Source organism: Perca flavescens, chromosome 6, assembly GCF_004354835.1.
Source record: "Perca flavescens isolate YP-PL-M2 chromosome 6, PFLA_1.0, whole genome shotgun sequence".
Classification (NCBI taxonomy): Eukaryota; Metazoa; Chordata; class Actinopteri; order Perciformes; family Percidae; genus Perca; species Perca flavescens.
The window spans coordinates 20,561,897-20,706,075 of NC_041336.1; the positions used below are offsets into that span (position 1 = coordinate 20,561,897).

The window sequence follows — 144,179 nt, forward strand, 5'->3', positions numbered from 1 at the left end:
ATCCCATTTGTCAAGCCTATATCTCTCCCTGTTGAGCTCTCCCCTGCATTATGTCCCATCCAAACATCCCGTTTTAGTAGGAAATATATCAAATTAAGGAGGCAAAATGATCTCAAAATGCTGTGGCTGTATTGTAATATCAGTCTGTTAGTCCTCCCTCACACTCTCTAGGATGCATCCAGCCATCCATGAAAATGATGTTCAATATTTAATTACAACCATCGAGAAAGTGACCAGTGAGATGAGTGAAACAAATTAGCGCAAGTACAGTGTACAAGTACAGTACATGAAGTTTAAATGCAAACTATCTTCATTCATCTTTATTTTACCATATATATATATATATATATATTTTTTTTTTTTTTATTTTTTTATTTATTTTTATTTTTTTTTATTTATTTTTTTTTATTTCATAACCACTTATAAACCAACAAACGTTAAAATGTGTTTTGTCGACACGTTTGACTACTAAGCTTGCTTTAAGTGGATGTAAATAAATAGCAAATTATTCAGATTAAGAAGAGAAAAAGCAAACAGTACATTTAAAAAAACAGTTGATGGCCAGTAGTCTAGTGAATAAGATAATTCCAAATTCAAACTTGGCATCAAACAAAGATTGAGCCTCTCTCTGTCCTTGAGCTACCACCGGCAGTCATCTTACTGTGAATATGTTAGTAAGAGTTAAGTTATGATAGTGACAAGCATATTATCTACAGTAGGTGTCTTTGATTTTCTGTGCAGATCAGCAGTCTTGAAGGTCAAGATCACCTAACAAAGAATTCTGAAGCTTTTAGTTACGCTTATTTGAAGTCTGCATAAGTCTACAGTATGCTTACAACTCATAATGGTGTGATGTTTTTTATTTTATATGTTGTAAAAGTCAGACATCCAAAAAACCAAGAGGGCCGTTTGAATAGGTACAATGGCAGTGACAGGGTGATTGCATCAGAGAGGTGCAGCCACAGCTTTAATCTTGGGACTTTGTCTTCCTAAAGAGTTTTTCATGAATACATTGTATAGCATTACTTTCCAGTGCATACAATTTCAAACACTGACATACCGCATGTGTAAAACACTGACCTGTTCATTTCCACAGAAGCTTGATACATTGAATTACATGCGTGTTTGTGCTTGAAACTCTGGTTATGATTCATAAGACTCTTATTAGTAGCATAATTTCAGTTATGAAGAGGGATAACATGGCACTTCTCCCACAAACTGAGGATAAGCAAAAAGAGAAAAAAAAGCATGGAAACTCATTCACATTCACAGCCTCACACAAACACTCACACACATAATAATGCGAACAATCACTGTCCATTCAGGTCTGCAGATATCACTTGTGCTTTCTCCGCAAACAGATTTATGCTAGTGAGGTAAATTGAGGTCTAGATTAATTTAGCACTGGTATATCAAGTTGTCAGACTGTGTGTGACTGTGCATGCATAAGTGTTTGTGGATATGTAATTCTCTAAGTGTGTCTATGCAATCTATGTTGGTGCACAAGGGTAGAAATCATATATGAGGTGTATACATGTAAGGCAAATTAGTATTCAGCAGGAAAATGAGCAATTGCGTGTCAGCATGTCTCCACCATAAACAAATGGCTCCTGAGTTGAAACACATACACACATACACAGACATTTTCTGCTTTCATGCATTTAAACCTTTTGGCATGTACATTTGCTCCTCTTTCCTTATATATTTTTCTCTCTTAACAATTACACTGACAGAACACAGAGAGGAGAGAAGAAAAGGTTTGTGGTTACAAAGGCAAGCACACACAAAAATAAACACATGCATAAAACATATAATGAGTATATAAAGTTGTGCACTTAAACAGCTTCTATGTAATCTTGCATAAACCCAAAGGTTGACAAATACGCAGAATTTGTCTCAATCTTATCAACCTGGCAGCAGTCAAAAGAATTGACTGAATTTCCTGGTCGTGACTTAAGCCTGCAAGGCCAACCGATACCATGGCGCGTGCGCACACACACACACACACACACACACACACACACACACACACACACACACACACACACACACACACACAAAGCCAAATGGAAAGAGCCTGAGGAAGGACAGTTTTTTATGTTTGTGTGTGTGTGTGTGTGTGTGTGGTGAAACATTACCTGGATATAGCATGTGTAAAAAGTGATGGCATACAACAGGAATTGTTGTACTGTGGTAATAATATAGGTTTGTGCATGTGTGTGTGCGTGAGTGCATGCGTGTGTCTGCGAGGGCAGGCAGGGGTCATTTCTCCTCTTACCTGCATTCCTATTCTCCCTCTCTTTTCCTCTCACCTCTGTTCCTGTGTGCAGGCATATTACTGAAGCAAATTGGGGCCAATAGACTCTGTCACTGCATGACCCAGAGCTCACCAAACAGAAAAGGAGCAAGCCAGACACAGAGAAAAAGACAAATAGAGGGAATAAAAGCAGATTTAAAGGAAAAAAGAAAAATAGCAAGTTGGAAATAAAAAAACAGGCCTGGACAGCACGAGAGCTACCTAAGAGAGGGAGAAAAAAAACGGAGATGGACGGAGGGAAGGAAATAAGCAGAGGAGGATAGAGAGTGAGAGAAAGAAGTGACAACCCCAAATTAAATTCCCATCATGTCAGTGTAGAACAGAATTCAATAGTGTTTATTGGCAGCCCCCAGCCTCAGGGAAATTACATTCTGAAGCAGAGCATGGCATGAATGCACACACACCCCTGAACACACACATAGCACACATATCACAGAAACAAGCACACACATCTATCGTACACAACACTGTGCATGTCCTCGGAACAACAAAAAAAAGAAAGCCCTCTGGCTGATGTGAGCATGCAGACAAGCATATTATCGCCTGAGGTCCATGTGCCATTTGCGCAGTACATATGTATCTGTCTGGCCATGCGCTATTTGCGCACCTTTATTTATGTGTGTATTTGTCTGGAACTTTCTTGTCTTCAAATGCACTATTTTGCCAGTGTACAAATGACTAAGTTGTGCATTTTAGAGGCTTACTTTTTCTGTCTGTCGGCCACAATTGCCACTTTCTCTGCAGTCAGACTTTGACTATTTACTATTATAGTTCATATGCAGGTTTCTATTACAGTGGCTGTATTAAATGTGTCCCCAGGCTCAAGTTGCCATGAGCCCAGGGCTTCGATGCCTTTGTCCAACCTCCAGCAGCAGCAGCAAAGGCAGTGTGCTTTAATGGGAAGTTAAACAGTTTTATGCAGAGCACATGTAGAGGCTATTACTGCTGATGTCTCTGGGATGCAGATTTGCTCTAAATGGCTAACAATCTGCCATTCTTTCAACCCCCCTCACCCATTCCCCTTGCTCTCTGTCACTGCCCCTCTAACCCTTTGGGCCCTATCTTGCACTCAGCGCAATTTCCTTTGTACACCGACGCATGTATCATTCCTATTTTGCACCCGACGCACAGCGGACTTTTCCCTCCACAGACGCACGTCGGTAAAATAGGGAATGTATTTGCGCTCCCGGGTGCGGTTCAGCGAAAAGAGGAGGCGTGTTCCGGCGCGTTATTGGTGCTATTTTGCAGTTCAGAAAACAATTCCGCCACTGACCAGGAAAAACCTGGTCTAAAGTCAGTGGCGCTAGTCTAAAGTCAGTAGCGCGTTATTCAGATGCTATTTTAGAGGACTTAAGGAGACGTGATGTTGAACTACGGTGGGATTGGACACTCCGGCGGGATCTGGTCCGGGAGTAATGCGCGATGTCCTCCTGATGGAGCGAGTGGACGGAGATGGAGTGGGGGGAGGAGGAAGGGGCACAACAGGAGCAGGTGGTGCGTTTGGAGGCCCACGCTCCATGGCTGCAGCAATCCTCTCCAGACTTGAGGAGATGCACCTGAGAGGCCGCAGCGACATCGCCACCCGGTCAAGACGAGCATTTATTACTTTGCCGCATCCCAGACAGCTCCCGCTGGCGTGCGCCCACCAGGCAAATCCGCCGTCATAATAGCAATCCGCCATGGAACAAGCGCGCCTGCTCTTAAAGGGAATGTGAGATGACGCTCTGATTGGTTGTTTTCATGTTACGCCCAAACCACACCTAGCTACTTCAGACCAACCCATTTTAGATTTGCGTCGGGCGCAAGACTCATTTATCCCGCCGGTGTAATAGAAACAGCGCCCGAGATCCGCCCACAAAGATACTTGCGTTTTGCGTTTCATACTTGCGTTTCAGATCGTTAAAATAGGGCCCTTTATGTCTCTGTCTGTATGCCTCTATCTCGACTCTCTCTCATTTCTCTCCCCCTATCCCTCCAATGCACTCACTCATTCTCTCGTCTCTCTCCTTCTCCAGGAGCGTGCAGAGAGGGCTTTGGGCTGCTCAGTGGAGGATCTGAAGGCTCTTTTCTACTGTGAGCTGTGTCACAAGCAGTACTTCAGACACCGGGAGTTTGACAACCACATCAACTCCTACGACCATGCACACAAACAGGTACATGGGATGCACCAGCACTACAGCCACACACACACATGTACGCACAAACACACACACACACACACACACACACACACACACACACACACACACACACACACACACATCTTTTTATGATCTCTTGTCATGGAATTTGTGTTAGCATTATGCGTGTTGATTGAAAGCTACTTTACATTTTCATGTCAATCTGCCCATTGGATACAGTTTCCCAGCAGGTAACAGTAGGAGTGTGACAACTGTGTCATCTCTTACAAGCACACATACAGAGGTGGAACACCTCAACTCGAGGCGGATACTCACACATATGATGTATACACACACACACACACACACACACACACACACACACACACACACACACATAGCTCTGCATTTATACTTTAGATTTCCATTTTAACAGGCAGGCTGATATCTGAGATAAACTTTTTGATCCCACGCAGGGCAATTTTAGTCACAGCAGTTAACAGCAGTATAAAAACTATATACAGTACATTATCAAGTGTAGAATAGAAATAGAGGTACTAAATACACAATATATTTGTTTTGGGGTCCCACAGACCCAGCTGCTGTATGTGTAAGAATAATAATAATTGCAAAGTCAAACATATGTTATTTTATTTTCTTTCTTCTGACCCTATCAAAACATGTAGAAAAATATTCAAGTGATAACCCACCAACATGACCTAAATGCATTGGTGTCACACCTAATAAGGACATAATTCAGGTTTTATGTTATATGGGCTATGCATGAACAAATATATTTTGCTTTTGCTCACTTAAAAGTTATTCACAGACAAAGACATGTACAGTTATGTACAGACATGTTAGACAGTGACGCTACTTATGTTTGGTTGGTATAAACAAAACTGTTAGAAAACTATAATAACTGAAATCAAAATGATTACTTATTGGGATTTTGGAAGGATAGTCCTACGTAAAAAGTCCTGTAAAACCAATGATAGATATAGAACAAATCAAAACCCACTGTATTTAACCATGTTTCAAATTTGGGGCCTGATAGCCCAAACAGAAGTAAAGGGACATATTTAGTGGACTATTAAAAGCAAAGCAATTCTCATCAAGGTGATAAAACAATTTTAAGTATTTTTATCGAGCTGTAAAGAGGTCTCAGAAGACGAAGAAGAAGAAGAAGCATCAGATCACTAGGATATTACATCAGAAATAATGGGACCCAGTAGTTGAACCAGGCGAATAACTCGTTTGCAATAAATAAATCCAAAAATACAATTGAATGGAGGAATAGAATCAGGTGGATGTATTGTCTTATTCTTAGCCCTGTAGAAAATAAAAAAAATAACCAAAGCAACCGAGTTGAAACTGAAAAACAAAGAATCTGAATGCACATCATTTACATTTTACTTAATCTCCAAGTCCAGAATTTATGATAATAGAAGAATAATGTTGCTCTAGTTTAAAATGTAGGCCACTTACTTTGTATGTATCTGGTACATAAGGATGCTGGTACAAAATGAATGTGGTTCTTTAATTTGTACTTCATTAAAAATGAAAAAATAAAAATACATTCTGTACCGAAATATAACATGGAGCTATTAGTCATAGCTCAAGTATGATTCTATTATTCCGGTTTGGACAAGATGAGGTCAACAGACCATTAGGAAAAGGCCGGCAGCAGGTTTTCTCCTGTGTTCTGCTTTCACATCCATTTTTATACACAACCTCCACTCTGGACTAACAAGCGGAAGGTTCTGCTGTTAGCACATTCTCCTACAGCTATCTGTTGTCATGCCAATGCATACACTCACATACAAAAACATACAGACGCATGCACTTCCCCTTGTACACACTCGTCCTCAAACACAGGCAATCTCTCAACCAAGCCAAGCCACTTCCCACTTCTGAACACCCACACTGTGCAACATGAAATAAACATTAAATAAGACTGTTCCTTCGCTGTCATTGTTCTTTGAAAATGAATCGAAGCAACTGCAGGCCAATGTTAATGCTTCGTTTTAGCCATCGGCAGGCACATGAAACAAGCTGCATGAGGCACTGAGCTGACAGTAGCCACTGGCACTGTAGGACACACACACACACACACACACACACACACATATAACGGCATGCATGCACACACTGCCTACTGAGCAGACAACAGATGAAATTCTAGAAGACGACAGCTTCCCTGCAGGAGTATTGGCTTTGGAGAATGAAAGCTGATTGCGTTTGCGCTGTCTCCTTTCCTTGTCATCGATTCAGGGATAAACATGTCTGAATGCAGTGCTTTATCAGCATTTACTGCTGATTACAGAAATTGCTCATTACAAGAGAATCACGCTCCCTTTTAAATAAAAGAGCAATCAGCCCATTAGCATGGCCCCTCACGAGCTACCTAAGAATACATCATCCTCCATTCTAAGGCTCTAGTGGATATATGAATCAACTCTGACTCATCCATAGTTGCTTCAGCCTGAGCACTTCTTAACACATCTAAAGGAATATTGATTGATGCTTTAACAGACGGATTGAGCTTCACAGCACATAGCTAGACTGGCATGTTGGAGAGCAAGAGTAACATTGCTTCCTGCTGTTGGGAACATCACATCATTTTTTAAGACCAAAGTATCCGCTTTAAAGTGTGAAACGGAAATATCTCTGCCCTGTGTGCTCGGTGAAAATGGTTCCCCCTGCAATATTGTGTCTGGCTCTAAATATAGCGACAGGTTTGCCTGCAGTGGGACCTGTTTTTAAGAAGGAACAATAACCTGGCAAGTGCAAGAGGAAGGAAGAATAATTCATCTTCATATATTCCATCTATTATAGACTGCTTGCTCTCTCTCTCTCTCCCAGTCATTGCCTTGGATAGCTACAGTACAGCGACTCTGATCTTTTCTTCCCCCCTTCTTCCTCCTCTTTCCTCGCTCTGTCCGCAGTCATTCATTTTGTAGGCCCCTATGCCTTTCTGCTTGAACATGATTAATATTTCCCATATAATGAGTTTGGCATCAAAGCTCTTTACCGCACACTAACACACACACACACACACTAACACACACACACACACACACACACACACACAATCTCCCACACATCTACAAAGCACAAGCACCTTTACTGTAGGACATGTATGTTTAAGGGATACAAACCTGATACAAACCCACAAGTGCTGCTCCGTTGGCACATAGTAAATGCTCTCTTCAGTGGGCTGACAGTGGGATGTTAAGCATCGAACGATGATGTAAAAAGACACCCGATTGTGTAAGACTCAGCAGAGATTAACCTGACGACTGTCAGCTCCAGCATTAGATCTGGGTGTGAAAGAGAGTTAGTGTATAAATAAATCTGATGTCTGAGGGGCTAATCTGATGTGTGCGTGTATGTGCGATACATACTGTATGGGTGGATAATAGTGTAACATAATCTAAAAGTGAGAGTGGTGTAATCCTGTTGCAATTTATACTACAGGATACAGACAAAAATATATAATATAAACAAACAATCTTGAATGTATAAGCCATGGGTGGATTGCACACTGAGGTATAGCTAAAATATACTGAGAGTATAAGGCGTGAGATAGGAGGAATAGTGGTGCACAATGCTGCAGCTTTTCCCAAACTCTTAACTCCCTCTTTTAGCCTTCAGACACACACACACACACACACACACACACACACACACACACACACACACACACACACACACACACACACACACACACACACACACACACACACACACAGGCACAGTAAAATAGAAACACACCAACATGCACATGCACATGTACAAGCACACGCACGCACGCACACACACCTGCCAAGCATGGATAAAGGAGGGATTAAAGTGTGTCAGAAAAGGAAACTGGAGAGAGAGGCATGAATCATTGTTTCCTTGCGAGGACTGGTGCACCTATGGCTATAGACAGAGTTTCACACAAATACACACATGCACACTTACACAAAACACACACAAAAATATAGCTAATTGTTATTTTTATGCACTATGATGAAGACCCACCAGTTTGCTCAAAATTAAATCACTCACTACTCACACTTTGTCTTGTTATGGTTCTTGCATTTGTGCGCACACACACACACACACACACACACACACACACACACACACACACACACACACACACACACATAAAGCACAAACAATGGTTTAGCATTTTTCCAACTGAATTGTCTGGCCTTTATGTCTTAGATGGTTATTTTACCAAAAATAAGTGAACGTGCCTTCGTGTTTGGTGACATGTAGCTTCAGCATCAGCAAATCAAAGCCTTTGGTACACTCCAGCTCAAGAGCAGATGTCAGTGGATCAGAAGGTCTCTCGAACCAAGCTGTGATGACTGACGAAGGGCTGAACATTTTCGAAATTTCATTGGCAAGAGTCATCATCTTTAAATCACTCATGTCACTCATCTCAACTACGTCTGTAATCTGCTATTCACCAGTTGAGTTGTGTTTGCTTTCAAGCTGTCTGTTGGAGGAAATACGCTTTCTTCCAGGCTGAATAGAGTTAATTGGACATGAGCTTCGGAGGAGAACATCTGCAACCGCCGGTGACTGATGTGTATGATTTGAAAGACAGCTGCCTGCAGAGAGCTTCCTAAAACTAATCTCTCACTCTCTCTTCTCTTCTCTTTGTCCCACTCTTGTGCTTCTCGCTACCCCGTGCCCTCCACATACTTTCCTTGTCCTTCCCTCTATCATCCTGAATTTTAATTTCCTGCAGAGGCTGAAGGAACTCAAGCACAGAGAGTTTGCTCGCAATGTGGCCTCGAAATCATGGAAGGACCAACGCAAACAGGAGAAGGCTCTCAGACGCCTGCACCAGCTCGCACAACTGCAACAGGAAACCCAGCGGTGAGTGGGAGGAGAATGTATTTCTGTGTGTCTGTGGCTGTGTGTGAGTGAAATGAGACAAGAGGCCAGAGGTCCAGAGGGTTAGTGTGTCACATCCAGTCAACGTTTCTTAGATTTGATGGACGTATTCACAGATGTTAGAGCACCCAGTTGTCCTAGATAGGCCACAGGTGAAGTAAATATAACATGAAGACACGTTTATTGGCAACGCTCAGAGAGTGGATGGTTTGTAGGAGGAGATATGAGTTTTAGAATGAATAGTAGAAAAAGTAGTTTTTTTAAGAAGTAACTAAAATGAGCGAAAAAAGTTGAAAGATGAAACTTGCCTCTGGGTTTGCATACCTGAAGTAATCAAAACAACTGATATAAAAAAACAATACACCACGTAATAATCATCATGATTACACCTATTCCCTGTGCAATTAAATGTGTTTCCCTATAATCAGGCGATGATATGTGAACAGCATTACTATGACTATCATTATCAAGCCTCTGCTTTTTTCTTTGTTCCTTTCTTTCTGTTTTTTTTGCATACTTATTGTTTTATTAACCTGATATGTATAGTATTTTTTATCTATCTATCTATCTATCTATCTATCTATTTATCTATCTATCTATCTATCTATCTATCAACCATCGATCTATCTAGCTATCCATCTATCTATCTATCTATCCATCCATCCATCCATCCATCTAGGCTACTCAGGCATATTTTCATGATGGTATTGGCATTTCTTTTAACTTGATATACCAAAATCAACTAAATCAACTAAAATCAAGAATATTTCAACTGCTTTCTGTTTCAGAGCCCCAGGAAGAACAGGACTAAGAAGTGCAGTCAGGGCTGTGAGACCGCGGCAAGATAGAAACGTGGACAAAAGAGACCACAGCCCTGAGGACTTCAACCACACCCAGAGACCCCCTCCTACGCAACCCACGGCAGCTCCTCTCAGCCACCAGCGAGAAAATCCACACCAATCTCCTACCCAAATACTGCTAGCCACTGCAGAGTCCCCACTAATCACACATCCGGCATCCAAAACAAACCCACCTGCAGTGAACCCCCAGTCTTGCCTGGGCTTGTATCCCCAGCTGCCTCTCCCAGGGCGGGGGAGAGTGGGAGGCAGGCTTGGGGTGTCCTTCTGCTTCTCACGCAGGGGGCCCAGGCTCGAGCCTTCCGCCTCCGTCTTCTCGGACCTGGAGGAGGAGGAGAGAGACAAGAGGGAACAAATAAAAGAAAGGATAAAGGGTATGATGGAAGATATTGACAAGGAAATTGGGGCAGCAGAGGAGGGGATACACAGTGAGAGTGAAAAACATGATTTCAGATCTGACTGTGTTAGACTGAGCGACACAAGGCCAATCCCCAGGGAGGCTGCCAGAGAAGAGGAGATTGAAAAAAGAGATGCAGTGAAAGTACACTCTAATATTTCCACAGCAGCACCTGATAATCAGAGCCATGATTCACTATTCTTGCCATCAAAGACCCAGGTGGCCCTAAGGGGCACAGCATTAGCAGGTGCACACATGGACACCGAACACACAGATAGCGAGACAAAGAGAAAGCAAGAATCAGAGGCGGGGAGGGAAGAGAGTCAGTATATGTGTGTGCTGGGGAAGGACGGCTCTACTTGTCTGAGATGGCCTGTCAGTTTGCTTAAGTTCACCAAGTCTCAACCACACGTCTCTTACAGCTGCAACCCATTCTGCTTGAACCCACAACAACCAGAACTACTCACAGAGGATCGGCAGGAGTCACAACAAAATCAGTTTTGTGCTCCCTCAGAGGAATCAGATCCATGTGTGCCAGCTGTTCTTACATCAGACACTCCTTCCTGTTTACAAAGACAGACAAGACAAGAGCTGAAAGCAAACAGACAGGAAAAATCTGAGGATTACTATAAGGCAGAGCAACATGTAGACGTAGAGAGAGAAGCACACCAGTTCCTAAAGAACAAAAACGTTTCATCGTCAGAAACAAGACCAGAAAGAGGAAGATGCACGCTAAGAATGGATAATTGCATGAGGGCAGCGTCCCATCCATTTGACCCCACTAATAGTGACAGCTCTGACATAAACTCCCAGAATCCTCTGGGAGGCAGATTAGGGGGTGTGAGAGGGATCAGGGAGAGAGCCATCATAGCCATGAGCTGTAAATTAGAGTCTGTCACCAAACCTGGCACACAGAGGATGTGCAGTAGCCCGTCCAGGTGTGAGTGTGGGAGTGAGACAATGTGCAAGTGTGCCAGCGCTCCACAGCCGTATGTGGGTGTCTCAGAAGTGTCACGCAAAAAGAGGAAAGCCAGCACAAAGAAACACAAGCTGGGAAAGAGGAATAGGGGTGAGGAGGAAAAGGCTTCAAACAAGCGCCAATCAGCAAGGTGCAAAGTGAGGAGTGTTGTCTCCACAGTCTCCACTTGCATTGAGAGGAGTGGAGAAGCTGGAGGGAGCTTGGGGAAGAAAAGGAGGCAAAGGGAGACGGGGGAGACGAGGATGAGGGGAAGGAGGGAGCAGAGAGCAGGGAGCAGCTGTCTCCTCGGGAGATGTGATGCTGAGCCAGTATCTGTCTCTGTCAGGAAGAGGAGGCCTCACAGGAGCCACAGCACTGATTCCCAGTCCCAGCCAGACAGAGAGCAGGCAGAGCACTGCAGTGCCTACTCCCAGCTCGCCAGACACACAGCAGACAGACACATCGAGGGGGAGGGAAAGCGAGACAGAGATGCAGTGACTTTTCCCTGGCGGTCTCACTTCTCCTTACACTCCTTCTCACCAGGATGTAACTCTAAGCTGTTTTGGGAAAGGGGTCACCATAGCAACCCCAGGAGTTTCATTGACTGCTGTTACCCTGACAACAACCGTGGTTGCAGCCCGGCGAGAAAGAGAAAACTCCTCCACAGGGACAGGAAAGTCATTCATAGTAAGAGGAAGAGTTCGAGGCATCGTGATGACTGGGAGGAGACAGAGAGGGGCAGGGCAATGGGAGAGCGTTCAGGTTGCAGAGACAGGGGCCTGATTTCAGATACAGAACAGTGGGAGTGGATAAGGGGGAGCTGTCCTGGAGGTAGTGAGGAGGGCAGGTCAAGAAGTGGGTGGAGATCGAGAAACAGAGGAGTGGAGTGGGAGCGGGTGGCAAGTTTTAGCCCCAGTCCTAGCAGCTGGGACAGGAGAGGCAGACATCTTAGAATGGAAGATGTCGACTGGGACAGGTGCAGCGTGGACAGATGGACATGGAGCAGCAGCGACAGCTGGGAAGACAGGGGGACACACAGATCTACGTCAGGCTCCAGGACAGGGGCAGACAGCAGAGACAGCCCAGGCTGTGTGTGGAAATCTGCAGGCACCAGACGCTCAAGCTCGAGACACTTCTCCAGCCCTGAGTGGTGGACAAGTAGGCAGACATACAGCCCCCAGAGTGTGATCAACACACGGGCCGGCAGATGCCACAGCCCTCGCTCCTGCAGCCCCTGCAGCAGCACCAGCATGTCCGATCTAAGCTGGGAGTGGAGCAGGAGCAGCACCTGCTCAGGAGTCACAGTGGATGGGTTGACAGTCAGCACCTGTAGGACGTCCTTAGGAGCTCCAGGACTCTCATCTGAGGCCCATCAGGAGGTAAAGAAGCAGAGCAGCCCCACGTCCACTACATCTGGCCTTACCTCTTGCTCCTTCTCTCATTCCTCGCCCAACAGATCCTCTTTTGCTCCCACAGTTCCGGGCCTCAACACGCATCATTGTGACACAAGCCCTTCTCAGCTTAAGGAGCCCAATTCACAGTCTGACTTTGGACATGGACCCTCTGCCCTTGTCAACTCAAGCAAGTCAGGCACAACTCTCCCAGGACTATCCCCCAGAAAGTCTGTGCCACAGAAACCAGCCAGGATGTTGCTTCTCCCTCTCATAGGGAAACTACCTGCAATCCAGAGAAAGGCCAGGAAGAAACAAGGGCTGCTGGAGAAAAGTCAGGAGAAGGAGGGAGAGGAGGAAGAGGAGGCTAAGGGCAGTGGAACGGATCCTGCAGCAGTCGTCGACAGTCAAAAATGTCCTCTGGACATGGTTGAGTCAAACCATTGTAGCATGCCAAATCTCTGCCCGTCGCAGATTAGCACTTATGACAAGCAGACAGGTGGAGAGACAGCTCCGCCAATCAGCTTTACTGCTGAGGAGATGGACAAATATCGCCTCCTGCAAGAGCAGGCGAGAGAGCACATGCAGAAAGTTCTGGAACAGACGCAAGAGAGTGCAGATATGCACACAAAGACAAACACACACACAGCACAGCGAGAGAACTGTGGGACTTCAGAGGAACAATACACACCTGCACCCTTGCACAACCCTTCACAGCCTCAAACCCAGTCGCTTCACACAGACACGATGCAAACACAAGCACAGCACACCGTCAGGGTCAGTCTCCCACTTCCACACGTGACCTCACAAGAGAACTTTACTCAACCCGTGGCTCTGAGAGTCCCAAACCTGCCCCCTCTCTCCAGCCTCCATCATATTATTTTACAACACGCAGCCCTCTCCATGCCCCCCTCCTCCTCATCTTCTTCCACCCCATCCACCTCTCCCACCATCCACCCACACGCAGCTCAACTCCCTCACCCCCTGCCCCCTCTCCACCTCTCCCTCCCTCATCACCTTCACCTCTCTCCCTTTTCCATATCCTCACTGTTTCCCTCCATTCTGCTGTCCCATCATCCCATCCCTCTCCTCCCCCAGTCCCCTGCTTTTCACGCGACCCCACTTGCTCCGCCCTCCCAAGTAGCCCTGCAACCCTTAAACCCACAGTCTTTCATGGACAGAGTGTGGCCAGTGAGGTTTCAACAGAAGGCGTTGTGATTTTCACAGAGTGGCTGCCATGTTTATTAATCTTCCTTGGCAAAACAGACAAGTAAGGGAAAGAGAGGGGATTTTGGGTTTGGACAAAAGCCTGCTATTTGAAATGGTGATATGTCAGTGCTTTTACTAGAATCAACTCCAACTCGTATTTGCACATGCCCTCACTCGCACACACACACACACAAGCATACACACAAACAGCCTAACTATTGACTGTTTTCAAATGAAAATTTGTTTCTCCATCTAGCCTCTGCTGTGTTGCAGCAGACATCGTAAAAACACACTTTGATCCTTTGCTTTTCCAATCATTCCTCATTCAGGCCCAGAATAAAGGGAAAGGTGCACCTGCTATTCAAAGAAAAGCTGGGCTTGTGTCATCTTCTCTTTCCTTCTGAACCACAGACAGACCAGCTACCTTTTGAAGTATCCTTCATGCCAGGGAAAGAGGGGTAAGAAAGAGTGATAATACTCTCCCCTTATCTCCATTTCATACAGGTTATCTGAGTTAGAGTGTGACTTTCAACATAAAAATGTTCCAGGGACCGGGGTCACAGCCATTTCAACCTTGGTATATACTATGTGTGTGTGTGCATGTATAAGAGGTAATTTTGGACAGATACAAACACACATACACAGTAGGAAAGACAAAAACTAATTTCCATATCTGATACATGTAAAGACCTGTTTTGTCTCTGTAGTGTAAATATTCTGACAGTCAGTAATAACATTAGAATTATGAAAAACAATAAAATAAAACATGGATTTAACCTTTACTAGTGGTACAGTGCTTATTCCACACTCAATGACTTCAGTGATGCAAACACTTCAACAATTTCTCATACTCACATGTGAAATTAGATCTTTTTTTCCCCCACACAGCAGTTGTTGAGACAGCATTGAATGAATTGGATCTGTTACATACATACAAAACTTGGGTGAAAATAAACAGGCATTAATGCTTTTTCTTATTGTGTCTGATTCATGTTGATCTTGCAACATGTTGCAACACATTCCAAATAAATAGTTAATACAGTGTGTTTACCATGTCTCAAGTGGGACCCAGAAGACCTGAGAAAGATTGTTCGTGACCCCTTAACTTCAAGCAATGTCTACTTGTGACCCCTTGTCACTGGGTGTATGTCTATGAATTGTGAGCATGTCAGTTGCAAAAGGATTTTCCCTTATCAGGCTGTTTTATTGGAATAAGTTTTACTATAACTAAATTTAAGTTCTCAAAAAAAATGTTTGATGTTCTTATTTCTTACACTGGTAATCATCTCGCAAGGTCAAAAACTATCCTAAAGTGTCTGAAGAAAAAGGAATGATGACATTTAATAGGTTTATCTACCAATTCATGTATGTAGCAATGTAGCAATTCATTTAATAGTGTGAAAATTAATGGTAAAACGTTCTTTATTTACTGTTTTTAAAACATAGGATCAGTCTGAACATGTTTTTATTGTCAGTCTGAGACTTAAATGGTGCCCTTTAAAAAGTACCTTTTTTTTATTATTATTATGCTATTAGTCTTTTTATTGCCAAACAGATAAATTATTTTGTCCAAGAAAGTACATTTCTTTGACCACATTAATGTCAACAATATAACGTCCAGTTTGACCTTTGGTTTAGTGCACTGGGGATGCCCAAAGCCAACATATCACTTAGTTTCAAGACTTTAATCTGCACCAGACAGTTTTCAAGTGAATGTTGTGCTTGGATATTATACATATCAGGTAAAACAAAATCATCAAAGAGCTTCTTTCTTGCATGTCTTGCCAAAGGTTACGGTGGTAAGTAACTGTTGCTATGCATCCCCTCCTGGTGATTGGTGAACGCTCGGATGTATGAAACCTGCTTGCCAAACAGTTGATCACTGCAGCGGCCGGCACTCACGGAGCAGAACACAGAAGAGAACAGAGCGGCATCCAGATGGTCTATGGACTTGGACTACCCAGAGTGCTTTGAGATATTGGATTGATTTGCCCTCTGTGATATCAGTGAACACAGCCCAGCACACAGGGGGGGCTACAGCAAGCAGTGACATAAATACAGACACAAAAACAAGACAAATGTGTACACTTTCAGTACTGTGGTGTTGGCTAGAAATATAAGTCAACCCCTGCAGAGATTCTGTAATTAGAGCACAATTCCTCTTTCTCCTCCTTGTGACCCCTGAGCTTGCTTGTGTGTGTGTGTGTGTGTGTGTGTGTGTACAAATGTGTGAGTTTGTGAGAAACAGAGAATCCCTATCTCTCTCCACAGGACAGGAGATCAAACAGACTGTGTGAAATATAGAGCAGCAATAATTAGCAGCTGTTACAGCATCAAAACTCTCTATCTCTACCTCTCCCTCAAACACACACACACACACACACACACACACACACACAGGCACACATGCACACACACACACGCAAACACACACCATACTGCTCAGTTCTTATCCCAGACTTTGATTTAGAGATACTCAAATGTGCTGTAACTTCTCAGTCCTCCAATACTCATAATTGTGGAAATGATACAATATCAACCTTCTCCATTTTTTTGCTCCATCTTCTCTCTGGTTCATAACCATTAAAATCCCTCACAAAGTCAAAAGGAGGAAATGCACGAGAAGAGTCACATAATGAAAAGCTTAAATGCACTTTGAATGAAAAACAGAAAGCATATTGTTTTAAAAACAAATGTATCCATGAATATGGAGTGCTTGGGACCTTCACTGTATTATAACAGACATTGTAAGTCACACATACACCCAGGAGTTATCCACACAGGGGTCATGTGAAAATTAGTAATCACAATATCACTGTACTTTCTGTCAGTGACGGATTAAATCATTACCTAAGCCATGAGATTCGTCCCCTGGTGTATTCATGTTTTGCTGTGTGTGTGTATGTGTGTGTGTGCGCATGCAGGAGTGTGTGGGTTGATTTATGATCGAGAAGAAGCGGTTTCCTCAGTCAATCGCTCTTGTGAATTAATGAGGTATAAAAACTGAAGCTGGCACTCAGTCAAATACACCAGCAGTCACAGAGAGCTCAATGCTGGGGCAGGACCACTTCTATTGGCACCACATTTGATTGTTAGATTGTGGGTATAGATTGCATTGACTAAAAAAGAGCCCCTTACGGCTACTGAAGCGATCCATCGACCCAAATTGCAATGCAGTATAAATGAGACACTTCCCATCTCTTGCGCTCTCCCTTTCTTTCCTTTTTTTGTGATCTCGCTTCTTACCCTTCTCTTTGATTCAACCAGGTCAGTGGGGCTGCGTTCAGCTCCCGCGGCTGCTCTGACTGTGCAGAAGAAAAAGCACCATTGCATGTCCTCTCTATTTGCCTCATTCAGAGTCTAAAAATGTTTCTTTTATATGTTTGAATGCTGTACAGCACAGACATTCACAGCACAATGTACTTTGCAGTATTATTATTATTGCAGAGAAAGCGCTTCCCATACCTTTTCTCTCACAGTGACATTCATTAAAAGTTTTCTTGAGTTGTGGCAGAGTGTGACATACAGTACCATTCTGTTGCACTCCAATTTACATCTTTTTACTGAATCTCTCTGCCTCTTAGGAATAGTGGTTACAGCAAGGATAATATTTCAACTCTTCTACTGAACCAACAAATGACATTCAAAAGTTACAAGCGAAAATAAAGTTCAAAGGGATTCGGCCTCGCAAGATTAGAGTGCACTAAAAACTGAATCCATCGGTTGCTTCCATTGAAAGGTGTCTTCTTAGTCATCCCATTTGATCGTATAGCTTTGCATTTCTGATGATTTTAGGTTGATGCATCACTTTAACTTTTGTGAGCTTCTGAACTCCCATAAAAAGGTACACTTCAAAGAAGAATCTGTCACCACTGATGAGTCAACAGACACTGCTGTTGCTGCAGGTGTCATATAATTAAAGCTAAGTGGCTTCAGGCTGTTTAGAGCTTTTACATCAAAAAGATATATTACCGTGTATAATTCTGAGCCAGAAAAAGCACTTTTATCCTATAAAACAGGATCTATTTTTTTGTTTTATTCTATTCAATTACTGTATGCTTGGCTCCTGTGTTTAGAAGAGACCTGCATGTGTAGGACTTGTATTATGAAGGAGTAACTATGTGAATTCCATTCTATGATGGATTTAAGGATTAGAGGAGGTAGTGGGCTCTGTGATACTCTTAAACTTGGCAGGAGCCCCAAGGACATGACACTGTCAGCACATTGTGCACAACACACACACACACACACACACACACACACACACACACACACACACACACACACACACACACACACACACACACACACACACACAGAGGTGTACTGTAACAGGGTATAATTTAGGAAGCTGTAATAGTGAGATGTGATGCTCGGTTGTAAGACAGCATGGCTAATTCCCCAGTTATGTTATCTCTGAGAGACAGATGTTCCCACCAAAGATTACTATGGGCACACACACAAAACAAAACACACACACACAAACTGCATGCATGCAGAGATTTATGAACACATTCAACCCTCAGACAATAGAAGCAGCAGGATAGTCTAAAATAGCCGTATTGACTAAAAATGCAGATCAATGATAAAGATGACTTTTCGGAGTTAATTATAAGATGTAATGAGTTTCTGCAGGACACAATGGAGAGAAAAACAGTTCTCACGGAAACATTTCCTCAACAAATATTTCATACACAGTAAAACAATCAAAGGAATCACATAATGGACAGCGACCTCTTGCCTTATGGATTAGAGGAAAAACACACATTTTCCCAATAAGACCAGTCTGAGACAAACCACGTCACCTTTTAATGATCACATTAATCCCCACAAAGCTGTGAGTATAAACCCTTTGTGTCAATCAATCAATCAGCTGCAGAGCTTTTCCTGGGTCACACACACTGCATCCACTACCCAGTAAATCCATCCTGTACAGGAAAATGGTTGCACTGAAGAGGAGAAAGGTCACTTGATTCATGGCTTCTCACTGTGGCTGTCAGGAAAAGCCTTGGGTCAGACAACCATCGCTCCTATTACGTCATTAATTCACAGTTTGAATCCACAGCCACAGCATTAAGAGAGGGATGTAGGTGAGTGACATGCAGTGTCTGTCAATCCTTAGGTCGATTTTGTCCTTCCTCTTTTTTTGTCCTGCTTGTCTGAATTCCTTTCTCTATCATTGAATATCCATTAAACTCCATGATTCAAACACATCCAAATAGCAGCTCTGAGAGCTTGGAAGAATAGCTTGTACACCTTGAAGAAATATCTGGATGCTTGTGCGGGACTTCAAGAGGACAATTCACATAAATGAACATGCGACTGAGTATAAACAGTAGAACTGCCTCACACTCCTTTCTCCTCTGAGTCCTGATCTTCCTCCTCCTGTTCCCGTTTAACTGGTTTCAGCCTTAAGTCTCCAGATTCTGATAATTTTCCCTTTAATCCCCTTAGAGGAGCACCCCGCTTAAGTCTCTAATTAAGTCAACCATACACACATAAACCAACACGAGAGAAACAGCACATGCATACACAGCTTGTAGCATTCAGCTATCTGATGCACGGACAATTGGTGGTTGCTCTGTGTGTGTGTGTGTGTGTGTGTGTGTGTGTGTGTGTGTGTGTGTGTGTGTGTGTGTGTGTGTATTTGTATTAAATCCCAATCAGGATGTTGTTATGACAACACATGCATTTTTAAGATGTTAATCCAGGATTATTCTCCACTCGGCTCATCTCATTACCGTCGATTATTAAAAAACACAGAGGCACGTGCACACACACACACACACACACAAATACTTATTATGAGTTGGTTTCCCTGGAGACTGAACACATGCTGCTATGGTCACCAAAGACCAGAAATCTTGACATACAGGTATAAAAAAGAGAAATCTGCTTTATGTATGAATGCACCTCAGGCACCAACTATGCATGCAATGTAATGATTTTTTTGTTTATGCATATATTTGTTAATTCATGGACATTTGAAACAAAGACAAAAACATTGCATTTCTGCAAAGTGGCAATATATGTATACAAGGCTGATTATTTCTGTGCTTTGGAATCTCAGTGACATTCTGGCATTTCAGAGAACGATTTTCAGCATAGAGCGAGAAAGAATGCAAGTAAACAGTGAGTGTCCTTTCCACGTGATTAAATGTGTGTCCTTGTGTAGAAACTGCACTCCCCTCTCTCAGCAAGAGAAAACATTCCTGCAGCGCTGAGGATGATACACAGGTTCGAGAATGGCCAAGGATTTTGAGATCACCTGAGGCTTTGTGTCCACTATGACCCACTCACACTAGGTCAGCTCAGAATAACCAGAAATCGCTGACCGCCGATGTTCACTCACCCTTGGAGTCATTAATCAGACTGCACTGCAGATGAGACGCGCACCCGCACACACACCCGCACGCACACACACCCTTATAAAGCCAAATGCTAGATGACAGCATCGCTCCAGGTAGTCAGTCCTCTAGGCCTGTATTCCTGGTGCATTATCATACATTAAACATCACAGATATGAATATTTCTGAGCAAAGTCGGGTCCACAAATAACACATCATATCACATTAAGCTATCAATATATGCAGCATATATACACATTATCATATTTGTTCTCCTGAGCTTTATTTTATGCTCCTTAAACACAAACGGACACAATCAGATCATGGTATCTGAACCCCTGTATTCCCGAACAGGCCTCTCAGCTTGTAGCGGGGTTGCTATCAAGAGCAGCATCTCAGATAACGTTCCTTTTTACCGGTTATGAAATTCTTCAAAAGGGGCCGCGCAGCAGTAGATGCCTGTGGTGTGTTGAGTTTGTTAACAGGCATGGTGCATGGAGATAAACTCTGTGGTATACTGTACGTGTTACAGCATGCACGTCACAGTCCCACAACTAAAGGTATTTGTGGAGAAAATGTCAGTTTATGGAGAAAAAAAAACTCTTAACATAAATATAGCTATATCAGGGATGGACACACTGTTGTGTGTGTCCAATATATTTTGCAAGGTGCATAGAAACAAGTTTAAAAAATGTTTCATTGTGTTTAAAAATTAATTAGATACTGAGTAAATTGGGCCAGTAAATCCAAATTTTGCTAAAGCAAATTGTGTTTGTTTGAAAGATTTCGAGATATAAGAGGCTGTAATGTGGAAAAATGTATCCAATATTGTCACAATGTAGATTTTTTTTAATTAAATGTTCAATCTGGAATCTCTAGCCTGAACCAACTGCATATCATGCTGTAAATGTAAAACGTTTCTTGCTGTTAGTTACAAAAAAACATTTATTCTTTACTGTCCATAGAGAGTAGCTCCATGTGTATCTGTTGTCTATTTGGTACAAACTCTTGCTCTTCACCTTGCTGCACTCAATTGTAAAATATGTAAAAGAACGCCCATTATTGTGCCATTTTATCACACTGGCCCATGCCATTACAATACATAACCTGTCTGAGAATTTTAAAAGGCTGCTATGTGAAAACTAGTTGGGGAAAAAAAGAAGACAGAGTTGCCCGTCTCTCCCTTCTGAAAGGCTTTGTACCAGCCACTTTGAACAGCCTAGCAGAGAGAAACGCATGCTGCATAAGTTAATGTCAAATTCTCTCTATTGTGTCTTGCCTTCTTGAATCCAATGAGTTAACAAAAAAGGGGAAAAAACCCAAAGCAGCAGAATAAACTGAATAGCATAAACATTTAAGAATCGCATATAAAGTTGGAATATTAGAACCGTTACATGTAAAGATAGCTTTGTTTGTTGGCAGACACAGTTTTCTAATAATGCTTACATCCCGTTGAGATATTTCACATCACTGCAGTCTGAGAGAGAAACACTGTTGCTGCTGCTGTTGCTGTATTGATGAACAGCAAAAGTAATTAATGTGCAGCTTTTGTACAATTTTGTACAGTTTGTGCACATGTGCTGTGTAGGTTTGTTTGCAGGAACCAATGTGTGTGTATAAAACATTCAAAGGTGTTTTGCTTTTGCTGCTGGTAAGAAGTAAAGCTCTAAAACTAATTTCTTTCATCAGCATCTGTCAAGGAGATTAAGGGAAGCATTACTCAAGTATGCACTTATTTCACCAATAGCAGTAAACAACTGACTGAGAGATTGAGATTGAGTAGACTGTAGCTTTTAATGCCACTCTTTTTGTGCATCTCACCTGATTTCAAATTTCATCTTTGATAAACTGGTGTGAAAGGATAGTCAGAAACAAAAGGCACTTCAGAGAGTGCGCTAGAACATTTTAACTAGAGGGAAACATGATGATGGGGGGATAAATCGCAGAATACAATCAAGGGGGCTGTGGTCAGTGTTCCATGGGTGCCTCTGCATTACCCTCCTCCTCCTCATCACTACAGGGTTCATAGTCTTCATCCAAGACTGGATCTCCCTCCTCTCCCTCCAGCTCTCCACCCAGGTCGCCTAGCAGCTGGTCCACATGCTCCAACATTGGCTGGTCATCACATCGCAGCTTACTGTACAGCTGGGGAAGAGGGAGATAAAGAAAGAAAAAAAAGGATGATGCAAGTGTGTAATGGGCTAGTAAGTAGACTGGGGAAACGGAAATTTTAAAAATAAAGTAGGTTATACAGCAGTGCAAAATTATACTGCGGAGGCAATACACGTAATGAGATATGGTGAGTGAAAAGCTCTCGACTGAGCCTCTTCTGTTGTGTCACTGAAGATAACACTTAGCATCGCTATAGCATCAGTAAGCAGCAGCTTGGAGTTGAGGGTAGTGAGCAGCCCGGAGGTTTTAAGTCTCCAAGTGCTGGTTAGGCCGCCTGAAATATCCAAGAGCATCTGCATTCTGTCAGTGAGGCAGTCACGGCTCACAAAACGCTGGTAAACTGTTTTTGTCTTTCATTTTGCAAATCTGCACATTTGATACACCGTTCAACCGCACAAGAGACAAAAAGACCATTTATCCTTCTGTTGCTGTTGCAACATGCATGCACACACATACACACAAATAATGTATCTTGAAGGACATATGGTTATGTGGCTTACCAGTGTCACGCACACACACACAATCAAAGTGGTTATCTCAGTGAAATATGCCGTGAAAGATCAAGATAAAAAAAAAAACTGTTTTCAAAGCAGCCAGCAGATTTATCTCTGTAAAATACTCTGCTTGTGTGTAATTACTGAACTCAAAGTGGAGTTGGGTGATAAAACTACTGGAGCTACTACCAAGGATAGCAAAGCATACCACTGTGTTTCTGTGTTGTGCATATACAGAGTAAGGGCAACTGATACAGCGATTTATATTTATGCTTTTCTTTCCAGAAACAAAACTAGAGAGAAAAAGAGGGTGAGTGGGGAATGGTTTATAAAATCTAGGAATATTATTCTATTTAGTCTAACACACACACACACACACACACACACACACACACACACACACACACACACACACACACACACACACACACACACACACACACACACACACACACACACACACACACACACACACACACACACACACACACACACAGACAGTCCCTTGAGCTCATGGACAATAAGCAGCCGAGTGTCATCATTCTTACTAAAAGTGTAACGAGGCCAGGAGAGTGAAGACGAGTGTGTGTGACTGCTTTGCCCCAGGACCAGTCTCTAAGCAACAGCAGGTTCTGACAGGAGACACGCAGTCCCATAGGAACTCATTTCGAGTGTTAGAATGTGTTTTGTGTGTGTGTGTAGTGTGTGTGTGTATATATTTAAGTGGATGCTGTCTCCGTAGGTTGCAGCTCCAAGGAGGTGGAGCGTGACCCAGGTCCAGTCACAGGGTCTGATACGGGGGTGGGGGGGAGAGAGCTGACCCTCTCAGCCTCCTTAAAGCACCACACACCACACTCAACACTGATTTTTATTCTGCCAATGTCACAGTGAAATGCCTGGAGATGTTTATCCCACAACAAGCAGTCTGAATAAAAGTTGGGTTTGCTTTACAATAGGCTTGGCTCAATACCCTCAATAATTGCACATTACAGCCTTGGGTAAGAGATGGAGGGTGTCTTTCATAAGTTGCAAAAGAGAAATAATTCAAGAAATTCAGTGAACGTGTGCAAAAAAATAAAAACAAAAATGTTCTACAATACTGAATGCCATTTGGAAATTGTATTTCTACGTGGAGTCATTTCCTATGAATCAATAGCATAGTGTGTCTGCTGGATAGGATGTGATTATTCATTGTGATGCTTTCAGCTAGCTAAACAAACAGGAGCTATTCTTTACACATTCGGCACAGAACGCTGCTGAGATCAGCACCACCGTCGCAAGAAACACAGGCATTTCTCATTTACAACAGCCTATGTTTTCTCTTCTCACTTTCACGGCCCAGAGAGCTGCCTAGAGTGGGAGGGAGAGGGAGGGAGAGAGAGAGAGAGTATTGTGTGTGTGTGTGTGTGTGTGTGTGTGTGTGTGTGTGTGTGTGTGTGTGTGTGTGTGTGTGTGTGTGTAATCGTATAACTCTTTCATGGTCCACTTTGCTCTACTTTCAAGCACTAAGTCACAGCCCAAAGCACAACTGACCACCACATTAACAACTCACAAACCCACACACAACAATATTTTACATTTAACACACAAATGGGCGCATGGATACACCTGTTCTCATGTCTACACGCTAGGGCTGTCCTCGACTAAAGATATTCTTAGTCGACTAACACTTATAGGATTTTGTCGACTAATCGATTAGTTAATTGACAGAGCTGTGCGCTTTGAGAGGTGGTTAAGACTAGAAAAGAACAATATAAATGTAGTTAATTAACCATCTGTAAAACTGAGTTTCTCCACAATTAATCCTGCAAAAGCACCACTTTAAATCCTGTGTTTACCATAAATGTGCTCAGATGTTTCTTGAAAATAAGTAATTAAGCATGAATAAGCATAAAAAATGACTAATCGACTAAAGAAATCTTAGTCGACTAAGACCAAAACGACCGATTAGTCGACTAATCGACTAAGAGGTGGAAGCCCTACTACACGCTATTCTTATGAGCCATGCTAGAAGCTCCATGGCCATAGGGATACCAGTGTCGGTCAGTCCATCACATCCACACTGAAATATCTCAACACCTATTGAATGACTTGCCATAGAATTACAGTATGTACAGACATTCATGTTCCCCAGAACATAAATACTACGGACTTTGATGATCGCCTGACTTTTCTCTAGTGCCACAATAAGTTTGACATTAGTGTTTTGAAAGTGACAGCCGTAGGAATGCTTTTCTGAGACATTTTGTGATGTACATTTTGTACAGACATTCAAAGTCCCTTGAGGCTGAATCATAGTGATCCCCTGAAGTTCTCTCCATCATCAGCTCAAAATTTTTATTTTACTTGACTTTATCTGCAGAACTAATGCCATTCCCATCAGCCTCAGCTGTAGTCTGTGTTTAGTGCTAATTAGCAAAAGTTAGCATGCTCACAAACTACTCTCAGATGGTGAACATACAGTATATAACAATTATTGTACCTGTTAAACATCAGCATGTTATTGTGAGCATATCAGCATGTTAACATTAGAATTCAGCTCAAAGCCCCACTGTGCCTCACAGAGATGCTAGGATGGCTGAAGACTCTTAGTCTGGTTTATTAACTCACAAATAAATAATTTTTATTTTCATTTTTTTTTTAATCATACTGGACAAACGGCATAATAAATGGTTTTTTTTTAATCGTCATCGCGATATTAACGTGCGCAAACACATCACAAAAGACTGAGACGAAATGCCTAAGAACCTCAGGGATCTTTTGAGTTAGTTAAAAGAGAGTATCAGTAGAAACCTGCACTTTAAAAAGTAACAATAATTTTTTTCCAATGTTAAACTTGTTCAATAATAAATTATGGAAATAATTTTGTTTAGGTTTTTTTATTCAACAAGCAGTTTGTTGTATTTTAAGAGTTTACTGAAAGCAGCAGAAAGGCAGAACTGAGTTTACTTTAATTTGTTTTATTTATTGCAAGTAATATCGTTATCGTGATATTCAACAACAATATTGCATATTTTCCTCATATCGTGCAGCCCTGAAAAACGGTCCCAGTCATTGAGTGGACACAATGCAGCAGCAATCCTGATGAATTTGAGTTATTACTGTTTTTCTCTACTTTTAAACCTTTTTTCATGCTTGTGCAATATGCTATGCATATTGTTAACTGGCAAACAAATTTGAAATTTGTGAGTTTCCAAACACAATGCGGCAGCATTCACAGTAAAGAAACTCTTACAGAGAAGAGCTGCCAAGTTTGACTTCATGATAATGACAGTAACAGCTTCAATCCTTGGTAAAAGAATTGAATAGGCCTATGGGTTTTAATACAAAACAGAATTATGTTCGCTTAAGGTGCACAATGCAGCGCAAGTGCTTCTGGGGCTGAGGTCTCACCCTGTTTATGGTCATTATATTGCAGCCTGCAAAAGTCTTTCAGCTTGGTTTAAATGTGTACAGACTTGATAGTGAAAAAGTAAGAAAGAAAAATCTATAGTATGCCTTCAATACATTCCTTTCTCTACAATTATTTAATTTCTATGGATACATAGTATAGTATGGTACAGCATAGATTATCTGTAAGCTCCATCTTTTGTCAGACAAAAACGTAATTAATAAGCACTAATGCACCCTTCATACCTAAATTGATTTTTTTCTCATTTCTTGATAGAAACTGTTTGATAGAAACCAACTCACATGGCAGGATAAAGACAGGCTGATTATGTGGTGAAAGCCTAATCATTCCATCATTGTTCACCTTCTGTTCCACACCTGTGCTTAACTTCCCCTTTCATTTCACCTCTTCTTTTATTTTATTTCATTTACTAATGCCTTCATTCTCCCGGCTTGTCTCCTGATCATTTTCCCCTTGTGCACCCTGTCTCTTGCTTTCTTTCGCTCGCACTCTCAGCAAATGACCTTCCAATAAAAGGTGATAGATACCTCTTCATACTTTCACATCTTATACTTGCATTTCTCACACACATCTTACAATGTTGCACTCCTCTCAACTTCCCTCTGTATCCTCAATCCTGCTATGCCATGCCCGTTTAAACCAAATACAGCACTCCTACATCTCTTCATTAGGAAGGGAGCATTAATTAGATGAATTGTTTCAACACATTTTCTTTCTCTAAACGTCTGTCTCATTCTGTCATTCAAACATACACATACTTCTTCACTGGCAAAGGTGTGACACTGGCTGAGATTAAACCTTCTTAAGTGTGAACAGAGCATGTCGCTGGAAGTCTTAAGAGGGCTGACCGCAAAACTCACACACACGCACAGACGCACAGACACACAGACACACAGACAACTTAACACTTCAGTCCTCCAGTCACATCCTTGGTAGGGAAAGGCATTAAAATTACATGACAAGCACACCTTGGACCAACCCTGGCCACAATCCGTGCTCATGGGATACCCTTTCAGCCACATCAAATAGTAAAGCTTTTGACCTACGCTTGCCCCAGCTGCTTCGTTGTCTTCTGTGCATACACTGCAGATCCTTCTTCAATCGCAACCCTATCTGGCTGAGACTCAAATTCCATTTCACGTCCGGTTTACTATTGATTTTACCCTCGCCACTATTCACACACACACACACACACACACACACACACACACACACACACACACACACACACACACACACACACACACACACACACACACACACACACACACACACACACACACACACACACACACACCAATCTGTTCCCTTCCTCGCCTCCCCTTTCATTCTCCCACTCCTGCTCACCCTATTACTCCTCTCCTTTACTTTACTTCTTTCTTGTCTTCTCAACCCATGCATTCCTCCCCATCATTCCTTTTTATAGTATCTCAGCTGAATGCAGTGTGTGTGTGTGTGTGTGTGTGAGAGAGAGAGCAAGTGAGCGAGCGTGCACGAGTATCGATCACAGAAGAGATGAATAATGAAGACATTTCTTAACAAATAATTAAATATGCAAGTTGGCACACAAAACCATGATTAAATATGTGCATCCACATAAGGTGCGCCTATGCATACCCGCATGCTTTCTCTCACTGTCACTCACACACACACACACACACACACACACACACACACACACACACAAGGTCATAAAGTATGCAGAAAAGTGGACTGGTGCCAAAACAAGCCGTTGGGCTTTGAGGCCTCATTTCCATGTTGGAGCCCATTTTAACTAGCAGACTGACTCATCGTTAATAATTAACACTCAAAGTGATGCTCAGAAACAAAGCTCAGATATAAACAAGGGAGAATCTCGACTACACAATGTACAAATGCACACACATGAGCAAAAGTGGGGAGATGAGGAATTAAGTGAACCACGAGGGGGGCTGTTTTCTCTCCACATTCCACCATACCTTTTCAAGGTCTTCGTGCATTTACCTTTCACATTATTCTGCGCCTGTTGCTTCACTCACTTTACAAAGAAACCGCTATGCTGTTTATTTGTCACGCTCTGATGCCTCACCCAATTCTTTTGCCAGTCTATCACCTTGTATTCCTATGTATTCTTTCTTTCTATGCAATAATGGTTAAGTTCTTAATTTTCCCCATTTCTCAATTCCACTTTTTTATTATTCGTTGTTTTTTTTTTCTTTATTAACTCTTCCCACAAAGCTGGCAGCTCAAATCTATATGCGCCCTGTGCCATTATTTTTCTCCCTACAGTTTCTTCCATTCTCCCTCTTGGCAGCTCAAAGCCCACCTCACTCTTGTCTCAGTTGTGGACATCCCCAGTAGATGCTGGTTAGACAGGCCTGTCACTACACTGCTGGCCAGAGACAGATATCAATATATTGCCAATCTGCTGCCCCCACTCATCTGTAAAAGAACAAGATGGGGTGGGAGAGCAGGAGGGAAGGTAGGTATGTAGGTGGGGAGGTGAAAAGGAGAGTAAAGAGAAGAAGAAAAAGAATCGTAGGTGGGGCCTGCCATTCCTCAGTCTGTGCGGTCTGATTTACAAGCCTATTGGATTTTAGACTAACATGAATCACAGCCCCAGAGAGGCATTGCTCCCTGACAGAATGAAGAGACATATCACTCTGAGTGAGTGTGTGTGTCTGTGTGTGTGTGTGTGTGTGTGTGTGTGTGTGTGTTGTATGTGAGGAGGAATGGGAGAGAGACAGGGGTACCTCTTTGAGATTGTACTAAAAGATATTCCTGTGGCAACAATGGAGCGTAGTTAGAGTCCTCTCATGTTCACACACAGTGATGGAAGAAGTATTCAGATAATTTATTTAAGTAATAGTACCAATACCGCACTATAAAAATACTCCATGACAAGTAAAAGTCCTGCATCTGAAATGTTCCTTTAGTAAAAGTACATAGGTTTTCATCACATTAGAGAAGGTGAAATCAATGGCCTTTTTGCATTAAAAATAGCTTCAATGATTAGTCAATTTATTGACTATCATGGCCAGGTTAGCCCAGTTGGTAGAGCAGGCGCACATTAACTGACAGGCTGTCAGATAAATGTCATGGAGTGTAGTACAATATTTCCATCTGAAATATAGCGGAATAGAATTAGAATAGAAGAAAGTGTATAAGTGTGTCAAATTGGTACTTGAGTAAATGTAGGCAACAAATCCAGTGGGGGAAATAAATATTTGACCCCTTGCTGATTTTGCAGGTTTGCCCACTTACAAACAATGCAAAAATCAAATTTTCAACAATTTTAATCATATGTACATTCTAACAGTGAAAGGCAGAATCCCAAAGAAAATTCCAGAAAATCACATCATATGAATTTATTAAAATTGATAACCATCTGATGAGGAAAAACAAGTATTTGACCCCCTGGACAAACAGCATGTTAATATTTTGTAGAAAAGCCATTATTGGCCAGCACAGATGTCAAACGTTTTTTTATAGTTGGTGACAAGGTTTGTGCACATTTCGGCAGGGATGTTGGCCCCTCCTCCCTGCAGACAACCTCCAAATCATTCAGGTTCCGAGGTTGTCGCCTGGCAACTCGAATTTTAAGCTCCCTCCAAAGATTTTCAATCGGATTCAGGTCTGGAGACTGGCTAGGCCACTCCAGAACCTTGATGTGCTTCTTCTTCAGCCACTCTTTTGTTGCTTTGGCGGTGTGCTTAGGGTCGTTGTCGTGCTGAAACACCCATCCTCGACCCATCTTCAGCTCTCTCACTGAGGGAAGGAGATGTCGGTCCAGAATTCCACTACACATGGCACCGTCCATCCTCCCCTCAATACGATGGAGTTGTCCCGTCCCCTTGGCTGAAAAGCACCCCCAAAGCATGATGTTGCCACCACCATGCTTGACGGTGGGGATGGTGTTCTTTGGGTTGTACTCTGTGTTCTTTGCCCTCCAAACACGACGAGTTGAGTTGAGGCCAAAAAGTTCTATTTTGGTCTCATCTGACCACATCACCTTCTTCCAGGCCTCTTCTGAGTCGTCCAGGTGGTGAATGGTGAACTTCATGCGGGCCTGTACATGTTTCTTCTTGAGCAGGGGGACCTTGCGTGCGCTGCAGGATTTCAATCCATGACGGCGTAGTGTGTTACCAACCGTTTCTTTTGTAACTGTGGTCCCAGCTGCCTTCAGTTGATTCATCAATTCCCCCCTTGTGGTTTTGGGATGATTCCTCACCGTTCGCATGATCAGGGACACCCCACGAGGCAAGATCTTGTGTGGAGGCCCAGACCAAGGGAGGTTGGCGGTGGTGTGGTGCTTCTTCCATTTCCTGATAACTGCACCGACAGTTGATCTTTTCTCTCCAAGTTGCTTTCCGATTCTCTTGTAGCCCGTCCCAGCCTTGTGCAGATCAACAATCTTGTCCCTGATGTCCGTAGAAAGCTCTTTGGTCTTGCCCATGGTGGTGATGTTGGATGCTGGTTGTTTGGGTGTTGATAGGTGTCTTTTATACAGGTAACGAGGTGAGGCAGGTGTATTTGATGTAGATAATTGGTTCGGATTGGGGCTGTGTCTTAAAGAAAGACTAACTGGCTTGTAAGAGCCAGAATACTTGCTGTTTGTCCAGGGGGTCAAATACTTGTTTTTCCTCAACAGATGGTTATCAATTTTGATAAATTCATATGATGTGATTTTCTGGAATTTTCTTTGGGATTCTGTCTTTCACTGTTAGAATGTACATATGATTAAAATTGTAGATTTTTGCATTCTTTGTAAGTGGGCAAACCTGCAAAATCAGCAAGGGGTCAAATACTTATTTCCCCCACTGTATATATTATCTGCATCATCAAAAAGCAGCAATCTTTGGTCTGTTTTTAGATTTTTGTATGCTTTGAATTACCTTCTTAGTATTGGTCAGGTATGATCTGCCCGCCTCCTTCAATGCCTTCCACTCTTCCGTGTCCTCCTCCATCACTTCTCTTCCCTCTCTTTCTTGCTGCTCCTTTGCTTTTTCAAACTGGAGGTAGCACACCCAGCCGGAGAGATACCAAACCTGGGAGGAACAGAGAAAGAGGGGTGGGTTGGGGGGTGTGTGAGGCACAGAGATTCAGACAGAGAGAAAGTGTTTTTTGTTGCAGTAAGTGAGCTGTGACAAGATAAACTGCTTTGTAACCCTCATGGAGCACGTCTGCATGAAATCCCACATCCTTCTTTGACAAACAGGTTCCACACATAACATGGGATCAGACAGAAACACAAGCAATCCATCACTCACACAGTTTGTGGACATACTGTAGCTTCACAATTAAATCAAATCTGACTTGTCACTTTTACCATCTGGCATTACCAATTTCTTTTTATCTTTCTAAAACAACAAATTGAATTACGTTGTTGAAACATATATTAAGATAATAAAATGCAAAAATAAATTCCCTCAGGCAAATATCGTCTTTGCTTTTCAAATCATATGCACAGGTTGTGTCGTCTACAATATTAGCCTATTAATTTAGAGGGGGAAATATTGTTTAATATTCTATTTAACTGTTAATAATTGTTTTCTACAAATCACTCTGCCTGAATTAAAAATTGCCTGGTTATGATGGGATCCCCCCTGAATTTATCCTAGCTTTCTGGTTGTAATTACAGTAGGGCAATTACTTTTGGATATGATCCAGTTTGCTATTTTGAAGGGTTCCTTTTCTAGAGATGTCAACACTGCAATAATCTAATTACTGCTCAAAAAAGATAAAGATCCCTTGGTTTGTCCACATTATCACCCCCTTTCTTTGTTGAATTCAGAAGTTGTATGTAATTGTACCTGCCCGTCATCTGGAACCTCACATGACTTCCCTTGTCCACCATGATCCAACAGGTTTCATTAAAACCCGCCTTGCTGCGGATAATATTCACCATTTAATGCATATCATAGAGGCATCCACAAATATTCCCACTCCAGCTGCTGTCTTGTCTTTAGATGCAGAGAAGGCATTTGACCGTCTGGAGTGGCAATATCTGTGGTCTGTCCTAAGACATATGGGGGTTGGGGAAGATTTTATCTCTCTGATTCAGGTTCATTACTCCAACCCAACCGCCATGGTATTAACAGGGAAAAACTGCTCTCCGCAGTTCAAAGTTACAAGGGGCAGTGGGCAGGGTTGTGTTCTCTCTCCTATTTGTTTGATTTATCCTTAGAACTACTCACACAGGCTATTCGTTTATAGGAGCACCAGGTTCTCATAAGTGTGCATAATACGGACCACCGTATTTCTTTATATGCTGATCACATCTTACTTTATCTTGGTAATTCCCCGCAGTCTGTACCTTACTTTCTTAAGATCTTTAAAGACTTTGGCAGTTTTTCAGTATATAAAATGAAATGGTCCAAATCAGCTCTACTTCCCTGTAATGAAGCTACAGTATGTGTGATTCCAAAGAGATTTCTGAAATTCCACTGGTGAAACATTCAAGGTATTCAGATACATTCTTATTAACATGATTTCTAAAAACTATTTTAATTCTATTTCAAGAGCTGTTGAATCAGATCAAAATTCTAAACTCCATTCAATCATGATTTTTGATAATTAAAATGAATGTTCTTCCTTGGACAAATGTTTTTAGCTCTATGATTCCTCTGCTATATTGGGATAGGTTGAATGCACTGCTATATTCCAGAGTACTTTTCTTCATATGATTTGGGAATGTCCAGATGTGTTTAAATTTTGGAAATGTATTTCCTGATGTCCGTCAGTAATCTTGGAATGCACAGTACCATTTTCTCCTTTGGTTTTGCTCTTGAATGATTCTTTATTAAGGTTATCTTTTCAACCACGGCGAGTGTGGCTGGCCGGCCTAACGGCAGCCAAAGAACGTTGTCACGTTACGTTGGCAGGCCCCACAGTCTCTCCAGAGACAACAGTGGCTACTTTCTTTTTTGGACATTCTCTACATGGAACAGTCGATTGCAAGACCACACAGTGCAAAACAAAAGAACTTGATTGTTGTCGTCAACGCCGCAGAAAGTGTAAAAACACTACTTTAATGTACTATCTGTATGCAAGTCCTGTGGGTTGTCAGTATGTCTCATGTCTTCGTTGTTGTTGTTTGTATGTAATAAATTAATCAAAATTTGATGAAAAAATAATAATTGTTTTCTGCCTGTGGAGGAACAGTTCACACAGTCCTGGGGCCTGTCTCAGAAAGCAGGATTAGAGAGCTAACAAGCTAACTCAGCCTTATTCAGAGAGGTACATCACCATAGAAAATTCAGTTTTACACAATACCAGCTCCAGAGGAGGTTGTGTTCAGGGTTTGACAACCATTTTTTCAAGCATTATGTCATTGTCAGCAATTGTCATTTTCAGAAGGAGACCTATAGTATCATCTTATTTGAAATAGGGCCAAATATTTAAATTTTTTATCGTCATTGCAATATCAACTGGCGCAATAAAACACATCACGAAAGGATGTGACACATCGCGAAAGAGATTTGTTGGGTTAGTTGAAAGAAAATGTAACTTTAAAAATGTAACTGTCACTTCAAGTACACTTCAATATTTACCGCACATAATATCGTTATTGTGATAATCAACCACTTTATTGCATATTTTCCTCATATCGTGCAGCCCTAATTTAAAAATACAGAGCTTTAGATCAATGAATGTAATTTTTTTTTTCTCAAATCAAATGCCTCATTTAGCCATCATGTCAACAGCTGAGTCAGATTGGACCAACAGAAAATAATCAGATCAATCACTGGGATAACAATATAATGTCAGGAATAAAAGATCATAATGTCAGGAATAAAAGATCATGGAAAACTAGCAGATTATTGTAATCCTGTTGATCCAAAGAGTTTATTGTAATTTAGTATGCTGAAACACACCGGAATAATCTTGTTTTCTTTCTTTTCCACAATCACACTTTTTTCCTCCCACATAATTACATATACTGTGCTATGCTTGCTCCTCCACCTTTTAACACAATCACGTTCAACTTTTAGTGAACTCGGAGGTGTGTGTGCGCGCCTCTCATCTAAGGCCAAAGATCACCCACCCACTGTTGTTCAAGCACCAAGACACAGATATTCACTTTATTCATTATTCATTGAGGGCAGAAGCAGTAGGGACCTGCACCTCCGCCAAATCAACCAACCATTTAGCTAACAAACACATCAAGGCATACCACAGTGAATTCAAAATTGCCGCTAAGGATACTGAGTGGGTGGCTACCCCCTGCAGCCATACTTATCAGAACAGTAGCAGCACTGGATAACTGTAGTAATGTTGCAGAACCAGCAGTATGACATTTATATCACTGAAACATTTTCTGTGAATGAAGAACCTAGACAAAAACATGTTCTTGTGTATATACTGTATGTGTACTGTATATTCAGGAGAGAAAGAGTGAAATGTGGTCACTTAAATATAAAAAAAATAACTTCACAAATGAGATTCACTCTCTCTGCATGTCTTTAAAACAGCTAGAACAAGTCTAGAAAAACTCTTTACAGATGGTCCACTGTGAAATATTTGTTTTTAAATTTTCAAACTCAAAATTAAAAGAGAAAGTTAGCTAATTAAGTACTTTAAGATAATCCACTCTATCCTACCACAACCCCAGACAGAAACATACATAATAAAATAAACGCTGAGTCTGTCAATCAAATCACTGAGACTATTGTCATTTCAAAGTGAAGACACATCTTAGTTCCCATATGGTGCTGCTGAAGGAAGAACAAAAGCATCATGAATCAACGGAATACCTTTGAAACAAGATTTTGCAAGGAACAAGCTCAGTTGTTTTTGCAGGCTTAACATTTTATAAGTAAGGCTCCAACTTTGAGATACGCAAAAGCAAGAAGGCGGAGGCGACTGCTAACAACTTATCTACTGCACTTAAGAGAGGAAATAAGAAAGAGAGTAAGACCAAGAACAGGAGAGAGAGGGTGAGAGGAGAGAGAGAGTGGGAGAATGTGTCTATCATACACTTCTGACATCCCTAATATGATTCGAGCAACATAACTGTGGTATGATCGGACACAACACTTTCTGACCATTAGTACTGGTGACTATATGCATGTGTGATTGGCTGCAGGCCCGCTCAAAGCGAATGTCGCAGCTATACGTCTCTTAAGTGACTTTAAAAGTTCAGCCCCCTGATGACTGCTCTCAATCTGTCAGCTGAGGGGTGTGTGTGGGAGGCTCAGCCTGAGGGGGAATGGGGGAAAAAAAAGAGAGAGAGAGAGAGAGAGAGAGAGAGAGAGAGAGAGAGAGAGAGTCATGTCATCTCTTCTATCTGACACTCAGTGGCACACCTTCACTTCATCTGAAACTGACAGGGGGGATTTGGAACACAATGACAGCAAATACTTGCTACTAAGCACATTAAATACTGCCATTTACGTCACTTTCTAATAAGCATTCAAGTTCTCAATCATACTCTGTGTGTAAGCACGCAAGTGTTGAGAGCAAGAAATGCAAAAGTGTGGATGTGTAGACACGTCTTTGTGCACACATGAACAGTGGCTCAGCAGAAGAAACTAAGTGCCCAGGTTCAGGCTTTCTCCTTCCCACAGGGGTGATAAAAAATTTGCCTACAAGTTGGTCTGATCCAGCAGTGGCTGCTGTATTAGAATTATAAGACTGCCTGCAAGGGGACACATTCAAAAACAGCACTTAATAATGCGAATAATGTGCCTTGACAAGTAACACACACATGCATACACATCCCCCAGAACACAGTTTATGGACATAGCTACATATGTAAAAGTTGTTGTTCCCATTCTTAATCTCTACAAAGCTCTAATTGGTCAATTGTTTCTACAATCGTGTGCATGACACCAGACCAACTGATATTGCTGAACAAATCAGAGACGTGGGCGGCAATTTAGAGGTCTGGAACCAGGCTAGAGACGACATGCTGAAAATACAAAACCATTCAAAGCAAAAGCAAAAAAGAAAAACTGCTGAAACCCTAACTTCTGTCACATTTACACATATCACATCTACATTTTGACACTCAGTAATGAAAAACAAACAAAATAAAAACATAAACGAAGAATGACCACCGTATTTTTAAATAGAAAAAAACAGCTGGGCCATCACTTTATTGCTTACCTGGACGACCTCATCATCCTCCTCCAGGAGACCCTCCAGCACATCTACCGCCGTCTAATGCAGAGAGATAGACAGAGAGTGAAGAGATTGAAATGAGATTTGAAATTATCTTTAACATTATCAAAGAATAGTCATATAAGAAAATAACTTTAAATTCATCAGTACCCACTCATCTATCTGAGCCATACACAAGCAAGCACGCACAAACACGTTGTTGCACACAGTGTTGTGCATCTCCCAGGCAGTTCGATCAATCATAGTGATCAGAGGGTCTGATAAGCGTCTATGAGGTCAGCGTCCCATACACAACATCGTCGATACCAACAAGACAACAGACATGACCGTCAATAGACACACTCACCAGTGCTTATCGCATTCAATAGTCGCTTTGGCTGCTCAGTTCGATAGCCCTTTTAATCCATTTACAGTCAATATATTCTTAAAACTTGCACCACTCCATAGGACGCATAAATTAAAATATCAGCCTGACCCATCGTCTCCATCACCCTCCATACACCTCTCTCTCATTTTGAGGTCTGAAAGGATTTTAATGTTAGGTGACCTTTGCCACAGAAAATCCCTGTCTCTGTCAGTTTCTGTGGGAAGTTTCTATTACAGAAAACAGACCATGACTAAAGTAGGCTGTGTGTTTGTTTTGCTTTGCCACTGTCATTGTGGTGTGTGTGTGTGTGTGTGTGTGTGTGTGTGTGTGTGTGTGTGTGTGTGTGTGTGTGTGTGTGTGTGTGTGTGTGTGTGTGTGTGTGTGTGTGTGTGTGTCCAGGTGATGGTATATTGATTTTTGTTAACTTCAGGTTGGAGGCGACTGTTAGCCAATCACCCATGGTGAAGGGCAAGAATAAAAGACACGCACGTACCTGTGCACGCACTGACACACTGCTGCACAAGTCACACACTACAACAAAGCTACACACAACAGTGAGCACAACAAGCAGCACTTTTTTCTTGTTAAGGCAGTCTTATTAGAAGGAGAGCTTCCTAATTCTTTTCCCTCCGGCTCTTTGGAGTTGTCTTCTCTTTTCATTAAGCCCACGTGCTTCCGGTGGCGCTAAAGAGGTCAGTTGCCTGGGTAGACTGAGGTAGAGTCAGGTTAATTGAGAGTATCTCATTTAGAGTGTGCAAATGTGTATGTCAGGGAGTAAGTTGATTGATTGCTCTACCAATTATCATCTGAAAAACCCATTATCTTAAATTAATTAATGACTGATTAAAAATACACAAACAAAAACATCTAATCCCAGTTGACGAATGGATTCATGCCCAGCATCAAAATTATCTACTTCACTTTCATTGTATCACACCAATGTGAAACACACACAAACACAGTAATTCGAGCCATATATATATATATATATATATATATATATAATGTGAGATAGGAGTAAAGATCTGTCTCGGTATAAAACAACTGATAGGTTGTAGGCAGTTTTGGAGCAACGAAAATAGAACAAGAGATATCTGGGAGCCAGGATAAGTGAGCAATGATAACCATTAGATCGTCTAACTGTACTCCTTCCTAACTACACTGGTCAACCCAGGGGCGAGTGATTAAAGATTCAGAGATTCTTAAGCCGCTTCACGCTCTAAACAACAACAAGATTAATATTCCCGTGAAGATAAGGGGAAGAGAGGGGGTACTGCGAGGGAAAAAGTGCAAAAATTGGGAGGAAAGGCACAAAAAGTATCTTAATAAACAATGCAAAACTGGTCCACGGACGACAGTGGTGCACTGCAAAGACACACACAAACACATACACACGGCAGAGACTACGACTGTCCTCTTTATTTCAAGACCTGTTTAAGATTTTTTTTTAAAGCAGCACTCTGGGGAGGAACTTATTTATAATGGCCATTGTGTGCGTGTGCAGTCTGGGGGTGTGTGTGTGTTTGTGTGATCTTCAGGCAATTTTGTTTAACAGAATCATTTTACCATAGAGCACAGCAGAGACAAGAGAAAGACAAATCACTTTACAAGCGAGGGCAAGCCGTATCTCACACACACACACACACACACACACACACACACACACACACACACACACACACACACACACACACACACACACACACACACACACACACACACACACACACACACACACACACACACACACACACACACACAATAAGTAAATAAATCTTGTGGATGTCAGTGCTAACTGTACTTGCAAGCAACATTGGAAAGTACAAGCTGAGCTCCATTGTGAGTCAAATTTAAGAACAGAAATGATCAGGGAATCACATAAAAGCAAACAAGAGTGACAACAACAAGGAGAGTAACTAACCATCAGCTGCTGTGACAACTACGGCGAACAGACACCTTAATGGCTGTCAGGGGAGGCCGTCTGTCTGTTTGTCTGTCTGCTATGTGGCAAGTGAATTAGTTGTGGTGATGGGTGATGATGATGGTAATATGTGTGTCTGTGTGTTTGACAGTGACGGTGAGAAAACTGTGGTCTCAGAGGGCTGCATTATAACTACAGAGCACATTTGTTTTTTCATTAAAACATGAATTAACATATCAGTATAAATTAGTAATAAAGCATGCATTTTTCAAAAAAGATATTGAAAAACTGTATACTTACACTGATTGTTTAGTCCAACCAACAGTCCAAAAATCAAAGATAATCTAAATACAATTATGTAAAGCTGCATATTATCAGATTGGAGAGATCAACCAATCATTCAAGCACTTGTGGGATCTATAAAATATCAGAAAAAGTGAAGAAATGCCCATCACAATTTGCCCACAGCAATGCCTTCAAATGGTTTGCTTTCTCCAACCAACACAAAGATAATCAATTTACAATGACATAAAACAGAGAAAAGTAGCAAATACCCTCATATCAGAGGCTGGAACCAGTGCATTTTTAGTAGTTGTAATGTTAAATGACTAAAAACAATTGAACAATAATGAAATATATTCTATTAATTAACTAGTTGTGAAATACTTAAACAAAACATCAAAATGCTGGACGATCCCTTCACAGTTGTCCCACTTATACGGCTTTCAAGCACCCATCGTGTGCTTCAACTAAATTGTCATTACAGCTACGGAAATCACTGACACATCTGGCATGCATTCAAGTGTTTCTCCTCAAAAGCAATCAAAAGGCGGAAAAAAGGCCTTGAAAAGTGATTTTGGTTACTTTCCCCGCTTTTTTTGTGGCACGGATCCACGTCCTGCTGCGACAGAAGACTGAAGAGATGAGGAGCAGTCATGAAACATTTGTTTTCAAGAATTTATTAGCCCACTGTTTTTTCCAAAGCCAATTTATTTACAAAGAGCATGATGAGACAACATTTTTACCATCAGTTTATGGTTTCGGTGCTCTTGACCCTATCTTATAGTTAACTCAAGTATCATAAAATAACCACTTTCTTAGCCACATTTACTTTCATTTGAACACTACATGTGCACTTAGCTTACAAATTGAAAGGATTTTCCTCAAAACAGATGGAAGTCATGGCCTTGACAGATTTGCATTATAAATAGTTTATCCAGCATACTACATTATCACGTATGCGCAATGATTCGTACTATGGGTTTATCATTACTATTGCAGAGGCTGCCCACTTGCGCTGAATTGGTGACCGCCTCTATTCATGTCATAAGAAATGAATTGGCTTTAATAAAATAAACCCTGAGACACTGTCAAGTAAAAAAGGCTGAGGTGCTATTTCCAATAGCAATGGTCAAATGTTTAATGTGTGAGATTGTGGTTTGGACTGTCACATAGCAAAGTCATCACAAACAATAAGATGCCATCTACTTACTGACAGCCTTTGTGGAAAACACCAAATGACCATTTTTTGGGGGGATTTAATCTCTCAACATCATGCTCTACAGTGATTTTTCCCCAATAACTATCAAGATAATGTCATACACCCCAGATAACTTGGCCAATGAAATCCCACTATTATTTTGCCAAATGCCTAATTTTCTCCAATTCAAACTTTAATGGAGTCCATGTAGGCTACAAGCCCAAAGGACGTTCATTAGACAAAATCTCCAACAGAGACTGACAAATGATTTTTGGCAAAGAAAATGGTAGTTCTAGTTTTTCTATTCTACAACAAACTATTATTTACCAGAAATAGCCACATACTCTATGCAGCTTCAGAAAACACAAACACATTTTCTTTGGCAAATATATATATATATATATATATATATATATATATATATATATATATATATATATATATATATATATATATATATATATATATATATAAATATTTTAAAAGCGTTGGCTTAGTTTGAAAGGCCAATAATGAAAAAATACAGGCAAATCGTTGCACTCTGGCACCCAGCTAAGAAGGTAGCCTTCAAACTAATACAGACTAGAAGCACGGAACTGTAGTTGTGAATAGATTTATAGTCTATAAGGAGAGATAGTGAGCACAGAAAGGAGTGAGTGTGTGTGCATGAGAGACAGAGGAATAGAGGAAGGAGAAAGAGAAGAGAGGATGTTCCTATCAAATCCGGCTAAGTCCCAGTCTGGGAGAGACGGCAAGAAAATAGCTTGTTTTTACTTCACTTCCATCCTTAAGCTCAATTTCCGTAAGAAACTTTCATATAGCTGATGGCTAAAAGCAAATATGGCCAACATTACATGTGTGTGCATGCATACAGCAAAATAAAGCACTCAGAATGTGTGCAGTTTGTATTTCAGGCTTGATGACACCAACAGGAGGATGAAGACAAACGACATGTCAGAAACTGTAGACCGAGACATTGTCATTTTACTGATACACCTGACAGCACATCTCTCTCTCTCTCTCTCTCTCTACACACACACACACACACACACACACACACACACACACACACACACACACACACACACACACACACACACACACACACACACACACACACATTTGGGAGTAAGGGGGGGGGGGGAAGGACACTGTTCTCATTTCCTGTCAGTAATAACCATAAAACACTCAACAAGAGTGACTACAAATTAATCACTGGATCACAACGGAAAATAGCTGAACCGCTGTTGGTGTGGCAGTAATCACAGAAAATGACTTCAAGCGTTAATGACTGTTAGGGGTTTTAGCACCGAACTGAAGGCAGTGAGCCACTAAAATCAAAGCCATTAATACTGAAAATTGATGAGTGATCTAGAAGTGTGCCGTATCACAGATATGGCAGCAATTCATCAGACTAGAGCTTCCTTCCTATTTTTCCCTCCCTTTCTTCACATCCCTCCTCGCCCCCATACCCCTGTCCCTCTCTGTAAATACCACTCTTCAATTATTGACACTGAACTCTGGAGGGGATAAAGACCAGGCATGGCCTTCCCACCTCCAGTGCTATTCACTAGAAAGGAAAGTACACAAACGCAAGCCACACACAGACAGACAAATGTCAGGCCGCCTTCCCACCATGACACACAAACAGAACAACAACAGCAGAGTGTACGAGCACAGCGCATTTTACCTCATATTCCTCAGACTCAATGAGCAGTTTGGCTGTGGTGACGCGAGACTCGTACGGTGGAATCTCATTCTGGAGAAAGAAGACAACACTGTCACCTCTACAGTGTTAACACAAACATAGTTCTTCCTTTGTCTGATAATAACACAATCCAATTTTAAGGTGCAAAAACATTCTGCAGCAATGTGGCTGTTAATCACAGCAAAAGTGTGGGCAGGCTGAGTTCAGATCAACCTCCTCCTGAAGATAAGAGTCATAAAAGTGGTGCCACTGGAATCTTTTTCTCAAATCATCACCCCAAGCCCTTATATCACATTTGCTCAGTATTTGAATGTAAACTCAGGTGCCATTTATTTGGCGTTATTTAGAACACATCCTTACTTTGACATTACAGCTTATTCTTCCTCTTTGCCAAATTCCCTGTAGTAATTTGCTTACTTCCTTTGTACTCTTTCCTGGTTTTGCCTTGTGCTTTCATATCCGCTCTGGCGTGCACACACAGACACACACAGACACACACAATCTTTAATTTTTTATTATCCTTCGTTTCATTATCTCTTACTTTTTATCTCTACTGGTGTCCTTATATTTGTGCTCCCTGCAAAGCACACTGTGACAATCCTGTTAGTTGAAAGTGCTTCAAAAATAAAACTGGGATCTTATGAGCGTTGGTTGCTGTCTAAAAAATACTAAGAGCGCCTCCAACTCACCTGCATGTCTTCCTCTGTGCTGGAAGACGCTGCACTCTGTTTCTGGGCAGGTAGCCACAATGCAACACTCTTCAACAGGTATTCTTTGCCTTCCTGAATACAGCAAAATGCATGTACATGTAAATTCACAGGTACATGTATGACTGTACAACTAAAGAACTTAAGACACACAAATCGACTAAAAAGGGAAATATTTTGTTTAAGTTTTGTTTACACACTGTATCCTAAGTGCTCCGTAGATGTCAGTGACCTTTTGATTAATCTGAGGTCAATGTTATTTATTGTTTTCAATAATTATTACTAAAGTAATCCAAAATAGACTGTTGCTGGATGTGGGATGCTATGAAGTGTGGCTGGAGCCAGCCTGACCCCTACAGCTCACAAATAATATTACAGAGCCACTTCAGCCTGACAGAACATCTTTGTTTTTCTTCAGTTTGCTGATGTAAGAGCATGAAGAATCATTTTTGATGACAGTTTGCGTTTATTTGCTCAGGTTTTGAGGTATCCACTGCTGACACCTTGCCAATACAAAAGAGGTGTCTTGAATTGTATTAGTGGTGCTCACAGCATTAAAAGAAATTATATGGAAAGACAAGTGCCTTTCCATTAACAATGCACAGGTTTCTCAGGATACAATTTTCACTATGATTTTACCCTCTGTATTAAATGGTTTCCAGGAAACACAGAATAGTGTTATTATACCTTACATATGAAATCCCAAGCATGAAGCACATTTTATTATACAATATAAGAGAACTGTAAACGGATGATAATCATGTGTTTTATTCAACTTAAAGATACATTAGTGAATAATTCACAGATTGCAACATCTATTGAATTTCTTGCAAAAACAAAATGGTACGAATTCTTTAACATGCTCCACATAAGTTTCTTACAGAAAGGTTTTGCCTTGAATGTTGTTTGCCTTTAATAACAGTTGCTAAAGCAACAATACTTGAAAATAATGAAATATTTTTTTAAATGAGAAAATATAATGAAGAAATTCTTTCAAAATCATTGTCAGATGCTTCATACTGCAAAGTTCTTGTGGCATCTTTTCCAAATTGAGTCCAATAGGTTGCTCTCTCATCTCTCTTTCATTTATAAGACGACTATATGACCTCAATAATCTGCCCAGTAATTAACATTCCTATCAGCATGACCTGTCTGTGTGTGTACATGTTAATGCAAGTGTCCATCTGCTGATTAATGGCATACAATTCAATTTGCTCAGAATAATTAACTCAGCAGATTCCTGCTTTACTGTGGCAATAACTCATCATATGTGCGTGTTTGTTGGGCGCTCTGGTAGCTCACCTGATTGAGCATGCGCACCATGTACAGAGGCTCAGCCCTTGCAGCAGCAGCTGTGGGTTTGATTCCTACCTACGACCCCCCCGCCTCTCCCCCTTTCCTGTCTTCGGCTATCCTATATGATAAAGGCCTAAAATGGCCAAAAAATAACCTTAAAAATGTGTGTTTGTGCGTGAACTGACCTGGTTTCTCTCTGTACTGAACAGGTAACTTGCCATGAGCTGTAGAGCCTCAGGGTTGTCATGGCGATACTGTAATGCTCTCTCAATGAAATCTTTGCACTTGTCTGCAGCTCCCTCTTCCATGCTACATGCGCACGTGCAGAGAGAGAGAGAGAGAGAGAGAGAGAGAGAGAGAACAAAAATGTCCACTCATTACCAAAGCAGTAACATGAAATGAGGTTTATAAGAGTCAAGAGTATAACTGCTCCGGTACCAGAGGTCTGTTAGGTAAATCTCGGCCATGGAGCAGTAGGCTACACAAACATCCTTTGCTGTGGGGAGCTCTGTGTCCTCATCTGGTGGGGCAGCAGCTCCGGCCTGAGCCTGCTTATAGAGCAGAGGGCAGATGTCTTGAAAGGTATCAAAAGTTCTGTTAAGTATATCGAAAGAAATTGACATGCACATTTTTTTACTTAACAATTAAATTATCCCATTAAAAGAAAACACTGCACAACTTTTACATTACATTATTAAATGTAATTTAGCTGACGCTTTTATCCAAAGCGACTTACAATTGCTATATATATATATATCAGAGGTTGCACGCCTCTGAAGCAACTAGGGGTTAAGTGTCTTGCTCAGGGACACATTGGTTAATGTACCGCAGTGGGAATTGAACCCAGATCTCCCACACCAAAGACATGTGACATATCCACTGCGCCATCACCTACATCTTCCCTACATTCCCAGAGATTCTCCATCGGAGTATTACGGAGAACATTTTGACATGTCACAGTAGAAAGAGCACAGGTGTAAATAATAAAATGAAAAAGGACTAAATGGATTTGAATTATACATAATAGCTCATGCCTTTTGCTTGTTATTTATAACATTTTCTATAAAAATAATAAAAAGGCTGTCAAGTCAAACATTTTCATGTTATTTCTTATAAATACTGTAAGAAGTCATTTAAAATTACACCAGTGATAAATAAGAAATAATGTACGTTAGACAATTTGTGAATTCAGTTGGATAAAACAAGTTACTTACAAGTTACACCAGAATTATATTATATTTTCCCCTTTTGCCTTACGTTTTTCCTATCAGATTATTTCTCACTTAATATTACAGGTTTATTATTATTATTATTATTATTATTATTATGTGCCCTGTATACTTATATATTCTCTGGATGCATACTTACTTTGAGCAAAAGTCTTAGGTAACGTTGGGAAATTCTTTAGTTAGTAGTTTTCTACTATTGAACAGGGAAAACAAAAGAGTATCCAAAATCAAAAGAAAAGCTGTAAAAAAAAAAATCCTCTAGACTCATCAAACTTCCCTGTCAGTTCAGTGCTGGAATGATCCACACATAAGCTCAGAGAACGTGTTTGAGAAAGTTATCAGATGCAGAATCACTTTGTAGCTATGCCTTATGTCTCCAAATACAGGAGTACTGGAATCAAATATGTGGTCTTCTTTTGAGGATATTCAAAATGTAGACATGCTAGACCCTATTTTGATAATTGTGTCCCGCCTGTATCAGTGTTGAATTTTGTGCTGTTTTAACTGAGGAACAGCTGTTCATTCATTCACATGATGGTGCTTACATTTTTAAGAATAAATTAATTACATATATTAATGTAATTAATCATGAGGGACGGTAATACTACAGGTAACCGTAATAACTATGCACTATGTCCGCTATTATGTGATGAATTTATTGATGGTCATTCAGTTGAACTGATACAACTAGATAGATCTTTGTTATGACAAGGTGACATATATGCCTGCATAGATAGATAGATAGATAGATAGATAAGTATTTCATATATTGTTCAACAGCACCCTCTTGTGAAGATATATACAATTACCCAAACATGTAAGTTGATGTAGAGTATCTATAACCACAGAGGGAATGTGAGTGTGTATGGGAGTGCACTCACTGTGGTCTGTACTTGTTTGTCCAAAGCCGACAGAAGGACTTGTATTCCTTTAGTGTAGAAGTCCACAGCCTCCTGGCCTGTGTGGATTTGTCCCAGGTACATGTACTTACTGTGGCCTACATCTGGGCTCAGCTCCACTGCACGCAGAAAAGCTTAGAGATAATTGGTCAAGGAGGCTCACTACACTCAATCAACATGGACATATAAAAGTGCTTAAATAAAATGACTGAGTTACACGCAACAAGAAAGACAAAACCTGAACAAAGGATATTCCTTTAGCTTTCTGTGTGTCTCCTAGTTCAGAGCAGATGTGTCCCTGCATGTCTAGAGCTAGCAGGTTGGTGGAGTCCACATCCAGGGCTCGTTGACAGAAAAGACCAGCCATCTCAAAGTCAAAACTGTCCATGCATTCCTCTGTCTGTACAACAAATGATCACACAACATAATAACAAACATGCAGCAGATGATCTGAACAGAAAATACATTTCGAAAGGCAAGAAAAATGTAGGTCGTGTATTGTTGGAAATACAGTATCTTGTCAATATCACCTTCTCTAGTAACTGTTGCACAGAGTACTTCTCAGCTGTCTTCTTCTTGGCTTTTTCATGTACTCTTAGTTTCATCCTTTCTTGAGGTGATAATCCAACAAACCCTGCATCTGCTGTGATTAAATAAGTGGAGAGTCAACGTTAGTTTAGTCTCATTTAGGCTAATAGTCGAAAGAGTTTAAATCAAAGCACATCAGGTAAATTTCGACTAACTGCTGTCTGAGAGGTTGACGTTACATACTGTAAATAACTAGCTAGAAAATTTGTTGAACCACTGAACAAAATTACTGTTTGGGCGGTTCTCCTTCCTCTTCGGCTTGCTTTTCTTTTTTCCCTTTGCCTGACCTCCCATAGTAGTGAAAAATACAGCTTATATTTTCACAATTTGTCTTCTAAACAGACTTTTCACAAAGTGTGAATCTACACGCGTGGAAAGCAAGCTCAGTTGCGCTACAAGTGCAGTGCGCATGCCCTAAGCAGTGACTGTGTGGCTGCTACGGAGAGAGGTAGTGGACAAAATATTAACGGTTCTGAAATAACCTTTATTACACTAAAGCAAAATAGGACATGTATACAGTCCGATATTGTTAGACATGGCGTTTTAAACGTATGTTTTAACACCGAAGTAACCTTAAAATCCCATTCATATTTTCTTTCTCCCAGGCGCTTAAGGCGGGCTATAAAATAATTAAACGGTTTCCTGTTTGTGGGCGGGTGCTCGATACGATTGACAAGCCTGTTGTCCATTGAGGTAACGCGTTGAAGCTGTACCCCTTGACGTATGTAGTACTTTCTGGATTTCAACCAATGGTCAGTCACGTCAAATGCATGAATTTTTTTTTACAATTCTGTTGTAAATAAACGAATGACAGAGACGCTGCTGTTGATAATGAAATTGCTACCAAAATATATAATCAATACGGAATCCCAATACTCGACTGTGTATCAAGGTAATTATGCTTTAACGTTATCTAACTAATGGAAAATATTATGAATTGATACAACAACTTTTCGGCATCGCAGCAGGGTGAGAAGAAATTGAATGACAAAGCAGTGAAATATTAGCTGCTAGTGGTAATGCTAATGCTAACTGCTGACATTACCAAGCCATCTCAGCTCTTAAAACCTACGTTATAGTTATTTCACAACAGTTTAACAAGGTAACAAGTCCGCCACAAAAAAGCTAGCTAACGTTATCCTGCTGTCAGCAACGTTACTTCAATTACTAACCATCCGGGTAACGTTAACGTAAATGTTAGCTTTCTCGTTTGTTAATAATAAGAGCGAGTATATAGCTAGCATTAACGTCACACTGATCTATAAGTGATCTGATCTAGCTATGTCGCGCCATTGTCGCGTTAGTTAGTTATGCAATTAAGTTGTCGGTGCGTGTGTTCCCTTATGACAGTAACCTTAGCGTATGCTTCTGTACTTTGTAGGCTGGTGTGGCTACGTTGATGTCATTCCTACCCGCCAGTTTGCCTCCAGCCGCTAGAGTCAGTCTGTGTTGTGCAACACAGGTAGCTTGTGGCCAATGCCACAGGCACAATCTGCCGAGAGAAGTGGACTATCGACCTAGAAAAGAGCTTGCAAGTTGGCCTCAAGAGACCTATCTTGTGTTTGTGGACTCACCAGCACTAAACAATTGTCATGTCGGAGTTAAATAAAGAGGTGGTGGATTTGGTTTGGGGGAGACCCTCCAGTGGAGGAGTGTCTGCCTCCATCTTCCGTAGATGGACCCAAGGTATGATGCTTTGTCTCAGTCTACTGACATGAATGAAAGTGATTTTGCAGACCTGGAAACACACCACATTTTACTCAAAAACAGGGTTGTTTACCCATGTGCAGTGGAGAGCAAAGTGTATCCAGGTTATAATTCTAACCAAAATAGTACAACCGAAATGTAGGTAATTTATTTCATTAGATCCACACCTTTAGCTGAAGGTCAGATATGCAGCAAAATACCCTGCTGTTGTGTATGAATTACTATGAATACTGCACATGATCACTCCTGCTCTAGAGTTTAGCCTGAATTTGCTATGTGGCCTTAGATGTGAGCATGCATATACATGTGGCTTTCTAATGTGTGCATGGTAAAATTGTCTAAATAATGACTTATTGGTTTCTGCTGTGAACATTTTTAAGGTTGTCTTGCCTGTGTCTTTACCACAGGATTTGTTTTTTGTGAGAATGAGCAAACAGCACTGGAGCAGTTTGAAGGAGGACCTTGTGCTGTTATTGCACCTGTCCAGGTATGCTCTAGTTCCACCTAGAGTATTATCAGCATGCAGTTTTATCAGGGCCAAGTATCAATTTCCAGCATATTCCCTATTGACACATACAGACCTCCTACATGCTCAGCAGGTGGTAGTTCTTAAATGTGAATGGGACGATTTAGTCTACAACATTGCACTCTTTCAAAATGTACACCTTCCACAAGTTTACTTGTGGCTCAAGTCTATTTCTTGCAAATTCAGAGACTGAGTTTGTGTTTGTTTACAGGCTTTCCTCTTAAAGAACATTCTCTTCAACAGAGAAAGTTCCAACTGGAGACAGATGACAGGTAGACAGGGAAATCCAAATCATTGTTTGCTATTGATTTATGTGTGGCTTGTTAAATCATGCATCTTTTATTTATATGTTAGAAGAGGAGCAGAAAACAGCACTGTGTTCCACACTGAGTGAAATCCTGGAGTCTGCCTGCTCCAGCCCCTCTACAGGGTTCTGCCTGGTGACGTGGGCCAAGGGACAAAGCCCACATACTAGCACACAGACACAGTCACAAATGCAGGACATGGCCGCACCAGAGAGCAGCCAGCCGCCACAGGAACAGCAGCCCAGTGAGTCCTACATCTGTCACATTCAGGCTCACTTATCCGACAAGCCTTGTCTTTACCATTTAAAAAAAATAGTTACGTTTAATGATAAACTACTTGACAGTGTGTAGTTTTTTCCATGCCATGCTCTGATAACGCCCTGTATGTATGCTTTCTTGTGCCTAGCTGCTTTGGCTGTTGAGGTCCTTGGCTTTGAGCGATTTCACAGTGTTCTCCAGTAAGTGACACTTAATATTCTCACTGCAGATAACACCTTGCATCTTTGTACTCATGTCTTGTCCACAAAGCAGATAATCTTGACATTACATAATACTGTGGGGTTCTGGAGGGATTAAGACCTCACAAATCCTTGTTTTACAATAGGCAGTACTGGGATAGAGAACTACATATTTCTCAGAAGATAGTATCAGCAGAGGGGAGGGGAGTGGAGGGATGGTATTTGATTCATCAAGTCCGCAAGAATTGGCTTTGACATTGAATTACAGTGGGGGAAATAAGTATTTGACCCCTTGCTGATTTTGCAGGTTTGCCCACTTACAAAGAATGCAAAAATCTACAATTTTAATCATATGTACATTCTAACAGTGAAAGACAGAATCCCAAAGAAAATTCCAGAAAATCACATCATATGAATTTATTAAAATTGATAACCATCTGATGAGGAAAAACAAGTATTTGACCCCCTGGACAAACAGCAAGTATTCTGGCTCCTACAAGCCAGTTAGTCTTTCTTTAAGACACAGCCCCAATCCGAACCAATTATCTACATCAAATATACCTGCCTCACCTCGTTACCTGTATAAAAGACACCTGTGAACACCCAAACAACCAGCATCCAACATCACTACCATGGGCAAGACGAAAAGAGCTTTCTACGGACATCAGGGACAAGATTGTTGATCTGCACAAGGCTGGGATGGGCTACAAGAGAATCGGAAAGCAACTTGAGAGAAAAGATCAACTGTCGGTGCAGTTATCAGGAAATGGAAGAAGCACCACACCACCGCCAACCTCCCTCGGTCTGGGCCTCCACACAAGATCTTGCCTCGTGGGGTGTCCCTGATCATGCGAACGGTGAGGAATCATCCCAAAACCACAAGGGGGGAACTGATGAATCAACTGAAGGCAGCTGGGACCACAGTTACAAAAGAAACGGTTGGTAACACACTACGCCGTCATGGATTGAAATCCTGCAGCGCACACAAGGTCCCCCTGCTCAAGAAGAAACATGTACAGGCCTGCATGAAGTTCGCCATTCACCACCTGGACGACTCAGAAGAGGCCTGGAAGAAGGTGATGTGGTCAGATGAGACCAAAATAGAACTTTTTGGCCTCAACTCAACTCGTCGTGTTTGGAGGGCAAAGAACACCGAGTACAACCCAAAGAACACCATCCCCACCGTCAAGCATGGTGGTGGCAACATCATGCTTTGGGGTGCTTTTCAGCCAAGGGGACGGGACAACTCCATCGTATTGAGGGGAGGATGGACGGGGCCATGTATCGTGGAATTCTGGACCGACATCTCCTTCCCTCAGTGAGAGAGCTGAAGATGGGTCGAGGATGGGTGTTTCAGCACGACAACGACCCTAAGCACACCGCCAAAGCAACAAAAGAGTGGCTGAAGAAGAAGCACATCAAGGTTCTGGAGTGGCCTAGCCAGTCTCCAGACCTGAATCCGATTGAAAATCTTTGGAGGGAGCTTAAAAATCGAGTTGCCAGGCGACAACCTCGGAACCTGAATGATTTGGAGGCTGTCTGCAGGGAGGAGGTGGGCCAACATCCCTGCCGAAATGTGCACAAACCTTGTCACCAACTATAAAAACCGTTTGACATCTGTGCTGGCCAATAATGGCTTTTCTACAAAATATTAACATGGTGTTTGTCCAGGGGGTCAAATACTTGTTTTTCCTCATCAGATGGTTATCAATTTTAATAAATTCATATGATGTGATTTTCTGGAATTTTCTTTGGGATTCTGTCTTTCACTGTTAGAATGTACATATGATTAAAATTGTAGATTTTTGCATTCTTTGTAAGTGGGCAAACCTGCAAAATCAGCAAGGGGTCAAATACTTATTTCCCCCACTGTAGCTATTTCACACTGCTCTCAAGTTGCTGACTCAGAGCTTTCACTGATTGCCTAATAAAAAAAACTACTTCTCACTACCTTTCTTACACACATACTGTCTGTCACACATGCACAAACTAAGTGTATGCAAGGCTGCGTTTGCCAGAGGAATATTGAAATTTCATCACACAGCATACTGGCAGCTGAGACCACAGTCAGCAAAAAGCAGTGCCGACTCACGTTAAATAAGTGCACGCTAACTAAGACAGACATCTTCTCTAGCAAGCTTTCCAGGGTGGAGCAAAAGAGGGTAGTGGCTCCAAATAAACAAAATCTGATTTTACTTTGCCTTCTGATGCATTTAATTGATGTCTGCCCTATTAATTAATACATCAATATATAATAATAATAATAATAATAATAATAAAATAATAATTAATAAAACATTAATACATCTTATTGATCCTTTAACCCAACAAATCTTCTGTCTTTCGAGTGTTTCATAATTTAACCTAACCTTTTTTCCCGTCCTGCAGTAAGCGGACTGTAATGTCAGTGTCTGGTCTCAGAGAAGAGGTGTTGTCTCTCTACCACACCTGGAGGGGGTGCTGTGGAGTCTTGCATTTCCTCTACTCTGTCATCCTCACCAAGGTACAGTAAAAAGAAGAAATAGCTAGATAGAGAGATGAATAGAAATATGAAGTACTGATTGGAAATTATGATGTTGGTGATGTTGCCGTATTTATCAAGTAATTTGAATGAAGTGATATTCAAATAAGAAGAAATACACAAAGATTTTCCTTTTTTATTAATGGACTTTTGATCATGTTTTATCCTGTTAAGTCATTTGTCTTGTTTGTTGCATCAATGTTCAAATACACTAAAATCCAACGCAGACTTGTCTCTTCTGGTCGTCTCTGTGCAGGGCATAGAGAATATAAGAAATGAGATCCAGGACACAATGGAGCCTCTCATAGATCCTGTGCATGGCCATGGCAGGTATACAAACACCTCTTTTAATCATTTGTCCTCATCAGTTAGACTGACACAGAAAGTTATAGATCACTGCAATGTCCTTTTTGTGTGATTAAGGGTACAGGGTATCTTATGTTTTCTCAGAAACTGTAATGTTTCCTTTCTATCTTTCCAGTCAGAGCCTGGTGAACCTTCTTGTAAGTGGCCACGCTGTCTCTAATGTCTGGGATGGAGACAGGGAGTGCTCTGGCATGAGTAAGACTTCCAAGAAGTTACTGCATACCCACACAAACACGCCATATTCACACATCAGACACATATCACACTCACAGAACTCTGTTTTGTGGCCCAAGATTGAAACCATGCCCACCAGAGGGCAATCATTCTTACATCTCACAGCAATGCACAAAAGGCAGAAATTAATGCCAGTTTGACATCATTTAACTAATTCTCATTTTGTTGTTCTCTTTTCTCCCCATCTTGTAGAACTACATGGTATTCATAAACAGGCATCAGTTGGCTTTCTTACGCTTATGGAATCATTACGCTACTGCAAGGTACAGACACATACAGGTTCCTTAAAACATAATGCATAGTACGAGCAAATGGTTGTCCGTATTAAAGGGGTGATAGAATGATTATATAGGGTATTTCACACTGTTCCTTATGGTCTCCTAATGGGGTATGTAACATTGGTTGGGCTGAAAATGGCCTGGTTGATATTTTATTGGCCCTTACGCATCCCTGTGTTTTGGCTCTATTTGTAACGAGAGCTTTTCTTCCAAATATGGTATGCTCATGAATATTTAGATGAGCTGCGCGCTGATTGGTTGAGCGAATCCCCATACACACACATTAGAGACGAGCACTGATTGGTTGAGCAAATCCCCATACACACACATTAGAGACGCGACAGAATCTCATATTCCAGACACTGCAATGTTTTGCTAGACTTTTTTATGCAAGAAATCAACTATATAAAGCTCAAATATGGGCCGTTTTACGAAAATTGATGGCTAATTGCAAATTTGGTAAGACGTGTCGCACTTTAGGAGCTCCATACAGTCTGACGAGAAAGCGGCAGCCTGCTGGGCTCCATACCCAGGACAAAGTCACCCTTTGTGGATTAGCTACTGCACTACCGGGGCTCGGCCGGCTGCCGGCATAACAATAATATATTTACAGTTAGAATTTCGTCACAGCACTTACTGTATATCATATACCCAAAGGTCTTACAAAGCTAACGTTGTGTCCGTTTTTAATGTAAGGCATTTTTATGAAGGTCAGGCGTTTTGTTAGGAGGAGCAGCTAGCTAGCTATATGTTCCATTTAATACAATGGGAAAAGATCACTGCTAGCTAGCTACACTTTTGGCATAACTATAGTAGCTAGCTAAATTTACAGTTTGAATTCCGTCACGGCACTTAGCTATATCACAGCTATCCCAAGGTCTTACAAAGCTAACAATGTTGTCAGTTTTCAATTTAATGAATTTTTGTGAACACTAGCTAGGGGTTTCGTTAGCTGCGACTGTCTCTTCAATCCTATGTGTACAGATTACAGGTAGTTAGCTTCATTTTTGGCACTTATATAACCCCTACCCCAAGGTCTTATAAAGCTAACAATGGTGTCCGTTATAACTCAACACATTATAATTACACACATTATATGAGTAACTGGAACCTGTGGTAAGAGATTGCTGTCGTAACAAGCTCGCTGACTCACACACCACGCATTTAGCAGGAAGAGGGGAGCTGCAGGCCCTGGAGCTCTGTCCAGGCAGCGGCGTTTAGTAGTCCATTCACCCAAAAAACTGTGACTTTGCACGGGTATGGAGTGCCGTGGGCTGCCAGCCGCAACGGAGCTCAATCTACCTCACAGCAGGCCGGGGTCTGTGAAGGAAGGCAGGCCAGGCGGAGAGGCAGCAACCCAGGCAGCACCGGCCGCTGAACTCCGACACACAGTCGGACAAAATTTGCAATTAGACATACATTTTCGTAAAACGGCCCATATTTGACCTCTACATAGTTAATTTCTCGCATAAAAAAGTTTCAGAAGTGAATTTTGTAATGGAATAGCAAAGATCTGCATGACCTAGATTCAGAAGACTACCTGATCTCAGGTCAGTTGTGTAACCTATGTAAATGTTGGGGCCTGACCGTTCTCTTAATATATCCATGGGAGTGACAAAGGTATAGGTCTTGGGATGCTTACGTAAGCTTCTAGCTTTGTTGAGATTCGCCCGTTTTCAGCAGCAGTTTCAAAATATGAGGTTTTCATAGTAAAGGGGTGTCAATGGGATTTTGAGCTTCTATGTATGTCCTATTTACCCACCGAACTGTCGTTATTCAACTATGACAAGGTAAAATCGTTTTTGCATTCTATCACCCCTTTAAATAAATATTTGTGGATTTTTATTTTTTGATGAAGAATCCCTATGGATTGAGATGGACACCCACTGTATAAGCCTAGAGAGTGCTAGGAATACAAATACAAACACAAATGCTAATTTTTGCTTGTGGCTCTAAGATGTGGAACATATCCAATGTGTGAACACCAACAACAGTGAGGGCTCCCATGTGAAAATATGTGTAAAGTAAGCAGCAATAATATGTTAAAAAAAAAACTACATGGTTGCCAAAGAGGGCTGTTAAGAGTGATTTAAGAGATCAACTCTTTCAAATATGGAGCGGTCTGCTCATATGTACACTGTTCATATATTTGGTTTATTGTTGTTAAAAACCAACTTGAAAATCAAGTTAAAGCTGCATATAAAGAAGAGCTAACGACTAATAAGAAAAGATCCTAGTGAAAATGAGTTGAAAATTAACATTGATGATATACATTTTATTACGTAGTAGTATTTGTTGAGGATCCAGAGAAGTATTATGCTGTTTATATACTGTGACATGTAATCTCTGTTCAAATTTTAATGTACTTAATGAAAAAGAAGTATGTTAAACTTTAATCAATTACTGATTTCTGAAGAAAATGACTGAAAATGTACACTTATTTGTTATACATTCCTTTTCTGTGTGTCTGTCTATCTGTGTGTGTCTCTCGCTCGCTCTCTCTCTCTCTCTCTCAGGTTGGGGCATTCCTCAAGTCTCCAAAGTTCCCTATTTGGATCCTTGGCAGTGAAACTCACCTCTCTGTGTTTTTCACCAAGGCAAGTTCAATACACTCATTCCATAAGCAACACACATTTCACTCACACAGACACACAGTGTGTAATACAAGCCAGTCTCCTCAGCAGGTTTAAAAAACCAAAATATGGAATGTGCTTAACAGATTTAATATAGTGCAGGTCAGATATATGTGGGGGGAAAAAAAGGCAGAAAGGGAGGGGAGGGAAAAATGAGCGCAGGAGATAGTCATATATGGCCAGGGCTGTTTCTTGGCTTTTCACCTATCTAGCATTAAAGGGAAAAAATCTCATTTTCCAAAGAGGACCTTAGCAAGTGCAGACACACACACACGTTGGACACAACATAAAGCTGGACGTTCAGCTTTATGCTCTCTCTTTCTCACTTTCACAAAAACACACAATTTAAGTTTCTCAACCATCTGTAATGAACTAAACAATGTGTAAGTTATAATATATGACCATGATGTAAACTGCTGAATCTGGACTTCAGCGGGAGCCTCCATTTATAGTATACTTCTGTCTACCTTAACTGTCATGTTAATTTCAACAATATGCATCACACATTTTTCTGTCCTGGCACTTGTTCATAAGAACATGATGGGTTTTTTTCACCCAGGAACTAAGGAGCCCCAGAAACAACACTGAGGGACTAAATAACAAACTGTTCCTTTTAGCATATTCATGTTTGAGTTTCTCAAGACATTTTAAGAATAAGACTATTACATTTAGATTTAAAAGACTTACTTGGTTTGAGAAATAATAATAGCAGCATGGAACGAGACAACACACTGTTGATTGACTGAAAATGTAGATACATGTTGGAATCGAGATATTAAGCGATAAGAGGAAAGAAGGAAAATGTCAAAAAAGCAAGACACCTGTCTCCAAAGGAGTGATGATCTAGTCTCCTCAATGTTATTCTGGGTCATTTCTCTGCTTTAAAGGTCCCATGACATGGTGCTCTTTGGATGCTTTTATATAGACCTTAGTGGTCCCCCAATACTGTATCTGAAGTCTCTTTCCCATAATTCAGCCTTTGTGCAGAATTACAGCCACTAAAGCCAGTCCCACAATGAGCTTTCCTTAGGATGTGCCATTTCTGTGTCTGTAGCTATTGAGGAGGAGACGGGGGGGCAAGGTGGAGGTTGGGTGTGTGGCCTTGACCAACTGCCACTTTGCTCGTTTGAAAGCCATGATGGGCCCTATTTTAATGATCTGAAAAGCAAGTATCAAACGTGAAACGCAAGTAGCTTTGTGGGCGGATCTCGGCGCTGTTGCTATTATACCGGCGGGATAAATGAGTCTTGCGCCCAACGCAAATCTAAAATGGGTTGGTCTGAAGTAGCTAGGTGTGGTTTGGGCGTAACATGCAATTAACCCAACAGAGCGTAATCTCACATTCCCTTTAAGAGCAGGCACGCTTGTTCCATGGCGGATGATGATTATTATGACTGCGGATTTGCCTGGCGCACGCCAGCGGGAGCTGTCTGGGATGCGGAAAAGTAATAAATGCCTGTCTTGACTGGGTGGCGATGTTGCTGCTGCTTCTCGGGCGCATCTCCTCACGTCTGGAGAGGATTGCTGCAGCCATGGAGCGTGGGCCTCCAAACGCACCACCTGCTTCCTCCTCCTTCCTCCTCCCCCCACTCCATCTCCGTCCACCCGCTCCACCAGGAGGACATTGCGCATTGCCACTCCCAGAGCAGATCCCGCCGGAGTGTCCAGTCCCGCCATAGTTCAACATCACGTCTCCTTAAGTCCTCTAATATTTCCTCATTTATGTCATCAACCCATCCATGATTCATGGAAATGTTGTGTAAAACGCAACAAGCCACAAAGAATGCTGCGACTTTTTGAGGACTGTACTGTAAAAGGCCTCCTGATCTATCCAAACACCTGAAGTACATTTTCAGTAATATTTTTCCTTGTATTCATGTATGGTTTGCAAAAATGGGAACTGCTACGTCCGTGTAGATGAAAGAAGCAAAGTGTATGCTACATTATGGCCAAGCACGCACCCCTAAAATGGCATCTGAATAACGCGCCACTCACTTTAGACTAGCGCCACTGACTTTAGACTAGGTTTTTCCTGGTCTGTGGCGGAATTGTTTTCTGAAACGCAAAATAGTACCAGGGAACGTTTGCGCCGAAACACGCCTTCTCTTTTTGCTGAACCGCCCCGAGAGCGCAAATACATTCCCTAATTTACCAGCGTGCGTCTGTGGAGGGAAAAGTCTGCTGTGTGTCGGGTGCAAAATAGGAACGATACATGCGTCATAGTACAAAGGCAATTGCGCTGGATGCAAGATAGGGCCTGATATTTCTCTCTCATGGGTGGGCCAAATTCTCTGAGCGGGCAAAGCAGAGAAAGGGGAGGTAACCTTGCTCCTTATGACCTCATAAGGAGCAAGATTCCAGATCGGCCCATCTGAGCTTTCATTTTCTCAAAGGCAGAGCAGGATACCCAGGGCTCGGTTTACACCTATCTCACCATTTCTAGCCACTGGGGGACATAGGCAGGCTGGGGGAACTCATATTAATGTAAAAACCTCATAAAGTAAAATTTTCATGCCATGGGACCTTTTTAATATGTAACCACATTGACAGCAATTAGCAAATGTAGGTTCACTCACTTGCCTAGTGTCTGGTTTGATTATAGTTGGGAATTTTGTGTTGTTTTACATGTCAGTATAACACTATATTATAGTGATAACAAGGGCTTGAGTGTTTATGACTGCTCTTTATAAAGTGGTTGCATTTTGATGCTTGTGTTTGAAAAATCTGTGACATTCGGTGCATGGGAAAACGGTCCAGGAAACAAAACTGGAACCAGGTTCATGTGGTCAAAATGCAGGAAAAACTAGACTTCCTAAAAGCGGTTCCTGAAAAAGGACCATGAGATCCTGCTCCTACAGCATCAACTCCGCTATACACCATGCCACAAAGTATATAATGCACACCCTGATTGAGGTCAACCGTGCTGTTGTATGTTTGAGAGAAACTTTGCCTCTTGGATAGAAGTTAGAATCATCAGATCACTGTGCTAGTGTGGATGTGTGCGTATACGGCGTGTACAAACTCACACAGTTAACACTCAGACAAGCATGTTTATCATCTCTATCAGTGAACATGTAACATAATACATTGCTGTAGTCTGTGTAGTAAAGCTGCAAGGCATGTTTGGTTGTAGCAAATTGATTCTCCCTGCTGTTGTGAAAGTGGCACCAGAGAAGCAGAAAAATCCCAGGCAATTATCTACATCATAACGCCACACCCTTAATATACCATTGATTAAAAGCTCAGTTACATGCATAAAGCTCAAGCCTGCTAGGCGAGTGGATCATATGTTGGCTCAGTGATGAACAAAAGTCGTCATGCATGCACTGATGACTTACCGATTGCTACAACTCCCCTGGCAGTAGTGACAGGTTCACATACACACACATTCGAGAGCACAGGGGTGTGTGTGTGTGTGTGTGTGTGTGTGTGTGTGTGTGTGTGTGTGTGTGTGTGTGTGTGTGTGTGTGTGTGTGTGTGTGTGTGTGTGTGTGTGTGTGTGTGTGTGTGTGTGTGTGTGTGTGTGTGTGTGTGTGTGTGTGTGTGTGTCTTCAGGTGGATAGCTTCCTGTAGGGAATGTGATTCCAGAGTTGCCATCTGGATCCATTTGTCCCACTGGAGACTGGGAACACACTTAAACGCGCGCACACACATGCATATGTACTGACGTACATGGCTGACGCTACACTTTGCCGCCTCTACAACTTTGAGCCCAAGCTGGAGGGGGAAGGCATGGGGCAAGGGCACTCTGCTAGTAGACTGCACTAAGTGTGACCCTGTCCACTTTGAAAGGGAATCTATATCTGGAGCAAATTTGAATCACACTGAGATTTCCCAGGCTTGGTGATACAAATATACACGCTACCTGGTTATGTAGCTTTTAGCTCCGATATAGAGCCATACACACAAAAGCAGAAAACCTGATCCCTGGCTCTGATGTGTCAGCGGCTCCTTCTGTCTGCCATCAGGGACGGGTGTGTATTCCCCCGAGTCGCTGTCAGTGTGTGACTGTGGCTTTCAGACCATCAGCTTAATAGCATTAGTGTTTTTTATCTAATCTACCTACACAATGGCCATTCCACCATCTCTGATCCCTACCCACAACACCCCCCACACTCTCTGTCCTTTGTTGTGTGTGTGTGTGTGTGTGTGTGTGTGTGTGTGTGTGTGTGTGTGTGTGTGTGTGTGTGTGTGTGTGTGCGCATGTGAGAAAGAGGCTGAGTGTGTATAATGGCATGTAATGGGATCTGTTTTTTTGGACAAGTTTGTGAGACGCCAGAGGAAGGAAGAAAGACAGACAGAGAGTGAAGTAGAGGAGGGATGGGTGATGTATGAGACATATCATGCAATATGTTTAAAAAGGGATTCTTTCTTCCTTCTTTTTCACCCTCTTGTCCTTGAAGTAACTATCCACTCCGTTGTACAGCAGGTTGGTTGCCCAAGTCAAGGATTCTTTTGGGCACCTCAGCCAACCTCTTCAGATTATTGGTCCCACATGGGGAGGGAAGAGGTAGAAAGGAAGGATGCACTTTAAAGAGTGGTGCAATGGTCACTCAGGAAACGAGGGGGGGGTGATTCTCCTGTGACATTTCTCATCACTCTTTCCTCTCGCTGAGTGATGAGGTTCACAGGCTGTATCTCTGCTTCTCAAGGGAGTTGCATGTGTGTGTTTTGTGTGCGTATGTGTACAGTAGTCGTGTTCTGGATCAGTGATTTACTAGGAGAGAGAGCAGCCGCTGTGGCGCTTTTGTGTCCCATAAGACTCCAGCTCCTGTCTGCAAGATGTCCTTCATGGACTGGTAAGAAGCAGGAACTTGAAAGTGCAAGTGTGCAGACACAGTTAATGTAGGTCAGGTTATTTTAGTGAGGCTTTATTAGCAAAACCACTGTAAATGTACGTTATTGCCAATAGAGCTGGGCTGTATCATTGAAAATCATTACCATAATATTGGTAATATTTGTGTAACAAAATATTCCAAACTCAAGGTTAGTTAGCTACCTTTTTCCAGAGCTTTCAATTGCATCCCAAAGCCTTCAGTCAATGGAATTTGCTCAGGTGTCACAGCTTGTGTGATTTTAGAATATTATATCACAGAAACTGTTATCAAGGTCAATAATGAGCCCCAATATTTCAATGATACATCATGATATGCACAATAACACATATAAGTAAACACACTGTAAATTATGTTCCACTGTTATACATTACATAAGACCAACTCTTCATATTTATATAACAAACAACACATATTTGATTAGTTTTTAATCACAGCTCAGTCAGACTCAGTAATTGTGATAACAAAAATTTGAACATGATATTGTGTCAACACAATATGAGTTTATATACAATAATATTAAATTATACTCTTCTCCCCCAGTGCACTGAAAGGTAGTTAGTTCTGTTCTTAGTATAATCAGAGGGTGCGGGCCACACACAAACACAAAATAACAAAGCGGTGTACATTAACAGTCATTAATAATCTGTGACAGGTCAGACCATGGCCCATTGTACTGTAGTAGGATGAAAAGCTGGCTGTGTGTGCTGCATTATTCTTCCTTTTCCCCTGTGTGTCGTTCTCTGTTATAGGACCCATCATTACGCTGTATAACTATCCTCTGGTGTCGCCTCTCTTTTATGATGAGACACCGTCTTTCTCATCCAAGACAGCTCCATAAATCACTACTTTGTCCCGTCTGTCATACCTGCAACACATACACACACAAACATACAGTAGATACTGCAGACAATCCTTATGTAGCAAGAGAGATAGGTTTTCCATTGTTTTCTGTACTCGTACTCACGTGGGACGTAGGCTAGTTGAACAAAACAAACACACATACAAGCACACATGCACTCTACATAACAAGCCCTCACACACAGACTCCCTCCTCAGCCTGACATGTAGTGAGGCTGTCGCTGCCTGCTAGGAACAAGGCAGGAGACACTGTCCGAGACCTCTGCTTTGTTGTCTTGAAACCGATCCCTTCCAACGCACTCTATGGCCACTCAGAGCCTCTCAGCACACACAATGGCTCTTTGGCTGGACCAGAGGGAAAGAAAGAGTAACTCTAGTAAAGTACTATACCTACCTGTCTTTCCTGAAGTACCTACCTGCATGAGAAGATAAAGGACAAAGGGGGGGCGGGAATGGAAGGAAAAAGTCAAGGGTTGGAGGGGAGGAAATACTCCAAAAGTGGAGTAGCTACTTAGCACAGGAAAAAGGACGTACAATGGGGTACAATTGGGCAAGAGGGGAAAAATGCCTACAGGGGATGAGTTGTCAACCTAAGTCTTTGGAGGAGAGAGCAACAGAAGTGCAGATGGTTAGAGGTGAAGGTTTAGGCAGTGGTCAGTAGAGCCTCCGACATGCAAATGGTAACCGGGATACATACATATATGCAGAAAATATGGTTTGATGATAGAACAAAGGATCACACACACACACACACACACACACACAGTAGTGCATACAGTACAGTCCGATTTAATCTTGTGCCATCGGACAAGTCTGGATGTGTGAGTAGTCGTGACTTAACTGAAAAGACACATGTACACAAACACTTCTGCTTACACCAAAGCCTTTTTTTGGTTAATTGGAATTGTTTGCTCTTAAACAAGATGACTTTGATGTGAATAAATGTATTCTTGTTTTGTTCAGAGCATATGTTCTGCATTACATTGTGTATTTAAGTCATTCGGGGTAGTGTGTTTCTACGTAGGGTAGCTTGTTGTTGCTCTGTTGAGGGGGTCAAGGGTTGGACTGTGGGGATTGGAATGTGCTCCTCGGTTTCATAAGGCACACTTACACGTTTGCCAGGTCCTTTTGTGAGTATCTGTCATTGTACTGCATCTCTGCATGACATGAGTATGAATATTTGTGCACATTGACAGAACAGGATGCCGGCTTGTATAACCAAACACATTTTGGCAGGGGACAGGCCTAATTATTGCGGAGTCTTTCTCTCTTACACAGACACACTCACGCACACACATACTGTAACACAGTGGGATGGAGAGGAAAGAAACGCTGAGACTCAAAAACACACACTTACACGCACACACACACACACACACACACACACCTTCCCTGTGGAGTGTGTTAGCTCCATGACATGTTTTCCATCTCAGCAGCATCTTCCTCAGGCCTCCTAATAAAACACAGATCAAAGACAGCCAGGCAGACCTGTCGTCACACACACACACACACAATCACGTATTATGTGTGTCTGTGTGTATGTTCATGATCTTATGGTTACGTGAGTCATTGTCTTTTCTGTGTTCATTAGCCCCATATTAGCGTGTGTAGGTTCGCAATAATAGTATATTATGTTTTGTCTGTTAAAGACCACTTACAAGTGTTTGTCTTCTGGTAAAGTGTTGACAATCTTGTAACTGTGGTATTCCCCGGTGATTTACACAGACTTTGTCCATCCTTTTCTGAAAGATAATAACTGTGTTAACTGAGCTTTGGTGTATGAGGCACATTGGACTTACAGCAGCCGGCTTGTATAAGGCAGGATAAGATCAATTTAAGCTTCTCATCACTTTGTTTTCTTACTTCAGGTATTTAGTTTATAAATGAATATAAGTTTAGTTCTAGCTACATATTGTATCAAAATAGTACAAGACACTGCTTAACTGTTCACATTTAGCATGTTCATTTTTAGACTGCAGTCGACTGCTAAGGAACTTTTTTTAGCACTTAATTCCTCCTAAGACACCAAAATGACCCTTGTCCACAACTGTAAGTGAAACACCGACATATCTAGCTAAAGACAAATCTACCGTCAGATTTATGGAGCCTGTAATGTTAACACATCAAGACCCTGCTATGCCGTGTGTGACAGAACATTGTGTGTGCACGTGTTTGCTGGCCTGTCCCTGTTTTTTTTGCATCTGAAGAGCCGGCAGCTGGGAGTCATCTCTTCTCGATGTGTCCCCTTGAACCCCTCTCTCTCCCCCTGAGTAAGCCCTGACTACATTAATAAGTGGACCATGAAACCCTAGCAGCCTGCGTGGATCTGAGGCTCAGGCTTTAATAAAGGCCAGCTAAAGGAGATGAGCAGGGTTCATTAGCTACAAAAACATTGTGTGTTTGCCCAGTGCTTCGTTGTCATAAATACACTCCCTGGCTCATAAGAAAGAACAGTGAGAACCTTCGACTCTCGCCTACACACTTGGAGTGTGTTTGTGTGTGACAGCTAAGGCTGAAAAGCTTTTTTTTTTTTTTAGAAGTATCTCATTTTATCCTCTCTTCGAAAATATCCCTTCTATCTCCTCTGAGCTTTTTAAACTTTTTTAAATGGTTATATCATGCAATATATTTTTCAAGGAACTATGGAACCCTTGCACTCCTTATCATTGTTTGCTTGCAATGTTGATTATTGGAAACTGATGGTTATCCAGCTTTAACTTACTGTGAGCTCTGGACAAAATCTGATCGTAAGATATCAGACGACGCTTAGAAGATAAGAGAGGGCGTGAGAAGACGTTCCTATCCCATAAGATTTGTCACAGGTCTTTGGGTTTGGAGTGTTAAGGATTCAGTGTGCTCAAAACAAATTTGGTAATTAAACATGTAGTCCAACCACATCCAAAATGTGTATACGTGTTCTGAATGGCCACACTCAAAGGCATTCTTTCTGGCTGTTTCACACTGCTTCTCTGATCCCTCTCCAAGAGATTTGTGTATTTGTATTTCTTTATTTTTTCAATGCAGTGAATCTCACAAATGGGAAAGACACATGCTCACTTTTGGACAGTTTCTCCTCGGTGGCGTTCATGTTGTTGCGTTCATTTGCGCACCTGGAAAGTGACGGACGTAGTCGTATGAAAAAGCCAGAGGTGATGTTTGTCAGACTCTGTTTCAATTAATTAAATCACAAAAATTGTCAAATGCAGATGTTGGATACATGTGAGCTGAGGGGGTTTTATATGTTGTTCCATGATCTGACAAGCCTTTTGTTTGAGGCATGCTGAGGCCATAAGTGTAGAGAGAACGAGGAAGTGTTCATTTAATCAGCATCTGCATTGTCGGCCAATTAAAGGGGGCATCATCCTCTTCTATGTGCATATACACCAACCACCCATTTCTGATCTTCCTGCCAACATTGCTCTTTCTGAACTTCACCAACAAACAAACACTGCAGAGCTTGTCATAAATCACGGGCTGTATATGTAAGACTTGATTTCCTGATTGTGGGGTTGGAGTGAAAACAAGCCGTCTAACTTTATCAGCAGATCAGTTAATAACTCAATGGATTCCGGTGATTGCACTGGCCCCTTAGATTACACATTGTCACACACAAACACAATGCACATTAGCAGTGCACTTGGGACACTGCAGCAATGGGTGGTGCTGGATATTTACTGCTCACTGTAGGGTGTACATTAGTGCTGCTAAACCTTGATAAGAACAATCAAAGTCTGTGAGTAGATCAAGGTGGTTGTTCTAATGTTTCAGCACTTCAGAAACCACATTTTCCCACAATGTGATCTAATTCTTCCTCTCCTCCCTTCTCTATCCGTCTTTTCACTGTCTTACTGCAACCCTTCCTGTCTCCTCACTTTAGTCACAATTCTCTGTGTGGTCACTTTTAGGTCAGACCTTTTTTTGTTGCAACGCACAATCTCTCACATTTTTCTCTTTCTCTTCTTCCTGTCTTTCTTTTTCTTCCCCCTGGCTGTCTCTCCATAGGAGATGTCCCTGGTAGGTCCAGAGTCTCCATCAGAACAGGCAAGGAGGGTCTTCCAGTCATACGATCCTGAAGGTATGAACAAGTGTTTGTATCGTTTATGTTGTCCACATTATCATTTTGTTGCTCTCCCCCCATAACCCCCTGCACACTTATTTTTATAGACCATTACACTTTATTTTCTCATTAGTACACCAGCTAACACAGCTACACACACACACACACACACTGAGCAAATATCCTGGCCCTGTTGTCTTTCTCTTCCCTTCTTCCTGGTTAAGCAGATGCATTTATATCTCCACTGCCCTCCTCGCCTCTTCTTTCTTGTTTCTTGTCTCCATTATTTTTCTTCTGCAGGCATAACAAGGGTCTGTTTGTCTCCTCTTATCTCCACTGTTGTTGTTTAGGTTGGTGAGATCAGCTCCTCTTACAGCTGAATCAACCATCCCGCTCCTTCCCTCTCCTCGTTTTCCTAAACCTCCTTTCTCGTCACTTCCAGATGACTAGGGTAAAAGGCGAGGGGAAGGAAACCGAGTGACACAGTGACCTGTCCGATGAACTAAAAGTCGGAAGTCCGCACCGTTCATTTATGTAGCCTCAAGATTATAGCATGGGATGTGTGCGTGTGTTCATGTGCACTTAGAGACAAGAGAAATATTAGAATGAAACATTTAGTCGTTACAGCTGTCGTGCATTGTTTTTCTTCTGCTGTCGAGACAAGAGAGAGGAGGGAGAGATTCAGAGATGTCGGGAGTCAAACTTAAAACATGAGCATGTTAACATCAACCACTTAGAGCTATCCATGTTGCAAGAGTGTTCAGCTAAGGACCTGACTAAATCCCAGATGTAACGCATACCTTCATATTTATGTTTTTATTGTGAAATGCAGTGTGCTGTTCACTATCAGGCTCGTGTGTGTGTGTGTGTGTGTGTGTGTGTGTGTGTGTGTGTGTGTGTGTGTGTGTGTGTGTGTGTGTGTGTGTGTGTGTGTGTGTGTGTGTGTGTGTGTGTGTGTGTGTGTGTGTGTGTGTGTGTGTGTGTGTGTGTGTGTGTGTGTGTGTGTGTGTGTGTGTGTGTGTGTGTGAGAGGCGATGTTACAATGAGATCAGCTGAGAGGCGAACTTCTAAACTGTAATCCCCCTTGTTCTTCATCCATCTTTTTCTGTTGCACAGAATAAGGCTTTGCACATTCTCAAATCCACTTCCGCTATCATCTGCCAGGACATTCTGCAAGCCATATGGTCTTTTCTCACACAAACACACATGCATGGGCTACAGTAGATGCATCCACAGATATAAATGCTCAAGGAGGTAGTGTACATGACACATATATTCACACACCGCGGTGTATACACACATGCCGTAGCCAGCAGCACAGTTGAGTGCTGTGTAAAATGGCCATAAATCTGTCTGTGTCACATGTAGAGTCAGCACAGCTCCCTGTGTTGTGGAAAAGGGGCGCCAGATGCATTCACACGCACTAGTGACTCACCAGACATACACATTTAGCAACCACTGTCTCAAGATGTTCTTTAATACATTGTGTGTGTGTGTGTGTGTGTGTGTGTGTGTGTGTGTGTGTGCGTGTGCGTGTGCGTGTCCTCTGCTCGTTGTCAGACTGACAATTGTCACTCTGAGAGAATAACATCTGGCATTGAAAAAGCAAGATTGAGTTGCTTCAGAGCAGACAAAGCAGAGCGTTTGTGAGTTAATCTATTTCACAACACACTAGGGGTTTATGTATGTATGTATGTATGTATCTAAACAACAGGCCACACAGGCTCACATACTGATGTTGGTGCCCGGACACACAAATACTTTTTCAGGCAAAAACACATGTTAGTGTTTAACATGTTAGCTTCTCCTCTCAGGTAAAGCTATCATCACGGCCATGGAATGTAGGTCAGAGAGAAAAGGGCGTCCGTGCGTGCGTGCGTGCGTCCGTGCGCATGTGTGTGTGATTTTTCTCTTCTTTTATTTGTGTCAGATGAGTTTATTCCCCCAGGGCAGGTGATGTAAATTGTGCTTGTGCCATATGTGTGTAGGTGAAGGCTTCCCCTGGTTTTTAGCTGAAGCCTGTATTTTATGTTCTGTCTGGGGTTAGCCAGTGCATCAGTCTCACTTTATGTCTCTCTCTCTCTGTCTCTCTTTCTCTGTCTCTCTTTCTCTCTCTCTCCCTCCCTCCCTCCAGATAATGGCTTCATCCCAGAGTCTCTGCTGGAGGACGTGATGAAGGCCCTTGACCTTGTCTCAGAGCCCGAGTAGTAAGTGTTCGCATGTCCAAGGCTCTGTGTGTGTGTGTGTGTGTGTGTGTGTGTGTGTGTGTGTGTGTGTGTGTGTGTGTGTGTGTGTGTGTGTGTGTGTGTGTGTGTGTGTGTGTGTGTGTGTGTGTGTGTGTGTGTGTGTGTGTGTGTGTGTGTGTGTGGCTTCTAAAGTTCTAACTCCTAAGTCACGGCCAGGTCAGCAGCCCTGTGCTCATGTTTCACTACCAGGCTACTATAAAGTAAGACCAGAGAGAGCCCACTATAAAAGCCTAGGGAGAAAGAAAGTCAGAAACAGAGACTTAGAGGGAGATCATTAACGGCAGGAAGAAAGACGGTGAGAGGGAGGAAATGCTTTAAAGTGCCGCTTCAAACAGAAGCACGTTCTCATCTGAGGAACAGTAAGCCCTGACGCTGCAGCCGTGGGCCTTGGCCAAGTAACTGGACCACTGATTTGCTCTGCAGACCCCCAGATGGGCGATACATCACAACACAGCAAAGTGGGGGGAGACTCCTAGTGCAAACAGACAAGTCTTATTCCTTACCACACAATGAGAGAGTTATTGCAGGGATTCCACAATGTAAAAAAAAAAAAAAAGTAGCATCTTTAGTGCCCTTGGGGGAGAAATGATTAATAGGAGTATCTAGAAGTACTAAATGTATGGCTTTCATTACTCATTTAAAGATAAGTGCAAATTGTTTTCAAGTTGCCTGTGACTTACTATTTCTACATATCCTATGACGTATGGCCATCAGCTGCTATTATTTGTGGTAAACTAACTTGTGAACACATACTGTTCTCAGCAAAAGTTAGGATACAGCTCCAAGGAATTATAGTCTCTTGATCATTTGCTTTGTAGTGTTTGAGGTAGTTATTCACACTCAAGAGCTTAAAAACATGAATTATTATTTATTTTGACTTTATTTTTCCTCCATCCATATATGTAATTAATTAATTAATTTAATGTATTATTGGAAAAAAACAATCAACTAAAAAATATAGGGGTTTTACCTGCATTTTCAAAATTTAGTGAACTATTCAATCATCTCTCTTTTAATTAGGAAACTAAACAGCCAAATCTTCTGCATCTAAAACATGTGCCCTTATCCCTATATAAATTGCCTTGGCTATCATTACAGTGTCTCTCCCATTTACTGTCTATGGAGCAAATCCAGGATATCCAATCCAATGTCACTCCATTAAATCTTCAAGCAATATTAACAGATCAAAATGTGCTGTTCAGACAATTCAAGAAAATGTAACATTGAAATAAAAAATAAAAATTGAAATGAGAAATATTGACAGGTTGTTGTTCCCTGTCCTTATGTGGTTCTTAAAGAAGACACAACACAGTTACTTATGATAGATGTACACCAGTATATACAAACATTAGTTGACTTCATTACATCCCAGGAGGATAGATTGGACACAACCAATAACTGTGACATAATCAAAGTGCACATTTGCGTGCACCATCCTCTTATGCACAGTCCATTTTTAAATGAAGCCATGTACAGTCATGCAGTGGCTACCAAGCAAATCCACCACAAACAATTAATTCCCTTGAACCCCCATCACCACACAACCACTTGTTATCAATATTTTATATTTTATTGATACTTGAGAAGATGTTATCTTTTTCTCACTTGCCTGCAAAGGGAGCAGAAGGTTGGTTATAGAGCAGCACATCTGACACTTTTAGGGATTCCTAGTGTTGCTTAATGACACATCAGCAGGGTCACTGTCTATGCTGTATGCTGTCCTGATGCTCATGCTACTTGAAAAATCAATACATGAAGAAACCATCATTGCATTCCCTCTGTGTCTTTGTATAAACCTCTCTTCTCTCCTTGCTGCCTTAAAAGGGCAATCTGAAATCTGAAAACCAGATTTTTTTTTATCACGGTGGAATAATAATAACACTGATGTAACACGCAGGAATGTCTGGAAAGAGGTATATTTAGTTGCACCACAATCTTGAAAACATGCATGCACGCACCAAAACACGCATCATACGTCCACATTGAGTGATGAGGTGACACAAAACATTGCAGACTGTTATTTTGTACTGATCGGATGGCTCCTTTCCAACCCTCTTCTTTTTTTGACTTGCATGTTTTCTCTCTCTGGATTTCTGTATTTCTTCTTCTTGTCACTGCTCTCTTTTTATTCACTTCTTTTCTACTCCATGTCTTTGCCTCCTCAGTGTCAGTCTGGTGAAGAGTAAGCTGGATCCAGAGAATTTGGGCATTATTCTTCTGGGCCCGTTCCTGTTGGAGTTTTTCCCTGATCAGGTGTGTGTGTGTGTGTGTGTGTGTGGGGGGGGGGGGGTCCACCAGTCATACAATCCATATCACAGGTAAAACACGTGGACAACGACTCGTAACCACACACATATGGGTGACACTAATGTCTTTTTCCCATGCATATGTGGAATGCTGTTTTAGAAAACCAAAGGTTTTTATGGCCAAAAATTCCTGTGGTGTCTCATTTGAAATGTATGTGTTCACGATCATATGACGGTACTTGCCGAAAAGCTTAGAAAAAGCGGTACAACGCCTTTTATGAGGCAGAGCAAACAAGGAAGACCAGAGAGGGAGAGATGGAGGACAACTGTGTTAAAGTGATCAGGGCTTTAGGGACTCACCAGAGGAACGGCCCCGAGCCACAAAGAAATTATACTACCATTAGCCAACGGGACACACACACTCAGACACACGTGGGATTGGGGTGAGGGTTAGGGTTTCATATATAGGTGTATAAACACGAGAAGCTGGACACGCTCTCAGACAACACACCTTATTAGCATTCTGCACCTTTTAAGCCAAAGTCATTGGAAGTGTTTTGGCTCAATGTCATTGTTTGGATGTTTTTGTAGTGTTGGATGTTTTCTGGTAATTGGAGTTGGGCTTTTTGCTTCATTGCACAATTACACACACGCACGTTTAAATTGAACACGTGGGATTTAACATTAAGCTTTGGTTGCAGGCAGAGCTATGTCGGTTTGACTTTTCAGTTCAAAAATGTTCTGCCTCTGTGGTTCTTTACCTCCATCTCTGTGAGAACAGTTTGCCCAGAGACTGTCTAACAACACTGCATGTGTTTCACTCTGCTCCCCGCCTTTGTTTCAGGATTCAGGAATCCCAGACTCATTTCCCATCTACCACTACAATGGACTTAAACAGTCCAACCACAACGAGAGGGTAAGACACTATTTCATGTTCAGGTTCTTCATAGCAGCTAATGGTGGTTCTTTTTCATGGTGTCTCTGTCCCTCTGCCTTTTACTGTTCTTCTTTTCCTGTCATCATTCATGCGCGCACACACACCCACACACACACAAACACACACAGTTGGAGGCGGCCGGCCAATCCAAAATAAACAGTAGCTATTACAGGCCTAATAGCCTGTCCATCCATCCAAAAAGCCTGGCTTAGCCTCCTATTTCTCCAAGTAATTTCAACATGGAGGCCACTGTCAGCAACCTCACCGTGATAAATGTTTAAACACAGGCCTATTAAGCAGGCTTAGTTTGATGGATGATTGTCAGAGGATGTAGTTGGTGGCTGTGCAAAAACCTGGTACTCAGGAATATCACTTTCATCATCTGTCAACTTTGCTTACCTGGTAGAGAGCACGCCCATAGCTAGAGGTTCAGTCCTCGACACCGGGGCCGCAGGTTCAACTCCAACCTGCAGCCCTTTGCTGCATGTCATTCCCCCTCTCTTACCCTTTCATGTTTTCAGCTGTCCTATAAGAATAAAGGCCTAAAATGCCCAAAAAATAATGTTTAAAAAAAATTTAAACTTTGTCTAGTCTGATATTTTCCATACCGCTACCTAAAAATGAAAGAATGGCACCACATGTGTGCCCACACAAAAGCACACGCCTACACACACATTATGCACATGGCAGCAAGGCGCCTATAAGGTTGTGATGGCAATTCCATTCCCAGCTCCAGATGGGAATAACAGACCTGCTGACAGCAGTCCCCTGCAGCTGGTGTGTGTGTGTGTGTGTGTGTGTGTGTGTGTGTGTGTGTGTGTGTGTGTGTGTGTGTGTGTGTGTGTGTGTGTGTGTGTGTGTGTGTGTGTGTGTGTGTGTGTGTGTGTGTGTGTGTGTGTGTGTGGGGGGGGGGTGCCTTGCGTACTTGCATCTCATCCTTGACCCCTTCAGAGGAAGTGTCTAAGAAGAGATTGATCGACTTGAAGCTGGCAGAAAGTGTTTACATTTGTGTGCTTAGTTAACTCGGGTGTGTGTGTGTGTGTGTTCTCAGGTGGAGTATGTGGAAGGGACGGCTTTGGTGCTGGGTTTTGAGGACCCGATGGTTCGAACGGATGACACTCCAGTCAAGCGCTGCCTGCAGACCAGGTGGCCCTACATCGAGCTTCTGTGGACCACCGACCGTTCCCCGTCACTAAACTAGCACTGACACCCTGTACGTGGATGGGCCGCTGCTACACACACACACACACACATACACACACACACACGCACTCCTCTTCGGCTTCCCCCTCTGTACGCTGACCATGAAAGGTCAGCAGGTCACATCAACATACACACATACAACACAGACGAATGAGAATGACAAAAACACAAATGCACACAAGAGACTAACATAAACATGTCCGTGGACTTAACATACATGCCTGATATCCATTCTTCCATCCTCACTCACACATTCCACACAAATTCTAACTCACCTTAACAGTTCATGCTATTGTCAGTTCACCATGGCTTGTAATTTACACACAGGATGTTGATGATGTAAGTATTTAAAAGACAAAAAAAAGAATGACTTTTTGCATTGACTATTTTTACAGCTCTGCTCTGTGCCGATATCTCTGCTACAGTTAAGCAGTAGACCACTAGAAACTATTTAGAGAGCAAACTGGTTTTGTTCAAGTGTGTCTCCAAAACACATGCTGAACCTCATGTACAGCCAGTCGACTGTGAAACACTACTGTTAATCCAGCTACAGGACTGTTCGAGGGGAAACCTACCAAAGCCTTCCACATAAAACACACACACACACACACACACACACACTGTCACACTCACTGATAAGCGTTTACAGCGTAAAGGGACCAACCCAGACGCAGAGACCTGGAAATGCGAACAGGAGGTTTCTTCAGTGTTTTCACAGAGATTAAGCTGGTTTAGGTGCTCTGTTTGTGTGTGTGTGTGCTTCGTGCACCACACTAGGATGTTGGCCAAGAGTTCATGTATTTATTATCACACTCAAAGGTTCGGGAATAAACACTTTTTTTGTTCAAATGCTGTGTGGTTTGGCTGTGTCTTTTTTTTTTTTTTTTTTTTTTTTTTTCATAAATATCCTGACCCCGACATCGGACAACAACAGGTTTCAGGATGTCCAAGAATCCCCTCAACACTAAATTACACACCAACTTATGTTTTGTGTCCCCAGGGACCCTAAATCAGTAATTCACTAAATCACAAAGACACTGATAGTGACTTAAGTACCTTTCTGTAAACAGAAAATATTCCTCCTTAGACAGAAAACTGCATTTTTGCTCATCATCAAATTCCCCAAAAGAAAACAAATGAAACATTTTTATAAGGCATCCTAAATCATAGTGACATGTTACTACCATTCAGTGTGTTAGAAAGTCGCCTCGAGACAAGCAGCGAGTGTTTGAGGAATAGCACTTTATACCATTAAAGTACTTAGTTCTGGCTCAGGGGTTCTTAACTCAATGTTTATGCACTTGTTTGTGTATCTGCAGATATCCTGGCTCCAGTATACATCTGTGCACATGAGTGTTGTAATATTGGCTGTGTGTGTGTCTAATGCAGAAATGATGTGGGCCTAATCTGACACAACAGTCTGCTTAACAGTCTCATTAGGAGTTTGTGAAGAGAGAAGTGGGCACAGTGTGTAGAATATAAAGCACTACTGTGCGGGTGCCATAAGCAATCCAGAAGGACCTGATCAGTGATCAGAACACATTGGCAGACTGACAGGACTTAACCTGAACAGTATGTGAGGAAATGTGTGTATTCCTGGAAATGGGATATCTGTGAGAATTGTATTGGATGTAAGACAGTTAAGAAAATGATTAAAGATAAAAGTGTGCACACACTGAGACTGAGCTACATTAATACGTGTTACCTGGCGTCATAACTCTGCCGCACTGAAGCACAGATGGGGCAAAAGAACAGGAATATGTCTGCTGCCTCCTCACTCCATCATCATTACCACCATCTCTTTCTTTTTTCTCCTATGTGCTCATGTTTTTTCCCTCTCTTCATAGATTTACATAGAAACAGCTGAGAAAGAACAGACCCTCTCCCTTACTTCTTCTCTGGCATTCACACACTTCACTGTTGCACAAAAAGGATCAAGGAGATGTGACAAGGTGAACTAAGTTTGCACATATTAAATGAAGCCATAAAGGGAGGAGATCGAGTTACTTAGAGGGATTGAGGATCAATTGATGGATGGATGGAAGGAAATGTGTTGAAAAAGGAGAGCAGGGCAGGTAGAGGGTGTGGAGGTGAGAAACTTCTCCATCTGGCAGGTCAAGGTTTAGGGTTCGTCTCATTCACTCTTTACCTCACCTGCTTTTTATCAATTCTCCTGACAGAAAACACACTCCACTGACTGTAGTGCTGCTCCACTGCAGTTTCACTAAACTGTGAGGCTGGCGGGGGAGTTTAATGCATCATTAATGTGCCCATAAAGCTTAGTTTAATTTAGACAAACTCCCAAAAGCTGATAAACAGCCGATTGTGAGTTTGAAGTGGGTGCAACATTCATCTCTCTTCCTCTCTGCACAGAGCTTTTAATAAGAAAAATGTTCACAAGTGTTCTGCTGAGCTAAATATTGAAAAAGCAGCCTGGTCTGCCCCGTCACCTCTTTAAACTGGTTTTCATAGCAGGATATTGTCAGCGAGAGCGAAGTATGTTACCTCGGAGGGTTAGGGGGGGAATCGCCTGGTGTTGAGTGAAACGGTCAGCCGACCAAACAAACTGCCTAAACTTGCAGCTCAAGAGATTTCTGCTGTAAGTCGACATAATAATTACTGACATAATTACAAGAGATTATTCCCAACGGAAGGAAATGCAGTCCTGTTTTAACTATGGCTGAACAAAGTGGCCAATAAAAAGCATAAGGTGATTGGATTTATGAACTACAAATCTTTGCATTTGCGCGCTAAGCTGTGTTCGCCCGCGACTGCTTATAATTTTGGACTGATTTGAGAGTGTAGCTGTAAATTACACTTTCATTTTATTTATTGTTTCAAGGCTGAATCTCCAAATTCGCCGTTGAAAATGTGTCTGTGCCATTAAAGGAGCGGACAGCGCCTGTCCCTTTGCGAGCTCAGATGTGGTCGGTGCCTCGTAATGTGTGTGTGTGTGTGTGTGTGTGTGTGTGTGTGTGTGTGTGCGTGTAGTCCTAGGGGGTATAGTTTTGTGCAGAGGGCGGGGGCGCGGCTGTGTAGTCTCGTAGCTGAGACTCTGGACAGACCTGGTGCTTTCAGGGTGTCAGGAGGCAGTTTTGGGGGAGCGTGCAGTGATCCAGTGACAGTTGGCGGGACAAACCTACCTCACCTGCACGGAGGAATCTCTCTCTCTCCCTCTCGCTCCCTCCCTCCCTCTCTTTCCCTCCCTGCCTCTCTTTCTGCCTCTCTCTCTTTCCCCCAGTTCCCTCTCATTTTTGGGGAATAGTGTACATCTGGCTGTTCTTTGAGGATGGAGCGTGTATGGGACTCTGTTTCCTCTGCTGGGATGTTTATTCTCGGGCTGCTGTCGGTGCTGTGGCCGGCGCTAAATGGAGTTTGGAGTTTTAATCTTTACGCAGAGCATCCTACGGTTTACAGGGGACCCGATGGAAGTTATTTCGGCTATTCTGTGGACTTCTACCAACCTACCTCCGACAGCAACACGTGAGTGGCAACATTAGGACTTACATTGTCCCATCAGGGTTCTGCAGAGTTAAACTGTACCTGTACTGCCAATATTGCTTTACAGTAGAATCAATAGAATAGATTTGAATCAAAATGATGTGAGGTGGATAAAACACATCTTAAATGAATATAAATAAGACTTTATCATCTCTGTAGCTGCACATCCTGTAATGGGAGAGAAGAAGCAATGGTTCAGATTTCTGCTTCACAGAGCAAAACAGAATTATGAAAGAAAAAAGTATATAGGAAGTTTGCATAATGCATTGTACACTATCCTGCATGTCTTGTATGTACCTTGGTTTTTATTTCCCCCCACCAGGTTCAGTGTGTTGGTAGGGGCTCCCAAGGCCAACACCTCTCAGCCCGGCATTGTGGAGGCTGGGGCTGTGTACTACTGCCCCTGGCCTGGATACCCCGACAGCTGCAGACAGATACCTTTTGATAATTCCAGTGAGTAACCTGAAAGCTTTTCAATTTTTTTATGTCAGGGATACAAAATAAATTCATGACTGACCTCCTGGGGGCCCCTCTGGGTATAATCATGTTCCGTAGACTCCTGTTTTAAAGGATTTGTGTTGCTACAGAGCATGGAAAGGAATAACTTTAACTTTTATGAGGAGTATTTTAGGGAATAATAGAAATGAAATTTTACAAGCTTTCATTTCACTGAGGTCCAAGTGTAATCCTTTGAAAGCCAGAGGTGATCCCAGATGATACTCCATTCGAAACCACTAGAGTTTCATAACCTGTGTGTCTGGTATGTGTGTGGATATGAGTTGGCACATGTGCTGTTGCATGAAAAAAGAGAGATAAGACATATGGGTCTCATCAGCTTCATCTAACAAATAAGGTGGCTGGCGGGTTTGCTGGTACAAGCATGCAATCTGGTGATTATCGTTTTCAATATATTATCATCAAGGTTAACTGTCCAATCAGCCTGTGTTTGTGCGTCTAATGTCTCTGATGCACGCTTTTCCAACTGAGTAGTAAGTGTGTGTGCATGAGGTGGAGAGGGAGAGAGACAGGGTAGGGGGGGTAAACTGTATGCACATGGGAATTTAGTTCCACTGCGGAGGAAAGGGGGATTGGGTGAGGTCTGCTTTTTATTAGATCTCAAAAATGTATCCCTGTCTCCTTTCCCACCCCTTGTCTTTCTATCCCTCTCTTGTTATTTGTTTTTCCGTCTCTCTTTTGGGAGGACTTCTATCAAAGGACCAGAGTTAACAGTACCAAAGCTCTAGCTTTAGTTAGGAAGTTCTATGTGGATGGAGCTGCAGCAGCAAGTGATACTGGCATGAGGATATCAGCAGAGGATATTATGTTATATACATCTCCGTGTGCACATGTATGAATATGATTGGATGTTGCTCGTCAGCTGCTTGCCAATCAGCTGGTGTATTCATGAGCTGCTGAAGTATGAATCAAACAGCTCATAACTGATAAGCTGATGCAAGCAGGACTTTATTGTACCTGAACTAAACTAAGGCTCCATGCATATCAGGGTAAACCTTTAATGTGAGGACTATCTTCTTGGCTCTCCCTAAAGTTAATTATGTGTTATGTTTCACGAAGGGGTTAGTTTTGGTGTGAAGTGTTTTGGGGTAAATTTCAGGTTTGGGGGATATACGAATAAACACAGAGGGAACAAATAAATGTGTGCGCAGCCTCATGTGCATGTGTATCTATTCACTGGAATGGGTGGGTGATTGATGACAGTGGCAAAGATGGATATTTCTAGAGTTACAGCAGACCCTTTATTATAGGTATAAACCAGCCTAAGAGACATACACTCATGCATACTGTAAAAAAAATATCAGCATGAGTGGTGAACATCTGTGTGCACTCTGCTGGTTAATAACCATACATCAGCCTCACATGTGCTTGACTCTTTGTGTGTGTGTGTGTGTGTGTGTGTGTGTGTGTGTGTGTGTGTGTGTGTGTGTGTGTGTGTGTGTGTTTGTGCACGTGGCTTCAGTGACGTTATGCAGATGTGTCAAGTCGTGCCAGTGTAGCAGGGGGGGTTGAGACAGGTTGATAGTGATTGCATGTCCATGATAAGAGTGAAGAAACCTGGTGTCTATGTTCTACTCACTGATCCATTGCTTGTCAATCTGCCAGAAAATTATACATGCATCAATCATAGAATTATTTATAACATTTAAATTTTCTTTCCTCAAAAAAACTTGATTTAACCATTTCACTCTTTTCTCAGATATGACCTTCACTTTCAAACACAAATCTGAGAGCTTCACTATATAGCCAGTCATCTGCTGTGGCCTCAGAGCAGCTAGGTTGGGTGTGTCTATTAGAATGTTCTTTATTCATTACCTTCACCCACAATTTCCAAACCTGTCCTGGAATCAAAACAATTCATGAGCCTGGTTCTTTAACCTTTAGGTCTATGATATGATAAGAACGATGGGCTTTCTTATTTGATATAGTAGTGATAAGATATCAGAATAATTAATATAAAAGCATGCAAACACAATTTGGAATAGGGTCTACCATATATCCTGTACATGATAATGGTGAGAAGAAATTAATTCAGAAATGAGATTTAAAATCAAATAAACTTTACAACAACCCACTGTACACCTGCTGTTATGCATTTATTGTCTGCCTGAATGTGTGTGTGCCTATTTAAGTGTGTGTTCATGTGCTAAAATGAGTTGTTTAATGTGGAGGGGTCTGCATGGCTCTAAAGAGACCCAGCTGTTCTTCAATAAGGCTGGAAAATATCTACAACAGAGCAAAGACACACATGCACACAGGCACTAATACCAAATCTGATACCAAAAATGCTCATAATATACATGTACAAGCTTGTGTGTGTGTGTGTGTGTGTGTGTGTGTGTGTGTGTGTGTGTGCGTGCGTGTTTGCATGTGTGCATGCATGCATGTGTGTGTGTCTCTGTGTGAAGGCCAAGTTAGAGTCTTCAGTGTTTACATTTTATAGGGAAAAAAAGCCTCCAGCATCCTGACAAATGTCTGTTTCTGGGGGGCAAATGGTGTTTTGATGTTAGTTATAGGCCTGTTTAAGACTGTTGCTGTTTGCTCTTGCTTATCAAGGACAAATGCTTTCCATTCACACAGGCAAAGCTACTTGCCTGGATCCACATTACCCCAGTCAATAACAGCTTTTACTGGCGTCATTATGAAATGTCTCTTTCATTCTCTTTTTTTTAATGTCTTTTCCACTTCCCTTCTGTCTCCAACTCTCTCCAGATAACAGAATGATAAAGGTAAACGGCACCAGAGAGCCTCTGGAGTTTAAGTCGCACCAGTGGTTTGGAGCATCGGTCAGGACACACAAAGGAAAAGTGGTGGTGAGTGGACATGAAGTCAATAAATATCACACGTGTAGCACCTGTATCATCTTAAAACTACAGAACACAAAAGTATGCTCCTTTTCTCTTTTAAGGCTTTTTTAGTCACTATTTCTTTAAGGAATATGAGTGTTATTTGTTGTGCAGGCATGTGCTCCTCTCTACCACTGGCGGACAGTGAAGCTGAGTGGGGAGAAGGACCCCGTGGGGACCTGCTATGTGGCCGTCCAGAACTTCAGCGCCTACGCAGAGTACTCGCCCTGCAGGACCAGTGAGTCACTCTGCAGCCCTTTCTCCAACTGTCTCCATCTCCCTTTAACTGCCTTCAATTCTCCCATCCTTTTTTTTTTTTTTTCTGTCTCTGCTGTCATTGTGAACACAAATAAACCATATCCTCAGTATAATGTGTCATAATATGGCAGAACGTTTAAAAACAGTGCACTGATTTTTATGTCAGCCTATGTAATATAATATATAGTCCTCAAGTTTAATGGGTCGATTCACCCAAATCACAAAAACAAAAAAATGTCTCACTTACCTCTGGTAGTTTTTAGCCATGCAGATAGTTTAGGCTTTGTCTGTCTAGGTTTTGATATATCGCTCGAAGATTCCCGCCTCCACCCCACTACAATTGAGGTGAATGTAATTTCACTCAGAATAATCCAAATGCTTTACTGTGAACAATTTTCATTGAAGCCACTATATACAGAAGAAAGGTCCCAATGAAAACTGTTGGTAGCATGGTTTTTAAGTCAATCTTTCACAAACAAAATTACATTCACTTCTATTGTATTTGCGTGGTGGCAGAAATCTCAGAGGTGGATATCTCAAAGCCTGGCCAAATAAAACCAAAAGGTGAGGAAATGTGTAGTTTTGTAATGTGGTTGAAATAATTGAAAACTGCGAGCAGACTGATTCATTTGTTGGCTTTTTCTCTCTCGTCCTCTTTTTTCTGTCATCGGTTCTGAAAATGGGATTCATGGGATTTTACTAGCCCCCATCCCCCCTTCTCCTTCTTCATCTCTAGTTTTTTTTTCTTCCTCTTGTACTTTCTTCCTGCAACCCCTTCTCTCCCAGTGATATGAGGCGCCACCAGAGTTTGATAAGGAAAAAAAGGATGCTATCAGGTGGCACATTGTAAACATCAGATCAAACACGACCCTTATCATCAACTACATCATCCGCTTTGCAAAAAAATCCCTCCCCGTTCACACTCACATACACACAGGTTCATACTTACACTCCCTCTAGTAATTGAAGGTTGTTAAAGATCTCTATTTTGTTGTTTATGTCAGTTCTAACTAATCAAGACCAGAAAAATCACATTGTAAACTCAATTGTTCTCAAAGGGGGAATAACGCTGCAGAGGAAGTATTTCTTTATTATGTGTCTAAGTAAGATTTGTCTGCCTCCAACAGATTGTTTGCTTCATCTTAACATAAATCTACGACCACTCAGACTATTTCTATAACTCACACTTTGTTTATATGTGCACGTGGGTCGTTACGCATCATTAAGCTTCACCGTAGGGTGCCTCTGAAACGGAGAACAATTTATTATGTGCACATACGTTTTGTGTGTTCATGCACAGTTTAATGCAGCGATTTAAACAGAAACACGCGTCAGTGGTTCTACATTTATATAGAAACTGTAATAGGTTTTTCTTTATTTTTTTTATCTGATATAGGTTATGTTCTCTGCAAAGTTAGTTGAGTGCTTTGTTCCAGAAAATGTTTTTTTTTTCTTAATTAATATGCCTTTTATATTGTTTGAAAGACAAGTTTGTGTGTTTTTTAGATGATCCAGACCCAGAGGGACAGGGCTTCTGCCAGGCTGGCTTCAGTGTGGATTTCACCAAGGTAAAGATTGCAGCAGCAATCGCACACTATTGCCATGACAACCCCCTACACACATCTTGTCCCCTGTCAAAGTGCAAGCGGAGTGGTTTCTTCAAACACAAGACTCATTTCTGAGATTTATGGACACTTGGAAGATGAGATCACCTTTGTCCCTAGAGGAGCCTCTACTCCTGATGTGACCCATCGCCTCTGAACACAATAGCCCAAACACACACACACACACACACACACACTCTCTCTCCATTGTATAGTCAATTTAATTGATGGTCCAACTCTATCCTCCTGTACAGGAAGCTGTCATTCTCCACAGGATGTCCTACTTGCATACACACACAGCTACTCACGTTATATCCTCTAGTCCAGAGATCTTTACATGAATCCAACATATTATTAGCAAATATAAATCCCCACTGATGATAGGCTTACTGTCCTATAGGTAACGCTGTCACTAAGGTAGCCATCCACAGATATAGTTAATCCCAAAGGATTCACTGTGCCACATTTATGTTGTGAATTAAAATTATAAAATCATGCCAACAATTATTATTTTGATAGCTTAGTATTCTATGCACTAAAAAAGGTATGTATAAAGGCTTTAGGCCGCCCTACACGTTATTGTAGGCCCAGTTTAATATACAACTTCATTTTCTACAATATTAGTAGTAAGGGTCCCTGCTCCATCTCTCTTTCAGTTAAGGGGTCCTTGGCTTAAAAAATGTTGAAGACCCATGCTCTAGTCTCAAACACACACACACACACACACACACACACACACACACACACACACACACACACACACACTCACATCTGTCACATGACTAACCCTAACTAATTGTATTTATTCCAGGAAGGAATGCTGGTGGTAGGAGGACCTGGAAGCTTTTACTGGCAAGGTACAGTAACTGCAGCAACAGTGTGTAAACCTGTGTCTTTCTCTTGCAATGATTTCATAGATGGGAAGGTGTTCAAATCAGGGAAGAGAATGCAGATGAGTTTAACAGTCAGAACAGCCCACATACACATGCATGCACATGGGCACACTTGCCAAATCTGCACTTTCAGTACAGGAGTCTTGTGTAGGAGAAGGTGGAAAGAATTGTGTCTCTTTCTTTGCTGCTTTCCTTAACTCTTTCCCTCACTCGCTCCTTTACTTCATGCCGCTCTCTGTCTGTAACAGTGTAACAGGAAATGGGTGTTTGGGCTGTGTAATGAGCTGATCGTGGGGTAATGGAGTGTGGAGGAACTGCACCTCTGCCTCGTGATAAAGTGCAGAGGGGCTTGGAAAAGCTTCAATGAGAGGAAGAGGCTGAAGAGCAGGCTACAGGGGTTGAGAAGGACAGAAGAAAGGTTGGGAGAATTAAATGACTGATAGAGAAAGAGAGCAGGGAGGACAGCGGTAGAGATAGATGATTGTTAAGGAGATGACAGAAACATGTTGCTGCGGGGAGAGGGAAAGATGAGCTGGGAGGGAGTAAGTCAGACACAGAAAAAAGAAGAAAGATGGATCATCTGCTTGATAAAAGCAGTGCTGAGGTCAGCTAGCTTGCTGGATATGCAGGGCTCGTCGAAGCAGAGGGATGAAGTGTCTTAATAGGTGTAGACACAGCTAGAGTGTGTTAGAGTTCAGCTGTTGAAGGGTAGCGCTACTCCCCAAGTTCCAGGTGTGAGAGTGTGCGTGTGTGTGCGTGTTATCCAACTTTAGAAGAGTTTGTAAGAAGCAAGGAGACAGTTACTGATTAGTTGCACAAACAAATTTTTCTTTCCTTTCTTTGTAACCCCTCGTGTCACTTCACAGCTCTTCATTTGTTTAGAAAAGAAAGATCTTCATAAAGAGGTCAAAATGGCTCAGTGATGGATATTTGAAACTGCTACACAATTATCAATTTGGGTTGTTGTTTGGCATTTCTGCTGTTATTACGGTTAAATAATAAATGTTCCAGCATACAAGACCACACTAGACAGGCATCACAGACAGCGTAATGGACTGCTCCCTCTCTGTGCCCTCAGCTTGGCAAGGCTGGCTCCCTTCAGTTAAAACACTTCCTCTGAATGTTTATAAAAGCACTCAGTCTGAATTTTATGGCCTCTAATATACAACGATTATCTTCAGCCTTCAGCCTGAGTCATCATAAAAAAAACTTCTTTTATATACAATCTTGTTATCTCTGGGTGTAAAGGACACTTCAAATTAGCTGCAGTGACTCATGTATCTGTGTTAACAGTTTGTAACACAGTGTCTCATTAATCAGATGGATGTTTAATAATGAGTTGATATAGTGATATGTTATTCTGGGAGATAAACCCGTAGCGCAGTGTGAGAGAGAAGAAGAGGGAGGGGGTGAAAGTGGAGTTGGAGGGAGGGTTAGGAGGGTACATTTTCCTCCTCGTCAGTGTATACACACACACACACACACACATTAAGGAGGATTTATGGAAGGTTGAGTGCGGCCGTAGATAAAATCATTTGTTTGTTTGACCTCTTGTTCAACAGTAGAGGAAGGGTGTCGTTTGGGTGTGCTCACCTATAATTCAGAATCCTCGCTGCGGAGTGGACAGGCGTTTTCTTGAGGTTTTTTTTAGAGGAACGTTGGAGTATTTTTCCAGCTATTCCTCTGCCAACAATGTGTTTAAGCTTTCCTCGGGGAAGACTTCCATGTGTCGTTTGCTCTGTGCATGTTTCATGTGGAGCCGATGGGTCAGCTCCAGCAGGTTTCCATAGCAGAGGGCAACGGTGCTCCCTTCATGGGGTCCGAGCTGAAACCACTGGCCATGAACAGATGGGACTCTCCTCCCCTGAGTGTTAGTTTTTCTCTATCTATTTATATGTGTGTGGTGTGTGTGTGTGTGTGTGTCTGTGCAGGTCAGGTAATGACAGCGGGGATAGCTGAGATACTGAACGGCTATTCTTTGAAGGCAGTGCTGAGACGGGTTCCAGGAGAGAAACACACTCGAGCTGCTGAAGACACACACGACGACAGCTACCTTGGTAACATGCATTTACAAAACAAACACACACACACACACACACACACACACACACACACACTCGCTGACAACCATTTTGATCTAAATAGTAATCATACATTACATTACACATATTGCATACAGTTTACACAGAGCATTGCTTAGAGAGTTAATTTTGCCCATATGTCATCATGTGCAACCCATTTCTTTCTAGGTTACTCTGTGGCAGTGGGAGAGTTTACAGGAGACTCTGAACAAGGTGAGAAAGCCAACAATTCATTACAACTAACCACATGCAGCACCAGATGAATCCTTCTCTAACAACTTCAGCAGGCACCCTGCAACACTGTCTGAAAAGCTGCAACGCTCAACACTCTTTATGCTCTCTTCGGCTGGATGCCAGGACCGCTGTGAGGGGTGTTATAGGGTGAGCGATAGGGAGCAGACAGCTGGGTGACAGTGTCTTGGTCTAAACTCAGAGGCAGTAATGAGAACTGTCTCTGTATGTCTGGGTCGTGACCCTGAGGGGACAGGACTTTGGGAACCACTGATAAAGAGATTTCCTCTCCTCCATTTTGACTGATTAGAATGATTAGTAGCAGGCTCCGCAGACCTCTTCAGACTTCAGACGTCTAGAGTGAGTCCTGAATCTCTTCTGGACTTGAAATATTATGGGGAAAGAGCGACAGGTACTCACACACAGCATCATTTTATTAAAGTCATAAAAGTTATGATTACTAGAAATGCACAAATCCTTTCATTTTTCTTAGTTCCACTTATACACACACACTCTGTTGTGTTGCCAGCAGTGTGGCAGTTTGATTCACATCTCTCTCTATGCGAGCTTCAGGTGCTGCTGACGTTCGTTCGCATGCCATCAGTCAGCACCACAAATGAAAGGCACACAAGCAATTTTAACAAAAAGCTCAGCTCTTTTATTAAAGAAAATATGGAGAAATAAAATGTGTCCAACCACAGTCATGCTACATCAACCATTTAAACCATTTTTTTTATTGCTTTTCTCTTCAAACACTGTTACCACACACGCTCTCTTCTGCTGCTCTGTCACACGCATGGGACCCTCCTCCCCCAATGCCACTTCTGCTTCCCATTCATAATTTCCTGTCGATCAGAGCCTTTTTGCTAATCACCATTCAGTGGGATCTTTACGGGACAACCTTGCGTTTACATACCCCCATACCAACCCCACAAAGGCCCTGAACCCCCTCCGGCACAACACATGTCAAAGAGTCTTAAAGTGAGCCTTAAGAGGTTACACATGCCTGTTGATGTGTTGTGTTGTGTTGGTACGAAGCTTGTTGTGGTCTTGTTCCCCAAACCCTCTTCAGACTGGAGAACTGGTAGTAACTGGGAGTTCTGAGTGAAGATGGAGCTGGTAAGTCCTGGTTTATAGGCTTGTGGTTGAGCCTTTTGGGTAGAGCAGGAAGAGGGGACCCTGTCTTCTCTCTCTGGGTGGGTCCCTCAGATCGTCCCTATAAGTCCACGGCACCACACTCATCAATCAATACACAAGCACGGAGCCTCCAATCACTCAGTGTGTTCTCAGCAACACTTGGCCCTTCTGACAGTGTGGGCTGGGTAGGGGATTTGGGGGTTCAGGCCTTTGAGACAAACCTCTGTTGAGCCCTTTCTTTCTCTGTTAAGTCTTTCTCACACATACACAAATGCTAATGTAACTCTTTCTTTGTTTTTATGTTTTCCAGAGCTGATAGCCGGAGTTCCCAGAGGAGCACAGAACTTTGGATATGTAAGTATAAACCGACGAGCGAATACAGTAAAGAAAGACATTTGATTGGTCATTCAGCAGCAACAGCATTGTTACAGACAGGTGACAAATTAAAGAAATGATGAATGCAGATGTTGCGTTACAGGACGCAACATGGGATATTTAGATGTGTTCAAAACCACCATCATTAAAAAACACCAAACTAGGGAATATATTTTGGACAGATGGCGTTCATCCCTCCAGTATATTTTCTGAAACTTGTATCTATGCCAAGGACCTTTGAAACAGTTTTGGTGGCTTATGTAGAAACTTTACATTGGGTATTTCTTTACTTCTGTAACTTCTGTTTTTTTCTACCGTCTGTATGCTGTAAACCTGACATTTCTTGTATGATGTATGTGTGGCAGTCTCTGATCTGAGTAAGATAAGAAGTGTAGGCTTTTTTTTTGCAGACACACGCAAACGATAAAGGCTTTTTGTTTTGTCTACTTTTAGTGTCTCATATAGGATTACAACTTTTACTGCACACATATGTATCTACATAGCTACGATAACACTGTATCTGCGTCTATGTAAACTGCAGTGTGTCTAGTGTTCTCTTATGGGAACATGTCCCCAGGGCTGACAGTGTCAATCCTCCCTAATGACACACAGCTTCCGCTGCATGTGGAGGGCTGTGACCCCACCTAACCTCACTAACCCTTCTCCACACACACACGACCCCTAACCCTAACCTGCAGTGCAACTGCAGGACTCGCCGCACTGTGCACACACACTCTGCAACACTGTGTGTTTTATGTCTGGACATTGTAGCTGGTGCGAGAATGCTCCTTCCTGTACAGACAGTGCACTTTGAGTGACATAGAGGAGGGGGCTTGCAGCTCGCAGTAGGGGAATTGTTATGAGGGGTGCAGGTAGGCCATGTTAGATGCCTGGCACTGGATTAGCTGCTAACCCTGATCAGGTTTCTTCTGTGACCAATGTGACAACTCAGAGTGCATGAAAGTTAACGTTCAAGCAAGTGATTCCATATTTGTGTTTACACATCCTCATCTGTCTGTGTCCGTAAGTCTATTCCCGTTTAGTATATCTTTGAGACATCTGTGATTGGGTCAACGTGTATCCTCCTATATGTGTGTGTGCATTTGTGTGTGCATGTGTGTGTACGTGTAGCCCCCGGCTGTCTCCATGTGGTTGTTATTTTAGGTCTTATGAAGGAATTCTCAGCCTCCCCCCTTCGTCTCTCCCCACGACCGGGGTTAGGATGGGGGGAAGGAGAGAAAGATGAGGGGGGAAATGGTAAAGGCACAAAGATGATGGTGGTGGGGGAGGGCAGGCAAAAAAAGGGGTTTCAGTACAATAAAAGCTTTTTTTAATGCGGTTTCTGACTTTTTTTTTCCTGCATTCTTCATGTGCCTGTTTGTCAGACTGCTTGACCATGTTTGCTCCTGGAGTGCTGTGAGGACAAAGCTTGGTGCTTTATTACTCACGGCGTATTGTATCTGACAGTCTATTTGCTTGTTTTAGGTTGCAATGATCAACTCCACCAATCTGACCTTCATCCAGAACTTCACAGGGGAACAGGTAGGAGCATCAACACAGTGCATTAGTCTGTCATGTTGCAGGGCTGCATATACTGTAAACTACTCTACTGTGGGCACCAGCTGTTGTGGATTGTTTTCCATTTTTTTCCAATTTGAATGGGGATGAAAATGAAACTAGATAAAAATGTAACCATATTGGGTAATTCCTGTTAAAAAAAATCATCTCATGTTCCTTTCTTGTCTGGCTCTCAGATGGCCTCCTATTTTGGCTACTCAGTGGCTGTCACTGACCTGAATGGAGATGGGTAAGTACAAACTCTCCTTGTCACTATAAACACATACTCTCTTCTGTCTTTCATAGCATTAAAACTACAGCTTATGTCCCCAGGACCGATGATGTGCTGGTTGGAGCGCCCCTCTACATGGAGAGAGAGATGGAGAGCAAACCCAGAGAGGTGGGGAGGGTGTACCTGTACCTGCAGATGGCCCCGCTCACTTTCTCCAAACCTGTTGCCCTCACTGGCACACACACCTTCGGGCGCTTCGGCACGTCTATAGCACCCTTGGGAGACATCAACCAGGATGGATACAATGGTATGCTGAAAGCATGAAAGGCAGAGAGAGGGGGAAAAGAAAGGGAAAGACTAGATTAAAAGGAAATTGAGCCAGATGATATTCATCTGAGAAACAAAAATATGCAAGATGAGAGAGACAACAAAGAGGGAAAAGAGAAAATTAAACAAAAATCTTTTCATATATTTGTGTGCCAGTGCATGAACCTCTGTGTCTGCCCATTTGTGGCTGGAGTTTCCAGGTAAACCCGATGACAGACAAATCTTGTTGTGTTTCCTGTTCCTCTCAAGTCTTTGACTGAGGAAATCCTATCAGATGCTGCTGCTTGAGAAAACGTAAAGCTCTTCAGCCAATCAGGAAGTGTGGCGATGAAAGGTTGTCTGTGTGAACTTGTTTCCTCCATGATCCAGGATAAAGCTGTGTATGTGTGTGTGTGTGTGTGTGTGTGTGTGTGTGTGTGTGTGTGTTGAGTTATTTTTAACTCACCAGATGTGCCCTGAGATAAAATCATCTGGGAGTTTCTGTCCTGTAGCCCAGAGTTCATTCCTCTTCAATGTGTTTGTTTTGTCCTCACATTGATTGGACACACACACACACACACACACACACACACACACACACACACACACACACACAAACTAGGCAGCCTGCAGTCAAAATCCTCCATTAAGCTGTGGCATGTTTAATGCTGCTTTAAAAATGAATGAACTGATGCACATCTGGCCCTTGCATGACATCCATCCCACTGATTTATGTTTTATTTATTAATGCACAGCCTGCGTTAATGTGTGTCCCACCCCTTTAAACCCTTTAACCATCAGATCAATAACCATTGGATCAATACTGAAGCTTTCTCTGGCCTGAAACATACTGTAAATCACATCAGGCTGTGTGTCAGGATGTGACTGTCTCTGAGGAGACGCAGCCTCTCTGCCAGCTGTAGCGACATGCAGAGAGAAGACTTGTTAATAGTTAATCTAATGAGAACAAGTCTGTGTCTATGCATGATTTTATTATTTGGCATAACATTGCAGCATCACCATGGAAACGTTGTGATCAGGGTTTTCAGCAGCATGTCAAACGTATACCGCTATACCCTAACCCTGAGTCCGTGCATAATCACTGACAGATCCCTCTCCTGTCTGTGATGACACTGAGGCTCAGTGTTCTTCCTTCTCCCAAAGCAGAGACCTGATCACTCCATTTCCCAAATTCTTCATATAAGCAGAACCATATCCCTGTCCTCTCTCTTCAGTGCTTCATGAATGTCAGCTGTAGAAAGAAAGCTTACAATTTAGCTAATTCAATTTGCCATGTTGCTCTTTTTGTGTTTCATTTTTTATCAACCAACACTGGCTGTCTGTCTCCATCGCTCACAGAGTGTTAGCCTGTTTCTGTCTGTGAGTAACAATCTCCTATATTTTTGGTCTCAGTGATCACAGTGGGTGTTCTGCTATTTTGCTGTGGATGTCTGCATTGTGTGGGATGCTGTTGAGCAATTCCCATGAGCCGACTTTCACATTATTTGAAGACTTAAGTAAGATGTGTTTTTTTACACAGCTATTCAGTTATGTACACTTACCCACGCATAGACATACAGACTTGCGCACACACAGGCTCATATATACACTTGCATACACACATGGTTGCATTTATCCTCTCTACCCCACAATCTGCTTCATGTGGAACTAGTTGTTTAGGCTGAGAGAGAGGGGGTCCGGAGACAAACAGGATGTCTAGAGGTGTTTGGACAGTTACAGCTATGAGGGATACTTTCATACAGGTCAGTGCAGTGTGTGGACATGAAGAGGTTAAAGAGGAAACACCAATATCTGTTTGCATGGTAAAAAAAATCTATTACTTTTCATACCAGGACAGGTGCTTGACGTATATTGTTATATTCATGTCTGTCTCATCTTCTTACTATGAGCAATGGGGTACATAAAAACAGTTTGGGCAAAAGGTAGAAAAGGTTAAATGGGCTTTAAAGTTATTGTTCAACATTTTTGGAAATACATTTTTTAAACTTTTCTGCCAATAATTAGATCACAAGATTTAAACCAGCCTAACGCATAACAGTGGTATCGATTTTCTCATCTAAGTCAGTAGTAGGCGGTAACCATATTTCCAGAAATCAAACTTTTCCTTTAGGACCCAAATGTTTCCCTTGCAGAGCACAGTAACCAAGAATTAGAGAAATTACCTAAACAAGTGCCCAGACAGAAAAAAAGAGACAAGATTAAAAGATGAGTAAAACAAATGGAAATGAAAGAAAAGAGCTAAATGGCCATGCTGCCATGGGCCCCCAGTGCAGGTAAATAAAGGTCAAGCTCTTTTCCTTCTCTCTTTCCTTCTACCTGTATGTGTTCCTCTGCTTCTGTCTCAGAGGGGCCTTAACTTTGCTGATGTCAAAACCATGCGTGTGTGTGTGTGTGTCATCCCTTAGACGTGGCGGTGGGCTGTCCGTTCGGAGGCGAGGAGCGTGGAGGCAGAGTATTGATCTTTAACGGTAACAGAGACGTATCCACGCAAGGCCTGACACTGAGCCAAGAGCTGAGAGCAGCCAGGACCCCCAGTGGCAGTTTGCCTGGATATGGATTCACTCTGAGAGGAGGCCAAGACCTGGACAACAATCAGTATCCCGGTAAATACTCACACTCAGCAAGTCAATCCTTCTCCACTCAACTCCCCATGTTATAATCAAAATTCTTTCTCAGACTTGCATTCCTTACTTTTCCACTGTCCTCCTGGCTCCTCTCATTACAGCCTCCCTCCTCTTTCTTCTTGACCTCCACATTTCATGCTTCCCCCCCATGCACTCCTCCACTACCATCCCCATGTTTTGCTGTATTGCTTTCCTCCTCTTCTCTGGTAAAGTCATCAGTCAAAAGAAGGGGGTATAGGGATGAGTGCCAATGAACTCCTGCCGCATCCATTCTTTAGGGATTTACAGTACTCAAGAAGTAGAGAAAACTCAAGATTGGGAGAAAGAAAGAAGTATAATAATACATTATCCGCATGTTCAGTCTGCCAGACATTCAAGCCTCAGCCCATGTACCTAAAACTGTGAGCAGACAAAGCAGCATTCAATCAAATTACATGCAGGCAACTTCATACTTTATGTGCCACCTACTTACTTTACCAGACACCTCCCCCTTCTGACTTTACAAAACATTTTATAAACCTTGCTACAATCACAAGAGAGAATTATTTAATAGGAGTGTGAAGCGGTTTAGACACAAGAGTTTTTAGTACAGAAAAAAACAAAATTTTAAAACAAAGCAGGTCTGTAAAACCACTGTTGTACTACCTCATTTTCTACCTAATTTAGAGCCACTCAGATTAGGCTGAAAATGAGAATTTGTTTAGTTTAGTTTTACCTTTTCTTTTCTTTGCCCCTCTCCCCTTTTTCTCCTTTTTCCTTTTCATAACAGATTTTTTTTCATTCCACAAACAGGATATCAAGGAAATACACACACAGGAGTACACACAGTTCCATGTGTGGCTTGTGATCAGTTTCTCTGGCGGTTACAGAGTGTATGTTGAGCATGTGCCAGGCTCCAGGCCAAAGCTAGACCCTGTGCAGGCCCACTGCAAATCAGAGATCCTGAATTAAAAACTTTGAACAGTAAATACACACACAGGGGCCACAGGTTGAAACTAGTGCAGGAGGAAGTGGAGTAGGAACTCATGGGTGGCATACCTTTCAGCCAACACACACACACACACACACACACACACACACACACACACACACACACACACACACACACACACACACACACACACACACACACCATTTAAACATGCACACACACGAATGTGGAGCACTTGTGTCGTCTGTCATTACTGAGCTGGCTGGCGGAAGTGAAACACACTCACACACAGAGTGTTGTTAGTGCGGTAGTAAAGTCACACTGTTCAAAGGAGCCAGAGATGTTTGATCAGTATTATGAGAGGACTGCACAGGCGTCTGGGAGGCCTGCTAAAGTTGCCATATGCTCCCATGGATGTTAAATGTCATTAGGAACACAGAGAGAAGGAAGGGTGATGATTAAGCTCCACTTTTAACTTTAACGGACTTTGTTTCTAAAAGATAATGTAATATATTTGTGTTTGTATTTGATAGCTTACATTAAAATGAAAGGTGGAACAGGAACAAAAAATGTAACCCACCCTTTTGGTCCACTCTGAGTTGATGTTTCACTTATGCATGGCAGCCAATAAGCAGAGAATGGTTCAGACTAAAGGCTGGAGTTAAGGTTAGGGTCAGCTGTTTATCGGAAGGGGGTCAGATTGCCTCAGGTTGCATTTCAGGTTCAGCCTAGAGGTCAAAGGTCAAAAACTGACAATGTTTGACCTGTCAATCACACGTTTTGCTGAGAGAGTTACAGACACAGAGACATGTTGGGTCTGTGATTTGGACGTATGTGGTGGCGAGGGGTCATTAGGTTGGTCATTAGGTTGGTAAGTAGGTGTAAAATATATTACTGAGCCCCACGTCTACTTGTATATTAAGTGGCCATCTTTATTTTCAGTTCATTATGGATGTACTTACTTTTTTAGGTGTAAGTAGGTAAAAGTGATCAAATATGGACCTTGTTCTTCTTTTGGAGCGATTATTTTTGCATGTTTCTTGTTCTCTCTGTATTATAGTTTTATACCCCTATAATATTTATAATTTACGTTTAAACAAAACCTGCCATGTTTGTCAATCCTGAGAATATATCCTCCCCAATTTTGAACAGCCAGTCCCTCCTGTCTGCAGTGTGAAATATGTACTTTTATAATACACAAATGAGTCTGAAAAGATGTATTATGGCTGGCAAGTTACCGAATAGCTTTAAAATCCCACACATGCATCCAAGAATTAAGAAATCCTATATGTCTCTCTCAAAACCGCGTCCTTTTCCATTGAGTGCCATTGACCTTTGACATTTCATCATGGAGGCCAGTCCCCTGCAGCCAAACAGGCAGGCAGGGCAGGCAGCCAGTGACAGCTTGACAGTCTGTCTAAACTCTGGATGGAGGTTGTGTTTTCATAGCCCAGGACAGACACCATCAACTAAAGCAGCTCAGTTACAGACTATACCTGCACCTAGATTTGCCATCAATGAGTGGAGTGTATATGAGAGTGTAGGCACTGGTGTGTCAGCCCATTTGTGTGTTGGTATGGTTCGGTGTGTGTCTCTACACACACACACACACACACACACACACACACACACACACACACACACACACTAACCTCAAATTAACAGTGGCAGGCAAGCTTTCCTGTGCGTAAGGAAATGGGATTGACATGAAAAGGAAAGTGGGCCGTTATTTGATTTAGCCCTTGGTGCCGCCATGCACGCACTCACACTCTCACACACACTTAACCCCAAAGGTGCCCTGTCCACAAATCAGTATCATGTCATGCAGTGGTTTTGAGAGCAAACTAAAGAGTGAGGATAAGGAGTACAGACAACCACTGTTCGAACACACACACCCATGGCAGGAGAGGAGTTGGATTCCAGGTTACACAAATCCAACAGCGGGATGGTCAGAGGAATTTGGACTGGGAGTGAGGTGGTCCCTCAGCCTCTCTCCCTTCTGCTGAAACACACCTTGCTTCTGATGGCTTTTACAGATTGCGGTTTAAAGGCCAAGTGCACTATCCTCTGCCTTCCCTTTTCTTTCTATCATCCCCCCTTCCTCCTGTGCTCTTTCCCCCCCTTTTCCATACCTCTCCTATTGCCCCACAAAACCCACATCTTGGGGTCTTTTATTGTTGCTGGCTTTTTCAATACAGTACACACACAGAGCTACACACACTCAGACATAGCGACATAGCACACCACAGGGGAAGAGGGACAGGGCCTAAATGTTTAATGTTGTGGTTTCAGGGGGACTCAGTGACTGCAGCCAAAGGCAGAAACAGATGTGCCTCTCTCAGATTCAATTAGTCCCTTTCTTCTTAAATAAGCAGGAGAGGAAAGACACAGCAAATGACGAACAAAGACTACAAGAGTACACTTCCATCAGCTTAGTCCAATACTGCCAGCAGCAGGTTACCACAGCATTTACCACTGATAGTTCCTTCTAGTTAGGTGCTTCTCAAATGTGAGTATTTGGTGGTTTTCTCAGTTTTATGTTATTGTAAACTAAATACATTCAAGTTTTTGGAGAAGAGTTTAATTATCAATGAAAACAATCAATAACTGCAGCCCCAGTTACCTCTCACCAAGCAGCATGAGGTTATTCTGTCTTTCTCAGGATCAGACAATTTAGTTTTGCAGCATCTGCAGTGGTGGCTTGTATCCATTAAGTGCCTCTCTTCAGTTTCACATTGTTTTAATCAGCACTTGTATGTGTGCGTGTCTGTGTCTATGTGTATATATGTGCGGCTTTCATTGGTATGTGTCCCCTAACCGCAGCCATTAAATACCAGGCTCTATTTTAAACTCACAAGAGCCAATTAACAGTTTGTGTTCATCGCAAAAGCCATGAAAACAAATAAAAATCACATATAGATGAGATCTGTTGCTGCTTACAATTAGGAGCTGTTGGGAAATGTTGCTTAGCGAGATGTGATTGGAGCGATGTGAACTTTCTAATGGCACTGGAATGCAGCATTGGGTCCCTGTCTCGCAGCACACACTCACACACTCAAACACACGCATGCATGCACAATGAACTCACAAACACAATTAATGCATGTTGTGTTTGTGAATTTAGTCTGAGCTGGGTCATGTGTGAAAGAAAAGCAAGGTGATAGAATGTCAAGGCAATATTACAATGTGTGCGTGCATGTGTGTGTGTGCGTGTGTATGTGTGTGTATGCGCGCATGTGTGTAGTAAACGTAAGAAGGCTGCGTTTGATGAAGATTGCTGGAGACCTTAAAATCAGTCCCATCTGTGGCATTCTTTGAAGCTCTGTATTCCCCATCTCTCTCTCTCTCTCTCTCTCTCTCTCTCTCTCTCTCTTTCTCTCTCTCTCAATTCAATTAATTTACCTTTATTGGCATGAAAGTAACAAGAACAATATTGCCAAAGCATCACACAAATTAATATAGACAAATTCAACAACAATAATCTAAGTAATAATCTCTCTCTCTCTCTCTCTCTCTCTCTCTCTCTCTCTCTCTCTCTCTCTCTGCAGATCTGATCGTGGGGGCGTTCGGCGCAGGCGAGGTGTCGGTGTACAGGTAAAAATAACCAAGGTGTCCTGTTTTAAAATGCAGAGAAGAGACTTGTTTCTTTTGTTTATGCTTTTCCAGAAAGTCTTTGAGACTTTCAAGTTCTTATGTCAGATTGTGTTATAATGTGTGTGTGTGTGTGTGTGTGTGTGTGTGTGTGTGTGTGTGTGTGTGTGTGTGTGTGTGTGTGTGTGTGTGTGTGTGTGTGTGTGTGTGTGTGTGTGTGTGTGTGTGTGTGTGTGTGTGTGTGTGTGTGTAGGTCTCGAGCCGTGGTGTCTGTGGAAGCTGCAATGGTCTTGACTCCCAGAATCCTGAACCCCGATGACCGACAGTGTCACCTGCCTCAAACCGATATCATGGTTACCTGGTAAGAAGAAGAGCATGCTTATATAGTCTTTGAAGAAAGATTTTATTCTCAATGACACTTTTGCAAGGCTAAATAAAAAAAAGAAGAAAATATACTAATGTCAACGATAAAAACCTAGTGTACAAGAAATATATGTACTAAGCCAACTGACGTTTGAGTTTGAGTTTGGAACGCCACTGACAATCAAATAAGCAAAATGTTTTCCCAAAGAATTTATATTAGATTTTGTTTTGTTTTCTAAATATAATGTTCCTCTGCTCTTCACCACAGTCCACAATTTGTTGTAATTTCTTCCAGCTGTGTGTAGACTATCCTCCACTTCCGTTTGGAATTACATTGTGGGGCAAACGTCCATCAACGGCACACTCAGAGTCAAGCTAAAAATGAAAAGTCAAATCTTAGACCAGTGTGTGTGTGTGTGTGTGTGTGTGTGTGTGTGTGTGTGTGTGTGTGTTTAAGTGAATCAAAGCTAAAGGGATCAAAGTCTAAAAACCTGCTCTGCTGCACTAAACCAGAGCTGTACCACAAATCCTACTTCTTATACTGTATCATAAAATGGCATACAGTATATAAAGTATACACATTCACAAATCACGCAAACTGACAGATGTGACAAATACTTCACCCCTGTCCTCTAGACATCTGCCATCACTGATCAGCCAAGCTCAGTTTGTCTGTGTGTCTAACGCAATAATTTAGAAGAGCACTAAAAAGTTCATAGCCTACTCATATAACCTGGAAAGGCAGATTTATGACCCTGCTATTAATTTGAAACTGCATAATTCTATTTTGATTATGTTTTTGTTCCTGTGGTTAGCAGGCTGGCTTTGAACAGTCTGGGGGTGAGTGTAGTTGAGGGGAATGGGTCTTAAGGCTCCTGCTGCTTCGCCACAGACTATTGTTTGTCCAAATTTATTGGGGCTGGAACCGCTGTCGGACTATTTGGATGGGAGAAGTGCGCTTGGCTATTTGCCATATAGTGTGTGTGTGTGTGTGTGTGTGTGTGTGTGTGTGTAGTGGTGTGTGATTGTTGGCAGCAAGTGAAAAGAGAACAGGGGTTGAGTCAGATTGACAGAAAGCACTAAACTGTGGAATTCTGTCAAAACATAATTCAGCTTATTTAAATAAACCGCCATAAAGTTTGGGTCGGTGGTATGGAATCAGATAGGACATGGGACACAGACACACACATGCAGACAGTCAAACACCAGCTCATAGAGTTAAGGGGATGTCTGAGGCTCTTGTGTTTCTGAGGGGTGAAGGCTTTCGGACGTTTGAGTTGTTACCCTGTGGGGAGAGCTGGAGAGATGCATGATGGGAGGTTAGATCCATTTTTCGCCGCCCATTGGTTTGAGTCACAGGGTTAAGTATCAGATTTTTGGAAAAATAATTACCCAGCGATCATTGAAAACTGAGAGGGTCATTTAACAACACTGACCGCAGTTCTGAAGGTATTGCCAGAATCCTCATAGACTCTTTAAACCATCTGGATGAGAAAGTATTCTCTCCGCTGCACACTTTCATTTTAATGAAAAATAATTATTTTTTTTAAACCTTTATTGCACCTCTCTTCCTTAAAAGATGGTAGCCAGAAATTACATTTCTCCTTGGTCAATGTGTTCATACATTTTATTTAGTTAAATTGATATATATTTATGTTTCTTGCAAATCTTTTAAACTAGCTGGTGAACATAGCAGAGTATTTCACGACTAAACAGCAGGATGTTTTTCTCAGGAGTTGGTGGAGACCAAAAACAAAGCTGAAAGGAGATTTAATATTGGGCTTAAATTCATCAGGTGGACAGAAACACGACTCCAAATGAATGCTTGCGTTGCTCCATATCTGGGGGATGTGTAAAAAGGCAACTAACATGTTTTAACTTTAGAGGCCATCTCTCGGCTATCGGCCTGACAACGATCTAGCCTCTGGGGGCAACGACAAATATTTCTGGAGTCCTGGCAGAGGCAACGGATATCCGGGGCGGGCCAACACTTTCTCTTCCATGCGCCGGTCATTGTTTACAGTTTAACTTTTTGAAGGTGTTTTAGGTCCAGATGACATTTCAGCTAATGTCTATGAACAGATATCTGCATATGAAAAAATAACATAGAAGGCTAAATCATCATCGACAATAGCCGATGGGTCCCGAGATTGCATTTCCACCAATGTGTTCCGCCTATTTTATTCTCCACGCAGACAGTCTACCTGCACAACCTAAGGCTGCACAATCATGATGGGTCAATACCACTCAGACTACAAACACACTACAAACACACTACAAACGAAAACCAGAATGCTTCAGATACCAACATCTTGTTCCGTTGCTTACAGATTCTGCATTCATATACAGATATCTGTTTATAGAGATTGCTAGAGGTGTTTGTATGTCAATGTGTTCACAGCTTGTTACTGTTGTCCCCAAGTGGCCAAAAAGCGACCTTTTGGGTTTTTTAAAGATTGCAGAAAAATTATTTTTCAGAAAATCAGATGCTTGACTATGTGACTCGAATATAATGGTGATACATGAGAGGCACAAACTGGAGCTAGATGGATTAAGGAATGGTGGAAAAGGAGGGGCAGCTACTTAATGACCAGTCTTGAATTGAACGTTCTTACTCATTAAGCGTACCCGGGGTAGTCGGGGAAGGGATTTATGTGTGCCTGTTTGCAGGGAGGGCCAGCTAGCACTGTGTACGGTGGTAGAGTACAGATGCATTTTGGGGAAAATTACATACAGTAATGACTAAGCAAGCACAAGAGCTGGTGTCAGTAAAATTGGGTTCATTTCTGATAGCATACACTTAAGGTTGACACACAGTGCTTATTAGAGTCACACTTGAGAACACACACCCAAAACACAAAAAAACTATGTATGCTTACATGCAACACATATTAAACACACATTAAACCACCTGGCGAGGTCAAATGACTTCAGGGAGCAATTTTTTAAATAGAAACCTGTATTTTTTCACACACACAAACTCAAATCTGCATCACACACATTCAGAACCCAGGAAAACTAGCTCATCATTATTGTGTCATATAATAGGGATCCTAATTATTAACAAACACACAAGCATTCGCAACATCTGCTTTTTGGATGATGGGGTTTGAGGACTGAAACCAAACAAACAATAATCACATGAAGTCATTTACCCTGTGCCTTCTATTGCTATAGTCTTCAGAATCAGGAGCGTTGCGTCTGTAAACTTCCCCAGATTAGTGCATATTAACAGTACAGAGCTCCTTGTGTGGGAGTCACTTTCCTGTTCTTGATTAAAGAGGTGATAACACACAAACACACACACACACACACACACACACACACACACACATTTTTACACATACATGCATACACACTGAAATAGAGGAAATGCAGAAATGTTTCCCAGTCTCCCATGTCTGTGTGTCTAATTGAGGGGCTCACAGGGCCCTCAGTGGTATTTCCCACTGCCCCCAGGAGCACAGGAAGGAATAACTGCCTTGCTTATGGGCAGTTTATTTAGTCATATAGTTTGTGTTTTTATGATTTTGTCATGCATACAAATATGAAGGAAGAGTGTGGTTGTCTGCAATGAACGAATAACATAATTGGAACTTAGTGTGCAGTCATAATTTCTTCCAAATAAGTCACTGCTGTGACCAGCACCTAATTTCTGCATTAACCACACAACTCATGCTGGTTATGAATACAAATATGACCAGCCTGTATTGACCACAAATTAATAGAAACCACAATCTATTTAAATAATGCTAAAGTCTAAAAATGAATGGTTCCAATTTACATCAGACCTCAGACTAAATTACCTAATAACTAAGCATTAATAACAGCATAATGCAATTGTGACCTACAAGAGAAATCACAGTAAAGACAAATTAAATACTCCTTATTGCCTTCTGTTCCAAAACTTACCTACATCATGTAGGTCAATAGACATTGATCATGCACAATATGTTAACAACTATCACAATCTTCTCCCTCTCTCTTGTCTATCTCTTTCTCTTCCTCCAGTCTGAAGGTGGATGTGTGTGCAGCAGTGAGTGGAGTGGGGATCCCCAACTCTGTAGGTAAGCAGCTGTGCACAATGTGGTGAAATGAGAGAGGGAGGCAATGGGGAAAAGCACAGAGGGTGGGACAGCAGTCAGAGCCAGCTCCAATGTACATCTCATTAGAGTTTCCTGCTGTGAAACTGCAGCTCTGCTGCATCGATCAGAGTGGAACAAAGGCAGGAGGTAGGGTGAAAAGAAGAATAGGGTAGACAGACACAGAGAGGGAAGATGTAAAGTACATTGTTTCCACTGTCTAATGATGCTGTGTAGAATAAAACGCCTACAAATGGTTCCTTACTTTGAGACTAATGGAAAGTTGTGTACATATAAAGGGATTATGACGGGTGGTGATGGCGCATTGGATATGTCACATGCCTTTGGTGCGGTAGACCCGGGTTTGATTCCCACTGCGATACATCAACCAATGTGTCCCTGAGCAAGACACTTAACCCCTAGTTGCTCCAGAGGTGTGTGACTTCTGATATGTAAGAATTGTAAGTCGCTTTGGATAAAAGCGTCAGCTAAATGACATGTAATGTAATGGATTGTACCATGAGGACTCAACAGTTAAAGGTCCCATGGCATGAAATTTTCACTTTATGAGGTTTTTAACATTAATATGCGTTCCCCCAGCCTGCCTATGGTCCCCCAGTGGCTAGAAATGGCGATAGGTGTAAACCAAGCCCTGGGTATCCTGCTCTGCCTTTGAGAAAATGAAAGCTCAGATGGACCGATCTGGAATCTTGCTCCATATGAGGTCATAAGGAGCAAGGTTACCTCCCCTTTCTCTGCTTTGCCCGCCCAGAGAATTTGGCCCACCCATGGGAGAGAGACATTATGGCTTTCAAATGAGCAAAGTGGCAGTTGGTCAAGGCCACACCCCCACCCTCCACCTTCTTTCCTCTAACTTCTCCATCCATCTCCACCTCTGCATCATTACCTTCTGTCCAGATCTGAGAGCAGAGCTGCAGCTGGATTGGTTGAAAGGCACCAGGGGCGGAGTTAAGAGGGTTCTGTTCCTGGACACCCAGCAGCCTCAGCGCACAGGGCTCCTAAAATTGGGACACAACCGCCCACGTGCATGCCTGAGCTACACCATTTACCTAAGAGTGAGCAAATCACACACATACACAAACTCAAATGTATGAGCATTGCATAATGTTGTGTATCTTACATCAGCTGCCCACCTGTTTCCATTTCAACCAAACAAAGTTGACTAACTGCACATGTCTAACCTCACTTTCTGTTGCTCTTTTAGGAGGAGGAGGATTTTAGGGACAAATTGACCCCAATCTCACTGGCTCTGAACTACAGCTTGGCTCCACCCACTCATGGCCAAAACCTTCCACCTGTCCTCAACCATTATAGCAGCACCTTCCTTCAAGAGCATGTCAGTATATATACTTGATATACTAAATAAGCATAATATTGTGCATATATAGTATAATATTGTCCTGATTTTCCATATTGTGATTTGGCTATTTTGGTTCCATCTATTGCATATTTGTCACTCCTGGAAGAGGGATCCCTCCTCTGTTGCGCTTTCTGGGGTTTCTTCTTTTCCCCCAGTTAAAGGGATTCTTTTGGGGAGTTTTTCTTTACCTGACTTGGATGTATATAGATAGAGGGTGTCATATGCTGGATAGATTGTTAAGCCCCTTGGGGCAATTTTGTGATTTGTGATATTGGGTTAAATAAATAACACTTACTTAACTAGACTAAGCCCATCTCTGAGCACTTACTGCCAAATTTGAGACTCAAATATTTCCTTCTTTGACAAAAATGCTTACCTCAAACACACACAAAAATCTTCTGCTTTACTTAATAATAATATCAAGCTCAATTTACCATGGCTTAAAACTCAAATCTGGACCAACATAAAACTATATGTTTGTCAAACAAGCCTGATAAAGATTATGTGAAACACATTGCATGCTTCCACTTTTAGGTCCAAGTGTAGTGTAGTTAAGAGTATAGAAACCACAGAGAGAGAGGAAGAAAACACATTTCATTACAAAATGACATTTTAAAATAACCAAATCCAACCCAAAATGTATTCTGTAAGACTGGAAAGCAAAACTCTAGTGTGCATGTTATGAGTATGTATACAGCACCTGCATCCTGGTATGTCCAACTTAAGTTTATTTCTATTTTTAGTTTCATGATTATTTCCAGTATACCTCAACAGTTTCCTCACGACAGTCCCCCTCTCTGTGCCCCTCTTCCTCTCAGGCCTACATTCTTCTGGACTGCGGTGACGACAATATTTGTATCCCCGACCTCCAGCTCTCTGCCAGCATGTAAGACTGACACGGCTACACCCCCCTGACCTCAACCTGTAAACACTCAACACTTCACACAGAACACATGCACACACGGCTAAACCAAGGAAAATATGTCTGTTATTCTTCACACAATGAGCAAAGTTTACACTGAAGTTGCTCACATTATAGTTCCATTTACCGTGTGTGTGTGTGTGTGTGTGTGTGTGTGTGTGTGTGTGTGTGTGTGTGTGTGTGTGTGTGTGTGTGTGTGTATGTGTGTGAATTAACCTACTCTCTATAGTGTTTCCAGCTGTATGATATCGCCATGGCAGCATTATACAAACATTCTGTCACCCTCTACTGACTGACACACACACACACACACACACACACACACACACACATTGCATTCATTCCATGCAGAAAAACAAAAACAAAAATACAAAAAACAGGACAGGAGTTGGAGATAATTTTTATGTAACTGCTGCAAAGTGTTTATTCTCAGTGTCCTCTACGTGACTGAAAACAGTTATTTTCTATGTGCACTGTTTTCATTTTTATATATTTTTTTAATAAAACACACATACACAGGGACCGCTCCGAGCTGGTGATTGGAGATGACAATCTGGTCATGTTGACTATCACTGCGATGAACCGAGGAGAGGGAGCCTATGAGACAGAGCTCCACACACTGATACCACCAGAAGCTGACTATATTGGAGTTACGCGCAGGGTGGAGGTAATTACTGTAACACACACTTACACATGCATTTGGCTGAAATCATTTTTTTTATATTAAGGGCCAAAAGGGTGGATACTGAAAATAGACATATAGGATTGAGGCAATTGTCTAATCATGATTGAAGCATGTGCCAAGGGAGCTATTTGAGGCTACAGTTACACTATGACGTCACATCCTGTTGTGTCTTTGCTGTGTGTTTGTTTGGAGTGATTAAGGCGAGGCTATCAGCAGGCTATGCTTTACTAGCAACAGCCCAAAAACCCCTATTATGATTTACAAGCTGCAATAGTGGCCACAGAAATGGATAGGGTCAACTGCTGTGTGTGTGTGTGTGTGTGTGTGTGTGTGTGTGTGTGTGTGTGTGTGTGTGTGTGTGTGTGTGTGTGTGTGTGTGTGTGTGTGTGTGTGTGTGTGTGTGTGTGTGTGTGTGTGTGTGCACTAATGAGTGTCTAATGGTGCTGTTTGATTGATGAGGTTGTTACTGTCAGAGCATTCATCACTCTTCCTCTCTTTCCTTCCCCCTCCCACCACTTCCCTTTTTTTCACTCCCTCGTTCCCTTCCCCCTTTGATGGTGTTATACGTTCCTCCATTGTTCTTTTCTTTCCCCTCTTGACTCTCAATGCTCCCTATTTGTCTCTTTCTTTACTTTTACCTCATCTCTCACTCACTGTACTTGTCTTTTTCTCTCTCCTCTGCTCCTTTCTCCTCTCTAGTCCCTGTCTCAGCTAAACTGTGAGTACAAGATGGTCAATGAGTCCAGAATGGTGGTGTGTGACCTCGGGAACCCAATGGTGGCTGGAACAGAGGTGAGTTTTTACACAAAAGCACAAATCTACACACTTTTTCAGTAAAGCATCCCTTTCAAACGTCCATGCTAAGAAGCTGCGACTGTTACTCCTCAGGTTAATTCACACTGATTGATGGTTTCCTATGATTACTGATCATCACCCTGACCCTTATTCCACACATTTTGACTATACTTCACTTTCAGTGTGAGTGTGTGTGTGTGTGTGCGCGCGCGCGTGCATAAGTATGTGTGCAGTGTGTAATAATAATAATCCATTTAGCTCTTGGATGGGTGACACATGCAGGAAGTCAGGGTTTTGTAAAATAAAGAATGGTCCTTTCCTACATAAAATTCTACCACGCCAGTGTACTTATGTGTGCCACCAAGCATGTAACATGTGGTTCAGTGTGTTTTGTGTGTGTGTGTGTGTGTGTGTGTGTGTGTGTGTGTGTGTGTGTGTGATTACAGTAAGTGTGTGTATAACTGTGAATATAGGGTTTTTCTAAAGGTGTCAAGGCCGGCACAGGGGTGCATTTGAGTTCTGGAGGTGACACATGGTATATTGATAAATCAATTACGTGGTCATGTTTCACTGTTGGGGGAGGAGAGCACAACAAGGCATGTGAAAGGGCCAAGGCACGTGCATGTGTGTGTGTGTGTGTGTGTGTGTACGTACGTGCGTGCATGTGTGTTTGTATGTGCTCCCTCACAGTCCAGATGTTTCCCATATTTAACTCTCTCCTTGCCCCATTGGACATTCAGGAATCCATGAGCGTATGCAGAACATACTTCCATGTACCCCATACAGACTGTAGTTATATTGTGCAACGAAATACTTCTCATCACTGGAGTTCATTCCCTGTGCCATATGACACAGCTGTAGTGCCTCACTAAGCAGGGTCAGTGTACAAGGTACATGCCTGAAGGAAAGCTGTTTTTGGCTCCAGTATGTCCATCTGCTTGTCTTTATTTCATAGTTTGATGAACTTTGGTGGCATTAAGCAGAATTTAGCATATTTTACCAACACTTTGATAGCAATCAGTGAATCACCCATATGGCAATAATTTAACTAATCATCTATCGACTGTAACTGGAATCCTATTGTGGTGATTTAATCATATTGTCTTACTGTTTTGCAAAATTCTAGTGTTTATATTTTTTATTCAAAGCAAAATAGAATTGAAAACTACAAAATTAGTTTTTCATGTTTTTACTTCATGAGGAGCGCAGTTACAAGTTTCTGCTGTGAAGTTTGAGTTTGGTCTCATTTAATGTATGAGAGTGTAACATGGTTCACTGCATTTACTGTTACGTTCAAGTTACATTTGTTATATTGGAATATGTGTCGATATTGAAAAAATGGTGACATTAATTTCAGACGTATCCCACAGCCCTACATTTAATTGTCAATCCATTTAAAATGTCTTTGGGTAAAGCCCTGTAGGTGGCTATTAAAAGTTAAGTGTTTAATTCCTCTTTAAGCACAGTGACACAGTGGTCAGTTGAATTCTTACTGGTTCCAATGGTTGCTAGTGGTGACAACTTTGTATGGCTGACAAAAAGTATTATAAAGCCTTTAGAAACTTCTTCTCCGCTTCTCTCAGCATTCTTTTAAAGAATCAATGTTTGCTAAAATGTGGTTAAATACATTGTTTGTGGGAAAGCTTTGTGGCTTCAAGGAGGGCCATAACCCAACACAGAAGCCGTGCATTTAGCAATATTATGGCAAAATCATAGTTATTTATTTGAAATACAAATACAGTGGAGAATGTGGACAACATTGCAAAAGTGCTTTGAGAAGTTTCTGTGGATGTTTTGATGATTTTTCTTCACCGTGAAAATGTACAATCCATTGTAACCAACATAAATTCAAGCTGACCACAGCTGCTTTTCACTCTAAAGAACATAACTACAAACTTTTAACCACCACCTTTCAAGCTGGGGTGTGATGCTCAAAAGACAGATTTTTAAGAGACACGGTTGACTTCTTCAGACTTTTGTTGGGCTGTTCTATCATAGCTGATAGTGACGTCTTCTCTTCGAACGACTCATACTCATTTGGTCTCTTTAGATCTTTCCTGCCTGACTTTGTAGTCCCGCACCCCAGCCTCACCCCCCGCAGGCCTGCCTTGTGAAGTGTAAAGTCTGCATGCTGTCATTTCCCTCTCTGAACCATGTGTTTGACCTGTTGTTCAGTAGAGCTCACATGCACATGTGCACATGCGCGTCCACACTGTCACACAGGGACAAGCACGTACACACACACACTGTCGTCATACAGTGTATGATGAAATTAATCCTCCACGTGTTTAGAGGTAATCTAGACAGGAGATTTAAACAGGGGAGAGATAAGAAACTTAACTTTAGCTTTTAAGCGTGTGTAGTCTGGATTTCATCAGATTTTAGAATTTTTCTGTTGTCAACACACACACACACACACACACACACGATATTCTGCCTATGTAACAACAGAGGGGGGTGTAGTTAACAGGAATTGTACTGTCTGTTACTGGTCACTTTAAACATGATGTGGCCTTTGATGTACAGATGCATCTTATTTCTGTCTTTCTTTCCTCTCTGTCATTTCTCTTTAACTGTCCTCTTTCTTCTGTCACATGTTTTTTTATACATTTTCTCTATTTTTTTGCGTTTTCTCCACACTCTCGCCCAGCTGTCTGTTGGTTTGAGGTTTTCTGTCCAAAGGCTGGAGGATGCCGGACCAAAGATCAGCTTTGAGCTACAGATCCACAGGTGACACACCCCCCAACTCTCACGCACAACCCCCCCCACACACACACACACACACACACACACACAAAGAGCTGTTTGTCTTTCGTTTGAGCCATGTAAATAAGTGCTGTGTCTGTCCTGATCCCGTCGCTGTGGTTTGATGCAACTAACCGCACAGACAGAAGAAGACAGATGGCCCAGAGGAACACCAAAAAGGAGACAAGCTCTACACAACGTGTTCACTGTTTGCTTCTTTCAATTGATTTTGATAGATCACGTCACTAGACACAGACGGTAAAATGTTGGCCAAGACCGCTGCCAGGGAAATTCTTCTTGGAGTCAGCTGAACATAAAAATACAGCTTTAGTATGAGCTTTTGCATTCACACATTTTATATCACAGCCTCTTGTGTAGTGTTAGCAAATAGACACAGAAGGCATAGTCAGCATGACGTGTGTTTTGTTTCATGCCTTTATTTAATCTCCCTGTGAATCTCTCCACAGCTCCAACAAAGATAACTCCGACAGCAACCCAGTCATTTTGAATCTGTCCATCGTTGCCAAAGCTCAACTCGATTTACGTGGGTGAGTCAAGCATCTTTGCAGCGTGAGAGCATGGCGTCTTCTCTGAAACACAGTGACAACATTCTTTGTTGCCAGTGTCTGTTTCACAACGAGACACTTGATCTGGTTTCAGTCTAAACCTTTTGGTGTTTGCAGGATATCATTGCTCCTTTTATATTGTTTAAATTTTTGGGGCATGTTTATATACAGATTGAAGACAGCCTGAAAACACATTTCTAGAAATACATTTGAACTAATCATGTGCACATGGGATACTTGTAAGGCTTTGACATGTTCATGGATGCCCATATGCCCACTGATACACACACACACACACACACACACTTCAAAGCTTGGAGCCTCGCATGGCTTTGTTTAGGTGTGGTCAGTTGAACATACAAACAGATGAGAGAGAGGAGGACATACAAGTTCCTGTGTTTACTGTGAAAGTGTCCTGCCTCAGCTGTGTCCATCTTGCATTTTGAATGCTAAATCACAGTTATGAATGTGAAAATTAACCAAAGTAAGATAGGGTAGTTGGGTTTGTCACCGGGTGTGCCTTTTTGCTAAACTATCTCAATTGCTGCCCATGTAGCTTACAAACATTACGCCACCAGTTAGGGCCAAACATGTTTTGCCCACTTATGTCAGACTACCTTGACAAGCTTCAGAATGGTGTCATGAAATGAATCAGCTTTGCAGCAGTGCTGAGTGAGGTGAGAGGTGTTTCTAATATTCTGACCACCTCTCAATATAATGTCCAGTACACCACCTTTGACTGTAATCTCAATAATAAACTTATTATTTTTACATTTCCAACTATGTCAATTATAAACTGAACATTATAAACTTCATTAAAGTAGAATTTATGGCTCAACTGTTGTATTGAATTGTAATAGATTTTATCTTCCAGACATGGAATTCCAAAAGTCTATCTATTAATTCCTAATGCAACTGTAAAAAAAAAACTTTAGTAAATGAACACAGTGACCAATAACAATGTCAACATTCATATTGTCAGTAAGTATTATATTTAGCCTATCAGTGTGTATATGCATCAGTGTCACTGAGCTGTTTTTTCTCTATTCAGGGTGTCTCATCCCTCTCAGGTGGTGCTGCCATTCCCACGCTGGGAACCCAAAGAGAAGCCTGTCAAAGAGGATGATGTGGGACCACAAGTTACACACATCTATGAGGTAAATGCAGGCCCTTCATCAAAACACAGCTAATGTAGAGGTGTACTCAGAGATGATGAGTTGAAGAAGTAGAAAGCAGAGGGTTTTTTTGTTAACCCGCGAGCAAAAAGCGAGCAAAAAGCGAGCAAAAGGCGAGAAAACAGTGAAGAAATGGCCAACACTGCATAGCGCCCCTTTAAGATGAAAAGAGTAGAAAAATAGGTGTGGGAGGGTTGTGGGAAATTAGGCTACAGCAAGGGGGGGCTCTGAAAGGTGAAGTAAGCAACACACACACACACACACACACACAGTAAAAGCAGTAGCTTTATAAAGAATTGGGCTCTGGCTGATCAAAGGTCTCCAGCTCAGAAGTAATTACTGCTGTGAAGGGCGGGAAAAACAGAGAAGGGCATAGGGAGCAAGGCGAGGAGGGAGAAGGAAGGAAGGGAAAGAGGATAGTTCTTAAGACTGGACACAGTGTAATGAGTAATAACCACTGAGAGGAAAAACAAGGTCAAACAGAGGTACAGACAACTAGATAGAAGGAGGGAGGATGGCAGACAGACTGGCGACAGTTTACAATAGGGGTATGTGCATGTGTGCAGCATACATGTGATTTTTTTTTTGTTTTAAAGGGACGGCTGCTTCATTGAAGCGGAGTGCAGCCGCGTCTGGCCTGTCCTGCAGCTGATAATGATTTTCATTTGGGGTACTTTTCCCAGTTGGCAGCTGCTTCTAGTTAGAGAGGACAGAGTTTTTTTATCTATTCCAGAATTCCTGCCCTGCAGCACCAGGATCATGTCCTGTTTGGATGACTTGCTTACTGTTAATGACCGTGTGTGTGTGTGTGTGTGTGTGTGTCTGTGTGTAGGGGGTGGGGGGTTATTGAATTGATGGTCCATTTAGGCTCATAATTCATTTATCCTCATTTTGATGTGAATGATGAGCCAGGTGATGCTGTAGGTTTTACTTGTCTTGTATTTCAATCCCCAGTGACTGAAGGCTGGATGAGTATTATCTTCACTCAAAACACAGGTGGCCTGTGTCATCATCCCACAGTTATGATAACCTAATTATAGCCTCAGTCACTTGAGACCTACTAATAAGCTAAAAGTGAGCACAATACTGACAACTGTCTGCGTTTCTTTTTTCTGTTCCCTCTCTCTGTCTCCAGCTCCATAACTTTGGTCCCAGCAGTATTAGGAAGGCTGAGCTTCAGGTCGGCTGGCCTTCCCGTTTCCGTGATGAAAACCTGCTGTATGCCATGGAGATTAAAACTGACGGACCAATTAGCTGCCGGACGAACACCAGCCTCAACCCACTTGGCCTTCAGGTAACACAACAATATATGAACATTATGCACGCTTATGCATACAGACACATATTCAAAAGCTTCAAGACCCAATAATTCTGGACCCATTGCCTGCAGTGAAAAAAAAATTCATACTATTTCTCTCCACTTTTCTATGAAACCACCAGACCAAATGCATTTTCAGACTTTAATTTATTATAGTGCTAGCGGCTCATTCATCCATCCATTTCTCCATTATTTATACCCGCTTATTTAAAACATAATTGTACCCGTTGTTCTGACGGCTTTCCATGTTCTTTGCCAGTTGGCTCAAAACGATAGGGGTAGGAGTATTATGCTTTTTAGCAAAAATTTGAGCTGGAATAGTTTCCAATATCCATGATATCATCTGTAGAGTAATTTATAAAGAAAACATGCAGTGATTTCAAAAAATGCATAATTATGTCACAAAGTGAAACGTTACGAGCTTATATAAACACGAGTTGGATACACAGCATGTGGTTAAAGGTCAGATTTTTTTTCCTTTTCTGTCATTTCCAATTTGCTAACATCTCCCAGTGTCCCTGTCACTGTCAATCCCTCTGTGTAGACTGGACCGATTGATACACACTGAGTCAGCAGACAGTCTTCTTTCCCCCTGTGTTGGCAGTGAGGAGCGTACAGCCTCATGCTCTCTTAAACTGAATACTATTGGGTTCTTTATTGTTGCTCAGACAAAATAATTAATTTGTCAGTTTGAGCTCTGGTAACTTGTGACAGACATTAGTTATGTTCCAACATTTCATAGTTAATGATTAATCAATACATCTGAAAATATATTAAATGAAAAATAATCAATAGTGTCAGCCCAGCTGACCGGTAGAAGCCACTATTGCAGAAACAAGGACATGATTCCCTACCAGCTTCCCACCTGCCAACATTGCCATATGTATTGTTGGAGAGCCTGGGCAAACTGGAGGCACCACTCCCCTGTGTTAAAGCCATTGTTTTGGTCTATATGCCACCTAGGTGCCCTGTATGTGGGACACAGTATGGTGAGACATTTTAGCAAGGTGCCATTTAGTAAAATATTTATTTTACAGTAATACATTTACAAACCTCAACGTTACTGTCATCTGTGGCCTGTTCCTGCAGCTGCTACCTACTGAGCTGCAGGAAGAAAAAGAGACAACTGTTGCTATGCTGAAATTCCAAAATTAGTTGAGAATAATAGGCAAGTCATATTAAAATATGTTTGCTCTCACAGGCCTCTGTCAGAAGCCAGACTCCCAGTGGAGAATCAATGAAAATATTTAGCTATTATCAATCTGATATCTGTGAGCTGTGACTTGGGTCATTTAGTCTCGTTGGTTGTCTGTTGTCTCTCTTTTTGTTGCTGTCGGCTTGACTGTATGAGCTGCAATCACAAAATAAAATCTCTTTAAATCCTTCAACCTACAAACCACCTTTTGATCAGATTGCTAAATGTCACACTTTCCACAGCTAGTGATTTTGTGTCATTTTATTACATCTCTTAATACATCTTTAAAATCTTACTTTACAAGCATTCTCTGTCCTCAGATTCTCCCATCTCCTTCTCATTGGCTGTCTGGGCTGCATCAGAGCCCATGTGCTACACAGACCACACTAAACCGCCAATATGTGATAATCAGGATGTAATATCTGTCCTCAAAAGGCCCAAACACATGCTGTAGAAGGAACGTTTGAAGATAAAAGAGAGGACTATGAGCAGAGCAGCAACTTAGCCTTAATTTTCCTTTGTTTTCTGCTTCATCATCTCCCATTTCCATTGGAATTACTGAAACAACTCTCCTTTTCTGTTTCAGATTTCCTCTCTCCAGGATACACCTGAATTATTGGGTTTCTTGAGGAACACCAGCGCTTCTTCTCACCGCCGCAAACGAGCCGTCACTGCCGCTGAGAGTTATAGCGGTAAAACTTTGGTGAGCCTCACATACATGTACATTCTCTCAAGAAACTAAACCAAATCATTCACAAGTGTGTAATGTCTCTCCGCTCTCTGTTGTTTCTCCGCAGAACTGCACCAATATCTCATGTCTGAGGATCACGTGTATCGTTGGCCGGTTGGATCGTGGGCAGAGCGCAGTGGTCAAGATCCGCTCGAGACTCTGGGCTCACACTTTCCTGCAGGTCAGTGTCTTCACCTGCCATATTGAAAATTTTTGATTGAAACAGCAGTTGTGAATTACACAATAAGGTCCATTTAGTAGCAGTTCTGGAGCTTTTGAGCAGATTGAGTTTGCCCAGTTGTCATAGAAATGTAGATTTTCAAATTATCATTTTATTGAGTACTTTAGGGACTTCTCGCCGATGTTGGCTTAAAAGCTAAGGTTCAGAGTTCAAACTAAATGTCTTACAAACCAGCATAATAATTAAAATATATGATTGGTCAAATTGCACTTTTTAGATAATAATGTTATATTTGTCTTACAGCGGCGTAACGACCCCTACATCCTCAACTCTACCGTATCCTTCATGGTCACAGCCATGCCTTACCGCATCCAACCCTCCACCCTGCCGCAACACACCACCTCGGTACGATGCAGGCAGTAACAGAAGTGTGTGAGACATGTATCAGCACCTACAAAAGCCTAACTATCTCTCTGTGTCCTGCAGATGGGGACCCTGGTGGTATGGGGGACTCCTGACGTGTCGTTTGCTGTTCCACTTTGGGTCATCATCCTGGCCATACTGCTGGGGCTGCTGGTGCTGGCCATGCTAACATTAGCCATGTGGAAGGTACACACACTATGTTAACATTATCCAGCATTCCTTGTGGTAGTTTGATTATCCAATATTACACTAATGGTTTAATGTGATCCCCTCAGTGTGGTTTCTTTGACCGGGCGCGTCCACCAGCTGACGATGACGTCTCCGACCAGGAGCAGCTGACGTGTGATCAAACAGGGGACGCCTAGACAACGCGTGACAGCTTCTGATTAGAGGACTGTGGTTTGGGAGGGACGTGCACCTTCTGAGTAACTTAAATCAGATCTGAGATCTGTATTAGTTGAACCCTATGTTCCTTGGCTGGAGGTCTTCTGCCTCAAATTAAACTGACAATATGAAGACTTCAGCGCCACACACACTGGGACCAAAGAACGAGGTTCAAACCAGACAGAGTGGGACCAAAACACACTTAACAGGCTCAATCACACACACATGTCCATTGTTTATGTATCCATTGTGATGAAGCACCAGAACTGAAGACAAAATGGACTTTGTTGTGAAGACAATGCTTTAAACGTTTCTGAACATTTCTGTGTGTCTGTGTAAGTGAGGCACAAAGAGACTTGAGATCTATGCACAAGTGCTTTCGTGAGTGTGTGTGTGTGTGTATATGTGTGCTTGTAGGTACTGTACATATGTGTGTGTGTCTATTAGATGCCTCTTGTTATGAAATCAGTCAGTTATGAAATTATTTCCCCACCTGATTTAATTTATCCTAGTGTTCTTCTAACTTGGCTGTATACAGATTTATCACAAACACACACACAGATGCAGCCACATGCATAAACACAAAGGCACAAAGTTGATGTCTTGTCTATATTTATGAATGTATGTGCAATATTTGGGCGTTGCGTGATACTGAAGCTTGTTTACACTGGCATTTTTTTTTATTAGAGCTTAATGTTTCCATTGTTTATGTATTAATTGGTATATTAGATATTTGTGTTGCTGAACACGAGTTTACAGTAAAACCCACCATATAAGTTTCGAAAAGTGAGAAGACAAATAACTAACTTATTATTGTCTCGATAGAATGAGTTTAGAGTTTTATCTTTAAAGAAACAGTCCATATCTCCACAGCAGAAGCCCTGCCCTGCTACTTCAAGGTTTGTGCCTGTTATTTTTTCTAACATGGCAGTTGATAAGACTTCAAAAACTAGCTGTAAAGATAAACAGTCCATATCAAAAAAACACATTGTAAACAGTCTGAGACTGTGTGCAACACTGCATGTACTGTATGGCATTTAACAGTGTGTTTAATGTTGTCATTTGCTTATCTGATATTATTGTATCATATTGTGCACAGGCAGGCAAAACAAAGCGGTCAGGGCATCAACAGCACCCTGAATTTAAAATTAACCTTTAATGTGTCATGTTTGAGTCGTACTTGGTTTTCGTATCGAGTGTGAAGTTTTATCAGAATAAAGTGTTGTTTGATTATACATTCTCATTCTTTGCTATTGCAATAGTATGTAACTGAACTGTACATTGTCCTTTCCAACATGGAGTTAGAGAGTGAAATCATCATTGCATTTTGTTGGAAAAAGACCACAGAAACATTAAATAATTAGAAATTGAAACATGCTGTGTTTAGCATATTTCATTTATACTACATGTTTGTATTGCATTTAGTTGCTCTATTTTAACATGGTTTGAAAATGTTTGAATCAAAGAACAAATGGATAGACTTACATAGAGTTGTAATAGCGTCTGAAGCCACGTGTTTTCAGAATTATTTGTAGTCAATCATATCTAATAACGACTTTTCCACCTCAGAGGAAGGACTCTCGCTCCCCCAGGTGGTGCAGTGTAGAAATGAACATGTATAACTGTTTTCTGGAAGAGCAGCACAGTAAGTAAAATGTGAAGAACATATGTGAAGCAGGACAGGGACCTCTGGTGGCGATGACTTGAACACAACTGTAGTCATGATCCTTAATATCAGTATATAATATTACTAAGCAATTATTTGGTGGAAATACTTGTCTGTATTAGAAGGTCTGATTGACTGAGAAGGATAAAGCTTATATAGTCTAAGTCTGTTTGATTTTGTGGAGCCACAAAATGTTTAATCTTAAGGTGTGTTTTCAGTTCTGAGACATAAAACTTTCACTGATAAACCTGTCATTTCTCCAAATTCATTCTAAGCAGCCTCAGACTTTACACCACATACCTGACAACATCACAAGTCCTTGGCTTTTGGGAGATGTAGATGCTCATGTTTCTCAAATATTTGTCGCACCGACTGAGAGCATACAGATATTAACCCTCAGAGAGTGAATCAGTCTCATTGCACATCTAACTTGAATGTTGTATGTCATATCTGGGGTTAGCCGCTCATATCCCATCTACAGCTGTCCTATCCATTACAGGCCAAAAAGCCCCCCAAAAAATAATCTTTAAAAACATGTATATATCATATCTACTTGTATCCAGTACAGTGTAATATGTGCTTCTATGCCACAATATGTACATTTTGAAAAGTATTACCTGTATATTTGTTAGGTTAGAGCCAATATGTACATGAATCATTTGTTTATAAAGATGTATAAAGGGTGCAGCAGCATGGAGCTCTCTTGGGGAATGGACTGTAGATGAATCCATGTAGATCAGACTGCTGCAGATGTTAGATTATTTCTTTGAAATTTCCATAATTGCATGAATCCAAATACCATTTTGTCATTTATGAGTTATTAAAGCCACAAGCAGTAGTATTATTCATCGGCAGTGCAGTTAAAAACCCAGATCATTTTGAAACACAAAGTGTGTGATTTACATGTCATCTATTCCCTTCCCTTCCCTTCCACTGAAGGCCTGTGTGCAATATAAGCTGAGGCACAATTGGCAGCCATGCTAAACCCATTCAGGCCGTGACCTTTCATGGTGCACTTCATGTGACTGAAGCAGTTCAACAATATAAAAAAAAAAAAAAATAATAATAATAATTAATAATGCTGCTCATAGGGTTATTTTGTTCATATTCATGTTCATTTTTTTTTCTCATTCTGTTTAATCAAAGGAGATATGAGAGATATGTGCAAGGAATGTGTTATATTGTATGTTTCAGAGAAAAGTGATTAGGATATAACTAATAAGGAGAGTTAACATCTTAAGGCAATAACAAATATTCTGGAAAAGAAATAGCTATTCATGATTTGTATACTACATAAAAAATATATATTTTAGCTATCAAAACAACAAGACAAAACAGCATTGGTAATATTTCAAGAAGAAATTCTGCAATCACTCTCCCCAAATAGTCACTGGTTCAGTATAATGTCATGGCTGGTATTCAGAATATGAAAGTTTTGTGTGGAAAATATCAAAGCAGGAGAGCGGAGGTGAAGATATTATCAGGCATATCTCAAGTGGAAACATTTATCACAGCTGCACAGCTGACAAACCACAGATTCAAAGTGCTGCTCTCCACCTTTGCCATTCTCACAAAAAGAGACACTGCGTTTTTTCTTTAGACTCTTTTTATTTTTTTTAATATATATGATCAAATGTAAAATCAAACATTTGAAGTAAAGATTTAACAGTTTTTGACTAGCAAACCTCAACACCATCAAAATAAGGGAACATTATTGTTATTTACTACATACTGTACGTAGGACATACTGTATCTTAGCTGAGATTTATTCAACAAACAGACCTGAATTACAAAAAAACATGTTTTTTCAAAAGTCTTTTACTCCCATAATTTCCTTTTGTTTGTTTTTTTTTAAGCTGGTGCGAAATAAAATATTTTAGGTGAAGCGATATCCTGTATTCCTTTCAAATAAATTATGTATTTTTGAAATTTAACTTCACTTAAGGTCTGTACATGGGGATCAGTGTTTATCCTCTCCACTGACTACAAGGTCATACCAACATTATAATGGAAGACTTTGGCTATTTACAAATCACTGAGATGCTGTACTGTTAGCGTACAGTTTCTCTCAGACATGCTGTACATTACTTCTGTGTATTAGTTAGACTAAAACACGCCCCCACCCCATATAACAAAGTGCAATTCCATAGATCACCACAAGTTGGTGTGTATACACCATATTCAACATTATTTAGAAAGTCTCTGAAAATTAAAAATTTTAAGAGGCCCAGCTTAAGCATATTTGTGAGCAAAATGAGTATATTGTTATTAATGAACCTTTGAACTTAAAGCCCTACACACCTGTGGTCCATCCTCACAGGTTAGAGTGATTAGACCTCTTCTCAGGACTGTTTACACCTTCATTCCCATCGTGTGCAGGGCCTTTTAAAAAACTTTTTAAAACTTTGGGGAAATGCGCTTATTCATTTTCTTGCGGAATGGTAGATGAGAAGATTGAGTGGTAATCTTCTCACTTAACTATCAGCAAGAAAACTAATAGACTAGATAAACTAATACTAGTTTATTTCCCAAAATGTCAAATACTCCTACATTTCACAGATGTATCTGTCGTGATGCCATTTGGTCTGTATTTGAAAAATAATAATTTCTTAAAGAAAACAAATACAAACACAGGCCAGACTCACAAGAGAAGAAAATGGCTACAAAGACCAACTGATGAAACAGTATGGTTACTTTGTAACAGTGACAAATATAAGACCACATCATTTTGGAGAAGAACAGTCACTGGGCAGTGTTTAGCCTGAGCAGTCAAACACAGATGAGAACAGTCTGGGTAATGGGTTTACAATAAACACCTTTCAGGAGTTATAAAAAAGGTTAATGGCTATTGTGATAAATTGCAGTTCATATTCACACATACTGCATGTTACAATGTGCAAGTGAAATTCAATTCTGAGGAGGCCAAATGTATGTAGATGTTCCCAAAGAACTGTAGCACATTCATAAACATTAGATCAATACCTGAACTGACAGAAACTATAGCAGGACCACTTGATATTGGTGAGTTAAGGGAATGATTGAAGGAGGCGCAGTGGCACATACAGTACATAGGCTACATAAGGGTTAGAATATCTATACACACACACTGTACACTCTCTAGGATACAATTTACTGAACATGATCAACTCTCTCTTTCGTTTTCTGTATAATAGTTCTATCAGTCATCAAAAATAAAGTTGAGATAGTTTGCCCGAGTTGTGTTTACATTCCCTGCCCTGGTATATAATGTTTTCTTTCAATGATAAACCTGTAGGACAGATGAAAAACAGTCAGTTGATTTTTTTCATTATCTCTAACAGCTGAGGAACAGGGACACCACGACCACCACACTCCTGCTGGATGCTTCATCAAAGTGCTGCTGCTCAGAACATACATACACATGACTGTGGACATGCTGTCTCAGGCACACACACACACACACACACACACACACACACACACACACACACACACACACACACACACACACACACACACACACACACACACACACACACACACACACACACACACACACACACACACACACACACACACACACACACACACACACACACACACAGTTCCTGAGTATGAACTGTAGGATATTTATTTTGTCTCTACTCTAAGAAAGAAATCACATGTACACTGATCTAAGCTGTTTTAATCAAAACAACCATACTCTGATATAACAGGTATGGACTTAAGAAAGTCATACCATCATTGAAGAAAATCCGTAAAAACCATGTGCTGCAGTGAACTAGGTACATATATATCTAAGGCCATAGTTTCTGTAAAGAAAGCAAGATAGGTCAATAGAATGGGAAGGTACCATTTTTTTTATAATACGTAAATAGCATGCCATGTTTATTTTTTTATTTTATGGTGTGTTTGCATTTAAAGTCGATTTAATCAATATTTGTTTATTAACAATACCTCAGATAGTTATGTGTAATGTGAAAGGGAGAGATTACCAGACTCTGCAGTTCCTTTTAGCTCTAAAAAGCTATTTAGCCTCCTTCCACTCATTGTTTTGGTTTTACGGACTGCAACATTCTCTCACTGCTCTCATCAGGGTCAATATTTTAGGTGCAGCAGGTAGTTTTCAGTGAAAAAGCTCTGATAAACCCATTCTAAACTACCTGCACAGCACCAAACGGCAGACAGACAAAGAAAGCATCTAGCTGGTGATTGTGATGAAGAATTTAGGAACTTAAGGGCCAGAGATTTCTCTCAGTAGCTGGTCAAGAGCAAAACACAGCAAAAAGTAGGGTGAACTGGACTTACATTCAACAGACCGCCTGAAACATTACTCCAAATAAATAATGACCTGTGCTGCTGGATGTATACGCAATTGTTTTGCAAAAGTTTGCCATATCAAACTTAGTTTTCTTTGCTGCACTGTCCCCAAGTGACCAAAAAATTCAATTAAGTTAGCCAAGTTAGCCAACTACAGTATGGTTTATTTTGTACATATTTGTAATATTGCACATAGCAGGGCTAAATACAGGCATTCATTTGTGACACATGCTGTCTTTTAAAGGAATTATGAGATTTATAAACTAAGGAAAATTTGAGGAACTTGATCAGAGAAATGCACCCATGTGCAACTGCTGTCACCCATACATTGCAAGAGCAAAGATATCAAATTCTACTTTGATTGAGGACTAATTCAGTGATTTACATTCAGGCCTTTTTAAGATTGATATTTGCAGCTTGTATTGACGACTGAGCTCACAGCTCACAGCTACAGCCACACAAACCCACCTTAATTCTGTGCGTCTGACACTTACACAGAAAAACACACACATACCAACACACGCGCGCACATACAAGTAGAGACAAGTGGCACAAGGCCACCTGCGGCAGAGCAAACATCAGCAATGATATGAAAATGAAAATAATTATTAATATAATAAAACTCAAAACCTCATCAGATATACAAGGCAGCAGAGATCACAGCCATGATGATTAAGCATTGTCATTGAAACTCCAAAGGTCTCTCTTTGACTCCAACCACTCATAAACTCACACTACAAACCAAATACACAGTAAAACAAATGGGATGAGAGTCACAAATAGATACCCACTTTATACACGCTGAGATTGGGGTCTGTGCTTGTTCATGTGATAAGAGGAATGTTCGACAGGTTTAAGCCACGTTACACACGGAGATCCATCTTATGATATGTGACACGCAGGTGAAATGTCTCTCAGGTGTGACTGCCATTCACACTCAACATTCACGCTGCATTCATTTTTGCTTTCAGCATTGATTGCACTGATCTCGTGATACCACTTATGAAGGTGCTCTACTGTACTTCATCGTAGATATCAGACTTGTGTGAAAGAAAAACAAACATGTAAATACTGTATAAACTCAGCCTATATTACAGTAGTCTGGATAGAGAGGAAAGATAAACACAAAGCAAACCACAGGTAATCAAAATTCCTTAAGTTCTCTCAACAGTCTATTCTTTTGTTCAAGCACCTTTCACTCCCAGTACTAGAGTGGCCCTCTATGCTGATTTTAACCTCCTGAGGGATGAAGGAGGGTTTGGGCAGAGTCAGAGGAGGCTCCTCCTCAGCTCTCTCAGTCTGGTCTCGCTCTGGAGCTGACCAGCGTCTCTTGCGGACTGAGGGTCTCTCTGGATCACCACATTGCATTTTGGTAAGAGCAGGCATGTCTGTTTTCACTGATTCCTGTCTCAATTCTCCAGTTGCAGAAACTGCCAGCATTGGCCCAGCTCCGTAGATGCCCTCCCCTGGTCCTGGAACTAGTCCCAATCCTGGTGGTAGCTCTAGTCCTGGTCCTGGCCCAGTAACCTGCTCCCTCTGCAGCCTGTCTGCACTGGAAGCCTTCATGAGGAGCCCACTGTTTTTGCCTGCAGCGTTTTGACTCATACTGTTTCTTACAGTGGCATCCACATTGTGACAGGAGTCAGAGAGGTGACCAGTCTTCAGCTTGGTCCCTAAAGCCTGGCTGTCTGTTACTGAAGTGGTCCTCAAGCTGCGGAGGGTCAGCGACACGCATACATCACCCACACACAGCTTAGCGCACGACAGCTCAAACAGCTGGGTGGTCCTGTCTGGGCAGCAGGATGACCAGCCCTGGCCAAATACAAAGAAGGGGTACTCCACCAGCACCTCCACACACACCTGGAGATGAGCATGTGCACAACAGACACAGTTAGCTTTTGGCTAGATACAGACTGAAATATCTGTGGAGGATAGTTATAAAAGAAACACATCTGTTTAAAGCCACTAAATTTGCATGGGATTATGCTTCCTGGAAATTATTCTGTTGGCATACGTTTTTGTTTCAATCAATCAATTTTTATTATTTTAAAATTGTTAAAGCAAATTGTAGAACAACAACGCGGCTTAGGCCCTTTTTTACAGAAGACAGAATGATGGCTGAATTCCATCCAGCTGCTTCAGATTTAAGGTCCTGGTATTGTACTTAATGGAATTGAGCCATTGTTAATGTTACTATTTACACATGTGCTTTTCCTGCTTTGGCAAGTCAAAATGTGTGCTGTGAAAAGGGTCTATTGGTGCAGTCTATTTTAGAGCCAGACCAATATATTGGCACAGCTAATAAAATGTAACGCAGACATATCAGTATTACAGTTTCAATCAATAACAAGAAATTGCAGTACAGAAATACCAAACATATGTTTGAGGTCATTTTCAATGTCACCATTTGTCCATCGGGGAGCACAAAGAAATGTATTCTTCATTAAAAATAACCTTATGGGTACCCTGGTAGCTAACCTGGTTGAGTGTGTGCCCCATGTACAGCGGCCCGGGTTCGAGTCCAAAACTTGTATTTACATTTTCCCACTCAAACTGAGTCTCTTTAATAACCAAATACAACGGATCCTCATCAAAAATGTCTGTAAAAGTAGTCCTTTACAGTCATGGGGGCTGTTACACTGCTGGCTTTATTGATATCTAAGAGTAATAGCTTTTGGCCTTTCAAAAGCCAAGGTTTGCATAATTAAATTAATAATAATATATTAGTTATATTTTGGCTTCTGGTACACAAGCACAAGCAGTGTTGGTACTGCTGGAGAACAATCAGTAGGTTGGAAAATAATGATATGAAGGCAGAATAGTTCTGCATTAGAGAAGGATTTCATGGGTTTTCATTTAGCAGCTGAGGGCTTAATTGATTACCATGGTGAGCAAGAGGGGAGCTCAAACGTGCTTATCACTAGGGGATCCTTTCATACATTTTCTCATTATTTTCATTACATTAAGATAGAATATAGAATTCTGAATATTTTTATGTGCATCGCTATCCCCCATAGAGGCTTTTTGACACTATCACTAGGGGGCGCCAAAGACTTTCAAATTCTACACATAATGGCTTAAAAAATTAAACGCATTAATAATCATACAAGAATGATGAATGAAGAATAAGTTACCTGGGCTTTGAGCTCTCCCACAGAAAACTGTATGACCACAGCATTAGGACTCTGTCCACTGTCAATACGCTCAACAGTGCTGGAGTCGATCTTTAGCTCACTGCTAATCTCTGCACTCTGGATGAAGTCCTCCGTCTTGAGGTCTTCTACGCGCTTCAGCTCCCCGTCGGCCAGCTGGATGATGGAGCCTCGCATGAAGAATGGAGGAAGTGCCACAGGGGAAGAGGAAGAGGAGATGGAGTGGGAGGCTTGAATGGAAACAGGGGCGGGACTGGGGACAGGAGCAGGAGTTGGGGAGGGAGCTGCCGCCACTGCAGGAGGTGGGTTTGGGGGCAGGACTGGCATCACTGGTGCCTGTGCGATGGCAGGGGGTGGTTGATTTCCATCTGGTCCAAGTGCCTCACACTTGGACAGGGCTGTGGCCAGATAGGCATGTGGCATGGCGGTGGATATTTGAGGGGTAGTTGTAGCAGTCAGGGCGCTGACAGTACAACTAACCTCAATTTCTGTGCCGTTATTGGTGCCACTGACTGGGATGAAGAGGGACTGGCCACTCGGGATGACCAGGTGCTGAGGCAGTGCTGCATGGTAGCTGACAGCATGCTGATTTGCACTGGTGATATAGCCAATGATAGGTGACTGTGTGGAGGAATAGAGACTGGCAGGCAGCTCCTCGTGGGGTAGAGTGGTCTGGATGACTGTATGAGGAGCAACAGACTTAACCACATCTGAGGAAGAGAGGGAGGTGAAGGAGGAAGATCTGGACACTGGTTTTCCCAAACAGATGCCTCCTTTCTCAGTCTGGATAAAGGAGATTTTATTTGTGCCAGTTTCACGTTCAGCTCCATGGTTGGGCTGGGCCAAGAGCACCAAGGAGGTCTGGAGTCCAGCAGGGTTTTGGCCGTAGTCTGCAGGAAGGAGGATATGTCTGGCCTCATAGCTCTGGACCTGCTGATGGTTCACTTGATGAATGGGAGTTTTAGTCTGTTTGACCAACTCCAATTCCCCATTCAGCACACCCTTAGCATGCCCCTCCGGTTTCTTTCCAGCTGAACCATCTGCATACTGAACTACCAGCTGGGAGGGAGCGAGGGTGAGCGTTTGAGGGAGGACAGTTGTGTTAGGGTGGAGCTGGAGGTGGGCTGTGGGTGAAGTGACAGAGTTCCCGCTGACAGTCAGAGGTGTTCTGCTGTCCAGATGAAAGTACTGGCTGGTGACTTGGGGGGAGCTTGAAAGCGACACAGGAGTCAGTTCTGTGGGAGAGAGGCCTATTTGAAACTGCTGCTCCCCTTTGGTGTTGGGGGAGATGAGGGCAGTGGTGTAGCCATCCAGCTGGGAACGCTGTCCTATGGCAGAGTTGTTAGGTGCAGAGCCAGCATTGGCGGAGATTATGTGAGAGGAGATGTAGCCGGCATAGGGCCCTGAGCTGATGAACTGAACGTTGGGTCCCAGCTGAGCAAACTGGATAGTCCCGGCCTGCTGGGGGAGGGCGGTGGGGTAAACTGTAGGCAGAGAGGTCAGGGGTACCGCAGACAGAGGAGTGGCCGAGGAAGGGACAGAAGTGGAAGGAGAACAGGAGGAAGTGGAGTAGATGGGACATCTCGGGCTCTCTGCATCCCTGGATTTGCAGCGTTCACTTGCTACACTTGCCAGCCATGCTAGGTTCTCTGTGTGGGGACTGTCAGTAATCACTGCAGCTGGAGGTGTGGCTACTACCACTGGCCTCTGCTCCAGAGCCAGGATCTCACGCTTCTTAGGGGGCAGGCATCCATTACTCCGCTCCTGGTTGGATTTCATTGTGCCAGCGTGGTTAAAAATATTCCCAGGTGGGTAATTCTAAATTCTTATGGATCTGTCTTTCTCTCTCGGTTATGTGCAGCGGTCGGACTCTCTGTGTGCTGCGTGGCTCTCTGTGTGTTGCGTGGCTCTGGCTCTCTTTGTGTTCACTGGTAGACAGCTCCAGGTCTCACACCAGAGAAGATGGTGTCACTCCAGCTCACAAAATGAGCTCCGTAGACTTCATGAGGAATCATCTCTGAACGATCCACCTCTTCCACAATGTCGGCAGGAATCTGATGGCAGAGAAAAGCTCAAATCAAATCCTCCGGTAACAGAATATGTAATGTAGAAGTCCAAATCATGCTGTACCGATTTTAGGGCTTTATAGATAAACTTGACTTGAAAACTCAATTAATTCTCATTAGTCTAATTGCACTGCAGAACTAGTTCAGTAAGCACAGCCTATGATTACGAACCATATTCACAAAATGTTCCTGCAGGGTTGCAAATGCAAAACACCAAAATACTTCACTCTTAAAAATGCCCCCACTTTCATATTTGTGGAGGTGTTGTTCTTTGTTTTGCCACAAGGTGGTACATAGTATAACGACTGCAAGTGATTTATATTAGTCTAATGCACTTGAACACAACATAAAATATGACATACAGGAAAGTACTGTCAAATGTTGTGTGTCATCATTTGCATGACATGGAAAAAGCTCTTTCATGTTTTCACCACCAGGAGTTTCCTAAACTGTGACGTTGGTGTGTCTGGGTGTGTGTACGCGCTCATGTGTACAGGGGTTAATGTATGTGCGTTGCTGTTGGCTGTTATCTTGCTCCAGGCTCTAGGGTAAGAAAGCAGAGCAGAGTGAAAGGACAACAGCACACAGTAACAGCCTCAGAGGAGCTTAGGTTTTTGTTTCTGTTTTAACACTCCCTGTCCCGATTTTGTGTTGAGTTGAGTGGGGCTACTGAAAATATAACATCCACCTCCAGACAGGAACTCTGGGTCAGTGGGCACATCAGAAAAATGAAGTGAAAACAATATAGCTGGGTATTTGATTATGGAACATTACAAAAAATGTAAATGGGCCTCACTGAAGTGCTTTAACAATGGCTTTCTGCTGTACCCTGTTTGAGTGGTGTTTCAAAGTTCAAGGGAATACAAGGTGGTCAACAAACAATGAATGAGTAGGCCCTCCTTAGGGCTTGGTTTAGTGAGAGGCAGACTGAAGGCTGAGTTAAATTAGAACTGAAAAAAGCTCTTTTTTTCTCAGCAAGAAATGGGGCGGTCAGTGGAACTCATGACGTATAAAATGTAGGTTATTGAAAGGTAACTGACTATGTCAACAAGCCACAGCAGCAGCTAGCCATTATCAATGTTTGACTGCAGGGCTACCCCAAAATAAAGCCCTGTGTATTGTAGATCAACATGTATGCATGCTCACATAGCTCAAACATGCACACACAAGAAAACAAACAATATGCAGTGCATCCATTAGTTCAACGACAATAACATGCAGCCTTTTGCTTTTACAGTTTCTTTCCAGATTGACTGTTCTTTCCTGCAGGCTTATCTGTGGGTCAATGCACACAACTCTGAGTTGTTCATTAGCCAGAGGCACCACAGAGATGGAGTGTATGACACACACTCACACATCCATCCATTCATTCATTTTCTCCCCCTACAGTACATTCAGAGGTGCCGGGCTATTTGACAGTACTAAATTGTATTTTGATATTACAGAGGAGGTTCACTACAGCAGGCAGCCACAGAGATGTTACATAAAGACAGAGGGGGGGGAGAACCCACAGAAGGCGACCTTGGTCAGTTTCTATTTAGGTGCATCTACCTCTAATGCTGGCTTTGACAAGGTCACTGCATCCAAAAGCAGCGAAGCCCTGACTAATTCATCTAACCATACAGCCTGTTAGATCCACCAGATGTAACAAAGGGGGAGAGCAGCAGAGCTGGCGAGAAACAGAAAACAAAAGAGGAGAGTGAGGGGGAGAAGAGGGAGAAAGGCAATGTAAGATGACAGAATTGTGTAGAAGGAGGAAAGGGAGTAAAAGGTGAGTGTGTGTGAGTGAGTGTGTGTGTGTGTGTGTGTGTGGGGGGGGTTAAGATTATAGGTCCTATAAGATTATAGGAATGAGAAAGATGGAGAGAGAATGGGGAATGAGGAGAAGACAGAGTGCTGCTTCTCCTGACCCACATTGAGCAGTGCCTGCAGCATCAGAGCGCCATAGCCCCCGCCTCGCTGAGAGATTCCCGATCAGCAACACAGCCGCCGCTACAGCCGCCGCTACACTGTGCAGCATTGCTCAGTGGCAACAACCCCACCTCAGCAACACCGTGTCAACACTGTAATGATATCACATCTGAAGCAGAAGTACCTCCTATGATTATGGCAGCATTGGAAGACAATGCCAGCATGACCGGATATCCAAACACCACAAAAGCACACCGTTACTGTCAACAGACCACAGATACAACGGGATGCTCTTAGAGAAGGTGTCTTTCCTTTCCTCATATGACCTGAACACAACACTCTTTGCACATGGTCACACGCAGCGCAGCAGCCAAAAGCCTCCCTAGATGTTCCAGCATCAGCCTATTATTAGAACACTGACACCAACAAACATACGGCCTATGCGATACTATGGAAAACAAAGGCGAGCTTTCAAGACATCACACCAAGCCAGACAGCACGGGAACCCTGAGTCAGTCCCCTGGCCCAGGACTGTCACCTCTGAGACATGTATGGAGGGATGACAACAGAGAGTGAGGGGGGACAGGACGCTCTCTGTTCCGCTTATCACACTGATGCTTTTCAGCTCAGACAGAGTGATTGAGCCAGCCTCGCATGTGATCCTCTTTCATACTCCCACATAAAAATCTGGACAAACCAGAGGAAAAGGTTTGTGTGGCAGCATTTGTCTGCCGTCACTGTGTGCGCAGGAGGGCAGATGAGATGTTTTCATTCAAACTCCTCTCTGTTGTCTCAAAGTGAGAGGCCCCCCAGCAGAGTTACATCTCCTCTCTTACGCAGCAGTCGCCAGCTCCTCCAGTCCCCCGCCTTTACTCCTTCCGCCTGAGCCCTGAGTCTTCTCTCATGTTCCCAGACCCACTATTTACTCCTTGCATTGATCCATGGCTTCATAGCAATAACATCCCTCTGCAGCAGTATGATGCAGCGACGCGATAGAAAGGCAACACAATTATTTTGTGACAAAAGATGCAAAAGATGAATGCAAAAAGCTAATACACTGACCCTGGGGTGATAAACCTGTTGTCAATACTGCTATTACATCATGTTTCACCTGCTAGACCAGTCATAGATACACAGTAAATACCCTGTACAGCAAATGGCTATATATAGAAAACAAAAACATCATTATCAATCTGAGCTCTGGCATGAAACAGAGGGGGAGGTACTGTGGAAGACAATATGTCCGTGCACGTACGTGTGATTTTGCTGCATATAAATAGGACCTCCCCTCAACCTCCTTACAAACATAGCTGCTTTAACAGAGCAGATCAATCCAAGGTATTGCTTTTTCTAATACCCAAAAGAGCCATTTTACTGCCCCTTCTCTGTACAACAGTGGTGCCTGTGCCTTTAAGAGGCGGACTGACAGTGTAGCAGACTAAAGCAGACAGTAAGAACAGGCAGTGGGTTCAGGCTGTTTGTCTTCACAATGACTCCAGAGTTCTGCATCACTGCCTGACACACACCGATCATACAGTATACAAGCAGAGCGGGCATCCCTCTCAGCGATTACAACTACAACCAAACAGGGTAAATGCTGTTGAATCACACAACTGTGAGTCTGAACAAATGCAGTGACTGTAGCCTCTGGGGGGCTTTAGAATGACAGTGAGAGCGCAAGAGTGTAGTAGCAGGGCAGAAAATACTACTATGCCACAAATCAAGAGGAAAAGACAATTCCCCCCCCCACTCCTCCCCCCTCTGGTTAGAGTACTAAGAATAGCTCACCAGTCTCTCCACAGCCACTGCTTGCAGAGCATGTCCAAGGATTATTCCTGCCTCTCTGTGTATGTGTGTCTGTGTGCATATATGTGTGTTGGAGACGTGTTTCCTAGGACTCCTCTTCCTGAGTCTCTCCTTTGTGCCGCTCTGCCCTCTCCTGGAGCCTGGTGCTGTAGCTGCTCCAGATCTGCCTTCCTCTTTGGACTCTCCGGTTTGGAGGCTACCCTTCCCCGGCAACGGGCTGCTGACAGTAAAGGAAGTTCCCCACAGCTGAAGCTAACACCAAGTCCTGCGTTCAAGGCTGCTCCAACGCGTGTTATGCAAGGCCACCAGACCGCCAGCTCCCTCTCTGCCTGGCTGCTTCTCTCTCCCTCTGTGTTTTTGCCTCTCTTCCTTTCCCTCTCTACCTCCCTCCCTCCCTCCCTCCTCTTTCTTTCTCTCTCTCTCTCAGTACTCCACTGACACAGCTCCTCCCCCAGCCAGCCTCATCAGCCGGATCAGGTATTCATTCAAAAAAACACACTCCACTTGGCTTAGCGCCCAGACTACGCTCACACAGAGAAGGACGGAGGGGGAGGGAGCAACAGACGGAGGGTGAGGGAGGAAGAGAGAGGGCTGGAGATTCAGAAAGCGTTTTCTCAGACGGACATACTGCATGACTGCATGTTGGATATTTACATTGGCATATAAATGCAGAGATACTAACACATATGCACGCACACAAACCGACAGAGGATTAAATTGTTCAGTGTGTTAGCACGTCAAAGCTGTTTTAATGCACTGCTTCCTTCTTGTTCATTTTCATATGCATTTTGCAGACGAATCTCTTCCTAATCTGCCCTGTGAGCTGCTCTACAATTAAGAGTCTCAACCTTTATTCAGCTGCAAAGTGACTCAGAGTAACCTGCCACCCCATCCCCATCTCTTCCCCAGAGATATTTTCCTCAGTGCAGGCAGGCAGCGCTGATAAACCCCCCGCCCAACCACTTGGCAGCACTGGGGCCCTTCTCACCCGAAGGCCTCTTCCTTATCCTGTACAGCACACAGCAGAGAGAGCCAGGCTGCAGTGACTTCACCACCAGGCCAGCTAGCTATCTGCTCCTCTGCAGGCGAGACAAGCAGGGTGTCCCCTCCACCTAGACTGCAGACTGGGGAAAACACAGAGAATGCAGCAAATCACACAATGCTGCTACAACAACAACAACAACAACGACAGGCCTAGTGAATAGTATTGCACCCACAAATGCTCTTGGGTGGGGGCTTCCTAAACTTTCTCATGGATGCATCCAACAACAAAAGGTGTAATAGCTACAGGGAATGTTGTGCAGTAGCGACTTAACTGCATATAGAAATTATTCCTTGAATTATAAACAATCCAACCACTTAATTTAAGTATAATTTGGAGAATGCCTTTCTTTAACCCTCAACCCATTTGGCCCAAACACACACACACACACACACACACACACACACACAATGTCAGCCAAGTGAGTTGAAATAAGGTTTCCTGTGAGAATTCACCAATACAGCTGGAGTCGCATGGAGCAAAAAATGCTCAATGCGAATGCAAAGAAGGTAACAATCTTGAAACTTTATACTAGGTATTTCTTTAAAGTTACTATATGTAACTGAATGTTTCTGAAACTGTAATTTTTCATCTAATAATCATAAATGACCTGTACCCACAAACGAGACTAACAGTGAATAGAACGCTATTTTTATATAGTTTTTATTAATGCCTTTGGGGTCCGATTTTTCCAGTGAAGTCACAAAATGATTCAGCAAGTAGAAAGGCTCTTTAGTAACACATTCTGACGGGTCACAGACTTTTTTGAAACACAGATGTTGTTCAGATACTGCTGAATACTATTGGATGCTGTTTATTGTGGTCTGACCTGACATAGGGGTTTTGCAGGCCTAGTTATGTACTCTTTTACTCTGAGCACACACACAACAAAGTGTTACATTCCTCAGTGTGGTGCGCACACACACAGTAATGAGAGGGAGTGCTCCAAACCATAACATCTATGTCATCTTATAAACATTAACTACTGAAAGCTGATGATCCTCTGAGTAGTAGTAGTCATAGTATTAGTAGTAGTAGTAACTTTAGTAGTAAAAGTGGGGGTAAAGTAATAATAGTCATGGTTATAGCACTTGAAGCAGTAGCACTCTCTTTCGCCATCAACAAATCAACATTGCATTGTGCTTACAGTCCTCCATTTTTAAACACTCTAGATGCTTCTATGCACTGCCTCTCAGTGTTCTCTGTTACTCATACACAGTAGCCTTCAGCAGAAAACACAATGAAAACGCAAGTGGGCTCCAGTTCCTGCAGGTTACAACACTGCATGACCTTTACTGCAAAGCAAAACACAAATTCCAATTTAAGTTCTGGGTGAACCTTTTCAACCACAATCTCCTCACAATAAGCTGAATAGATGAATCCCATTACCTTGAAACTGTTGAGTGTCCGGCAAACCATTATCCAAGCATCATTGCCCACATTTTGTTCTGCATCCTCACCATACACTTACCGGGGCTAAGTGAGCCTCCTCCAATGCAGCAGACATGTCCAGACATGTAACAACACTGATCCTCATAGATAGAAACAGGAAAGCACAGTTAACTTATTATAATGGCCTTTTTTACACACAGCACAATATGGAAAATGGCAAGCTGTTTTCCATGGTGTGCTACTGTTTGAATAAATGAACTTATTCCAAAATGTTCAAAACATTTCCAGGAACAACTTTTTACAATTAGCAACAATATTGCAGTTTGGGTTAGACGTTAGATTTGGTGGTAGTTTTAGATATACATTAAACAGCGGTGGAAGAAGTAGGCTACTCACTTTTTCAAACTGAAGGCAACACTGCTTAATTCATCAGCAAGCTAACTATTGCAATATTAGCTTGCAAGCCATGTTAGCTGTAACATTATACCAATATTATACAGATATAAATCATTGTGAAACACTGCTATCAAGTTTTGTTGACACTTCTTTGATTGTTTTCTGTCTCACTCTGTCTCTCTTTTCTTTTTTGAAAGCCTGGTTTTCCTTTTTTAATGGCATAATTGATTCAAAGTTCACATAAAACTATGCACTACCACTAGCAAGTGGACTAAACCATGTGCAACTTTTTAGAATGGGGAAGAGCCCATAAAAAAAGCTCTTTCTGGTTTTAAAAAACTTGAAATACTATGTCAAACTATGTATTAGCCCAACAGTAAATACCTATTTACTGTTCTATTCTTGTATTACTATAATGCAAAAAAAAGAAGTCAAATTTGCAAATAGAACAAACTTTTTATATCAGGCTTTTTGAGGGTCTTACCCATGTTGGGGCCATAGTAAGTCCCACTATTCCCCTGACTAGTAGCAAAGATCTGTGTCTATACTAAACCGTCTCTGCTAGTAATATACCACAGAAGAAAAATAAAAAAGTAAGTTTTGGCGCAAAGCTCAGTATGTGAGAGCAGCCAATGGGAAATACTATGCATTAGTAATAAAGACAATGGAAAGTGGAGTGTGGGTGGTTGGATTTAGAGGGCATCTGGTATCAGAGTGGGAGGTAAATAACCCTGGCTCGGTCCTGTCTGAGAGTAGACCTGTCTCTGCTGTGGCGCGCTCCAGTTTGGAGGAAACAACATGCACACTCCACACTATGTGGGGAGAATGTGAAAGCGCTTGCTGCCATGGCAACAAGGCAGCTCCACAGTCTCCAGTCCCCATTAAGAAAGATGGGTGGCAACGTGGCTGTAGCTCAATGGTGGTGTAGCATGACATGCTGAAAGAGCCTATTGAAAGCCAGTGAATTCAGCAGTTAATGAAAAGAGCAAAGGGACAGCAAATCCACCAGGCAGGTGTTACTGACCTCACCTCTCTATTTGGGTGTACACACTTGTGAAAGGTGTGTAGATGTTACATCTACTCAGATTCACTATTTTGATCCGTACACTATGGGCTTAAAATCTATTGCTGTAATTACAAGCAACTGTTGAGTGCTGCCAGTGATTTCTGTTCAAAATGACCTTGAACAGATGAATTAAATGTCTAAAGATGAAATAAATGATGTGGGCAATGATTTTAAACTCTGAAAACCAACAGATGTTGTCCTGTTTTTTTTTTTAAATAAGCTAAAGAAAACAGTGTCGTATTCATTTTAGGGTAATTGTAAGGTCAAGGTCCTTTATTCATAGAGTCCAGAAAGGGTTATCTATGTACGCCTATGAAAATGTGCTGTGGCATAATCTATTTCTGTCAACTATATGATGTATATGTATATGATGTGTTATTTCACATCAGAAGTGCCATGTTTGGAAATGTTTTGTTTATTCAGGGTCTGAATGTTTTCCTTAATACAATACAGTACAATTTGATTCATAGTTGAGGCAGTTGTTGATGTGAGGGAGTACATCAACCTGTTACATCAAAAAGGATTACTATTGCCACTTTGTACAGACATCTTACAAACAAATGTAGGCTGATCTGTCAGCCAAAACAGACTTATTTTTTCTGTCCTCAGAATGTTATATACTGTATATTTATGTTACTAGGATAACATATTCCACCAAACAGATCATTTGAAAGTCGTGCTTCTCAGTCAAATGATTGTGGTTTTACTGAAAGACGACCTTAAACTGAGTTCTTTAACTCTGTTACATGGATATACTGTGCATGTGGTGAAAGCCAAATTCAGCAGAACAAAACAGATTTCATCCTGAGTCAAGTGCCAAGACTCTTTTCATTCAGCTGAAAATAGCAAGCCACTGCTTACGCACATCTCCAGAACAGAGTTTAGGCAACTAAAGGATTGGGTGGGAGTGATTTGTGGAGGAGGAATACAAGCCATTGAAGGAACACAGTAGAGTTTGTTCAAACACATGAACCAAATCAATCAAAAAAACACCAAATGGTGAACAAAACACTGAGCACAATGTGCAGCCAGGAAGCAAAGTTACTGTTGATTTTTAGTTTCCAAAGATGTCCACTAGAAATTTGTTGGGTGGTTTAACAGAAAGACAAATGAGCCAAGAAAAGTCCCTTAATAACATTATCTGTTAGTTTTTTATAACACTGTGTCATTATAGCGTACAAGTTACAAGTAAACAACATGGCTCAATAGCATCATTGAAATGACCTCAATGACCTCAGTGAGCTCAGTGAAAGTCTGCCCACTCCTCGTACTGTGGTGAAGGTCAATACCAGACTCACACAACAGAGGGCAGTGTATAGACTTCTTTACCTGCAGTTGAGAGTTGGATAGATCCTCATTGATCTGTAATGCCAAGATATATGTTTATCTCAGCATTATGTTAATGAAAGCGAACTAAAACTTAGCTATGGGTAATCCCTTTCACATTTCATTTCATTTATTTCCAACACATTCTACTGTTATCCCAAATTAGTTGACTTTACTAGAAATTTGCGTGGAAACCCGTTGCCTAAAACCGTCTTAAGTTTTGACACAAGGTGAAACTTAACAGGTCATATTGTATTAACACAGAGCTGTAAGTTGATGCAGTCGACAAATCAAGTTTACATTAGTAGTCATTACTAAAAATCATTAGCCTTAAAAGACTTAAATTATATTTTTTCTGGAGGACGTCTAAAATAAGCATGTTACCCAGATAGCAAACAGTCATTGAAACTATGTTAAATCAACATTCCGTTGTCAACATTAAGTCATTGAAACAACATCAAATTCTGATGTTGATTCAACATCATTTTGCACCCTGTTTTTGAAACAACGTTGAAATCCTGTCCATAGATCAACGGAATTTCAATTATCAGGAATATTGAAACAATGTTGAAATTTCAACTGAACTAAGGATCAACGTGATTTCAATGGAATTTCAATAATTATTAAGCCATAGAAAAGTATTGCTAGGCATACGAAAATGTAATGCCCTAAATTAAATAGCCTATAATGAATATCCTGCTTTATCTACAGCCAGGATGTTAAAAAGTGATGTAACATTTGAAAGCTTGTATGCCTATAGCCTAGCCTAAAACACTGACCACACCACATTGTTTAAGGTAAAAACAAATTCATTTTATTAGCCTCTTATTTCAATATTTGTCCTCTTTAGCATAGTTACAGTTCATGGTCCTCTGACGCCTGACTGGTTTGTCGTCCAGTCCATCCTGCCCGGTCTGATGCATAGCGCAGCAACTGTTGCACAGCCTGGGCTAAAGTAAATCGGGTGACGGCGGCTGTCCCCATCTGCTGTGTAAGAGCATCTAAAACAGAAAATACAAGCACAATGCAAAAAAAATTTGCCTTTAAGTTAAACAGAACACCCACACATACACACTTGGAAACAAATTCACTAAGCCTAGTATTTTTCAATGATCGGATATAAGGCAATTTGTCCAGTGTTGTAGGCTAGCCTATCATGTTTTCCCTACATTCAAATCACTTTTCAAAATTGAAGGTTACCTTTTTACTTGCTTCAGTCCCCCCGGCAGGTGATCTCTTTTCTTCCCTCTCCGCCTGGCATTTTCCTCTCTACAAACACATTCCAACACAATTAGAGCAACACATACTGTCACATTCTTGCCAAACATCAGTTAAAAATGAATTTTTAGGCTAAGGTTAGCGCTAGCTAACGTTAGCTAGCATTAGCTAACATGACCAAATTCTAAAAGTTGTCCTCAGCAAATTCCAAAAGCTATAAGGCAACTACAAATGGAAATTCAGTCATATCCAATAATTTCCTTGCCAAAACATTTCCAACTTCATCTGTACCATATTCTAAGACTGTTACTGCTAGCTAACGCTAGCTAATGTTAGCTAACGCTAGCTAATGTTAGCTAACGCTAGCTAATGTTAGCTAACGCTAGCTAATGTTAGCTAACGCTAGCTAATTTTAGCTAACGCTAGCGAATGTTAGCTAACGCTAGCTAACGCTAGCTAACATTAGCTATTTTTAAAAGTTGTCTGATGCAGAATCCAAAACCATGATGGACACTAACCATCATGTTAACAAGTAACAGTATTTGATTTAGTACAATTCATTCATATCGAACATTACATATTAAGCAAGCTTACTTTATCGTATTCGCCCCAAGAGTCCAGAAATGAGATGTGTCCGGTGCAGTACGTTGGTCTACCACCCGATGATCTCCCAGTCAACCAAAAATCAATGGCTTTTCAATCATATTTCCCAGTCAACTATATATCAATGCTTTTTCAATCATATTTCCTGGTCAACTATATATCAATGCATTTTCAATCATATTTCCCGGTCAACTATATCAATGCTTTTTCAATCATATTTCCCGGTCAACTATATATCAATGCATTTTCAATCATATTTCCCGGTCAACTATATATCAATGCATTTTCAATCATATTTCCCGGTCAACTATGTATCAATGCATTTTCAATCATATTTCCCAGTCAATTATATTTCGATGGCTTTTCAACACATTGGCAATATCGCCCGGTAAACCAAATATCAATGCTTAATCAATCTTAAAGATAACTACAGATCAATGTTGTTCCAATGTTGTTGCCATCAACATTAATAACGTCAGGTTTCATCGATATTGTAATGGTGATTCAACATTTATTTTGCATTGAAATTTCAATATCAACCATAATGATTCCGATGGAAAATCAATATTTATTCAATGTTGGGTTGCTGTCTGGGAAAAGCTTTAGTGCATAACTTTTTTATATTAATGGACGTCCGTTACATTTGAATGAGTTGCTACAAAACTAATCAAGACTATCAGCTCCACAACTCTCTCTGTATTTCTCAGTATGGCTATGTTCAGAAACTGGTGACATTCGCGCGCAGTGAAGATAATTACCTCTTCTGAAGAGTCCATCATATTTTTTTGTAATCCTTCTGTGTCCTCTTTGGCTACTAGCAAGTGCATGGAGGAGGACGAGTGAGGTTAGTGCGCGATCACAGAAGGCTTGTATCATGTGAATGCGCTGACAGTTCACTTAACATACATGGGTGAGACAGGAACTACGCACTATAGCTTTTGACATGCAAAGAAACACAACAAATTAAGATGAAGCTAACTGACATTATTAAGTAAGTGAGGCATTTTATTACAACCGGAAAACAAAGAGGATATCTTATCTGAGTATATTACTGAGCATCTTGTCTCTGCCCAGAACCCATCAGTCCCCACCCGGGTCTCGATCATGGTGCAACAATAAATGTGGTTAAACATGAACCTAAATAAACCATACACAACTAAAACCCAGATAACATAAATGCACACCGAACACAGTAATAGAACATTATTAAAACACACTTTAATTAACTAGGATGGAAACCGTTCAGAACATAATCTTTTTCCCCATGAGCCTTTGCATCGCTTCAGCGCAGAACAGTTCAAATGACCCGCCCCTACCAAATAGAAACTAAACATCCTTAATTGTCTCTGCTTAATATGACCTGTGCACTGCATACTTAAACTGATTATCACAAACAACTCTAAACTGTGATTTAGTAATGAATATGTTTTTTATAAAACCATGAAAGAATAAGTAGTGACCTCTAAAAGGTTTAATTACAACTAAATCTGGGTTTACAGTGTACCATTATTATCATCATCTGTTTACGGTTTAAGAAATCATAAAATAACGATATACTCATTCAAAACAATTGAGAAGAGAACATCAATACTGAAGTTCATCCAGCTAGGATTCTGTTTCATATAAAAATGTTTTAACTACTTTTTTTCTCCAGTATGATCACATTTACCTACTGCCTTATTTATGTGGTATAAAAAAACTCCGTTGCTGAGATGTTAAAAGCAACTAAATATATATTTTCAATCATAGAACACAGGAAAAAGCAGGTATATTAGATTTAGTTTGGGCTTTTACACCACTAGCCGGAGTAGCCTTCTGTCACTGCAGATTGGTTTTTATCTCGGTTTTCTAGTTTTGCAACTTTTATGTACTGTTTTTACCCCAAAAATACTAATTATATGCCATAATAATTATATATGTACAGTATAACAAATGTCAAACAGTTGAGTTTTGATCAAATAGATAGGTCTTCTGCTTTTGGGGTCTTTTACACCTCTCCATTGGACAAAATGTTAGGACAGATATCTCTTTCAATTCTTTTGCAGTCTCTTTGTCTTCTTTAAAGGTCTTGAGAGTGTTGTGTTGATTATAATGCAGCTGTTGCCAGGCAAATGTATTCAGCACCTCCTTAGTCCAAGTCAGTGGTGAAGTAGAACCACGGCACAGTCTCTCTTGACATGAGGCAGACTGTCAAAAGTTGCCAAGCAGCTTTCGAGATGATAACAGGAGGCAAACATATTTTAGGCCAATTTCTACCCCTCAGTTTCTCTTCAAACATATAAGTGCAGAAAATTAACATCATATATTGTGTGATACCCTGAAGCAACACACTGTAATATGAGAAGGAGAGGGAAGGCTGAATGTGTCTGCAGTAACCAATGCAGTCTCCATGGTTGTCTTGACAACTCAAGCCTCTCGCTGCCTTAAGCAGAAATACTGTATTCAAAAACACAAACACCCAGAAACCTAATGTTATGTCATAGAAAATGGTATGGATGCTGTTCTGCTCCCCCACAGCACACATCATACACACTCAAGGTCTCTCTGTATGCTTCTTCACTCATGCTGAGTTTGTGCTCACCTCATATTCACATCTATTTTTATACCAGGAAAATGAACTCCAGCACAGAATAAACTTTATAGTTGCCTACGCGGTGTAGGCTACTATGAAAAGTTTATTCATAGACTATTTTTTGTCCATTTTCCTAGAATTGAGTTCATTCATAATTTATTCAATTTTAAATGGCAGTACATGGTGCAGTGCTGATAGGATGCCCACATCCAGTTGAAAATGGCTTAGAGACTGTATGAAAATGATCAGGATGAGGGGGGCAGCTGAACGTAATTATTTATGTTTTTTAAAAGCGAGCCTCTCCTTGACTTAGATAAAAACTACAAAAGTATCCTCCCTAATATCTAAAAAATAATGTAATGCTATAACAGCATTAAATTGGTACAACTTGTTTGACCATAAAAATGTAAGGTGCATACATATCTTTTTTTTTTAACATTCAAGATTATTTTTGGTGGGTTTTCTTTTTTATTAGATAGACAGATGAAAGGGGAGAGAGAGGGGATGACACACAGTAAAGGGTGACAAGTTAGACACCCTGTTTTTAAATGAAGAATGACTAACTGAACAGTTATTACCACTGTCTAAAGTGACTAACTGAACCTGGCACAGGTGGCAGCTCAAGCGAAGGCTGAAGGAAATTATAAACCTGGGCTGAGAACATTTTAATAGACCTTCCCCTGCTCTTCCAAAAATTCAAACTACTCTCCCTTCAGCAAAAATAAAAAAAATACATAACCCTCCCTTTTTTCCCACTATCCCACATAGTAACTTATGTTCATTCCCTTATAAATACAAATTAAGTCAATAAGTCAATATTCAACACTGTGCTTAGATCAATTAACATTGCCAGTGTATGTAAATTGAATTGTTAGTCACAAAGGACCAAAAATTGAAAATGCGTGTGGAAATGTGTGCACAAGTGTGTCCCCCATGACATCTCTAGTGTTGGAGCAGGCTTTCACATCCTTCCCCCGTCAACAGGTCAACAGCCCTCTCCATTTAGACAGAACCCAGCCAGCCTGTAATTACTGACTCCATCAGGAATATCAATAGGCACAGACACACTGGGAGAAACAACAACACTGAGCAGCATTTCAGTCCACAGCACCTTTCCACAACTTCAAAGCACCTGGAGCCTACTGCTGTGTGTGTGTGTGTGTGTGTGTGTGTGTGTGTGTGTGTGTGTGTGTGTGTGTGTGTGTGTGTGTGTGTGTGTGTGAAAGAGCATCAGCCAGCTGCCATTTCAGTACTTGTAATGAATGAATAATGACCTTAAAGACAACACAAAACTGTATTATTCACAGAGAATACTTTAGTCCAGACTATTTACCTTATCCCTCTGCCCTGTACGTGGCTCTGTTCAGACACAGACACATGGCTTTCAGAGAAAGCTGTGAGCCCTGCATGCTGCCTGTAGATGACTCCCTTGTTAAAAGGGCCACAAGGGTGGCAGGAACTCTGTATGGCACGTCATGTGGCAGGAAAGAACTAGATTTGTCAAACATGGCATCAAACAACAGACACAAAAAAGGGTGAATTAAACAAAAATGTTTTTGCATTGTGGCGATGAGGATACACTCATCACTTCTCACTCCTCCATGTCTGAGTTCACCTTCTTAGTCTAGCATTTTATATATATATATATAATTTAACAAAAAACAATTTTAGCCATTTGATGGATGAGTCAATGGCAATAGCAGGAATTAATTCATTCCAGTCATCATTAGTGCCACCCTAGGATTCCTATTCATAGACACAAGGATGCTCTTTACTGTGATTTAAATAAAGTATTAGTGTTTTTAACAATAACTGATTATTTGTTAAATTACTACAAGGGCTGTTAGGTTTATTGCAACATTAAGTAGTTTCCCTAAAAAGGTCTGTCATAAATTGTAGTAATAATTGTTTCCTTGAGCTCTTCTAAAACCTTCATCCTGCACTTTCCCTTTTGATACGAGCCAGAGCATATCTATACAAAAATAGATTACAAATAGCCTCAACTCCAAATAGACTCATCAGTATACAGTGCAGTAATGGTGGTGGGTGGTGGGTAGTGTCTACCCACACTTTTCTGTTCCTCGGTAAAGCCCTTCACAACTATGAGTTATATTATTCCATTGCCTACAGTAATGGCATGGTGCATGGCAGCAGCATGTAGAGGGAGGGGAGGGTGGGGGGGGGGTTGCTCTGTAATCTGGGAGTACCATCTGTGGCTGTCAACTGAAGCTGCCACTTAGTGGGCCCAACACAATCATCACGTCAACACTTTGCCAACTATTCGATGACATGCCAGAAAAGTCAAAGGATGGGATTTGGGCATTTTTCAGGGCAGACGCTTGATTGTGATTGACTTTCTGTGATGATAAATGAGAATTACACACAGACAGATATTTAAAATATTATTTGCAGGTAACAGTGTTGTGGGCTATTGCATCAACCCAGGAAGAGTGATGTCTGTATGACCAAAAAATATACAGTAGGTGGAGCCAAATCCCTGTAACTAAGAATGTGATCACTGTGTTCTGTATTTATAATTTAATCTTACAAATTACTGCATGTATGGATTGCAATTATGTTTAATTACAAGGTTAATTTATTGACATATTTGACTTGAAAAACACCTATGCATCATATTTTCTTAAATAAATTAGAGTAGAATACATTCATAAGTTTTTACAGTGGAAAAAGAGTGCCATTTGGACAAAATCTTACACATACTGTGGCATACTAAATGGAAAAACATAAAAATGGGTGGTTAAGGAAAAAACATAGTCTCTTAAGTGGTTTATGCCACCACAAGCTTCCAGAGCAGCTTCAATGCAACTCTGCATGAATTATTCAAGAACACTGGTGAAGTCTAAAAAGTCAGCCCAAAATCTCCCAAATGACTTTGGTTAAGATTTGGTGACTATGAAGGCCACAGGTTATGATTCACATCATTTAGTGTAACTATTCAGTGACCCTTCTGGCCCCGTATGGAAGCATCTGCATTTATTGTGTTTCTCCATATATTTATTTACCCATCAGTGTCTCTAAACTCATATGCACCCATTACATGAGTCAAAAATATAATAGCATGTTAATGAGTCAATGCAACTTAAGTAACCAAACATGAGGCCACTTAGTATCAAAACATTGTGGGAATTATTATATAGCAGAGAAGACAAACTGCTAAAAGACATACATACATCTCAAACATGCAGAGAAATAGTTGTGGTTTCATTTAATCTTTTTAAATGCAAATAACAGCTAATCACATAAAATGTGTCATACATTAAATTTCAGTCACACACATGCTTTCAGAGTAAAATGAAAAGCAATTGTGATCAGGTTAACATTTCCTTTCGATACATTTAAATGTGCCTAAGAACCACAGCATTTCAGCAGCTAAAAGAGCTGATTGTGAGCCCATCACTCCTGCAGTGATGAAGGTCAACAACTCAAAATTGAAAAATCTGAGTATATAACTCTCTTAAGACAAAATCTGAATACAAAGAGATACTGAAGGTATAATCTCATGAATGCATGATGAGCAACTTCAATACTGAGTGATAAGAGACATTCACCCTTAATCTGCAAGATTAGTATTTTAAAGAGGCAAATGTTGTGTTAACGGAATGGTAGCATATACCATAATTATTCTTGTCTTCAAAGGAGACATCAATTTGGCACAGAACAGTTTCTGAAAGCATGTAGCAATTACATGCAGAAATACAGTATGTGTCTGAGACAAACCAAACCGAAGTTGTAGGGAACTGTGATAGTTCATAGTGATGTGCATCAAACTCTCTGCAACCCTCTTAATGCTCCTGCATGTTCTGACAATACCTTAAAGTGTAATGTCTGAGTTCTGCAGGTATTTATAAAACAAAACACATTAGCACTGTGCATCTTCAGTAATAGTGTAGGACTCTCTTCTGGGTCATCTGATCCTGGAGCGTTTGACAACAATTGTACCAGCTACCATATCATACACAGTCCTGTTGTGCTGGAAGAACAGAAGTGTGATGAAGGCTGGGAAAAAGAAGGCAATTGAAAAGTTCTTGTTCAAGGCTCGGACAGTGGATCTGCAGAGGAAGACAGAGACAGTAGTTGCATTACATACAGGAGGATCATGTTTGTTTAGGAAATTTTGAAAGATAACCTTTATAATTAACTACTCACGCAGACAGAGAGACATTAGTTGCTGGCACTACAAGCACCCTGTTAGGCTGAACCAGAATTGATGAGTCACACGTGACAACTCTGAGTCCAACAAGAAACTTCCCTGGAGTGGCTCCTCCTGCTCCCCAAATGCACACAATCTGAAGGGAGAATGGTATAGCAGCTGTCACTTAACTGCAATTTATTTAGATGGCAATTTTCACAAAGTGCTATACAGGGGCATTAAAAAAAATAAAAATAAAAAATACAAGAAAACGCAGACAAGTTAACCAAACGCCTGTCTAAACAGCTGTGTCTCTATCTGCCTTTTAAAAGAATCCACAAAACAACCATAAGCGTGGAGGCTGATTATTCCATAGTTTAGGTGGTACAGACTCATAAACTCAATCCCCTTAAGGCTGGGGCACAGCAAGTTTTAAGTTTATATTTGACCTAAGAGAGTGAAGTAGCTCAGCCACATATGCATGAACCGGTACGTAAGTGTAAGAATTTTAAACTGAATCCTATATGCAACAGGGAGCCGGTGAAGATAGTTAATGGGTAATGCAAGAGTCTATTTGACCTAGTGAGTAGCCTTGCAGCAGCATTCTGGATTGACTGAAGATGATCAAGAGCAAAAATATTAAGTGAAGAGAAAATTGTGTTACAATAGCTATGCAAGATGAGATAAATGCATGTATAAGCATCTCAAGTTCAGCAGTTAAAACTACAGATCTCAGTTTACTAATATTGTAAAAGAAATTAAAACAAATAAAAAGATCTGGTCAGCTGCTTAACATGGTTGTCGAACAAGGACTGATCAAATGTTACCCCTTAATTGCGCAGGTTGGTCACAGTTAATGTTCAGACCACTGTTTATTCTAATCGTACAGCATGCAGAAACCCTTTACACAAGTGCTCACCTCGTAAAAACACACTAATATCCGGTACACGAGTGCAACAAGCATCATTTTCTGTAGCTCCTCCATAGATGTGTCCTCATCTATTTCCTCCACTATGAAATGCATGGCAAACTTGGAAACATCCCTATAAAGCAAAGACAAATATTAATCTAAAGAATGTTTTTTTTTCTTCTTCAATTGAATGGTGAAAAAACTGAGGCCTAATCATTATTTCACCACCACAACTTACATAAATGTAAGAAACTTACTTGATTCCACTCAGATGCATAATACTGATGATTATGGTTGCTTTGATGAAAAACAGTATGAAAAAATCCACCATCTCAGCCAGGAGTCTTTGGAGAGGTGAAGGAATGCTATACTCCCGACCTGGTTAAAAGTAGCAAAAGTTCAAGCAGGTACAGTACACCTTGTTTCAAAATTGATTACTGAACATGTCATTCCACAACCTGTCTCATATGGGTGTATATTGAAGTACTGTGAACCACGGCACATATACTTTCATATAGACCTACGTTAAAAAAACATTTGCTTTTTTTCCACATCTAACGCTGGGGGGTTGTCTGTACTCTGTAACTTCACATGTTGACAACTTGGAGACTAAACGGTCAACTCAAAGCTAGCAACTTTCACCTGGTCTCTGTGCATTTCCGTTTTCCCGCGGCTGCTGTTGCTGCTGAGCGGCCACTGCAGCCCCGCCAGCGGCTTCACCTACCCGGATGCTTTGGGAGACGGCAGGTGGATAAGGCGACAACGGAAGACCAAACGGGCTATTATACCAGTTCTGGGAATTGATATCAAGTGGTACCGTCGACGTCCCACTGGCTGACTGTAAATAAGGTGAGGACATGGCTGACGCTGCCATCCAGCTCTGCCAGTTCACATATCCCGTGTAGTACTGCCACATCCACCCCTGCAGCTTCTCGCAGTATTCCGTTGTGGGGCGGCTTTCACCGGCGTCCTTTTTGCCTTCGACATTGTTCTGGTTGCCAATTCGTTGGGTAACCTCGTCAACGAGTGGTTTAACTGTGGTAGCAAAAGGTTTCTTCTTTTCCTTATCGACTTCCATGTTTGTGTTTTCTTCGTCAGCCATGTTTGATGATGGCGTCACGTAAGACGTCATTCCGGATCATTTCATCTGGACAAAGACAAGAAAACTGTACAGTATATACAGTGGATATTACGATCGAAAAAACATAGTCTTAAAGTATATTGACTTTGATTTTTTTGTTAAAGACAGACTCTTAAAACCCTTGTCCATTTCACGACTAAATGTGACCATTGCACCCCTTTATTAGGATATAGTGGTACTGTCCAATAATTGCCATTACAAGTATCAGCCGTAAGGGGGTAGCATGGGTCTGCAAAATAAACTGCAGTGAGATGACATTTGAGGTCTTCAAATTCACGTTATAACTCAAATGACCAAGCCAAGTAATGCAGCAAAAAGAAGAAAAAAAGTCACTTTTGGTCTTGGATTGGTTTGAATTAGGCCTCATCCAGTTGTGATTATTACATCATTAGTACTTATGTGTTATTTGAAAATTATAGCCTAGTTTTCAAAACCATTTTAATTTGTTGCAAAACATTTGCTGGAATAAGCACCTCACATTGCTGGCTGATACTCCAACTCAAGCAGTTTGATAAATCACTTTTAGGTCCTGGTAACATTATAGGCAATTTATTTTTGATGTACTATTGATACATAGCAGTCCAAGCCACATTTATGTATTGACCATTTCTTATTCATGTAACCTACAGACTCAGCAACTCCGGTATGAGACTGAATATGTGTAACCTACAAAGCATCTCTGTACTCTTAAAAGAACAGGGACGTGTCCGATATAATACTTGACCCTGAAGTTGGATAAATAAGCTATTCTCACTAATTCGAGCATGTATGCACTTTGTGCGTGTGTTGCTGTGAGTCCATCTGCAGAGGATTGAAAAACCTACAGAAAAGGTAGTCTGAAGTGTTTAAACAATTGTCATCACAGACATGTTTGTGCATAGCCACTGGGTGCATTCAACAAAGCAGCTCTCAAGCAAGAACCATTAGAACAAGAATTCATCAGCTCATGGTGTGAGGTGTTTGAATGGGTTAAACAATTACAAAATGATGTCTGCTTAAAGCCTTCACCCATATGCTATCCAGAGTAAGCTTAATCATTGGGTATTTAGAAAACAGTTTGAAAGAACTGAATGTCCTCTGGAAACTAGTTGTAGATTTGTACACATTTTAACCCTTGGGTTGTCCTTCGGGTCCCGGTGACCTGAAGGACAACACAAGGGTTAAACAAACCATTTAAGTATAATTAAAGACATTTTACCAAGTTTTATATAGTCAATGTGTAAAATGCCTAAACTGCATGTGACATGGTGTAATGTATAAGAGAGTCTCAAGATCACAATAATTCAATAAAGCCTGGACATTTGGGCCTCAACCTACTGCCCAAAAGAAACCAAATACAAATGTGCACTTGCTTGAACGCCACATATGTGCATCCAAGACGAGGCAGAAATGAAGTCAGTGCTCTGAACCCAAGTGGGGAATTTGGCCTTCACACCTCCCTGTCACCCACATCCTTGTCAGGACAGATACCGCTTTCCCCTTGTTTGAACAAAGCTCCCTGCCCATGTTTAATAGCTTTCAAAAGTTTA

The 144,179-nt window shown here is 41.7% G+C and overlaps 6 protein-coding genes across 15 annotated transcripts; 3 read left to right on the forward strand and 3 right to left on the reverse strand.

The window, feature by feature from the left end:
• The first annotated feature begins 4,233 nt into the window (after positions 1 to 4,233).
• On the forward strand, positions 4,234 to 14,157 carry znf804b (zinc finger protein 804B). The gene is made up of 3 exons (XM_028580779.1): positions 4,234 to 4,470; positions 9,188 to 9,318; positions 10,125 to 14,157. Exons 1-3 carry the CDS (start codon positions 4,234 to 4,236, stop codon positions 14,155 to 14,157), a joined length of 4,401 nt encoding a protein of 1,466 aa, XP_028436580.1.
• Positions 14,158 to 22,270: 8,113 nt separating this feature from the next.
• si:dkey-12j5.1 (probable assembly chaperone of rpl4) lies at positions 22,271 to 47,331 on the reverse strand. Of its 2 annotated transcripts, none has more exons than XM_028581370.1 (11): positions 47,103 to 47,331; positions 46,815 to 46,927; positions 46,538 to 46,684; positions 46,267 to 46,419; positions 44,595 to 44,704; positions 44,342 to 44,465; positions 42,843 to 42,935; positions 42,136 to 42,204; positions 36,663 to 36,716; positions 31,448 to 31,600; positions 22,271 to 22,640 (listed from the first exon to the last, which is right to left on the reverse strand). In XM_028581370.1, exons 1-11 carry the CDS (start codon positions 47,164 to 47,166, stop codon positions 22,464 to 22,466), a joined length of 1,257 nt encoding a protein of 418 aa, XP_028437171.1. In that variant the 5' UTR covers positions 47,167 to 47,331; the 3' UTR covers positions 22,271 to 22,463. The 2 variants fall into 2 exon arrangements, with proteins under 2 accessions (XP_028437171.1, XP_028437170.1); XM_028581369.1 differs by having other exon boundaries at positions 44,595 to 44,707.
• Positions 47,332 to 47,653: 322 nt separating this feature from the next.
• On the forward strand, positions 47,654 to 73,128 carry mindy3 (MINDY lysine 48 deubiquitinase 3). The gene is made up of 16 exons (XM_028581640.1): positions 47,654 to 47,764; positions 48,254 to 48,558; positions 48,987 to 49,066; positions 49,317 to 49,377; positions 49,460 to 49,654; positions 49,817 to 49,868; positions 52,257 to 52,371; positions 52,646 to 52,719; positions 52,871 to 52,950; positions 53,182 to 53,252; positions 55,784 to 55,864; positions 65,599 to 65,671; positions 67,788 to 67,860; positions 70,065 to 70,152; positions 70,990 to 71,061; positions 72,134 to 73,128. The coding sequence occupies exons 2-16, from the start codon at positions 48,465 to 48,467 to the stop codon at positions 72,281 to 72,283; spliced, it is 1,359 nt and encodes a 452-aa protein (XP_028437441.1). The 5' UTR covers positions 47,654 to 47,764; positions 48,254 to 48,464; the 3' UTR covers positions 72,284 to 73,128.
• Positions 73,129 to 75,290: 2,162 nt separating this feature from the next.
• itga8 (integrin, alpha 8) lies at positions 75,291 to 113,169 on the forward strand. The gene is made up of 30 exons (XM_028580293.1): positions 75,291 to 75,768; positions 76,109 to 76,239; positions 79,015 to 79,115; positions 79,263 to 79,386; positions 80,913 to 80,974; positions 81,822 to 81,867; positions 83,835 to 83,960; positions 84,153 to 84,197; positions 85,663 to 85,706; positions 87,213 to 87,269; positions 87,482 to 87,534; positions 87,618 to 87,823; positions 90,249 to 90,446; positions 94,947 to 94,992; positions 95,243 to 95,350; positions 99,364 to 99,419; positions 100,353 to 100,510; positions 100,660 to 100,791; positions 101,634 to 101,701; positions 102,257 to 102,404; positions 103,122 to 103,214; positions 105,868 to 105,947; positions 106,430 to 106,510; positions 107,580 to 107,685; positions 108,839 to 108,997; positions 110,803 to 110,919; positions 111,014 to 111,127; positions 111,431 to 111,532; positions 111,614 to 111,736; positions 111,826 to 113,169. The coding sequence occupies exons 1-30, from the start codon at positions 75,575 to 75,577 to the stop codon at positions 111,913 to 111,915; spliced, it is 3,168 nt and encodes a 1,055-aa protein (XP_028436094.1). The 5' UTR covers positions 75,291 to 75,574; the 3' UTR covers positions 111,916 to 113,169.
• Positions 113,170 to 117,153: 3,984 nt separating this feature from the next.
• Positions 117,154 to 134,904, reverse strand: LOC114557254 (ataxin-1). 9 transcript variants are annotated; one of them, XM_028580640.1, is made up of 4 exons: positions 134,636 to 134,904; positions 127,823 to 127,958; positions 121,034 to 123,105; positions 117,154 to 119,759 (listed from the first exon to the last, which is right to left on the reverse strand). In XM_028580640.1, the coding sequence occupies exons 3-4, from the start codon at positions 122,828 to 122,830 to the stop codon at positions 119,064 to 119,066; spliced, it is 2,493 nt and encodes an 830-aa protein (XP_028436441.1). In that variant the 5' UTR covers positions 122,831 to 123,105; positions 127,823 to 127,958; positions 134,636 to 134,904; the 3' UTR covers positions 117,154 to 119,063. The 9 variants fall into 9 exon arrangements, 6 of the variants coding, with proteins under 6 accessions (XP_028436441.1, XP_028436446.1, XP_028436442.1 ...); XM_028580645.1 differs by lacking the exon at positions 134,636 to 134,904 and adding an exon at positions 129,348 to 129,805; XM_028580641.1 differs by lacking the exon at positions 134,636 to 134,904 and adding an exon at positions 129,266 to 129,805.
• Positions 134,905 to 139,660: 4,756 nt separating this feature from the next.
• Positions 139,661 to 142,659, reverse strand: fam8a1b (family with sequence similarity 8 member A1b). The gene is made up of 5 exons (XM_028580205.1): positions 142,152 to 142,659; positions 141,767 to 141,887; positions 141,519 to 141,642; positions 140,617 to 140,756; positions 139,661 to 140,519 (listed from the first exon to the last, which is right to left on the reverse strand). Exons 1-5 carry the CDS (start codon positions 142,639 to 142,641, stop codon positions 140,375 to 140,377), a joined length of 1,020 nt encoding a protein of 339 aa, XP_028436006.1. The 5' UTR covers positions 142,642 to 142,659; the 3' UTR covers positions 139,661 to 140,374.
• Positions 142,660 to 144,179: the final 1,520 nt, after the last annotated feature.

Bases quoted from the DNA above. Each gene is read 5' to 3' on its own strand.
- znf804b (XM_028580779.1), top strand. From the start codon at position 4,234: ATGTCTCTGTCTGTATGCCTCTATCTCGACTCTCTCTCATTTCTCTCC. The intron at 4,471-9,187 runs GTACATGGGATG...AATTTCCTGCAG, and splicing joins ACGACCATGCACACAAACAG to AGGCTGAAGGAACTCAAGCA. The intron at 9,319-10,124 runs GTGAGTGGGAGG...TTTCTGTTTCAG, and splicing joins CTGCAACAGGAAACCCAGCG to AGCCCCAGGAAGAACAGGAC.
- LOC114557254 (XM_028580647.1), bottom strand. From the start codon at position 122,830: ATGAAATCCAACCAGGAGCGGAGTAATGGATGCCTGCCCCCTAAGAAG. The intron at 119,760-121,033 runs GTAACTTATTCT...GCTCATCTCCAG, and splicing joins TGGGAGAGCTCAAAGCCCAG to GTGTGTGTGGAGGTGCTGGT.
- fam8a1b (XM_028580205.1), bottom strand. From the start codon at position 142,641: ATGACGTCTTACGTGACGCCATCATCAAACATGGCTGACGAAGAAAAC. The intron at 141,643-141,766 runs GTAAGTTTCTTA...TTTGCTTTATAG, and splicing joins ATGCATCTGAGTGGAATCAA to GGATGTTTCCAAGTTTGCCA. The intron at 140,520-140,616 runs GTGAGTAGTTAA...CTTCCTCTGCAG, and splicing joins ACTAATGTCTCTCTGTCTGC to ATCCACTGTCCGAGCCTTGA.
- si:dkey-12j5.1 (XM_028581369.1), bottom strand. From the start codon at position 47,166: ATGGGAGGTCAGGCAAAGGGAAAAAAGAAAAGCAAGCCGAAGAGGAAG. The intron at 46,685-46,814 runs GTGATATTGACA...TTTGTTGTACAG, and splicing joins TGCAACAGTTACTAGAGAAG to ACAGAGGAATGCATGGACAG. The intron at 44,466-44,594 runs GTACCGGAGCAG...GTGCGCATGTAG, and splicing joins ATTTACCTAACAGACCTCTG to CATGGAAGAGGGAGCTGCAG.
- mindy3 (XM_028581640.1), top strand. From the start codon at position 48,465: ATGTCGGAGTTAAATAAAGAGGTGGTGGATTTGGTTTGGGGGAGACCC. The intron at 49,067-49,316 runs GTATGCTCTAGT...GTTTGTTTACAG, and splicing joins CTGTTATTGCACCTGTCCAG to GCTTTCCTCTTAAAGAACAT. The intron at 71,062-72,133 runs GTAAGACACTAT...GTGTGTTCTCAG, and splicing joins AGTCCAACCACAACGAGAGG to GTGGAGTATGTGGAAGGGAC.
- itga8 (XM_028580293.1), top strand. From the start codon at position 75,575: ATGGAGCGTGTATGGGACTCTGTTTCCTCTGCTGGGATGTTTATTCTC. The intron at 110,920-111,013 runs GTGAGCCTCACA...GTTTCTCCGCAG, and splicing joins GTTATAGCGGTAAAACTTTG to AACTGCACCAATATCTCATG. The intron at 111,737-111,825 runs GTACACACACTA...TGATCCCCTCAG, and splicing joins TAACATTAGCCATGTGGAAG to TGTGGTTTCTTTGACCGGGC.